Genomic DNA, 144,179 nt, shown 5'->3' on the forward strand with positions numbered 1-144,179 from the left:
ATTACGGTTAATGGATTCACAATTAATACTTCAAGATGTAAATTCAAGATCAACACAATAGGGTTTAGAATTTAGGGTTTAGGTTTATGTTTAGTGTTTAGGGTTAGGGTTTAGGGTTTAGCTTTAGTGTTTAGGCTTTAAATTTAGGGTTTAGGTTTAGGTTTAGGGTTTAGTAATGTTCACTTGGATGAAGTAATAAACGATAATTGAGGAAAGAAAACGGAGATGATAAAACGATAATGAAATAAAGAAATGTTATGGAGAATGATATATTTACCAAGTGAAACAAAACCGGGTATATTTGGCATGTTAAAACGACATATTTTAGAGGTTTGACACGTAAGCTTAGATGAGCCTGTAATGTATATTACATATCCCCTATATATATATATATATATATATATATATATATATATATATATATATATATATATATATATATATATATATATATATATAATTGATTTGAAACTCTTATGTGTTTTCAAACGTCCTTATATTATATATAATGTTTCTATATTTATTGATTAATATTATCTAAATGCAAATAAAATAAAACCGTTTATCTATACTTTAACCACCAACCCTTTCAACTTATATCTTAGTTATTACACCTCAAAAACGCTTTTTTAACTGCATTAGATATTAATTTAATACTATAATTTATTAATTTTCAACTTCAAAGTTTGTTTTTAACTTATGGTACTTAATTAGTTAATATAGAGATATATAGTTCATAAATGTAGATTATATTATTAGGGATTCAAAAATAATATGAGGAAAAATACTCATGAATATCTATTTTAGAGTTGAGATATAAGAATAATTTGCCTTACGAAAATATTTTACTAGAAGGTTTTTTGTTTATATCTTTTATGCTTATGATTTACTTATGTAATAAGTATGATTTTTATAGTTGAATATCTTTATAATTTTGTCTTATAACTACATAAATAATTTATCAATTTTGGTTTTACACTCATTTCATCGTTATGTTGAAGTTAATTTGAATACATAATATAATAGTGTGTTAATGTGCATCTATAAACAATCTTATTTTATATTACCAATAATCATTCAAATAAATATATATTTAATGTATTAAAGGTATCATTATAATTTCTAATCGGCTATCATTATAATTTGGTGTTATTTTCATTTATTCTATATATTAATGCCTAAATAATTTATAAATGACATCAATTTAAAAAGATCAGATGTTACATATTACAATAACACTAAGTAGCTCAATGATACATTTTATATAATCATTTCTCTGACAAAAAGAAAATGGGAAATGTGGTAAAAATATAGTTTTAAATATGACCAACTCTGTAATATTTGTTATGATAATATGTTGTATGTTAAATGAATTGCAGTATTGTTAATGATAATATAAATTATCAACTTTAAACTAGAGGATATTATTGACAATTATAATAGTTAAAAGGACTATAATATTTTATATTATTAAAATATATTATTATTACATAGTTATTGTATAATTTTTTTATGTTACCTAAAGTTAAAGTTGTGTGGTTGTACAAACTATTTGTTGTTTAGACGCATACACATAAAATATATCTTATAAATTTGATTTATTGTGAATTTTGTGAATTAGTTTTCATATAAATAAATATTCATTGAAATTTTGGTTAAGTGAAATGGAAGACTTTTAATCAGTGTGTAGTTTTAAACAACTTTGTAATATTTGTTGTAATGATAATAAATCTATCTTTATATGTTAATTATGTTGAAGTATTATTTGAATAATACAAAGTTTTAACTTTTAATAACTACTTTCTTATCAATTAACATCAAGAATGATAATATTTTATATTATTATAGGATAATAAATCTATCTTTATATGTTAATTATGTTGAAGTAGATTTTTATTTTATAGTTAATAATAATAACTTAGTTCTTTTTAATAACATATTTATTAAAATTCTTTTTGACATATATTTATTCAAAGGCAACGCAAGGACATTCACTTTGTTATATAACAAAACAAATATATGGGGCTAGTCATACATATAACTACACGTAGATATATTAGGGTTGGATGGGTGCAATCTTTATCAAAGGCGTCCAAAAGAAAGATACAAGAGATACAGGTACTATTTGTTATTCTGAAGTCAAAATGTCTACAGTCTGCGGACCACATCTACAAACCTCTACAACTGTAAACCTCTACAGCAAAAGAGGTGGACCAAACGTCTGCAATCTGCAATAAGAAGACTGTTTGTTTTTTAACGTCTGTAAACTGTTGAAATAAACTGAATTTTAAATAATATGATTTTACAAACTTAAAATGATTTTTCAACACCAAAATTTTAATAATAATTGTCATACAACACTAAAAATAAAATTCATGCATCTAAATTAGTTATACATTAAAAAAATTTGGTTTTATAATAACAATTTCATTTAAAACAATTCAGTCTATATTGTGCATCATGTCACACCCCAAACTAGAACGGCAGAATCGTTCGGGGGCGGAGGACGTCATGTACAGTATCATAACAATGCACAATAGTAAAACAAACAACAATATCATCCATTGCATTAATAAAATAGTTTATACATGTGTGTTCTGAGTATAATAGTAAGACACCAAAAATGTATATATCAAAATGAAAGACAAATCTTGATCCTGCTCCGTCTTCTCAAAACCTATGCAAAAGTACATGTCTACTGATGACCTAAGAATACAGGTTATTTTGAAAGAGTAGATCAAAATTTAAGCTGGTGAGCTCATAATTATTTTAGTGTCAAAAGTTTGCATTTGTTTCATAAAAATGTTTGTAAGTGTTTTGATGTAAATGTTTGTATATTTCCTAGAAAATCCTATATTTTCTACTAAAAGTAGTCTTCTACCAAGACTCAACTATTTTGTATGTTTGTTCTCTCGTAAAATGTATGTTTTCCAAGTTTATGACTATCTTTAATAGAAAATAGTTTACATTTCTCAATATGAGAATATCGCAGCATGAATGTAATGAAAAAAATGAAAGTGTACAGTAGTGTTGTATAAAAATAACTACTTGATATAGGCATACTTAGTCATAAGAATCATGCATGATTTTAATACTTTATGTTAATTTTATCTCAAATAATGAACCAAAGGTTCTTAATTAGCTTAAATATTTCATTTTCAGCAACAAAGACATGCTCGAAAGGAAAATGAAGCGGAATTGGCGATTGGAGGCTTGGATCTTGGATTTTGAAGAAATAAGTATGTTGTTGGACAGCTTGACCCCTCGTCAGTGTTTTGGCCATATCTCATGAACCGTAACTCCGATTGACAAGATTTAAAATGTTCTAAAACTAGACACAATTTCGGACGACGTTCGTGTTTTGAGAAAATGCTGATTCCAAACAGACTCGGCGAGTAGGCCATCAACTCGACGAGTTGGTCAGAAGTTTCGCGATTCTTGACTTTGCCTTGCCGTACACGGGATTTTAACTGATGGACTCGCCGAGTAGCCCCTGTTTTTAGAATATATATATATATATATATATATATATATATATATATATATATATATATATATATATATATATATATATATATATATATATATATATATATATATATATATATATAGAAACGCTTCTCATTCGAACCCTAACGAATGGGGGAAGTTTAGGATGATTTTTGGAGGCCAGAAGGGTTCTTAGAAGCTGTGGTTTTCGAGATTTCAACCTAGATATCAACTTGGAAGAAGATCAAAGGCAATAACACACTAATTTTATCTTAATCTTTTGCATAAACCATGTTTCAATCATTAGATTATGTTTTTAGTTTGTTATTTGTTGTAGATATGAGGTAAAAACTCATAACTTCTGTTTAGGATAGATGATTTTGTGATTATGGTTTGATTTATGGTAGAATTGATTTAATATTGGTGATTTTGTTGATTCTAGCTTGTTAAAGAACCTTATGTGTGAGTGATAACTATTTTTCTGTTGATAGGAAGATAATTGAGCTGCATGAACATCTCTTAATTGTCAACCTCATATGTTTATGTGACCACTTTATCATATGTCTAGGATTAATGAACATGAAACTAGAATTAATAAGAAAGATAGGTAAATTCATGTGTGAGCTTGTGTGATGACCATCAACAAGAGGTTAATTAAAGGACCAAATTAGTTAACCATTACAAGTCAAAATTAACCCGAATAAATAACCTAGTGAATTAAATTAAATTAGACAACTGGCCACTGTTTGAGTTAGTTTGTTCTCTAAGGATTAGTGCAGCGAACGTGAATCTAATCACTTGAATCGGTAGCCAATAGAAGAATTAATCCATTGCACTATTACCATAATATCAACCATAGGATCAATTGAGTTGAACTAAACAGAAGTTCCCTTCGTTATTGAATTTAGTTGAATCTTTGTTTATATAGTTCTTAGTTTCTCAGTTTAAATTTTAGTTAATTGTTTAAGTTTCTAGTTCTGCAAAACTAGAGAAAACCCATTATCTATTACTTGTTTTATTTAGATAATATTTGCATTTATTTTAATTGTTTACCGTTCCCTGTGTTCGATACTCTACTTACCTGAACTAAACTGCTAATCGATAGGTACACTAGCTTTCGTGTGTCTGTCTTTGTGTTTAAGTTAGTAGGATTAAAACTAGTTCGTTTCACACACATCACTACTGAAGCACTAACTACCTTAAAACCAAATTGTTAATTAAGGTTAAAATGTGATGTGGTTATAATCATGCTGATTGATTAATATTTAACATGATGACCTGCTGGCGTCGAAACTAATGTGAGATTTGTCACCCCATGGCCTGCTGGCCAAACTGTAGTGAACAGTTGGGATGTGGGATTGTTAGTCCCGTATAGATCTATACACACAATGCCCGCTCTCCCTCCAGAAGACTCTGGTTACAAAACGCGACATAACAAGTATATTGCTACGCCGTGAAGTTGTGGTTTCACATTATTGTTATCTTGTTCTTGTTATAGTATGTATGTTCCTTTCTATTCAGTTTATAGTGTGTATGTTCCTTTTTTCTTGTTATAATATGTATGTTCCTTCTTGTTCTAGTTATAGTATGTATGTATGAACTGACTCATGTATGTTTCACTGTACTAGAAATAGTAAGTAGTAATCCTCTAAACTATACCTATTATAGTTTACTAGTATGTTTCTTTGAACTGTTTCTGATAGTAGGAAAAAATCAATTACTCACCATAAGCAACTAAGTTATGTATGTAGCTTAAAAATGGGTTTAATATTCATATATGTATTTAATAAGTATAACTATGATTTACCCGACAGTCGGACTAGTGATCCTACCCTAAGCCCACAACCAAACAAGAAACAGGAGTTAAGGTATCTACTAGTAGTCCGAAGTCCGTTAAAGCAAACCTATACGTAAATACATAGTTGAATATGATTTGATATAAAAGAAGTTTAAAATAGTTTAAAAGAGTATTAACAAGTTTTGAGTATAAGAAATCCTTTTATTTGTTGTTTTCACATGTAAATGGTTAACACATTTGCATTGTGTTCTACTTGTATTCTCCCCCTAAAAGCATTTAAAAGTGTTTAAAATTGTAACTAACGGGGGTATGAACTCACCTGTAGTGAGTGGTTTGGATGAAAGTTCGATATAGGGTGCTTCGTATCACTAGTGAAGTCCCGAGCACAAATGGATCCTATTTAGCATATATTAACACATATATGTATGAAATTAGGGCCTATAGCAACTAATATGTATAGGAAACAACCTTAGGATCTAGGAAACACTTACAAAGAAGTGTTAGAATTGCAAATGAATGGATGAAAGGTGTTCACGGCCACACAAGGAGGGTTCATGGCCTTATAGTGGTTCACGGTCCAAGAACACTTGAAGTGTTCATGGCCCTAGCTGGATTCTATGAAGGGTTTACGGCCAATGATGAAGGGTTACGACCCTATGAAGGGTTCATGGCCAATCACACTTGAAGATCCTTGAAGATGATGATGAACAATGATGAATCAATGGTAGAATCAAAGGGGTTTCTAATAAGGAACAACTAAAGGGATCAGATACTTATGTTTTTGGGGTGAAAGAGGACTCTTTTGTGGATGATACTTGAGAGAGAAAGGATGTATTCACGGCTGGAAATGGAGAAGTGAAGAGAAAATGGCCAAAACTCATATATATGGCATGAGTTCATGGCCAAGGATAGGTTCACGGCCGTGAACCTAGTTCACGGTCGTGAACTACTTTTGAGGGTGTTTCCAGTTCAATTGCAGCTCACTGATCTCAAGCTAAAACTTCCTAATACTCAAACCTTGAGTGTACTAGGCTTAGAAACTATCAAACAGACCCTTAACACAACATAAAGGTAACAGAAACAAGTCTGACTTTTGATTGATTTGATTGACTTTACAAGATAGAAATTACGGGTTGTCGCATCACCCCCCTGTTAAAGGGAATTTCATCCTGAAATTAAGACTAAGAAATACACATAGACTAAGGGAAAAGATGAGGATATTTATGTTTCATTTGATCCTCCCACTCCCAAGTGAATTCAGGTCCCCGTTTTGCATCCCAGCGAACCTTCACTATTGGGATGCGGCTTTTCTTCGTTTTCTTGACCTCCCTACCCATGATTTCTTTTGGTTCTTCCACGAAGTTGAGGCTCTCATTGATCTCGATTTCATCGAGTGGGATAACAAGAGTCTCATCTGATAGGCACTTTTTCAGGTTCGAAACATGGAAGGTAGGGTGTACGTTACTAAGTTCTTGAGGTAGTTTGAGTTTGTAAGCTACATGGCCGATCCTTGCGAGAATCTCAAAAGGCCCTATGTACCTAGGATTTAGCTTATCACACTTTACGAAGCGTATCAATCCCTTCCAGGGTGAGACCTTTAATAGAACAAGGCCACCCACCTAAAACTCCAACGGTTTCCGTCTCTTGTCAGCGTAGCTTTTCTGTCGGTCTCTAGAGGCTTTCAACTGTTCACGAATCTGAACAATCTTCTATGTAGTTTCCTGAATGATTTCCGGACCCGTGAGAGTGCTGTCAAGAACTCATCCTTTATCTAGTTACGTGTCGCCCACCTCAGCCTAGCACAGAGGGGATCTGCACTTCCGCTCATAGAGGGCTTCAAACGGAGCAACTTTGATACTAGATTGGTAGCTGTTGTTGTATGAAAACTAGACTAACGGAAAATAGGTATCCCATGCTTTACCAAAGTTGATCACACAAGCTTGCAACATGTCTTCCAACATCTGTATCGTTCTCTCACTCTGTCCATAAGTTTGTGGGTGGTAGGATGTACTCATGTCCAGCCTAGTTCCCAAGGACTTTTGTAGCGACTACTAGAATCTTGAAGTGAATCTACTGTCTCTATCAGAGATGATAGATATGGGAACACCATGCATTCGTACAATTTCCTTAATGTATGTTCTTCTCAGTTTCTCCATCTTGTCAGTCTCTTTGATCGGCAGGAAGTGTGCGGACTTAGTTAACCTGTCTACGATCACCCATATGGTATCGAGACCACCCGTTGTCTTGGGCAACTTGGTTATGAAGTCCATTGTAATCCGCTCCCATGTCCACTCAGGTATCTCTGGTTGTTGTAGTAAACCTAAGGGTTTTCGGTATTCGACCTTAACCTTGGCGCAAGTAAGGCACTTGCTCACGAAGGTAGCAATCTCTGCTTTCATGTTAGGCCACCAATATAAATTTTTGAGATCCATATACATCTTATCTGAACCTGGATTAATGGAGTATCAAGTATTGTGCGCTTCATTCATGACAACGTCTCTGAAGCCACCTAGTTTCGGTGTCTAGATCCAATCCATGAAGTATAAAGCTCCGTCACCCTTGACTTCCAAGTTCTTATCCATCCCTCTAAGGGATTCACCTGCCACATTTTCAGGTTTCAAGGCTTCCAACTGAGCCTCCTTAATTTGTGTGGACAGATGCGAATGGATTGTCATAGTCAATGCCTTGACTCTACGACCTGAGTATTCTTTCTTACTTAGGGCGTTAGCTACTACGATGGCTTTACCGAGATGATAACGAATTTCGCATTCATAGTCATTGAGTAGCTCGAACCACCATCATTGTCTCATGTTGAGCTCCTTCTGGTCAAATATATGTTGAAGGCTTTTGTGGTCTATAAAGATAGTGCTTTTCGTACCATACAGGTAGTGTCTCCAGATCTTTAGAGCAAATACCACTGCTCCTAAATGAAGATCGTGTGTAGTGTAGTTAACTTCATGCATCTTAAGCTGTCTTGAGGCATAGGCAATAGCCTTTCCTCGTTGCATAAGAACACAACCAAGCCCTTGGTTGGATGCATCACAGTAAACCACAAAATTTTCTATCCCTTTTGGGAGGGATAATATCGGTGCCCTGCATAGGGCTCGCTTTAGCGTTTGCAACGCCTTCTCTTGTTTCTTTTCCCAGTCAAAGGCTGCACCTTTCTGGGTCAAGGCAGTAAGTGGTTTTGCAATCCTTGAAAAGTTCTGAATAAACCTACGATAGTAGCCAGCGAGGCCTAGAAATTGACGAATTTTTGTAGGCGTCTTCGGTGCTGACCAGTTCTCAATAGCCTTAATTTTGGAAGGATCCACGTGAATTCCCTCTTTGCTAACCACGTGACCCAAGAATTCGACTCTTCGAATCCATAATTCGCATGTAGAGAAATTCACATAGAGCTTCTCTGCTCATAGTGTTTCTAAGATCCGACGAAGATGTTGACTATGCTCCTCCTTACTATGAGAGTAGATAAGTATGTCATCGATGAATATAATAACGAACTGATCTAAGTAAGGACGGTACATCCGGTTCATTAATTCCATGAAAACTGTGTGCGCATTGGTGAATCCAAAAGGCATCATTGCAAACTCATAGTGTTCATAACGAGTTCAGAAGGCTGTTTTGGGAACATTTTCCTCTAAAGCTCATAAATGGTGATACCCGGATCTCAGGTCAATTTTTGAAAAGTAGTTTGCTCCTTGCAGTTGGTCGAACAAGTCGTCTATACGTGGTAGAGGGTATCAATTCTTAACAGTCAGTTTGTTTAGCTCTCTATAGCCGATGCACATACGGAACGACCCGTCTGTCTGCTTAGCGAACAAGACCGGTGCTCCCCAGGGTGAGAAGCTTGGTCTAATAAATCCTTTGCTAAGTAGCTCGTTCAGTTGATCGGATAGTTCCTGCATCTCAGCTGGTTCTAGTCGATAAGGAGATTTGGCTACAGGGGTAGCTCCTGGAACTAAGTCGATTCTGAACTCGACTTGACGTTGTGGTGGTAATCCTGGCAGTTCTTCAGGAAAGATGTCGGGAAAGTCGCATACTCCTGGGATGTTCCTTATGTCCTTCGCCTCTTGGCTCACATCAACCACATGAGCAAGGAACGCATGATATTCCTTTCATAAGTACTTCTGGGCTTGTATACTGGATATGATCTGAAGGTTCGTACCTAGTTTGTCTCCATAGATAACTAAGGTTTTGCTATTCGGTAGAATAAGACGAAGGCCCTTCTCAAATCACATGATTTCAGTACGATGAAGACTCAGCAAATCCATGCCAATAATGACGTCAAAACTTTTAATTAAGACAGGCATGAGGTCGATTAGAAATGAATGGCTATCTAGAGATAGGGTACATCCTATGTATATATTGCTAGTGCTCTCAATCTTTCCATTATCCATTTGTACAATGAACGTTTCTCTTAGTGCTCGTGGTTGTTGTTTAAGTAAGTGTGCAAATTTTTGGTTCACGAAACTCCTCTCCGCTCCACTATCAAATAGGATGCATGCATAAGAGTTATCGAGGAGAAACGTACCAGTGACCACTCTAGGGTCTACTACGGCTTCCTCATGGCCTATCGCCAAGACTCTTCCCACTCCACCAGTATTCCCTGCTTTTGGGCAGTTTCTCTTGTAGTGACCAACCTCACTACACCCATAGTAGGCCTGGCCCACTCCAATGCCAGAGAGCTGGGTGATAGGTCTATCCGGAGGTTTGCAGAAATGAGCAGTACACCCCTTCCTATTGCAGTTCGCACACTGCATTTCCTGGCAGGGTTCATTGTGGTGGAAGTTGCTCTTGTTTCCCTTTGGCAAACTCCCAGCATACTGTTTCGCCGGCGTAGTGGCAGCAGGTGTTATCGCAGCATTATCAACCATGATAGGCTGCTTCTTGGTAGAGTTCTACGCCGTGTTGTTCTTCTTCTTGACCCAAAACTGCCGCTTGTTATCGGCTGTTTTGGCCGGTTCTAGGACATCATGGATTGTTGTTGGTGTGCGGACTCCATGATCGATGAGCCGTTGTGCCAATCGTTTAGCACTGTCGAAGGTAGTGGGGTTCAAAGCTAGCACATTCCCCTGAAATGGAGGTACCAGCCCCCAAATATACCTCTCGATCTTCTTCCCCTCACTGAGGAGCATTCCCGGACATAGAGCCACCAGATCACTGAACCTGGCAGTGTATGCTACTATGTCGGAGCCCTTCATGGTTAGGCTCCAAAGTTCTTGTTCGAGTTTCTGAACTTCGCCCCTTGGGCAGTATTCCTCAATCATCAGCTCCTTCAGAGCTTCCCAGCCCATCGCATTAGCCACTACAAGAGTAAGTGACTTGACATGGCTATTCCACCTTGTGAGGGCTCTGTCCGAGAAGGTGCAAACATCAAATTTTACTTGGCTTCCTTCCGGGTAGGAGCAGATCTCAAAGATCGACTCGGGTTTTCTTGAACCATTACGATAGAGAAACAATTCCCCTAGTCCCGTTAAAGGTTGTGTGTTTGCAGTTGGTGAAGTCCTTGTACAAACACTCCCTGGAGCGTCCATAACTATCACCTTGGGTCGAGTTAATGCCCGTTCCACCTTTTCTAGTACCGCTAGCGTTGAATTGAGTTAGGGTTTCCATAACAGCCGCAACCACTAGCGTGAAGGACTGCGAGATTATATTGAGGAGCAGGTGGTGGTTGAGTTGGAGTTATCAGAGGATTGCGTCTTGTTATTATACATGGAGGCATCTTTTAACTGTAAGTTTACAAAGATGAAGATAATAGTAAGACTTCAATAACGAGGATAATGAGAGTGATCCATGAGCTTAATTGCCATAGTTCAACAAATACATGAGAATGTACTTGCAATAGAGATCCAACAATAGAACATGAAAGCATTTGGACAAAGATGTCCCCATGGGATTAGATTTTCGTCAATATCATTGGTATTAAAGATGCTAATAAGTTCAGGAAAATTGTCCTTGGAGTAGGTCTTACATCATACCAGAAATGAGAAAATTTTGACAGCACAAAGACTTGACAAACTGAATGTTCAAGCTCTTAACATAAGCAGGAAATTAACATTAGAGTCTATACATAGACCTAATTTATATCCATAAGAGAGAGTAGAGCAGTCTCTACTTGCGAAGAGGTTTGTTCTTGTTGGTACTTGATTTCGCCCTGGATTCAGCCAGCTGTTGTTCTGTTTCCCACACATGCCTTTATAATGCCACCTGGTTCTAACGAAGATCTATAACTTCAGATCGACATGAATTTAGTTCCACATGTAGGGTGTTAGTGCAAGACCTTTCAAAGTCCTGGTCATCGGTCAGATGACGGAGACGAACTGTGTTAACTCTGGAGTTTGCATGGATCTCCATGACTTGGTCAAAGTTTGCTCTTCCCTACTCAACATCGCGAGCAACACAACGAACCATGATAGGAAGGAATATGTCTGCTAAGCTTCCCTTAATCAGGTTGTAGAAGCTTCGGTCCCCATTGTAAGGAGGTGGTTGTCCCTGCTCGTGGCTCCACCTTCCCAAGTTCATTGCCCACAGAGGCGTCGGGCCTTGAAAATCCTAACGAGGGTTAGGATTTTGAGCAACTTGGGGTGGATTATAGACCTCGGGTTTTGAGTCCGAGTCTTCTTGGACTTCCACCTCATTCTCTTCATCAGAACTCTCCTCGGGGTCTTCTTCTGTTGGGACCATCAGGTTCTCATCCTCGGGTTCAGCTTCAAGCCATCCTCCAGCTCCTTGATCGGGAAAGTATGGGTCGCCAGATATATAGAAACCAGGCATGTTATCTAAAAGAGAAAAGGGATGTAAGAAACATATAATAAACGTACTACTAAAGATAATTATAAGGCAATCCTCACCATTTACTTCTATACTTACGTAATACATACGAGCTATATACAACTTAAGACAGAATAGACCTTCAAATAAGTGACCCAACTCAAAGCCACAACCAAACAAGGAACAGGAAGTAAAGTGAAGATCACAGATTCTAAGAGTCACACCCCCAAACTGGAATGGCGAAAACGTTTGGGGGTGGTTGACGTCATGCATAGTATCACAACAGTTGTATCATAGCAAGCATAGTAAACTCAACCAAACATTGAATACATATGTGAATAAGGTTTACATTGTCTTATTACATAGTTTTGTTCGTGACAAAAGTAAAATCGAAAGACGTGACTCTAACGTGCCCACTTCTCCAAAAGTCCTGGAAGTACCTATCTACTAAATCCCTGATAATACAAGCAGTTTTGAACGAATATCAACATAAAGCTGGTGAGTTCATAAGCATTTAGTTTTGATGGAAAATGTTTCCTTGACTCCTTTTGAAAAGTGTTCCTCAAGAAAATCCTATATTTTCTTATGAAAAGCGTGTTTGAAAAACCATTCCTTCCATGACTTCCAGATTCATACAAGGTATATACAACCCAAGGAGTCATGGAATGAATATGAATATTCGTTAGTTACATGTAAAAACAATCCTTTTTTGAATATCCGAGTTATCCCGGGAAAATCCTATATTTTCCCTAAAAGTTGATGGTTGGTTATCCGTTCTAAACTGAGGTGTACAAGTATCTACCATACATATATCGGTAAACATAGTTTTCTTTTAAAAACCCTGGTTACTCCCAGTGAGGTATATTAGCCCTATTTTATAAATAAAACTAATAAAAGAAAACGTGTTGAGCTAAATCCTGAAGGTACTATTAATACCCTCCAGTAATCAAATCTGTTATTACTTTGAGGTTAGTTCATTTGATTCATTATTACAAAAGTAAATTTCTGCTATCTAGGTTGTGAGTGTCATGACCATAACTGACTGGATATGGCCCGCAATGGCTGGTATCCTTAATGACTTTGTCGCCCATAGATCTGCCGGTCCGACTGTAGCTAGCAGCAAGGTGCGGAATTGTCAGTCCCGTATAGATCTATACATAATAGTCACACTCTCCCTACAAGAGACTCTGGTCGCGAGTACTAGTCCTACACCCTGTTTCTTTTGGTGAGTGTCATAAGTTCATTGCTCTAGTTTTGAAAACTGTTTCTACAAGTTAATCGTTTGGTAAAACTGTTTTCCGTGTTAAAAACATTCTAAAAATATAACTATCTTTAAATAGAATAATATACTTTGAGAACAAGTTTCCTTGTACTTTTTCTTGTATTCCCCCTGAAAACATGAAAAACTCGGAAAAGCGTAAGGGTATGAACTCACCTCAGGCGATTTGAATGAAAGATCGATACGGAATGTCGGATGTTCAAGTGAAGCCTTGAACATGATTTGATCATAATTAACAAGTAATGACACATAAAGGAGTCAAATGAGGGTATTTCTTGACTAAATGTGATGGAGAACCACTCTACGAACTTGGGACTACCAACACTAAGTGCTAGAACCTTAAAGGATTGCATGAGGGATGTGTATGACCACCTTCAAGGTGTGTATGGCCATGGGTGTGCGGCCGTACAATCATGATGGAAGGTGCTTTTGAGGTGTTTTCAAGGTCCATACTTGCGTCCATGAAGTGTTCTAGGTCCGTACTAAATTGTAGTACAAGTTTAGGGTCTTAGAAATGAGTTGGTGGTCCTAGGGGGTGTGTGTGTGTGGTCGCACACGAGAGTGTGATGCCGCACACAAGGAGTGTGCTGCTGCACAAGGGTGTGTGTGGTCATACACAGGTGTGTGCAGTCGTACACCCCACATGAAGATGCCCAAAATGTCAATTCCAAGGTGCAGCAAAACTAGGTTCATGTCTAACTCGAATATGGAAGTCCAACTCTCACTTTGGAGGGTATTTTAGGAATGTGCGACCCACCTTATGAAGGTGTACAGCCGTACTCCTTCAAAGAGTGAAGAACATGGTGATTCAAAGCTTTGATCAATAGGTCCTTCATGTATGATAAGCTAGGTGATGGAAAACTCACACTTTTGAGGCCTTGAGAGGGTTTGTGGTTGAAGAATCTTGAGAGAAAAGGAGTAGTGTGCTGCTAAGGAGTGAAAGGAATGAAGGGAAAGGGGTCTACCCTTTATATTGGGGTAGGTGTGTGGCCATGAGGGGTGTGTACAGGCGTACACCCATGTGTGCAGCCGCACACTCCTCCAAAAGGGGTGTATGGCCCGCTTTCATCACTGTTTGACTTGCTGACTCATTCCTAATCTTGACCTTGGTTGTACTCAAGCTTAGAACGCTTAAATGAACCCTTAATCAGTGTTAGGAGTTAACAAAAACGAGTTTAAATTAGATTAACTAACTAGATGTACCAGGTAGAAGTTTCGGGTTGTCACACTAAGTCTATGACATCTCAATCATATATAACCTAAGCGTATCCACTCAGCAACTATAGACCTACTAGTAAAGACCTTTTTAGTTTTCACATAAATAATTATAGTACCACAAAATACTCCTATAGTATTTTAAGTTTATGTTATGTTCTAGAGTTCAGTTGTAGTAGAGTGGGTAAGTTTTTCGAATTGTTGCAACACCACAACCATTCCTAGGCACATGCTAATCACTTCTTGGATAGATATATAGTTGATCACGCTATATCCATCCCAGAACTGATTACATGTCCCCAAGCCTACTTATGCTGTTCAACAACCACAATACTTTAGTTCTGTTCTAGTATGACACTGATCTTATTATGAATGCATGTAAGTATACTTTTTGTAAAATATTTAATTATTTTAAAAGTATAGACTCTTGGTCAGAGTGTATTAATCCTGAGGTGTTTATGGTTTGTATATCTTTTATAGGTTATATACTCAGTTCAGTATAAACAAAGCTCTGATACCAATCTATCACACCCCCAAAACAAGAACGGCGAAATCATTCGGGGGCGGAGAACGTCATGTACAGTATCATAACAATGCACAATAGTAAAACAAGAAACAACATCATCCATTGCATTAATAAAATAGTTTATACATGTGTGTTCTGAGTATAGTAGTAAGACACCAAAATTTACATATCAAAATGAAAGACGAGTCTTGATCCTGCTCCGTCTTCTCAAAACTGTGCAAAAGTACCTATCCATTGATGACCTGAGAATAAAAGTTATTTTGAAAGAGTAGATCAACATTTAAGCTGGTGAGTTCATAAGTATTTTAGTGTCAAAAGTTTGCATCTGTTTCATAAAAATGTTTGTAAGTTTTTTCATGTAAATGTTTGTATACTTCCTAGAAAATCATATACTTTCTACTAAAAGTAGTCTTCTACCAAGCCTCAACTGTTTTGTATGTTTGTTCTCTCGTAAAATGTATGTTTTTCCAATTTTATGACTATCTTTACTAGAATATAGTTTGCATTTCTCAATATGAGAATATCACAACATGAATGTAATGAAAAATAAAAGTGTACAGTAGTGTTGTATAAAAATAACTACTGAAGCACTAACTACCTTAAAACCAAATTGTTAATTATGTTTAAAATGTGATGTGGTTATAACCATACTGATTGTCTAGTATTTAACATGATGACCTGCTGGCATCGAAACTAATGTGACATTTTTCACCCCTTGGCCTGCCGGCCAAACTGTAGCGAACAGTCAGGATGTGGGATTTTCAGTCCCGTATAGATCTATACACACAATGGCCACTCTCCCTCCAGGAGACTCTGGTTACAAAATGCGACATACCAAGTATTTTGCTATGCCGTGAAGTAGTGGTCTCACATTATTGTTATCTTGTCCTTGTTATAGTATGTGTGTTCATTTTTGTTCTTGTTATAGTGTGTATGTTCCTTTTTTTTCTTGTTATAATATGTATGTTCCTTCTTGTTCTAGTTATAGTATGTATGTATGAACTGACTCATGTATGTTTCATTATACTAGAAATAGTAAGTAGTAATCCTCTAAACTATACCTATTATAGTTTACTAGTATATTTGTTTGAATTGTTACTGATTGTAGGAAAGAATCAATTACTCACCATAAGCAACTAAGTTATGTATGTAGCTTAAAAATGGGTTTAATATTCATATATGTATTGAATAAGTATAACTATGATTTAGCCGACAGTCGGACTAGTGATCCTACCCTAAGCCCACAACCAAACAAGGAACAAGAGTTAAGGTATCTACCAGTAGTCCTAAGTCCGTTAAAACAAACCTATACGTAAATAGACAATTGAATATGATTTAATATAAAATAAGTTTAAAATAGTTTAAAAGAGTATTAACAAGTTTTGAGTATAAGAAATCCTTTTATTTGTTGTTTTCACATGTAAATGGTTAACACATTTGTATTGTTTTCTACTTGTATTCTCCCCCTAAAAGCATTTAAAAGTTTTTAAAACCGTAACTAACGGGGGTATGAACTCACCTGTAGTGAGTGATTCGGATGAAAGTTCGATATAAGATGCTTGGTATCACTAGTGAAGTCCCGAGCACAAATGGATCCTATTTAGCATATATTAACACATATATGTATGAAATTAGGGCCTATAAGAACTAATATGTATAGGAAACAACCTTAGGATCTTGGAAACACTTACAAAGAAGTGTTTGAATTGCAAATGAATGGATGAAAGGTGTTCACGGACACACAAGGAGGGTTCATGGCCTTAGAGTGGTTCACGGTCCAAGAACACTTGAAGTGTTCACGGCCCTAGTTTGATTCTGTGAAGGGTTTACGGCCAATGATGACGGTTCACGACCCTATGAAGGGTTCACGGCCAAGCACACTTGAAGATCCTTGAAGATGATGATGAACAATGATGAATCAATGATAGAATCAAAGGGGTTTCTAAGCATGAACAAGTAAAGGGACCAGATACTTACATTTTTGGGGTTAAAGAGGACTCTTTTGTGGATGATACTTGAGAGAGAAAGGATGTATTCACGGCTGGAAATGGAGAAGTGAAGAGAAAATGGCCAAAACTCATATATATGGCATGAGTTCACGGCCTAGGATGGGTTCACGGCCGTGAACCTAGTTTGCGGTTGTGAACTACTTTTGAGGGTGTTTCCGGCTCAATTGCAACTCACTGATCTCAAGCTAACACTTCTTAACACTCAACCCTTGAGTGTACTAGGCTTAGAAACTATCAAACGAACCCTTAATACAACATAAAGGTAACAGAAACAAGTCTGACTTTTGATTGATTTGATTGACTTTACAAGATAGAAATTACGAGTTGTCACACATCAACTGCTCAAAAATTTCATCCCGTAACTGAGTTATATATTCACGGTCTGCTGTAGTACCATGTGTTGGAATCTCATCTTCATCAGCATTAATGACCACATTGTTATTTCGAAACGAGACATTGGGTTCATCGTATCGTGCAAAATACTCATCACTCAGCCATTCTTTCCTCATAATATTATGAAGCGCGAAACATGACATGACAATGTTTCTTTGTGTATAAAAGAGAAAGTTGCCATCCTCTTCAATATAGGGAATCCTGCTTTCAAAACACCAAAAGCACACTCAATGACATTCCGAATTTTTGCATGTCCATGGTTAAATTTTTCTTTATTGGTCAATGCACGTCTGTAACAAAAAATCTCCAAGCCAATACCTCACATTACGATAAAGGGCCATAAATAATTGAGTACGTGCGTATGAAACATCACAAAGATAATATTTGTCTGTAAAAAATGCAAAACACTAATCAATTTTCAAACTAAGATAAAAATATTTAAAAAAAAACTTACCTGGTGGTGGAAACAGGAATGATGCTTGTGGATCGGCTATTGCTTCTGATAATATTCTAGTGTCATGCACTACCCCTTCCCACCCGGCCACAACAAATGTAAAAATCATATTGAAGTCACAAATTGACAATACATTTTGGTAGCAATCTCCATTTCCCCTACTTCTATATAAGTTTTGTTTCTTAGCAGGGACAACAACATGTATCAAAGTGCCATCAAGTGCACCAACCTCCCCTTTGAAAACCCGTCGTAGCCTCTTATTATGTCTTAGAATGTTTGGATTCGGATTAAAAGAAGTTAGTACTATAATGTATTCTGCGAAAAGCATCATTTTTTTCAACACTTCATAAAAACATTTATGAATTATTTGCTTCAAGTGTTGAAATCTACGCTTGATAATCATGTAACGTTGATTATGGCCGATCATCATCAAAAAACATAGCCATTTTTTTCCTCAACCGATACATGTTTGGTATCCTTTAATGAATAATTTGCTCTAAAATTGGCACATAGTCGTAAATGATTACGATGTAATAACTCTAATGTGTATTCATGTCCCGTCAATGAAGCAGCCTTCGGATGCCCCTAAACCTAAATGCAAGAAAAAATAGTATAAGAATATTTGGCAACTTTAAACGTAAATGTTTAATATATATATATATATATATATATATATATATATATATATATATATATATATATTAATGTATATGTACATTTGTAACACCGTAAAAATTCAAACCAACTTAAACTTTTCAAAAACGACTCACTTTCATTAATACATTACAAAAGGCTTTCAATACTTTCATTATCAGAGTATTTTTCCGAGATCCATATCATAAAACATAAATACGAGGAGCGGTACGATCACGCCTTTGCCTTGCCATGGTCTGCTGAAGTACCTGAAACATCAAACCACAACTGTAAGCCCGAAAGCTTAATAAATTACCCCCAAAATACTACATACAACACATACGCCTTTCCAGGCCATAATAACACATACGCCCTTCCAGTCCATGACTCCATGGGATCTTCCGATCCGAATGTCTCAGGGGACTTCCATCCCATACCTCTATTGACCTTCCAATCCATACTCTATTAACCTTCCAGTCCATATCATATTAACCTTCCGGTCCTTATCATACGTGACATACATAGCACATACATATCATATAACCGCATATATCATGGTGACCTTCCGGTCCATAACATACTGCTCATAACATAACTTAACACATACAGCTCTCATAACATCTATCAACATATATCTCATATTCTATTGGCACATAAGACCTTCCGGTCACACATATACCATCCTAACTATTAGGATACCGACCTTAACCAGGTCCCTAATGTATACCATCCTAACTACCAGGATGCAAACATAGCAAAGCAATAACATAATAGCAATACCTGGATTTCCATCCGATAGAGGGCCGGCCTTGGTGCCGTAAACCTTGTCAGTATAGTGAGGATAACTCACCTGCAACTGCCGACTGAAAAGATAAGACCAAGCTGTTCCGACTACTGATACGATCTCCACATCTAGCCAACACCGAATCACTGAACTCAAAATAACTGCCAACAATTACCAAAAATACCCCTGGAAGTCAATTGGTCAACTCTTGGTCAAAGTCAAAGTCCTCAGTCAAAGTCAACTTTCTGGACCGACTCTACTCGTAGAGTCAACCCGCTGACTCGTCGAGTCCCTATACTCAGAACTCCCAATCCACGAGTCAACTCGCCGAGTCGCCCCAAGACTCGCCGAGTCCAACAACTCTGAGTCCTTTCTCACACAACTCACCGAGTCGTCCCTCGACTCACTGATTCACAGCTCAACCCAAAAGGTTAGGACTGCACAACCAGACTCACCGAGTCCAAGAGTCCAAGGCAAGATCCAACATACTAGCCGAATTGTTCTTCCAACTCGTCGAGTTCCTGCTCATCTTCATCCTACTTTCCGAGTTCACCCGTGTGACTCGCCGAGTACCTCTAGTTCTTAATCCATACAGTGGCTTCAATCCATAGATCTAGTCTCCTACAAGCCACCCATCACGTAAAGTGGCAAACTTTACGTGAATCCAAAGAGATCTAAGCCATATACACTCTAGGCTAGGGTTTGGGACAAGGAAGCTTCACTCACAACTCAAGAACAGGGACTTTATGATCTTCTGGACCATCTCAAGTCCAAATCTGAGGTAGCAACCTCAGATCCAACCTTCAAACCCGAAATAACTCTAGAAATGCCCCAAAAGTCAAGCAACAAAGGATCAAGGAGCTTAAGCAATAGATTATTACCTCAAAAGAAAGCTCCAACAGAAGAATGAACCAAATCTCTGCAAAGCCCCTTGCTCCAATCTTCTTGCTCTTCAATTTCCTTCCAAGATTCCCTCCTATAAGGCTCTAATCTCTCACCAAGGGAAGCTCACACGAATCTAGGGTTTCTGGAACTAAAAGGGAAGGTAAAGAGGATGGGGAAGAAGTGTTATGTTCTTTATATAGGGCACAACTCCCAAGATTAGGGTTTTCTCATTCCAACTCTGACTCGCCGAGTCTAGCTGCCGACTCACCGAGTCAGTCACTTAGCACATGACCAAATCGCGACTTGACTCGCCGATTCTACCTATTGACTCGCCGAGTCGACCTTCTTATTTACACTTTAGCCCTTCAACTACACTTCTGAATTTCCAGGATGTTACAATTCACCCCCACTTAAATTAGGCTTCGTCCTCGAAGCCTACTGCTGCATACACTTTAGAACAAACCCTCGCACTGCGGACTTCCAAACACTACTATCAAACCCCTATAAGACCAACTCTTTCTCACAGAGTAACAACAACTGCTTCTAGCCGGCCACCGGCTTCTTTCTCTGCTAACAACCCTCCTTATACCAAAGATCACCGGAGGATGCATTCACCACCCCAGATCACAACCATCACTTACCCTACACAAAGCTAGGCATCACCTTGAACCATCGGGTCCTGACCCGGTACCAGGCTGCTACCCCCTTCCTCGACTGGCATATCCTTTATCGAATTCACTTCTGGGATTTATCCCACTCTCCTTTCTGAATCCAACTTGTTTCTTTCCGAGCTGACAGGATGGTACATCCTTCAACTCCCAGGAAACTCCCATGAGCTCTCCCCTGCAATTACATACGCATTCTGAACCTGCTTTAACATCCTCGGGGTGGAAATCCCGACACGCTGACGATACCTCCAAACATCCTTGGGATGAAATAGTACTACATACATCACCTCCTAATTACAACCATACAGAAAATCCAAGGCTCCCTCCTTGCATCCCTTCTGAACTACTTTGGTTCTACACTACCGGAAATCCTTCCGTAACCTTATCAGACACCCAACCCAGATGTATTTCCATACCACTGGTACAATCCTAGTGCTCAACAACCATAATTGAAATTCTCTCAATCATCCATTGTCACTACTGCTTTCACTTCCGTGATCCAACACTCCCTCCCGGAGTTACCTACCTTTCCTTTCTCCATATCCAAAGAAATCTACTTGCCCACCTTGCCACCTCAGACAAGTGCCATGGTGCTCACACTCCACTCTACACTATCCCTTGCAGAGTAATCGCTATTTTATGCATCACATATACTCTGAATCTGATCACAAGGACTAACGAAGTCCACACCCCACCTTTCACTAACATGATCAATACCCGGGCCCAGACCTATTGTTTGCTATTGCATGACGACATAATCACCCATTCTTCGCATACAGATCCACTAACGCATACAGAGTCTCCAGCATGACTGGACCGCCTTACCAGGCCTTCGGCCTGACTGGTATGCCTTCCGGCCTGATTGGTATGCCTTCCGGCCTGAATGTTACGCCTCTCGGCCTTCAGTCTCCCCGGTCTGCTCAACCTATCCATAAATCATACCAAGCCGTTCCTCCTGGTAATCTCTTCCATACATACTGTTTTAGCCCTCTAGGGGTTCCGAACTCCAACTCCATTCCATATACCCAGATCCCGACCTAATCCTAGGCCTCACAACAACCAATCACCCTACCCAGAATCCTCGGTCTGTACTCCGCCCCATCGATCTGTCACTTACTCATACCAGCCCACACTCTTGGCTGGCTAAAACACTGTTGGATCCCAAACAACTAATCAAACTCTAATGCCTTTCGATCCTCCTGAGAATTTTCCAATTCTCCCCACTTAGAGCACTGACTTCCAACCACCGTTGGCCCAACCGCCATCACTTAAACAACCTCACTCAACCTATTCCCCTTATCCATGAACTGATTTCCTCTAAAACGGACAACCTTCGCGAAATCACCTCCCGTCATCGTGCATCTCGAACTCTAAGGGAGTTCGATCCTCAGCTGAACACTCCTCAAATTGCAAATGTTATACCTGACCTCAAGACCATACAACCAATTTCTGACCATCAATCCCTTGGATGCTGACCACTTACACTCCTGACTACTATTATTTTCAACCAACCCATGAAACACGCAGAACGGCGAATAAAATGCAATACCACAAAATAACTAGATAGCCAGACAACAATGAAATGAAAACATACCCGCAACCGCATCCGGCTTTACCCTGACCCCCTTTGCTGTGAGCTGAAAAACGCGCCCCTGAGTCCTCGGAGGCTCCGCTCCACTCTGGCCCCCGCCAGTAGTCCTCAAAGTAGCCGGTGCTGGAACCTGCACTGGCCTGGAAACTCGCTGTGGGCAGTTGGCCCTCATGTGGCCAACCTGATGGCACTGATAACAGATCCTCATATCCTGAACCGGGGCTGACTGACGGCAATCCCTCGCATAATGCCCCATTCTTCCGCACTTGCGGCATGCACCACCGGACCTACAAACCCCGGTATGACCCTTCCCGCACTTCTCACAAGTACGGCCGCTCTGACTGTCCAACCTGGAATCAACATCTTAGATCGTTTCGGCGCCGGCTGTGACTACACCGGGGCCTGCCTCTGCTCTCTCAACTGTAACTCAATCTTCAACTCACGCCGCAGAGCGGCCGCCTGCAACTCCAGTAAGGTCTCGCACCTCTGCGTAGACACAAACTGCCTGACATCCCTTTTTAGCATACTCAGATATCGGAACATTTGACGCTCCTCCAAAACAAACTCAGGGCAAAACATTGCCCTCTCAGTGAAGATCCCGGTGATATCCGTCACCGACTCCGAATCCTGCTCCATTTCCAAGAATTCCTGAGCCAACCTCTCCCTCTCAACCCGTGGAACGTAACGGGTGGTGAACATCTTCCAGAACTGCTCCCATGTGCCCACTGCGCATCAGAATACGATCCCGTAGTCAACCTCCACCAACTCGTGCCCCGAGCCTTAAAAGGTTCAGAACACACCTCACCCTCTGATCTGCATGGCATGAAGACGTGAAGAAACAACCCTCCACATCCGACAACCATCCCTAGCAATGATCGGATCCTGAACTCCATCAAAAGTAGGAGGCTTCGTATTATCGAAGTCCTGATACTGAAAACCTCGACCGGTTACTCCCCCTGCTGTTGATACAGCCGTTGTAGCTGCCTCTACAAGAGCTGCATAGTGCTCATCAAAGTACTCAATCATGGCGGTCTTGATTGACCCAAACATCTCCGACATCTCCGCCCTGAACATAGGAGCAATCTCATCATGCAGGATCTCACGAATCCTGACATCCAACTCATCCGTACTCATCTGACCAATGACCTCGAGTGGCTCTGATCCACCATGACCATCCACTCCTGATCCCGATCCTGACCCGGATCCACCCTCGACATGCCTCGTAACCACCATACTGGAAATACACTGCCATAAAATCAGATGCTTCCCCAATAACCCGGGAACCAACTCCCAACCCGACCCTAGGGGTTGTGACTTCCTTGATATGCATATGGGTCCTGTGCTTTCAGTAGTACGGGCCCATACTACTTTCCACACCTACCCATATTTATATCAAGTATTACCACAACACCCTAGCGATAAACACATACATGGCAAGCACTCCATCCTCACCTCTAGAGGAACTGATAACTACCTCTCATAGCAGAAACCCTAGACTAGCAGGCATCATGAAATCAGGCAATTCTATCATGCGATTCCTGAAGATCCCTAGCCTAGTACTAGCATGCTGTTCTAACATATCACATAATTAAATAACTTTGTATGGTATTTTGGGGTCTACTTACTGGCTCCGGCTGATCGTATCTCCACGTCCTCCTTTATTCATTTTTTTGAAAACCATTTTAAATTCTCTTTCGAAAACTCTCCTTGATTTGAGACTGGATTCACACGAATGTTTCTCCAATTCACTCAAACCAAGGCTCTGATACCAACTTGTAACACCGTAAAAATTCAAACCAACTTAAACTTTTTCAAAAACGACTCACTTTCATTAATACATTACAAAAGGCTTTCAATACTTTTATTATCAGAGTATTTTCCCAGATCCATATCATAAAACATGAACACGAGGAGCGGTACGATCATGCCTTTGCCTTGCCACGGTCTCCTGAAGTACCTGAAACATCAAACCACAACTGTAAGCCCAAAAGCTTAGTGAATTACCCCCAAAATACTACATACAGCACATACGCCTTTCCAAGCCATAATCCGAATGTCTCAGGGGGCTTCCATTCCATACCTCTGTTGACCTTCCGGTCCATACTCTGTTGACCTTCCGGTCCATATCATATTAACCTTCCGGTCCTTATCATACATGACATACATAGCACATACATATCATATATCCGCATATAACATGGTGACCTTCCGGTCCATAACATACTGCTCATAACATAACTTAACACATACAGCTCTCATAATATCTATCAACATATATCTCATATTCTATTGGCACATAAGACCTTCCGGTCACACATATACCATCCTAACTACGAGGATACCGACCTTAACCAGGTCCCTAATGTATACCATCCTAACTAACAGGATGCAAACATAGCAAAGCAATAACATAACGACAATACCTGGATTTTCATTCGATAGAGGGCCGGCCTTGGTGCCGTAGACCCTGTCAGTATAGTGAGGATAACTCACCTGCAACTGCTGACTGAAAAGATAAGACCAAGCTGTTCTGACCACTGACACGATCTCCACCTCTAGCCAACACCAAATAACTGAACTCAAAATAACTGCCAACAATTTCCAAAAATACCCCAGGAAGTCAACTGGTCAACTCTTGGTCAAAGTCAAAGTCCTCAGTCAAAGTCAACCTTCCTGACTAACTCTACTCGCCGAGTCAACCCGCTGACTCATCGAGTCCCTATACTCAGAACTCCCAATCCACGACTTAACTCGCCGAGTCGCCCCAAGACTCGCCGAGTCCAACAACTCTGAGTCCTTTCTCACTCAACTCACCAAGTCGTCCCTCGACTCACTGATTCACAACTCAACCTAAAAGGTTAGGACTCCACAACCAGACTCGCCGAGTCCAAGAACAGACTCGCCGAGTCCAAGAAAACATTCAACATACTCGCCGAGTTGTTCTTCCAACTCGTCGAGTTCCTGCTCATCTTCATCCAACTCGCCGAGTTCACCCGTGAGACTCGCTGAGTACCTCTAGTTCTTAATCCATACAGTGGCTTTCCAAGCCATGCAGGGGCTCCAATCCATATATATACTCTCCTAAAAGCCACCCATCATGTAAAGTGGCAAACTTTACGTGAATCCATGTAACAGCCCGGATCTCCACGTATCTTTTATGCTTATATTTTTGGAGTTTTGTGAGGGGACTCGGCGAGTTGGAGCTCAAACTCGCCGAGTAGGATCGCGGTTCAGGACGCGGGTTCGCGCCCGGACTCGACGAGTCCAAGGAATGGACTCGGCGAGTCCTCGCTGTTTAATGAAACCCTAAATTCCCGGTCCTAAGCCCTATTTAAAGGACCTTATGGCCCTTCATTGCGGCTACCTGGGTCTTGAGAGCACCAAAGCAGCTGAGGGATTCGTGTGAGTGAGATAAGAGGCTATTGTTCACCAAATTTGTGTGTTTTTGCAAGAAAGGAAGAGGAAAGTCAAGCTAGAAGAGTTGGGGAGCTGGGATCTTCTTTCATTTCATCTGAGGAGGCTTCTTGAGGTATCATTCAGAGCTCATTTCCGTATTTTTGTTGATTTGGTCAAATATAGGGTTTCTTCATGCCTTATTTGCTTTGTATTGGAAGTGTGAGAGGTCCCATGGGGTTATGGTGCTTAGATCTGGACCTTAGTAGGTCCAGAGAGTCCCTAATGTCATGCTTTATGTCCTCCCTTTTTGGGTTGGAGGCTAGGGTTGCCATTTTAGAGGTTATTTCTCCAAAGAGAGCCTTGTAGGTGTTGTATGGTAACCAAGATATGGACTTTACGTGATGAATAAGCTTAGGAGGGCCAGATCTATGAGTGGATGGTGCGGATCTGACCTTAGAAACTAGTTTGAGTTGATGCATGGCATGGACTCGCTGAGTCTGAAGAACAGACTCGGCGAGTAGCATGAAGATTGTCCTTAACCACTCAGCGAGTGGTCCTGCCGAGTTAAGGGTCGACTCAGTGAGTCAGGGAGAGTTAGTGAGGGTTGACAGTTGGACTGAGTCGAGCTGGGACTCGCCGAGTAGTTCTTGAGACTCGGCGAGTCGAGTCGTGGTAGCCCCGCGATTCATGCCAGGTGGAACCCGTCGAGTCAGGGGAGTACTCGACGTGTCAAAAGAGAATCCTAGAGAGTTGGTGAATATGTATAGACTCGCCGAGTCGCACTAGTGCACTCGCCGAGTCCGGTCAAAGTTGACCGTTGACCAGAGTTGACTTGATAGGGGTAGTCAGCCTTAGTGGTAAAAGTGTTAATTAGGAGATATATGATGTTATAGGAGGATTATAGCTCGGAGGATCGAGCACGAGTGATTTCCAGGATTCACGAGTTATCGAGATACACGAGGTGAGTCTTCTCACTATACTTTACCTTGAGTAGGTAATCAGAGTTATGTGTCAGAGTATGTGTATGTTATGTGTATGCTATGTGTTGTACTTCATGATGTCTATGTGATTTATGCTGTGCATGTTTATAGAGTTGGAACCGGAAGGTTCCCAGAGTTAGAACCTGAGGGTTCACAGAGCTTGGGTGCACGGACCCATAGAGTTATAGCCTCAAGTGGCTAATATATGTTTATGTGGTATTTTGGGTAACTCACTAAGCTTTGTGCTTACAGTGTTAGTGTTGTTGTTTTAGGTACTAGCGATGACCGTGGGAAGGCGCCGGCTTGATCTGTACACACGCATGGGATTTTTGATATATATATGATCTTGGGATTTTGTATGATGTGAATTGGGATTTAAACTTAATGTTTTTATGAAAATTAAATGAGAAATGTTTTTATAATTTGCGAAAAATTATTTTGAAATTCTCGGTGTTACAATCCAAAGAGATCTAAGCCATATACACTCTAGGCTAGGGTTTGGGACAAGGAAGCTTCACTCACAACTCAAGAACAAGGACTTTATGATCTTCTGGACCATCTCAAGTCCAAATCCGAGGTAGCAACCTCAGATCCAATCTTCAAACCCGAAATAACTCTAGAAATGCCCCAAAAGTCAAGCAACAAAGGATCAAGGAGCTTAAGCAATAGATTATTACCTCAAAAGAAAGCTCCAACAGAAGAATGAACCAAATCTCTGCAAAGCCCCTTGCTCCAATCTTCTTGCTCTTCAATTTCCTTCCAAGATTCCCTCCTCCAAGGCTCTAATCTCTCACCAAGGGAAGCTCACACGAATCTAGGGTTTCTGGAACTAAAAGGGAAGGTAAAGAGGCTAGGGAAGAAGTGTTATGTTCTTTATATAGGTCACAACTCCCAGGATTAGGGTTTTCTCATTCCAGCACTGACTCGCCGAGTCAGTCACTTAGCACATGACCAAATCGCGACTCGACTCGCCGAGTCTACCCATTTACTTGCCAAGTCCACCTTCTTATTTACACTTTAGCCCTTCAACTATACTTCTGAATTTCCGGGATGTTACAACATTCTTAAAATCATCCCACTCCTTGGCTCTTAAGTTAAAAGTGTTTGTTTGAGAATTGTATATATTGCCAGTTTTGTTTTTAAATATACTCATCCTGTGTATTTCGCTTTTAGATAGCCATATGGGTTTTTCATTTGTTATTGACTCAAATCAACATCAAATTTCTCCTTAACAAATCTTCCAAGCCTTATCTAATAAGCATTTTAAATGATCATTGGTCCATTGTTGTTTTTCCCCATTTCTAATAACCCATATATCATTGAAAAATAAGATTTTATAAGTTATTGTAGCATTCACAAAAAAACCAATCAACAAGTAACATCGTTATTTCATATTTCCAAAACCAAATAACGATTTTCATCACATTCAATAACAATTTACAACACATTCAACAACAATTTGAAACAATAAAGAGTATTTTTAGCAAGAATCACAACATTCACATTATTATTTCATATTTCCAGCACATATTTTCATATTTTAATCAATAAGAAAGCTTGATTTCACAAATGTTATAGATTTTCAGCAACATTCAACAAGAAAGTTAAGCAAGAAAGGAAATTTTTGTGAGATTTTCAGCAAATTTAAGAAAGAACAAGCATTTTCAGCAAAAGGAACAACATATTTGACTAGATTATAGACTTTTCTAGCAAAACTAAACACCAATTACACATGAGATTTGAAAAAAAAAGAAACAGATGCATACCTTCGTTCAGTGAAGTCTGACAGCCGACAGCGAGGGAGTGACGTGGCGCGATGCTGAACTCCGCCAGGTGGAACGCTTTCGCTGTGAACGAAAGCACAAAAATAAATAAATAAATAAATAAAACTTGAATGTACGTTGCTATTTTATGCAAAAAAGCGTTTTTAACACTTTAAAATCATTCAATAATAAAGTTAAAAAACTACACACAAATGGTTGAATGTATGTTGTTATTTCACGCAAAAATAGTGTTTTTATCACTTAAAATCACTCAATATTAAAACTAAGCGCATAAAAAATTAAATAAATGTACATTTGTATTTTATGCAAAAAAAAAAACGTTTTTAACACTTTAAAATCATTCAATATTAAAGGCTAAAAAACTGCACACAAATGGTTGAACGTATGTTGTTATTTCATGCAAATATAATGCTTTTATCGCATAAAATACTCAATATTAAAGCTAAGTGCAGTTAAATACAAACTGGGTTTACTTCAAAAAATTACTCAATTAATTCTTGAAATTATAAAATCGCTCAGTAAATGTAGAAAAATAAAAACTAATTTTTGATACATATTTACTTCAAAATATCAGTACAATACAATTCCATTCCTGATTTTTGTTTTGATTCCCAAATTGATACAGTACAAGTGACACTCAAAATTATCATTCAAGTTCATCAATAACAACAAATTAAATTGATATCATATTTTCTTTTTCTTCCAAAATCACATCAGTAAAAGGAAATTTTGAGCTCAATCGATGCCAAAAAAATGGGTACAGTACAAGTAACATCATAACGATAAATAAAAGTGATCCCTGATTTTGTTTTGGCTACCAAAATTGATACGTAAAGAAAAGATATGAACCTAATTTTACCCAGTTGTATGCCAAAATGACTATTGCAGAAGCAAATCTTAGTGAAAAGCCGCTGATAGAAATCAAGATTGGATAGCAAGGTATTTGGTAGTACAACTCTAGAATTCAGAAATGTGAGGAGTTGAAAGAAACCATGAAAGTTTACAAACGAAGCTAAAATTCTACCATAAACTACTCATCTTCAAACTTTCATCACTCCATCAAATTGCCGCCACCACCATCATCAACAAAAAAAAAAACCAAGAGTTTTTAAGTTCTAATTCTATCATATACTAGAATACAAAGGGAGAAGAAAGGAAGCTTCGAAAACAACAAAAAAATCATCAGCAAGAAGGGAAAAATGAATGAAAGCGACAACAGGAAAAGAAAAAAAAACGAAAGAAGCAGGAACGAAACTCTGTGGAAGGTCTTCGGTGCAGCTGTGGGCTGTGACGATCTCCGTCCGGTGGGGAGGAGATGGCTAACGACGGTGGCTTCACGGGGGACGACAGAAACAATCGAGAGCACAACCTTTTCTGATCGGAGATCGGTGGTGGAGTGAGGCAGGGGGTCAAGGATTGAGGCGCCGATGGAGATGTATCAGATGAGTGAGTTCGTTCAAGGGAATAGAAAGTATGGGGCATTTTTTTAGGTCAAAATCCTGCATATGTGAGAATTGGGTAGTCCATGTATGTGTGGTGAAGACCTCACACAAACATTTTTAGATCTCAGCCCTTCGAAAAAACAAACACTCTGAGAGGAGAAAAGTCTGCACGTTGTTTGCGGAGCACAAAAAAAAGTGGTCAATAAGAGCTTTTGAAAAAAAAACAAACACCTCCATAATAGAGAAAGAGAGTAACAAAATAGGAAACATCAAGGGGGATGGAAATGTTCGAGATCAAGAATATGATAATACAACAACAAAATTGTATACATATAATTAGGTATAAATGTATTCACATGGGCTTTTGTGCCATTTTAGCATTTTTGTTCTGAACTAAAGAGGTAAGGGTAACCCCAAAGCAGAATGTAAAGTGATTAAGGAGGCCATAAATATGAAGTTCACTCTGATGTGAAGAAGGATCGTCTCGTATAGTTCTTTTGGTGAATGAAAATTAAATGAAAATATATAAAACAAAAAACATACCCATACAAGCAAGGCACTTATGAGGGGAAAAATAGAAGTGTTTTAGACATTACAAGCTTAAAAAATGAGAGATAATCCAAACATCCAAATTAATGTAACCAAGATTCACCCAGTATTTTGCCCATGAAAATGTATTAGTGTCTAACCCTAGAGTACATCTTTTGTTCTTGAAACTCACTTAATTCCTTGCTTTCCAATTGAACCAATACACCACCAAAATGATTGTGCCCAATAATTTTTTTTTCTTGTTTGATTGTCCCAAGTGATTAGGCGCTTCCAAGAGTAAGGCAATCTCCTAGGGTCGTTGCCCTATATGTGAGCATGATGTCCACTATTCCACTTTGTTCCAGATGTAAAGGGAAATGGACATTGGAAAAACAATTCCTCGTATCTTATGTCATTGTTGTGGGACATAAAATGCAACATCATAATTACACTAGGATCTCACATGTAAGAAGGTTGGTTTTGGTAAGGAATATGTCGATTAAAACATTCCAACTGAATCTATTGACTTTGATATGAGCCTAATGATTCCAAGTGAAAATAGTCCCAAATGGATGATTTAACTTTGGATTTAGAATGTTGTGCATCAATTTAAAAGAAGAGATCTCTAAGTTATTTCACATTCAGTTCCAAATATCTTGTTGTTGAGGATTATATTACCAAAGATCGCATTCCATTCCCAACCACATGTTTAAAATAATATTCAAGATCTAGATTCTAAGCATCAAAATCTTCTTTGATAGTTATAATGTTTTTCCATACCCCCAATATCCCCTTCCTTCCCATTTTATCATGGTTGTGCCCATTGAAGTAACAAATTACCCTGATTACTTCGCACCAAAGTGAATTCTTCTCAACCTTGGATATCTGTTACCATTTACATAGTAGTGGCTTATTCATTTTTGAAGAACCAACATCCAGCCCACCAAATTCCTTGGGATCCATTACTCTATCCTGTGAGACCCAATGAATACTATTGTTCTCAAAATTTTCACACCAAAGGAATTTTCACCTTAGTTTTTCAGGGATATTTATAACATTTTCTTATCGACATGTTATTTATTTATTTTTATGAATTAAGAATGAAGTTTTTGGTGATTTGAATCACGACAATGTCTTGATCACATCGTGTGCCAACTGTATTATACACAACACGTCCTTTAAGTGGTTCGCAACACGTGGCTGCAACACCTCAAAACCCTAGGTCTCATATATTGGACCCTATTTAAAGGCTCTAAATTTTAAGGTTTCCTCATTTCTTCAGCCTCCATCTCCTAGGATCTGGAAACCACCAACAGAAACCCTAAAAGGTTAGGGATTCTGTTCTTGAAGCGTGACACATCAATCGAGAACTCGAAAGGTTTTGAGAAGAGTAGAGGGTATCCAGTTTTCTGAGGGGTTTTCTCTCTTGTGATTAACTTCAAATATGGTTTATGATTCCTTTATTTATAAGGAAGGATCTAAACGCCAAGGGATAATTACTTGGTCACCACGTAATTATCCGTGACTTATATGACTTTCAAATTCTTATTGTAATTTCCCAATTTTCACAATATTTTTTTTCTTTAAATATCGAAAGTAGTTGTTCCCATCCATTCTCAAAATTACATAAAACCATTTGTTTCAAAATAATAATCAGAGTATCTGATTTAGACGATTGTGTAGAATTCTCAATACATGTCCTTAGGTATGAAAATTTCACCCGACCCCTTAAGGAACCTAGCTGACCCTCACCAATCGAGGACATGTATTCCCTGTAAGAACGGGTATCGAGTATGGGGCCGTGGATCCCCATTAGGCTAAAACAGGGGACGGGGTCGAATATAACAATCCCCAACCCACCCCGCCCCCGCTTTGATGACATTATATATATATATATATATATATATATATATATATATAATGGTTATTAGTATATTGATAATTTATTTAATTTGAATCAAGTCCACTAACAAGGATTTGATATATATTAAATCATTAGTGATAGAGTGACAAAGTGTTGTTCCCAGTTCCAAGAGTTCGTCAATCGTCACTTCATTTGACGATCTGTATGCCAAATAGTCACTTCTCATTTCGATGCTTGTTAAACTTTATGATTGATGTAACTACAAATTGATTATAGCCTTCGATTTTGATAACTTATTAAATTTGATTTTTTTTACCTAAGTTGGGTTTATTAAGTTGATAGACCAGAGATGGTCCGAGGAAGGGTCGGGGATGGGCCGGGGAAAAGCCTAAAATATAAAAGGGAGGGGATTTGATTCCCTGCATCCATCAGGGTGGGGATGAGGTTAGATAATCAGGGATAGGGACAAGGATGATCAACCCCGCCCCATTTACATCCCTACAAGTCTTAGAATGCCATGCAATCACATTGAGCTCTTCACCATGCTCATAAAACAACCTGCAACGTTTAACTTTGGAACCATAAGCACAAAGCTTAGTGAGTTCCCTAAAATACCACATATCATTCAAATAACTGGCCTAGCCCAATAATTACGTTGCATTAATGCAGGCCCGAATCAATATATATATATATATATATATATATATATATATATATATATATATATATATATATATATGTATATCCAGGCCCAAACCATTAAGCATATAAACGGGCCCAACCCAACAAGCATATACACAAACATGCAAGTGTCACAAAGACAACTACCACCTGACACCCAACGTCCTATAGTATAGTGAGAAGACTCACCTAAACAAAAGTTGAAGCACAACGAATCACACAGAAACAACTACACGCACCACTGAACCTACATAGTGCTCAAAAGCCAGTCTTCAAACCAAAAACCCTAAGTTGACCAAAAGTCAACTCGTCCAAAAGTCAGCTGTTAAAGTCAACCGTCAACCAATGACAAAACTAAAAGATCTTTGTACCAACGAGTCATTATAGAATGACCGTTGCTAATGATATGATCCTACATGGTCACACATTATAGTAAGTAACTACTAATTAATTATTTATTATAGTACTTTGATTTTTAATAAATATAATCAACACTTGTATTTAATTGAAAAAAATATTATTTTATGAAAATAATGTTTTACCATCATATTGTGAATTGTTGATTAGGAAATAATAATAATAAAGAGAACAAAAAACTAGAAAATGTCAGATGGTATGCATATAAATGTTAGTACAACAATTTGGGTACTTAGAGTAACCACTTAGTAGAAACATAAGTAGATATTTATGAGATTGTTTGGAAAACACTCCTTGGTTTTGACTTTGATGACAAAACCATATGTACTAAGAAGCAAGTAAGATATTATGTGTTGATTTTCATCTTACACTCCATACATGTCAAATGAAGACCGCACTTTCCTTTAATGCTTTCTTGACTTTGGTACATATTAGTATGTATAAAAAGAGGGCATTACTAGTAAGAAAATGGTGATCTTTTGCTCTCATTTCTCTCTTCAAGGGCTGCCATAATTTGAGATATGCAAGCCTCTCTCCATCTCTTCTTTCATGTCATTTGATGCTAGATTTGAAGGTTCATAAGTTGCTTCTCCTTAAGGCTTATTTGGTATAAGTCTTAATGGATTAAGAACAAATTAATACAAGTGAAGACTAGCATCTTGAAGAGATTTACTCCTACTTAGTGGATACTTCTAAAGAAGTGCTATTTTGAGTCATTCGCCATCTTCATAATCCTCCAACCTCCCGAGAGGAATCAAAGTCTTCAAATATGGTATCACTTTTCCTTCTTTGGTTATTGTTAATCTTTCCCATGTTTTGAAAATGATCATTGATGGATTAAAAAGAGTTTTAAGTTTATTCTATTAATAGACCTCTATAGTCGTTTTTAGCATTTAATTTAATAAATAATTAATTAAATCATTTACCCTTTAATTTAGGCAAATTACTTTATTTAAAACCCTATTGACTCTTCCATCACACCCGTAAAATCATATCCCTCCTGCCCCCAGATGACCTCTCATCACATTCATCATCATCCCTTATATAATCTCGCCACTGCCGCTTCTTCCTTCTCCTTCTTCACCATCAGACATCGCCATTCTGTGCAAGATTGTTCACAATTGTCGTCGTAGGCTCCTCTAAAACGATCGTTCATATCATCTTCATCATCTTCACACACCACTGTGTGTCGCTAGTAAAGAGATAAAGGAGGACCGGAGTCTCCAAGTGTGCTCGATCAATGGGATTGTCGCAGTCAGAATGTCTATCCACCACTGTGTCCGCTACCAACAACCACGATAACAACACACACCACCAACAATCGTGTTTCTATCTCAACCTAATTATCTTTCTCTATTTTTTCTCTAAAATCTTTTCCTGTCAACGACCATTGCGACTTCCTAGTATCAATCCAATCCAATTTATGTAAGTTTTTCGAATCTAATCTAGTTTTCTAATCTAATTTGATGGTTAAATCCAGAGCAAGTGTCTATCTGGTTTATGTCCTCTTACCTGGGCTTAAGGAATAGTGTCAAGTTTTGAAAATGTGGTTTTCGATTTTGACTGTTCATGGCTAGCTTTCGGTGGCCTAGAATTACAGAACAAGAGCTGCAGCAGATATCTGGAGAGTATCCATCTTTAAGTATGCTTTGATTATTTATATTACATTAATCTAAAATAAATATATTAATCTATCTTTACAATGTAATATTTTCCTTGATTCTGCTTCTTTAAGTTCAAATGCTACAATTGTTCCACTATTTGATAAGGTTCTGAGTGCCAGTGATGCTTGAAGAATTGGTCATTTGGTTTTCCCAACAGCATGTGCTGAAGTAAGTATATTGTATATTTATGAGAAAAGACAATTATGACCTTTGAATAATACTCAAGTTCACATACTCTACAGACATATTTTCCACCTGTTTATCAACCAAAGGGGCTTCCAATCAGAAAACATGATGTAGCAAAGTTGTTTGGAAGAACAATGGTGGATGGAAATTAAGAGAAAATTTCATGACAATTAAGATTCACCACACCAAAATGTCAAAATATAATAGCATGAAACAAGAATGAGAATGAAGATTCTTTCATTAATGATATTGTATTCATATAGAATGAAGATTTTTTCAAGAATGACTCACTATAAAGCTTGTATTCTAATAGAATGTGGAAAAAATTCAAAAAATAATTGTATTTTTAAAGAATTTGACAGTAAAAATTGTTTTTGTTTCGTTTATTTCTGGACCTTAAATTCTCCAATAATGTTAATAATTGATGATTATTCTTTAAGAATGTTGTTATTCTTCAACTCATGGTTCAAAATTTTGTTATTCTTCAAAATATTCATTCAATCAGAATATATATTCTGTCAGAATTTGTATTCAATAAGAATATGTATTCTATTAGAGTATATATTTTAACCTCTTGGTCCACATTCATTCCTACATCCACACAATACTTACTATCCACATTATAACCTAGCCCTATATATATATATATATATATATATATATATATATATATATATATATATATATATATATATATATATATATGTATATATAAACTAGCCATGGACCTCTTGTGATGTGTTCGTGTTGATTTGCTAAAATCGTTGTAATATTTATTTATTCATATGATATGTAATAATAAATACATAGTTTTTATTTTGTTTATTTTTGTAAGTAATAGATTAGTTTTAGAAGTAACTTACTTTTATAAAAGTGTAACAAGAATGAAGATGGTGGCCATTTTGCAGACCAAAAGTTTATCAACTTGATTTTATAAAAGTTTTATAAACTTTATAAAATTATTTTTATAAATTGCTACTATGTGTTGAAGCAAGTGGGGGGCATGGAGACATTACAAGATTTTTGGTCCTTTAATGTCCCTTAAGAATTGACTTGACATCTTTTTGATGATTCACAAAATGTCATTAGTTTATGGTTGATTTACGCAGCTATGTTTCACATGCTTGTGTTGTTTATATTTATGTTGATATTATGTTTATAATTTTTAAATTAGATTTCACAAACAAAATATTATTTTAAACATAAATAGCATCACATGGTGTTTGGATTTAATGAAATTTATCTTTTAACATAAGATGGTAAAAAGCTATTAAAAATAAATTGAAATTTTAAAAAATAGCTAACGGTATATTACAGGATTAAAATTATATAAGTTTAAAATTGAGATTTTAGAGACTTATCAAACTCCAAACCTTATTTTATAAAATCCAATCTTGTAACCATGCATCATCTTTCACTTGTTGATCTACATGAAACAATAACATCCAATGGGCACACTATCAACGAATGGATTCGTCTCTTGAGAGAAAATCTCATGAGAAGTAATAAAATTATACATTCATAAATGCCCTATTCCTAAACGACCTGCACTTAGCAGTAGAGCTAAACATGATGTTTGGTGGAAGCATTGTTGGGAGGTTGATGATGTTTCTGACATCATATTAGGTGCAATTATTCCTGACTCTTGAAGGAATTGGAATGCTTGGAAGCATTTCATATGTATCATTCGGTTAATAGGATATTCCTAAAAGATAATGATATTTGATATAAGCCAGTTCATATACATGAAGAAATCAAGGCCAAAGAGAGTCGTCATCTGTGCTCTAGGAGGCCATTAGTTTATGGAAAGGACACCTTTAGGCCAAAGGCCTCCAAGAAGGCCCACAAAGATAGAACATGTTTCCTCTATGGAGAAATATGATTCTTTCAGAGAAATTAAATATCTTCCTACTATTTGTTCCTACAAATCTTCCTACCCAATTGAATAGTGACATGTGTATCACTTAATGCTCATTTAATGATATTTTAATACATTAATATGACACATGTCATCATTTAATTGGGTAGGCGGATTTGTAGGAACAAAAGTAGGAGGATATTTAATTTCTCTTTCATTTTACAAGAAAATAGCAGATTTTCTGGAAGTATACAACACCATTTTATGTGAAATAGTTAGAAACCCTTTTCACACAAAATGCTTATGAACTCACCAGCTTAATTGTTGACACTTTTCAAAATCACTTTTATCCTCAAGAAATTAGTAAATAGGTATTCGAACCATTTTGAATAAACGAAGTTTTGTAAACAATGTAACACTTGAAATCTCAATGTATGAATGTTAGTGTTGCTATGTTTTATTTATATTCAAATATTATGATACTATACAATCACTTCATCCTCCTTCGTATGTTTTATCCATTCCGGTTCGGGGGTGTGACATTAATGCTCCTTACCCGATCATTCATTGTGAAGTTCATCACAAATTGGTTGAACGAACTAGGCAATGAGGCTAGGATCACATCAGTCGCTAGCTCATCCCCAAATAGGAATCTGAGGCGAGCAAGCTGCTCAACATAAGCTTTCATTTCGAGTACATGTGTACTCGGAAAAGATCCCTCAGCGATCTTGCAACCAATGAAAGCATTCAAGGTCTCAAACATCTCTTGCTTAGCCTGAACTTGAAACATGATTTTGAGTTGCTCAATCATTTCAAATGCTTTCTGAAGCCCATGAGTCATAGTTTCAAGCATGATGCAAGCCACTTCGGTCAAATCATGTACATGTGTCGTCCGAGCATATTTCCATGCTTTGGCAGCATTGGCCAGTAGCTCTTTCGGGATAGGTGCGGCAAGGACATAGTCCTTTTTCTCAAGCTTGAGGACAATTTTAAGTTTTTTCCACCAATCAATAAAGTATTGGATTAAGGTGTCTAAGCCAGTAACTAAATTGGTATCTTCTTGAACTGAAAGCAAAGTCCTTTTGGGTTGCCCTCATAACCAGAAATAGATAAAACTGATATTAGGATATAGAAGTATAATTTATTAGATTATTATTTTATTAATAAACTAATTGGAAATATGGGAAAATGATTTGTTAATATATTATGTGATTAATATATTAATTGGAAATAGACAAATGATTTGTTAATTTATTATGTGATTAATAAATTAATATGAGATCAATTGTTAAAAGATTGATTTGTTAATTTATATGGATAAGAAGAAATCAATTAGAACTGATTAATTATTAATCAGAATTAATCTAGAATTAATTCAGGATTAATTGGAATTAATTGAAGGTGCAATGGGTGAATTGTAATTGTTCAATTATTGAACAAAAGAGGCAATTCTAGAAGCATCCATATCATGGACGCTTTTGTGGAGCTCATTAGGGTTTCCATAAGTCTCCTGGTTCCACAAAATGAAAGTATTTAAATTATGATTAAATCTATTATTTAATTAATTCAAATCTTGTTTTTCCTGCATGTTACCTAAACTATAAATATGACCCATGGCTTGCAATTTTCATTCCACACATTACCTAAAGGCATAGGCACGAAAAACCTTTCATATCTCCTCTCTCATCCTCATTCTTTGGTTTCTAGTTTTGGGTGTGAACCATCATATGCATCATCCTTGTGGTGCTTTCTTTCCAAGGAACTTCAAGAGGATTTGATTTGATTATTTCCTATAATAATTAAAAGGTATGTCGCTAATTTTTATGTTAATTTAGATTTTCATAGCCTCTCTCTAGGGTTACTTAATGTTCATAGGTTATTGCTATCAGTAGAGAAATCATAGATCCATTGTAGGTTGCATGTGAACTTAAGGGTTTAAGTGTTTTTCCGCCACATAAATTTTTATAACCTAGAAAACCCATCAATGGTATCAGAGCCTCAGTTTTCTATTTTATTGTACATAATAGTAAATTGATCAAAATTAGGCTTTATGGGAATTAAACCCTAATGGCCATAAATTTTCGCAAAAGGCTAGGGTTCTTGAAACCTTAGCCTCCATCCATGTTTTTGAAAATGCTAGGGTTTTTGGATTCCTTAAATTATCATTTTAAATGCTTTAAAATTTGGATAATTAAAACCTAGTAACCCTAATCCATTTATATTCAAAAATTGGAAGGGTTATTGGGTTAGGATTAAATTTGAATTACTTTATTAACTGCTTAATTAAAGATAATTATTTAATCCCAAATGATTTAAATTTGAATTATTTTATTAATTATTTAATTGAAGATACTTATTTAAATTCTTAATGATTTAAATTAAAGAATAATTGATAAGTCATTAACTGTTTAAAATTAAATAATTATTAGAAATTTAATTCGAAAAATAATTTTAAACCCTAGTAATTTAAAAAGTTAAAAATACACATTATAATATATATGATTAAATTTTTAATATATTATATGTAGAAGACAAGACAATCAAATTACTAGTAGGCCTCATTCATGCAGCCATACTCGAATGGGGTTTGAAGGAAAAGACCTACAAAATGATCGTTGAATAGGTGTCCACTCTCACCCACTGCTCCCTTGTATGGTGGAGGTTAGCCGAACAGATTTGATGGTACATAACCTCATTAAAAGTATGATACTATAAAGTACTAGCACCTTATATATATATATATATATATATATATATATATATATATATATATATATATATATATATCCCAACTCTGGTTAGTTTAGGAAAAATGTGAAGTGTATGCTAATTCATGAAAACGCACATCATTGTTTATCAGTCATTAATGGAGCGTGTGTGGCTAATCGGTACACAAATTTGGGACTATAAAGTTGAGATGATGAAACAACTTATTTTTATAATTAGCATAATCCGAGATTAAACATGTCATTTATAAGATTCAACGAATCTCAAAGATCTAGGAATTTCATGTGATTGAAATTGGTGAGATGACTCTACTTACCTAAAATAGATTCAAACTTGATTACGGCATCCCTCTTAAAATTTCAATCGAAAATATGGATCCTAGCCTTAATTTAAATTTTGGATTAATAATTAAGGATTAAAATCAACTATCTTGAATTCTCACTTCTCCTAATATTTGATGTCAAATCAAAATAATGATGGTCTTACTCATTCTTTGGGAATTTTTTTCCTCAATCATCTGGAGATGGTCTTCTACATTCTAATCAAGGAGAAAATATATTACCTTATTTGGCTAATGGTGCAATTGGACATCATCCACCTTCATCTTTTCCACCTCCTCCTCCTGTGACTCTCCCAATTTCACGTTTTCCTCAAATTGAAACATATGAAACAACTCAAGCCCTTTTGGCATGTAAACATGGAGATGGAAATTTTGTGTGTGCGCACGTTCTAAAAATGAAGTCGTACATTGAAAAATTGGATAGGATAAGTATCATATTCCCAAAGTTGCAAGCCAATGATTTGGTTTATCTTTCTCATCCTACTTCATATGGTCAGTTCATTAAGAACTTTCATATAAGGAATCTCGATGTGACCCTAATTGATTTGACCCAAATGTTGATGGTTGTTGAGGCAAAAATGCTTAAGAACACATCTGAAGTAAAGATGCTTATAGGGTTTGATTCCAAGGTTTCCATAGACATTGGAAATGGTGACATTAGTGGTCCAGAAAAAGATTTATCTTCCCAATGGAAAGAAGTTGTCCAAGATCAAATTGTTTGATCGTATGGTTAAGAGAAAGACTTGTTTTGGGATCGTTCCATGTGTTAAACCCACAGAGTCCATTTGTTTTTACTACCAACTGAAAGAACATTGGGTGTGAAGCTGTCCAAAGTACCTGAAGGATCTCATAGATGGTAAAGTCAATTCATATAACTCTACTTCAGGTACATCCATTATCTAACCCAATTGTTTTATAATTTCCTATTATTAGACCCTTAATACATAATGTGATGATAACATTTTGATGGTATTGTTAGATCTAAAAGAAAGAAGGAAGCTTAAGTGAAGTGAGCTAAATCTGATCGTGGGAAATGCACTTTGGTCACATGGTTTGATGGTCAGAGTTTGGAGCTACTACTAGGGAGTTAGCATAATTTAATAGATTTCTATTATTCTATTAAAATGTATAGAAATATAGATTTTTCATTTCATGCATTATAAGGACAAGTTCCAATTTTCATTATTTCAATAAAAGTGAAGTGTGTGTATACATAGTTGCCTTATCTTATTTCCTTGCAATACGAGGAAGCTAACTATACTCCCACTGGCTTTGACATATACACATGATTCATCTTCACTTCGTATAAACCCAAACTCCTTGACTTTCTCATCAAAGCAAAGATTCCATCTGCGAGACGCTTGCTTAAGTCCATAAATGGACTTCTCAAGCTTGCACACTCTATTGGGATGCTTTGCATTCACAAAACCCTCTGGTTGAGCCATGCAAACATCCTCAGCTAACTTTCTATTAAGGAAAGCGGTTTTGACATCCATTTGCCATATTTCATAATCATGAAATGCAGCAATGGCCAGCATCACTCTAATAGACTTTATCTTAGCAACTGGCGAGAAGGTTTCATTGTAGTCAACTCCGGGAGTTTGAGTGAAACCCTTCACAACCAATCGCGCCTTAATGTGTGCACATTCCCATCCACGTCGATCATCTTCTTGAAGATCCACTTGCACCCGACCTTCTTACGTCCGGGCACATGGTCAACCAAATTCAAAACTTGGTTGTCATACGTGGACTGAATCTCATTGTCCATCGCCTCTTTCCATTTTGCAGAGTCCGGGCTTGCCATGGCTTCCTTATAGTTGTTAGGTTCGTCCCAATTCATTAGTGTACTATCGCTAATGAACGTATCCCCTTCCATAGTAATATGAAAACCATAAAACTGGGGTTGAAACCTAACTCTTTCGGAATGTTTAAGAGGTAAGGACTCATCAATCGGTTCAACCAGAGTTTCCTCCTCCAGTTGAGCGCCAGCGTTAGAGGTTCCTTCATCGCTCGACTCTTGAATCTCTTCAAGATCGATTTGCCTCCCACTGTCTCCTTGGCTTATGAGTTCTCGCTCTCGGAAAACTCCTCTCCTCGCAACGAAGACAACATTGTCACTCGGTCTATAGACGAGATATTCAAAGGATTTATGCAGGTAGCCGATGAAAATACATCGCTCACTACGAGGTTCGAGATTATCGTGAGTCTCTCGTGTGACGAAAGGCTCGCAACACCAAACCTTGATATGTGCCAATGAGTGAGCTATCCCTATCCACATCTCGTGAGGTGTTTTGGCAACCTTCTTTGTAGGGACTAAGTTAAGGATATGTGCAGCAGTCTCTGAGGCATACCCCCAGAATGAGATAGGTAGTGAAACATGACTCATCATGGAACGAACCATGTCCAACAAGGTTCGATTATGCCTCTCAGCCACACCATTCAATTGTGGTGTCCTAGGTGGCGTCAATTGCGAAACTATTCCGCATTCCTTGAGGTAGTCATGGAATTCAAGAATTAGGTACTCTCCTCCTCGATTGGATCGAAACATCTTGATTTTCCTGCCCAATCGATTCTCCACTTCTTGTTTAAACTCTTTGAACTTTTCAAAGGTTTCTGACTTGTGTTTGATTAAGTAGATATACCCATATCTACTATAGTCATCAGTAAAAGTCACATAGAAGCAGTTCGCATCCCTTGTGGTGGATCTAAAGGGCCCACACACATTGGTGTGTATGAGATCCAATAAACCCTCACCCCTTTCACAAGTGCCAGTAAAGGGTGACTTGGTCATCTTTCCAAGTAAACAGGACTCGCACACATCATCGTCCCTAAGTTCCAATGACTCCAACACTCAATCCTTTTGGAGTTGGGCTATGCGTTTCTTGTTAACATGTCCAAGACGACAATGCCACAAGCACGCTTTATCCATTCTATTGGAAGAATCCACACACAATACATCATTTCCTAGGTTATCTACAACCAAAACAGTTTCATAAATTCCATTAAAAGGAAATGCTTCAAAATATAAAACACCATTTAGATAAGCATAAATAGAACCTTTCTCATTATCAAACGAATATCTAAATCCTTGTCAAAACAAACCATGAAATGAAATGATGTTTCTTGCCATATCTGGCGAATAGCAAAAATTATTTAAATCTAAACCTAATCCATTACTAAGCACTAGAGAATACACTCCAATCTTGGTGACAGGCGACGATCTTCTGTTCCCCATGATTAGATTTATTTATCCACGTCTCCACATCCCTATCTCTTCTTAGTCCCTGCAAATCAGAACATATGTGAAAACCACATCCAGTATCAAGAACCCAAGAAATATCATGTGATGAATCATTAGACTTAATTGTGTAAATACCTACGAAAGATGGCTTGATCTTCCCATCCTTGATGGCTTCTAGATATTCCGGGCAGCTTCTCTTCCAATGCCCTATTTTGTGGTAGTGGTGGCACTCTGCCTCCTTTGGGTTAGAGTTGGGCTTAGCAGAACCAACTTTGGTTCCACTAGAAGAGGTACCATCTTGGGATTTTCCCTTGTGGTGGCTCTTTGAAGGAGCCTTCCTCTTCTTGCCCTTCCCTTGCCCAATGGCCAAAACAGGAGCAGCGGTTGGAGTGGGAGTTGATGCAACAGACTTGTCCTTGAGATTTCTCTCAGCAGTCCTAAGCAATCCTTGAAGCCTGCTCAAGGTGACCTCTTCCTTATTCATGTGATAGGTCATGCGGAACTAGTTGTAGCTGGGAGGCAAGGAGTGAAGGATAATGTTGATTGCCATCTCTTCCTCGAAGCTAACATTCAACTTCAGCAGGCGGTCAACATATCTCTACATCTTTTGCAGATGAGCAGTAAGGGACTCTCCACTGCCCATTTTGGCAGTGATCATCGAAGTGCTGATCTCATACTTCTGTTTCCTCGCGCTTTGGTGGTAACGGTCCACCAAGTCTTGATGCATCTCATAGGGATAGTAGTCCTCGTAGGACTTCTGAAGTTCAGCAGACATGGTCGCCAGCATGATGCAATGGACTTTCGTAGCATCACGCTCATGGGCCTCAAAGGCAACGATCTCTTTGGGTGTAGCAGTGCTGATGTTCACCTCCTTCAGCTCCTTATATAGGGCATATTTTTTGTCCTTGTAACGAGTGACCATTCATATGTTACGGATCCAATCATTGAAATTGGACCCGTCAAAAATCACTCTCCCACACAAATTCATGAGTGAGAACGAGCCAGAGGAGTTCGAGCCGGAAGCATTGTTGTTGTTAGATTTCGACATCTGAAATAGAAAATAACAAAGTTGATTAGAAATGAATCCCTAATTAAACACCCAAAATGAGAAATTAGGGCTCAGATCCAACAACATTATTTACACGTTAGAAAAGGGATGCCATAATCTAACATGCAAATAATTTGAAGGTAAGTGAATGACAATTCACTAATTCTTCACCATGAAAAACATAAAATGATTAAGTTTTAAATGTATTGAAAAACTCCTAGATTCATTTCATTGAACTTTTCAACAGCATGTTTAAATCTCGATATGCCCCTCTAGTTTGTGACTGGGATGTCGAGGATCACAAAGCGGGTGTGAATAACCATGCAAATGTACATGGTGCCCTCATTGTTACAGTCGCCTATTTGATGTGTCAGTTAACCACACATGCTCCATCGAACTATGACAAACAATGTGTCACCCTTTGCCACCTTTTTTTAGAACCAATTAGTGTGCCGGTTAACCACACACGCTCCACTAACTTTTTAGCAAGGGTACAAAGTGTAATTTCATGGGGTTGCATCAATTCACTTTCCCTAAAGTAACTAAGATTGGGAATTTTGTAAAAACATTTAGTTACTTTATATAGATTCATTATACTTATTAATGAGAAAGGGTTGCCCTATCCTACCCGTTCGGCTAACGACCCTCCACCAATCAAGGAAGCGGTGGGTGAGAGTGGACACCCATTAAATGGCCATAACCTTATACCCCCTTATAGATCGGCTTCGTGAATGAGGCCTACTAACGGTAAAACTAGAATTTAAGTTATATATATATATATATATATATATATATACATATATATATATATACATATATATATATATATATATATATATATATATATATATATATATATATATATATATAATCTTGTAATAATATAATTGTATAAGATGAATTTTAAACTTGTAAAATTCTAGGGTTTGAAATTTAAATAATCTAAATTAAACTTTTAAGGCAAAAATTTAAATTTCAAAACTTGAGGACAAGTTTTGAACTTTTAAAAACATAAAGGATCAAATAGCAAATAATTCAAAATTAAACAATTAATTTAATGATTATCTATATTTGACCTAATCCATTTTATTTGCAAGATAATTTACCAAATAATTTCAAATAATCAAATATTATCAAATAAGGAATTTATCATTAAATTAATTGGCAATTATCTTTTGTTTTGTTAAGGATATTGACAAAAAGGTAATAAAATTCGGATTTTATTGAACCAACAAAATTTAGGTAGGTATCCTTAAGCAAAACAGCAAGAAATCCCGAAAATCTTTCTGTCTGACCTCTAAACTCGTCGAGTCCACTTTGGAACTCGTCGAGTTCATCAGGCAGAAGGCATAAAAATTGATTTTAAAGCTTGAACAAATAAACAAGGCATCAATACAATAGAATGCAATCAAGGCTCTAATGCCACTGATGGTTTTTACACAAATAAACATCCTATGTGCTCATGCAAACCCTTATACTTGGATCTAGGCTTCTCTATTGTACATGCAATGAATCCAAGACTTGCAACCCCTAGATCTAATAGTATGAACTCAAAATATAACATAACAAGTCAGATCTAGATAATTACCTTTGTTAATTGCTTGATTCCTTCTTGATTCTTCTTGTCTTGGAGCTTAGAGTCACAAGTGTAACTCCTCTAATGGTTTACAAACACCAACTAGCAAGAAGGCAATTATGAGAGAGAGGATGGAATGCTAAAATCAGCCTAGGGTCATATTTGTACTGTAGGCTGCTAGGGTTTCTGCCAAAACCCTAATGGACAACTTAATCACCAAGCAACCCATGGAACCTTCTGGAATGGGCCTTGGACGAAAATATGATGATCCTTCATCATAATTTCGTTCCCCCTTAGTCCATTAGGTTTCCCAGCCAAAAATTTAACTATCACACATTTGATAGTTTATGCCCCTTTGTTTAATTAATCTCTTTTAGTCACCAAATTAATTCTTAATTAATTTATGACCAATATTAATTAAATAATATGATTTCTCTTTTAATATATTATTCTTATAATATATTAATAAATCATAATTTCTTCTCTCTCTCCATAAATTACCCTGTCAAGTTGCTATGGTCAAGGCAACCCAAAAGGACCTTGCACAACCAGGTCAAGTACTTACCAAATATAGTTACGGGCTTAGACACTAATCCAATAGTATCATCATAATTGACCAAGTGAAAGGAAATCTTATCACCAACTCGACAGATACTTGCTATCGTACAATTCGAATTGTATAATATATGAGAATCTAGTTCATTGGAAAATTATGACTAATTCATTGTTCACATGCTTATGTGAGACAAGTGAAAGACTAATGGATCTAGTACATGTTGATATGGACTCTTCAGATCCACCAGAAGGTACGATAACTCTATTCGTAATGATTTACTGATGTTTCAATAAATATGGTTTTGTTTATTAGATTAAACAAAATTCTAATACTTTTGAAAAGTTCATGAGTAGTAGAACGAATTGAAGAATCTATTAGGCAAAAAGATAACAGATTCTCCAATCTGAAAAGAAAATAGGGTTTTTTAGTATCATGTTTTATAAGCATCTTAGTAATTTTGGAATTGTATCACACTTAATCATCTAGGAACATCTTAGTACAATTATATGACTAAGAAGAGGAATAAAACATTATCATAAATGGTTCAATCGTAAGATGTGTAATACTTTGTTCCGAATCGAGTTTAGAGACACGCTCTAGTAACTATGAATCATATCCTAAAACTTATTTTAAAACTAAGAAGGATAACAACACATCGTAATATGTTGAATAATAATGTTTTCTTACTCTAGCACATTTAGAATTGGAGCTGTGATGTTTTAGTTGATCGGGAAACAAAATATAAATTGAGACCTATTCTACGAAGTGTTTTCTTGTTGGGAATCCGCATGAACTTTTGAATATTGGTTTTAGCTCGTCAAGGAATGTTTCTTGAGAGAAAAATTATATGTTAAGAACTCAGTGGAAGTCGTATTGACCTTGAGAGTTTCAAGAGTCGACCGATAATGATCCTTTTATTTATCACTGCCACCCGACCTGAGGTTGATAAATTGTTGTGTTTATTGACATATTCTAATTTATGTGCACTTCCAGTTGAGTTGGCAAAGCCTATGAGTTATATGTTCTTCATTTAAACTGCAAAAGGCTAAGCAAGTTGGTCCGTGAAAGTACACTGATTAATATGGGTGAGCTACTAACAACATGGAAGCACTAGTGGGCCTTTTGAGCTTCCAGAAGGCAAAAATTCAGATTAAGCAACTTAGTACATGAAGGAGAGATAAATGTGATTTTGGTTTGTCCTAAACCTTTTCTTATGCTTGTAGGTTGAAAATGAGAATTCTACACGGATGGGACCGTATTCCCCTTCGAATCTAGGTGACAAAATGGTTTCGCTCTAATTCATGAAAATGGTTATGATTAGTTGTATTAATTGCATTCTTGAATTCACAATATGATTACGACATCCCTTTTCATATTTCGAATTGAGAGGAATGACAAGGAATTATTTAAAATTTCAGGAGATAAGTTTATCAGGTATTGAAAGAGTTTGAACACATACATTATCTGGATAAAGTACATAAGCTTAAGAAGCCTAATTAGAGGCCTGACGAAGCATCACGAAATAGGAATCTACACTTCCATGAGAAAGTCAAAAGGTATTGATTTCTAGAAGTCCAGTTGATTTCTGAGTACTTGTCAAAACTAGTGGGAGCATAATTGTTATGTTGGTATGGCATGTTGACAATATTGTTCATAGGGAAAAATGTGTCTATTTTTGCAAATTGCATAGTTCGGAAAATGTTTTTCTATGATAGACATAAGGGAGAAGGAACTGATACTTCGTTACGAATCTAAAGGTTTAGATTATATAGTTTAATAAAACTTAGTCAAATACATATACAAATAGCATGTTGAAATGTTTCGACATTGAATATTCTATATATGGAAAGATTATAGTAAGGAAATATATAGATATTGGACCCTTGTAACATTGAGTCAAGTCCCGTATGCTTGGGATATAGGATCAATTACATATGCTATAATATTCGATTATTATATTTTTCTAACGCTTTTAGCATTGTGTGAAAAGGACTAGAATTTCATGTGACTAAAGTTATTAAACAAATTGTCAAAAACATTATGAGTTTTACCGATGATTGGTTGCTTGTGGACAGCTGAAAGTATGATATTGTCCAGAAAGGACCATAGTTACATGTTTTTGATTGAGATGATTCTTGGTTAGAATTGATAGTCATATATGAATATGGAAATGATTCCATAATGGGAGATGTTTACAAAATCTACATATGAGTTGGAAACTTTAATGCAAGAGAAGTGTTCAAGGAAATTCCACTACATCTTAGATTACAATAAGAATTTGGAGTTTTGAGATCATTCTCGGTCCCTGAACCTCAACATCACAGAAAGACAATGCATGTAAAGATGAAATTCCACTACATCTTAGATTGCAATAAGAATTTAGAATTTTGAAATGAGCATCGTTGGAGTAATGTCCAATTGATATGTTCATAAGGACGAACCATCGAGAGGCATAGTATGCATGTTCATAACATAGCATGACTGATGTTATCTAATTCTATTTTGGTTAGTTGGTTACTCGAATCAATATACAATGAATAAATTCATAATTGTTATGGTGATCAGATAATAGGGATTTATTTATGATCAATGGCTATGATACCATAGTTAATTAATTTATTATTGTGTTTCACTTTACATATTTTACTTCCCTGAGTAATTTTAATATTATTCAAAATTTCACAGGTGTTCATAGTTTTGGAAGTAAGTATTGAATTAAGATTGTCATGAGTTGATTGTAGATTGTCGATTGAGGTTAAGACATTATAATTGGAATTTATACAATATTCATGAGTACTTAGAAAATAGAAATTTTATGTATTGGATAAACCCACGCTTAGAGATTGCTTCGTGGATTTTAATCACAATTAATTATAAGACAATAATATATTCTATTCTTAAAGTAGATATATATAGTTCATAGTTTACAAATTAGTTGTGCATTAGTTTGCTCAAACGCATCTCGTAACTGGATGTTGTAAAGGGTTATTGCATGTGTGACTTGATATGTAAATTGTATGACTATATACTCAATGTAATTCTTTCCTTTTCATGAATAAGGAAAAGTGTTATCTTTGGGCCCCTCGGTGATTTGAGTTGATCTATGAAAACCAGGCGCCTGGTCTAGACAGAATTGATGTGTTTAATTTTGTAGTCTGATTGATCACAAATCAGGAAATCGGGAAACATAACAAATGAACATGATGTGCATCATTTAATCCATGACTCGGTTCATACGATATCTTGTAGAATGAAGGAATATCTTATCACTTATCTTAGGGTCAACGTTTGAATTGAATCAGAGTTTGACAATGGCTTTGGAATGCACTCTTTGTTGTTTAGTTCAAGGTCTATACTTGCAATTGTAGTTAAACACTTATGCAAGTGGGAGACTATTGGATTAAGGTGTCTAAGCCAGTAACAAAATTAGTATATTCTTGAATTATAAGCAAAGTCCTTCTTGGGTTGCCCTCATAACCAGAAATAGCTAAAACTAATATTAGGAGAGAGAAGTGTAATTTATTATATTACTATATGATTAATAATAAACTAATTGGAAATTATGGGAAAATGATTTGTTAATATATTATATCATTAATATATTAATTGGAAATAAACAATTGATTTGTTAATTTATTATGTTATTAATAAATTAATATGAGATCAGTTGTTAAAATATCTATGTGTTTAATTTTGTAGTCTGAAATTTGATCACAAATCAGGAAATCGGGAAACATAACAAATGAACATGATGTGTATCATTTAATCCATGACTCGGTTCATACGATATCTTGTAAAATGAAGGAATAGATGATCACTTATCTTAGGGTCAACGTTTGATTTGAATTAGAGTTCGACAATGGCTTTGGAATGCACTCTTTGCTGTTTAGTTCAAGGTCTATACTTGCAATTGTAGTTAAACACTTATCCAAGTGGGAGACTGTTGGATTAAGGTGTCTAAACCAGTAACAAAATTAGTATATTCTTGAATTATAAGCAAAGTCCTTCTTGGGTTGCCTCATAACCAGAAATAGCTAAAACTAATATTAGGAGAGAGAAGTATAATTTATTATATTACTATATGATTAACATTAAACTAATTGGAAATTATGGGAAAATGATTTGTTAATATATTATATGATTAATATATTAATTGGAAATAAACAATTGATTTGTTAATTTATTATGTTATTAATAAATTAATATGAGATCAGTTGTTAAAATATATACTTGTTAATTTATAAGGTTAATAAGAAATCAATTAGAACTGGTTAATTATTAATCAGAATTAATTTGTAATTAACTTGGGATTAATTGGAATTAAGTGAAGGTGCAAAGGGTGAATTGTAATTGTTCAATAGTTAAACAAAAGAGGCAATTCTAGAATCATCCATATCATGGAAGGTTGTGTGGAGTTCCGTAGGGTTTCCAGAAGCGTCCTAGTTGCTTAAAAGGAAAGGATTTAAATTAGGATTCAATCTGTTATTTAATTAATTGAAATCTTGCTTTGCCTGCAAGTTATCTAAACTATAAATAAAAACAATTGGCTTGCAATTTTCATTCAACACATTACCTAAATACATGGGAACAAAAATTCCTTCATATATCCTCTCCTACTCATTCTAGTGTTTATGGTTTTGGGTGTGAGCCATTAGAGGCATCATCCTTGTGGTGGTTGATTTCCAAGGATCCTCAAGAGGATTTTATTTGATTATTTTCTATAATAATCAAAAGGTATGTAACCATAATCTCTATGTTAATTTCAATTTTCATAGCCTCTCTCTAGGGTTTCATAATGTTCATAGGTTATTGTTATCAATATAGAAAACATAGATCCTTTCTAGGTTGCATGTAAACTTAACAGTTTAATTGTTTTTCCGCCACAAGAATTTTTATAACCTAGAAAACCCATCAGAAAGTTGGGTCCACTTAGTTTTTCTTTTTTCAAGGATGGATATGATGGTGAGTAATGAGGTGGTTACAGTTAGGGTACTCATCTACAAAATAATAATATTCCTTTTAATATCTTTGATATAAATTCTTTTAGAATTAAATACCATTTAAATTAAATATTGAGAAGATAAGGTCCACATCACCAAATATAACTGACTTTTTGATGATATAAGTGTTTTTAAAAAATTTATTTACGTAATACGTATAGTTTCAAACTTATTTACCATAAAGGGTTATTTAGGTATTTCATGAAAAAAAACAATTGTTCTCTGACTTACTTTCTTACTGTTACGGCTAAGATCCATAAACTATTATAGGATCCTCAAGTCTAAGGATCCACAAAAGCTCAGGATCCCGAATATACTTCAGGACCCTGACTAATATTTTTATTATTATTTATAAAGGATGAATATTCTTTTGTCTTTCTCACATATGCATAAATAACTAGTCAAAGTTATATACTCAACGGATAGTCATCACAACTATACAGAAGACCCAGAGATCTAAGTCAAGCAAACGGCTATAAGTAATCTTAGAGGATCCTAGAATTCTCGTAGCTTTAGTTGTTAGGGTTTGACTATATAAAACACTTGTAATCATCACAATACGGTCGACACTTAGCATAATACTATCACATGTACTCATACTCATTTCTATTTTTCTCTATAACTTTCGTTTTAATCAATAAAACCATCAAGGCAGGTTATCATTATCACCTCCCAAGGTTTTATGTCGGAGATCCTAATAAGGATCAAGGGCTTCCCTTGTAAAAGATTTGTGTTGCTTTGATTCAAATTACTTATTTTCTCTATATTGAACATGAAAGCCTCTCATACACTTTGGTAGATTTTAGTTCAATTATTTTTGACGAAAACAATTTGGCACCCACCGCTAGCTGGATCTCCCAAGAAAGTATATGAAACTTCGAAGAAACACACCTCTCTGGTTACTCCAGGACTCTAGGATCCTCCTGTGCTAATTTCCAACAGCAAGATATTTGATATGATGAAGCTACTGGAGCGATAGGTCTTCCAAAAGTATGAAGATGAGAGGACAATCCTCAAGGAAGTGGAGAGAATGAGGACGGAATTCCAGAGGCCTCAGGAGGCAGCGCCCTTGGTATTGCAGCCCAAGATCCTGAACTTCGACAACCCAGGATCCTCAACGAAACGTCGTGAGATTCAGGGTCCTAACGAAACCTTTGTTACTCCCAATAATAGTGATCCTGGTAACTCTATCAATAATAATAATTTTAAAACTAACTCAATAGATCTTGACACATGTTTGAGCCCGATCATGGCCAAGGAGCTACAACAACTAAGACAGATGATCTCAAGCATTCCCGGAGTAGTTCAACCGGTGCCAGAAGTATCCCCCACAAGTCACTAGATCTCTAGATTCATCCCAGCGATAGCATGAAGCCATATGACGGAACCACGAATCCGGAGGACCACGTAGCATAGTATAGGGAGAGGATGGAAATTATTCCTGTTTGGACCAGGATCCTTACAGCATCCAGGATCCTCAAATATCCAGGATCCTCAGCAACATCAGGATCACGACTAACACGTGTACAAAAAGAGTCAAATGAAGACCTATTCTTAATGTAGAAGCATTTCAACAATGCAAAAGACCCAGAATACTTGGTCAAATAACGTTCATGAAGCTGGTCATAAAGGATCCCGAAAATATCGGACATCTTGTTAGCTAGCTTAGAGTATAAATCGACACTTGTATTCTGCACACAATACATTGTTCGTTAGCTCAAGCTTACTCTATGAAATTCTCTACTCATTCTTACTAAGAACTCATTGTAATCTTTACTTAATATCAATAAAATCATCAAGACAGGTGATCATTATCACCTCCCAAGGTTTTTCATCAGGGATCCTAACAAGGATCAAGGGCTTTCCTTGTACACAATCTGAACATCACGAACTCTCATTCAATTTAGATGATTTGTACTTGTGTAATTTTTATCCAAATCAATTTGGCGCCCACCGTGGGGCTGTGGTGTTCAAAATCCTTGAAAAAAATCATGTTTACACAACCAATCCTCTCTTTGTCCTCTGCTCCTTCCATTCCAACCAAAAACCTACCACCTCCTCCTAGTGGACCCCCCCACTTAGAGGAAAATTCCCGACACTTCCAATAAAAACACCCCCACAATCGCTAATCCAGGAAGTTTGGGATCCTCAGGGCTCCAGGATCTGACTGCCTCAATCACTACTACGAAACTTTTCGCTATGATGAGGAAAATGACGCAGCAGGTGACCCAACAACAGGAGGAGAATAGAGCACTAATCAAAGAAGTGGAGAGGATGAAGGCAGAATTTCATAAATCCTAGAAAACTACGCCGATAGTTGTGCAACCAATGATCCTGGACTTCAATAATGTAGGATCCTCAGAAAATCACCAAAATAACACAATTCCTGCCACTGTGGTGTCACCCTAGGGGGCAACAATGGATAACCGAGCGTCCATGATCAATGAGCCTTTCAACACTCCTAGAAACCTTGAGTCTAATAACTTCCTAAATAGAAATACTATCAATACCAACTACACTAATGTTGATCCAGGAATAAACCCGAATATGGCTAGGGAACTTCAACAACTAAGACAAATGATCTCCAGTGTACCCAGATTGGTCCAACCAATACCAGAAGCTTCCCCAACAAGCCACAGTATCTCGAGATTTACTCCTACGATAGCCGATACCGAAGTTCCTAAACACTTCCAAACTCCCAATATGAAGCCATACGATGGGACTATAGATCCCGAAGAGTATATAGCCCAATACAGAGAAAGGATGGAGATCATTCCCATCCCAGGGCACTTGAAGGAAGTTTGCTTATGCAAAGGCTTTAGTTAGACTCTCACAGGATCATCCTTAAAATGGATACTAAACGTTCCACCATACCCTATTACTTCATTTGCACACTTACTTAATATCTTTAATAACCAATTTTCTTGCAGTAGAACCTTCGAGAAGATCACTAGTGATCTTTACCGGGTGGTTCAGGATCTTAAGGAAAAACTTAGGAACTTTGTTAACAGGTTTGGTAGGGAAGCTTTAAGTATCCCCAACATTGACATGGCCACCGTTGTGGAAGCTTTCAAAATGGGATTAAGAAAGGATTCACCCTTCTACAAAGACCTTGTGATGAACCCATGCAAAATATTGGATGAAGTTAGTTGTCGGGAATTAAGGTTCATAAGTCTCGAAGAGGATAGAGAGTTCTAGAAGAGAAGCAGCCCTTTAGATCAGTATGAAAACCCCAACAGGAAGGCCGAATCCTCAAATTAAAGATCCTACTAAACAAAGCCCTACTCCAAACCGGATCATTACAGGGTTAATGCCCTTAAAGATGGAGGAGAAGAGGAAAAACTTCCTAAAATCACAGACTATTGTTTTTTTTGTGCATGTTTCAGGGGTAATTCATGCTCTGCAGGATCTTAGAGATAAAGCAAGATGGCCAAAGAGAGATAACAAGTCCACCGCTTGGAAAGACAAGTCAAAATAGTGTTCTTACCATAAAGACTTTTACCACATGACGGAGGACTGCATAGCTCTATGAAAAGAAATCAGCTACCTCCTTAGCAAAGGACACCTCAAAGAGAACCTCGGGAGAAAAAGAGAAAAATCCAAAGAAAACAGTCAGGATGATCACAGGATCCCGGAGAAACCAAGATCTCCACCCGCTAACGCTAAGATAATTAACGTTAACTCGGGACGATCAAATATATGTGGTACCTCTTATTCTCAGGCTAAAGGACACGCCAAGGTCTCCAAAACAGAAAAGGAGGACATGCCACGAAAGAATACTGTGGTTAGCAACGAAAAAGAAATTACATTTGACGAGACAGGCATGGAAGGAATTTAGGATCCTCATCATGATGGACTCATGATAACTCTATATATGGCAAACCATTTCGTTAAAAGGATCCTTGTTATAGGAGGATCCTCGGTTAATATCGTACTCCTAGATGCGCTAAAAAGAATGAACATCCTAGAATCAGAGATATTCAGAAAATCCTTGGTCCTCATATCAGGAAAATAAAACAGGCAGTTGGAGAAATAATGCTACCAATATATATAGAAGGGGTAAACTCCTTACAAAATTTATGTGTTATTGACACCTTGTCTTCTTATAATGTGATACTAGGTAGACCATGGATCCAGGAGATGAAAGTAGTTCCATCAACAAACCATCAGTGTGTGAAGATGCCTACTCCATGGGGGACGGTAAAGATCATGGGAGATCAACAAGAATCGAAAGAATGCTACAAAATCTCAATGAAATCTACGATGAAACCCCAAAAAGCATAGAAAGTAAGCCAGCGGGCACTACATGTTCTAGAAACAAAGGAACAAGACGTAAAGAAAGTGTGCTTGGGCATCGAGGATCCTGAAGCTAAAATCCTTATTGGATCCTCAATGCCAGAGCAGATTGAGCAGGATCTACTAAATTTCTTAAGAACCAGAAGTAAGACATTCTAATGGAAACATGAGGATATGACAGGTATAGACATGAGTATTATTACTCATAAACTTAATATTGATCCTTCTTTCAGGCCAATACACCAAAAAAGAACGAAATTTGCACCCGAAAGGAATCAAATCATCTAAGAGGAAGTAGAGAAGCTCCTCAAAGTTGGAATGATCAAGGAAGTGAAATTCCCAAGATGGCTAGCTAACATGGTTGTCGTAAAAAAGAAAAATGGAAAATGAAGAGTGTGTGTAGATTACACGGATCTCAACAAGGCTTTTCCTAATGATCCTTTCCCTCTACCACATATTGAATCTATGATAGATGTGACGGCTAGCCATGAACTCCTGACTTTCATGTATGCTTCAGCAGGATTCCAACAAATCCAAATGGAACCATCAGACCAAGAAGATATTGCATTTATAACACCAACACGTATATATTGTTACATCGCAATGCCTTTTGGTCTCAAAAATGTAGGTGCGACATATCAAAGATTGTTACATCGGATGTTGAAAGACAAACTGGGGGACACCATGGAAGTTTATATCGACGACATGGTAGTGAAGTCGAAGAAAGCCGAAGATCACCTTAGAGACCTCAAGGAAACATTTGATATCCTGGACGAGTACAATATGAAGTTGAACCCACTCAAATGTCACTTTGGAGTGAAATCAAGCAAGTTCCTCGGATACATGGTAACCAAAAGAGGGATAGAAGCAAGCCCGGAACAAATAAAAGCAATCAAGGAACTAAGATCCCCGTCTTCAACAAAGGACATCCATAGGCTAACTGGAAGAGTAGCAGCACTCAACAGGTTCATTTCAAGATCCTCAGAAAGGTGCAAGCCCATTTACGATATCTTTAAAAAGAACAAGAAATTTGAGTGGAAAGAGGAACATGAGAAATCCTTATAGGAACTCAAAAAATACCTAAGCTCTACTCCACTACTGGTGAAACCAATAGATGGAGAACCACTTATCCTCTATCTCTCAGTATCCCCAAACGTGGTAAGTGTCGTTCTGGTCAAGGATCTTAACGGGGAGCAACATCCTATTTACTATGTAAGTAAAAGTCTCCTAGATCCTGAAACCAGGTACTCCCATCTAGAAAAATTAATACTTGCCTTAGTAACTGATTCTACCAAATTAAGACACTACTTTGAAACACACACTATACATGTAAAGACTAACTATCATATAAAGAATGTCATGAGAACACTAGAAATGTCAGGAAGGATGGCAAAATGGTCGGTAAAATTAAGCACATTTGACATCAGATATTAACCAAGATCCGCCATAAAATCAGAAGCATTAGCGGACTTTGTGGCTAACTTTAGTGATGATCTACAAAACGAAGTAGACATGGAAGCCAAGCGACTCCTAGAAGATGAACACCTGGTAAAATGGATGTTGTTCATAGATGGATCTTCAGGTATTTGTTGTTTCTTTATTACTAACCAAACACTACAATGGATGTTATGCAGTGAAAGGTGAAAAATTAGCATTATACCCAGAGATCCTCAATAAAATAGCTTCTAATTTCGAAAACTTTCGCATAACCCAAGTTCCCAGAAAGGAAAACTAAGAAGCAGATGCACTAACCAATTTGGATCCTCCCTTAAGATCCCACCAGAGACGAAGATTCCTGTAACTCACATAATAATTCCAGCCATAGAAACCCTCTCCGACAAGTCAGAAGATCAAAAGTGTCTGACAAGAATAGCAGCTATTGATGATCCTGAACCTAGGATCCTTTCTCAAAGATATCCCGACGAACAGGATCCTCAGAGAAGTCTGCAATCATGGACCTAACCCATTATAGAATATCTCCAAAATGGCATAATCCCGACATGAGAAAACAGTGAAAGAGCATTCAGGACGAGAGTCTCAAGATTCGTGTTAATCCAAGGTAAACTTTACAAAAAATCTATGGCAAGTCCATACCTAAGATGCTTGGAAGATCCTGAAGCTGCATAAGTATTAAAGGATATACACGAAGGAGATTGTGGCATCACACCGGGGGCAAATCCTTATGCTCCAAAATATTGAGAATAGGACACTACTGGCCAACCATGAAGAAAGACTCCTTCCTACATGCTCAAAAATGTGATGCTTTCCAAAAACACAGCAACATCCAGCACCAATCGGCAGATCCTCTACATCCTATTATCTCCCCATGGCCATTCAAGAAATGGGGTATGGATATTGTAGGAAAAGTTCTAGTAGCCCCAGGAGGAAAAGTATTCATGTTGGTGATGACTGATTACTTCCCCAAATGGATCAAAGCTGAAGATTTTGCCCTGATAAGGGAAAAAGAGGTAGTATCTTTCATTAAACGTAATATCTTGACTAGGTTCGGGATCCCGACTGAGATCATCTGCGACAATGAACCCCAATTTATTAGCAAAAGAACAAGAGACTTTTGCACAAGATGGGGGATCAAAATGGTAATGTCCACTATTGTTCATCCCTAAGCTAATGGTCAACCGGAGTCCAATAACAAAATCATAATTAACAATTTGAAGAAAGGGCTGGACAAAAAGAAGGGAAATGGGAAGAAGAACTTCGTTTCGCTTTATAGGCAGATAGAACCACCTCCAAAGTGGCCACATGTCAGACCCTTTATTCCTTGTTGTTTGGGACATAAGCAGTAATCCTTACTGAAGTAGTGATCCCCACGGTAAGATACTTGCTGCAAGACCAAGAGAATAATAACAGGATCCTAGAAGAGGATCGATACTATTGACGAGCTTAGGGATCTTGCCAAAATACACATTGTTGCGCACCAACAAACAATTACCAAGTTTTATAATAGGAATATAAGGCTCTGAAGGTTTAAAATAGGAGACTTGGTATTAAGGAAAACATTCCAAACCACCAAGGATGATAGTGTAGGAAAATTAACTCCCAAATGGGAAGGACCATATCTTATAGATGCTGAAGCAGGTAAAGGAGCATACTAGCTATCGACACTCGATGGAGACGTTCTACGAAGATCATGGAACGTCATACACCTTAAAGCGTACTACATGTAAGTAGGATCAAATGATCCACAACAAAACCAAGGTACACATGTCCTTTACCTTAAAAACTTTTATTATTACTAATTTTCTCCTCGGATATATTACTAACTTAAGCATCGGAGGGGCGTTAGCTAGACTAACGCCCACCCTTAGCTAACATTTGATATGCAGAACAACATACAGTTGAGGATCTTCAAGAGTGGAGATCCTAAAATGTCGGGATCCTCATAAGAGAACATCCCAGAACGACTGGATCCTCAAGTTTGAACACCCTGAAGCACAAGGATCTTGACACACAAAGATCCCAATACTTGGTAAAATCCATTATATTTAACAACATAATCCCTAAACTATCATGTACACAAGCTAGAGAATGGTCATCTCTCCTAAGTCTAAGGTTACTTAATCCCCTCCTTAATCCCCTAGAAGATTTAAAGAGCTAATTACCTCTTTCACACGAACTAAGGTTTATACACCTCGCTTGGACGCATGTTATCAAACTATGGGATATGGATAAGGGGATCTTTTAACGATTCAGTGGCTTGACAACCGTCTTATCCTTGAACACAAGTTGAGATCCTTATGGTTTATAACGTTTTCATATTATCCATAAATCAGGATCCTACCCCAGTGATTACTTAAGGCTTATAACATTTTCATGTTATCGGGATTTTACCCCAGTAACTACTTAAGGCTTATAACATTTTCATGTTATCAAAGATTAGGATTTTGCCCCAAAAATTACATGATACCTATAACATCTTCATGTTGACACATATTGGGAATGTTCCCCGGAAAATATGGTCAGATTGTAACATATTCGTATTACCTACCCAATGATTTATATCACAAATGGGGTTCCTCCCCAGAATATAACATTAAAATGTTTTCTATTTTGTCTAAGTCTATAATCTAAACAGGTTATCCTAAGGAGAAATTTCCCTTACAATATCCAAAATCTTTAGTATCTTTGACGGTGAGGATCCTTACCCTTAAGGATCCTCATCAACCTTTGTTGGTAAGGGACCTCGTTCCTAACATTGAACCAAAATTCTCTCCTAAGTTGAAATTAACCCTCAGTAAACTCTGAAAGACTTAAGGAGAAACCCGAAGACAATCAGGTTCTATCTTTCCTTAATTTTGAAGTTTTAAAATCAAGAATCCTGAACTTTCCATGATCCTGGATTAATCATTGACATATAAACTTTTGGAGTCATTCGCTATTTTCACAGAAGTTCCAAAAGTGTATTAGAAACTTTAATGACTTGCTAGTTAATCAACAAAGTTGTAAAAGAAACCTTTAGATTGTTTAACAATGCCGGTCATTGCTTTACTAATCATTATTGATACATTTTTTATTAGGATCTTAAACATGCAAAGACCTTAGTATTGTGTTATGCAGGAAAAAGAGAAAGACGAAAAGAAAATCAGCCATTATATTCAAAAACAAAGAGGCCTACAAAATTCATGCATTAACATCAAAAGATTATATTGACCTAATCACTTAGAAGGCCTAGACCTTAACCTGGTCATCATCGGCCTTCTCCTTCTTCTTCTCCTCTTCTTCCCCTCCTGGCCGCAATACGAGATCTTCAACGACAATGGTAGGCTTGACGGTTAGCTTGGCTAATGCCTCATGCCATCCTATCATGTCCCAAGATCCTGAATGTTCAAGATCCTCAGCCATCTTGATCTTCACCTCCAGGATAACCACAACATCACTCACCCTCGCATCCGCTATCACCTCCTCAAGGTCTGCAAGATGCTCCTCCTCTTTCTCGGCCTCCTGCTTGCTCAATAGCTCTACCCTCTCGAGAAGATATTCAGTGGTGGCCTTCCATATTTTCTCTTGCTCCTTTAGAATGTACTCGGCTTTCTCAACCCATATACTCAGATCGTTCGTGTAACACCCCGAACTCAGAAGACCAAGAAAGGAAAGGAAAACCCTAAGTCAAGGAGTCAACTCATCGAGTCCAGGGAAGAACTCGATGAGTAGGAGCGAGTTCCATATCGTGGATTAAGTGGCCGACTCGGCAAGTCGGGGGACTGACTCGGCGAGTCTGGTCTGGGTTGGGAAACCCTAATTACGGGACTTGGTGCCCTATTTCCATGATTTTGTGAGCCATTATGAGCATCTTTGAGTGTTATGAAGCTTGAAGAAGAAGGTGAATCCTTGTGGATATAAGAAAAGATTAGTAGATCCAGAAACCTCTTTCATTCTCCTCCATTTTCTGGTAAGAAAGTATCCACCTTGATCATTATGTATGTAGATCGCTTTTTTGTCACTTTTGTGGGTTTTTGGTCCAAGAACCCTAGCATGAGAGGAATGGGCGTCCCAAGGGCTTGTGTTTTCAGATCTAGCACAACTAATGGCTGTTATAGCATAAAGGTGCAAGCTTTATGCTATAGGAATCCCCATGCAAGCATATGAAGTGTTCTTTTGGCCTTTTTAGCTCTAAAGGCCATGAATGGAGGAAAAACGCAGTAGCTTTGCATGGTTATAAGGTGGTTGGGTCCAGATCTATGTTATGGATGCTTTGAGACCCTCTGAAATCGTCTGAATAGATTGTGACATAGAGGGACTCGACGAGTCACTTGTGGGACTCGGCGAGTCAGACCGTTTTCTTGCCCCAAAATCCTTCTGTTAATGGGTATGAGTTGAGTTGGTAAGGGACTCAGCCATTGTGGGTCCATACTGGACATAAAGATCATCGTACTCGACGAGGTCAAGGAGGAACACTATGAGTCTAAGGCAATCTCCTTAATTTATGAAGGTGGACTCGGCGAGTTCAAAGAGGAACTTGACGAGTCAGATGAAGGAGGGTCCCGATGTGTTGAAGGTGCACTCGACGAGTTCACGGAGAACTCGACGAGTAGGATCGAAGTCCATAGTTTTGTGTGGACTGTAGGACTCGACGAGTTGGTGGGTCAACTCGGAGAGTTGGGTCAACTCGGAGTATTGAATTTGACCAAGTTTGACCCGGTTTGACTTTTGAGGGTATTGTGGTCTAAGTGCTATTTTGGGTATTGATATTTCGAGGAGCCAAAGGATCAGCAGTTTAGGAGTTACCAGATAGCAGTCATAAGTGTTCAACTAGTCTTCAACGGTGCAAGGTGAGTCTCCTCTCTGTGCGCATGGGTCTACGGCCACAATGTCGACCCATTACGATTATGTTTATGTTAATGTTTATGTATAGAAGGAAGACCCGGGGGTTAGCCCCAGGCACTTATTGTTACATGTTATGGGTTACGACCTAATGTCGGGTGAGGCCCGAGGAATGTTAGGATGCTCGAGGTCTTTGTGATTCTTGCATGTGTCGGTACGATAGGTTCCAGACCGAGGGTTCGATGTCAGGGTAAGCCCGAGGTATGTTATATAATAGTATGTCTCCAGACCGGGGGTCCAATGTCGGGGCAATCCCGAGGAAGATTCTTATGTTTTATGTTAGAGTATACTTGTGTCTCTATGATACTTGTATGTGCTTGGTAGGGAGGTGAGTGTGTGAGAGGTCCCGTATCTCATCACTAGCTGAGTATGTGAAACATCCCAAAAATACCACCAAAATATTTTGATTTTTATTACAACGAAACCCATGAGACTGAGTATCACATAATAAAATCATAAGCTGTGTGTTTCAAAACCATAATGAAATACTATGAGAAAAACTATATCACAACTGTATCCAAATATTTCAAGAAAACTAAATCAACTCCCAGGAAAAATCTGAAGCTATGGTGTGTGCGATGCCATCATCCCGAGCTCTTCCCTTTGGTTGCGGAAGTACCTGAAACCAAAACTGAAACTGTAAGCACAAAGCTTAGTGAGCTCCCCCAAACTACCACATACCACATAATGACAAATAAGCACATACTGGGCCTTGCCCACTGCATCGGACCGAAGTCCGAAGCTGACTGGGACCTCTGTCCCCTACATCGGACCGAAATCCGAAGCTGACTGGGACCTCTGTCCCCTACATCAGACCGAAGTCTGAAGCTGGCTGGGACCTTCGTCCCCTACATCGGACCGAAGTCCGAAGCTGACTGGGATCTCCGTCCCCTACATCGGGCCGAAGTCCGAAGCTGACTGGGACCTCTGTCCCCTACATCGGGCCGAAGTCCGAAGCTGACTGGGACCTCTGTCCCCTACATCGGACCAAAGTCCGAAGCTGACTGAACATAGCATAAACATATCAACTAGCACAAACACATAAATCCTGTCTGAGCCACGGAGGCGTCAAACATACTAGCTACTGCATTGGACCGAAGTCCAGAAACTACGGCTAACTGAACGGGCCGTCACTGGCCTTAGACCCGTTCCTACTGAAGGGAAACTCACCTCGTGAACTGGCTGCTGTGTGAATGGCTCTGGAAGCTAACTGTTGCTGCTCTGGTATCTTCCCGGCTACAAGTCCATAAACACACTCAATCAAATGCTAAACATTGCACTGGGTAAAATGACTCTTTTACCCTTGGTCAAAGTCAACTCTCTCGGTCAAAGTCAACCCACAGTTGACCTGACTCGCCGAGTTGGGCCGCCAACTCGCCGAGTCTGTAGTCTCACTTCTCAACCCTACTCGTGGCTACTCGTCGAGTATGGCATCGACTCGACGAGTAGCCTCTCGATCCAAGAACTCAGACAATCTTCATCCGACTCGCCGAGTCATATGAACAACTCGACGAGTTGTTCTTGAGCTAAGAAGATTGCCTTGGACTCGCCGAGTTGTATGAACAACTCGTCGAGTCCCTCCATTATTGAGTCTGTCCTCCAACTCACTGAGTCCACTCTACTACTCACCGGCGTCCACTCGACATCACTCAAAAAGGGAAAAACGGGACTCGCAACTTGACTCGCCGAGTCGTTCTTCTGACTCGCCGAGTCACATCCATGCAGCTACTCTAAACTCGATTCTGCTTGAATCAAGCGTCTGACACTTATAGATCTGGGCTTCCTTAACTCAATTAGCACGTAAAGATTCTATCTTTACGTGCCCAAAAGCGACCAAGAAGATAATAAGGCTCAAAAAGCATAATAAAGGCTAGATCTAGGGTTCTTATGCAAGGCATCTCCAAAAAGGCAACAGATCCGGGTTCTACAACTCCTAAATGAACAGATCTAGGGATATCTCGTCCTATTAAGGCATCCATACAACTATAGGGCTTAGAAAATGCATCAAACTAGCCCTTGAAGAGTTCTAATGAAGGTCTAAAGCATAAAACAGAAGGAATCCACGAAATACCTCAATGAACTCTGATTTGCCCTTGGATATTTGCTCTACACTTCTTCTCTTTGCTCCTTTCTTCTTCTTCTTCTTCTTCTTCAAGCCTTCAAAATCAACACAAAAGCACTTAAAAAAATAAGGAATGGATTAGGGTTTTCTCACAACTCTCTCTGAGGGTGAACGAGGCGAGTTTGGGGCACATAGCATTGCTTAAATAATGAGCAACCCGGGGATTTAGGGTTTCTTCCAGGCAGGTAGACTCGCCGAGTCCCGAATATGGACTCGCCGAGTCGCCTACTAACACGTGCACGAAAAATCGACCCTACTCGACGAGTCCCTCAATAAAACTTCTAAATAAATGCCATGAAAGCAACATACCAGAGACGAGGCGTTACAATTCTCCCCCACTTGTCTCAGACTTCGTCCTCGAAGTCTGCTGCGGTTGAATCTGCAAATAACTCCGGGTAATGCTCTCTCATTTCTTCCTCAGCCTCCCACGTCCACTCAGATCCCTTCCGGTGCTGCCACTGCACCTTCACTAACTAAATTGCCTAGTTCCTCAAGGTCTTTGTCTTCCGGTCCAGAATCGCGACAGGCCTCTCAATATAATTCAGGCTGCTATCAACCTGAATATCCTCTAGGGGAACAACTGCTGACTCATCCACCAAACACTTCCTCAACTGAGACACATGAAAAGTGTTGTGGATCTGGCTAAGCTTTACAGGAAGATCCAACCGATACGCAACCCGACCCACTCGGGCCAAAACCCTGAAGGGACCAATGAACCTGGGGCCCAGCTTGCCCCTCTTCCGAAACCTGATGACACCCTTCCAGGGTGAGACCTTCAGGAGGACCATATCGCCCACCCGGAATTCCAAGTCTGAACGCCTCCTGTCGGCGTAGCTCTTCTGCCGACTCTATGCAGTCTGCAGTCTACTACGGACCTGCTGAATCAACTCGGTCATCTTGAGCACCACCTCTGTGCTCCCAATGACTCGTTGACCGACCTCGCCCCAACAAATCGGGGTCCTACACTTCCTCCCATACAGCATCTCAAAGGGAGGTCGATCAATGCTCGCATGATAACTGTTGTTATACGAAAATTCCGCTAACGGAAGATACGTATCCCAACTGCCACCGAAGTCTAGAACACACGCCCTGAGCATGTCCTCGAGAGTCTGAATCGTCCTCTCGCTCTGCCCATCTGTCTGAGGGTGGAAAGCGGTGCTGAAATGCAGACGAGTACCCATCTCGTCGTGAAACCGCTTCCAGAATCTGGATGTAAAACGAACATCTCGGTCTGATACTACCGATACCGGCACTCCATGACGGGCCACGATCTCACGCACATAGACATCGGCTAACTTTTCTGCTGATATACTCTCCTGGATTGGGATAAAATGAGCACTCTTCGTCAATCGATCCACTACTACCCATATCGAATCTACTCCTCGTGCAGTCCTGGGAAGCTTGGTGACAAAATCCATGGTGATGTCCTCCCATTTCCAGACGGGAATGTCTAAAGACTGCATCTTGCCGTGAGGCCTCTGGTGCTCTGCCTTGACCTTCCTGCAGGTCAGGCACCTCTCAACATACCAAGCGACATCCCGCTTCATGCAGGGCCACCAATAATCGGGTCGAAGATCTCTATACATCTTCGTCGCCCCTGGGTGGATAAAAAATCGAGACTTATGAGCCTCATCCATCAACACCTGCCGAACTCCTCCCCAGTACGGTACCCACACTCTCCCATGAAGTGTCAGCAATCCCCGACTGTCATAATCAAACAAAGCTACTCGGCCCACTATCCTCTCACACTTTTGCCTTTCCTCCTTGAGGCCCTCAACCTGAGCCTCCTTGATCCGCTCCAACAACGGAGTAATCACTGTTATCCTCAAACACAAATCTCTGATAGGGGCTGTCGACACTTTGCGGCTTAAGGCGTCAGCCACCACCTCCTCTGCCTCATGTTCAGACTCGGCTGATCCATAAGGTAACTCAAGCTCTTGTGATCCGTGTAAATGGTACAACGGACCCCATAAAGATAATGCCTCCAAATCTTGAGGGCAAACACAACCGCCCCTAGCTCTAAATCATGGGTAGGATAGTTAGCCTCGTGAGGCTTCAACTGCCTCGAGGCGTAAGCTATCACATGGCCTCGCTGCATCAACACTGCTCCCATACCTGTGATTGAGGCATCACAGTAGACTACGAAGTCCTCTACTCCCTCTGGCAAAGTAAGGATCGGAGCCTCGCACAATCTCTGCCTGAGGGTCTCGAATGCTGCCTGCTGATCAGGCCCCCAACGGAATACCACCGACTTCTTGGTCAGTCGGGTGAACGGCACTGCTATCTTGGAGAAATCCTAAATGAACCTCCGGTAATACCCTGCCAACCCTAGGAAGCTCCGAATCTCAGATGGAGACTTTGGGACCTCCCACTGCATCACGGCCTCTATCTTGGCCGGGTCCACCAAAATACCCTTCTGGTTAACGAGGTGACCAAGGAACTGCACCTCGCGCAACCAGAACTCACACATGGAGAACATTGCGAAAAGTTTCTCCCTCCTCAAAACTTCTAGCACCTCCCTCAAATGCTCCTCACGCTGCTCCTGCGTCTTGGAATATACCAAGATATCATTTATGAATACTATCACTGAGCGATCCAGCATCGGCCTACACACGCGATTCATGAGATCCATGAACGCGGCTGGGGCATTGGTGAGCCCAAATGGCATCACCACAAACTCATAATGACCATACCTGGTCCTGAAAGCAGTCTTCTGCACATCCTCATCCCTAACCCGCATCTGATGATACCCGGAGCGTAGATCGATCTTGGAGAACCAAGATGCTCCCTGAAGCTGTTCAAACAAATCATCTATCCTCGGAAGTGGGTAACGGTTCTTCACCGTGACCTTATTCAACTCCCGGTAATCAATACACATACGATGCGACCCATCCTTCTTCCTCACAAACAGGATCGGCGCTCCCCAAGGCGAACTGCTCGGCCGAATGAAACCCTTGTCTAGCAGCTCCTGCAGCTGCGTAGACAACTCCTGCATCTCAGGGGGACTAGGCGATACGGTGCCTTGGCTATCGGAGCCGCACCAGGAATCAGGTCGATCCCAAACTCAACCTGCCTCTCAGGAGGTATTCCCGGTAAATCCTCGGGAAATACATCCGGGAAGTCTCGCACTATCGGAACATCATCAACTGTCGTCTTGCCCTTCTCCCAGGCATCCAAGACATAAGCTACATAACCAACGCAACCCTGCTGAAAATAGCGCCTCGCCCTTGCGGTGGAACAAAAGGTCGGTCCGCGCTGTGGCCTCTCACCCTGAATCACTAACTCTCCCCCACTGGGAGTGCGAACCCTCACTAGCTGAAGCTCACAATCAATCACCGCCCCATTGGGGCTTAGCCAATCCATACCCACAATAACCTTATTCCCTCGCAGGGGAATAGGAACCAGGTCCACCGCAAACTGCTCGTCAAACAACTGAAGAGAACACCCTCTATGCACTCTGCCGACCCTCACGGTCCTGTCATCTGCTATCTCAACCTCTAATGGACAATCCAGCTCTCCTGGAGCTCTGCTAAATCTCTTGCTAAGCGCAAGCGATACGAATGATCGGGTAGCCCCCGAATCGAATAATACCATAGCAGAAATGCCGTTCATAGAGAATGACCCTATATAAAACATACAATCATAAGCAATAATCAATCAATAAAAATAAAGAGATGAAGGGAAGATACATACCCGTCACCACATCAGGAGTCGCTCGCGCCTCCTCTGCTGTCATCTGAAACGCCCTACTCTTCGCCACTGGCGCCTCGGCTCGGCTGAAACCTAGACCTGTGATTTGAAACCTTGAGCTTTTTTTCCCGAACCTCCTGAACCCGAAACCGCCTCCAGTTTCCTCTTCTTCTCCATCTCGAGATCAATCTCCCTCTCTTGAGACCTAGCAATCATGTCGTCCAACGTTTTACAGCTGGACCGGCTCACAAACTGGCGAATATCGCTCCGCAACATCTCATGATAACGGGCCTTCTTCATCTCCTCATCGACTGCGTACTAAGGAACAAGAAGAGCCCTCTCCCTGAACATGGCGGTGATCTCCGCCACGGTCTCTGTAGTCTGGGTGAGGTCCTGAAACTCTCTGGCTAACTGCTGCACCTCAATAACTGGTGCAAACTCCGCCCTGAACCTGGTAGAGAAATCAGCCCAGGTCATGGCATCCAACGCTGCATCATCTCCAATGGTATGTCCGACCTCCTCCCACCAATCCCGTGCCCTGTCCTTTAGAAGACAGGACGCCAATCTGACCTTGTCCCCCTCGGGACACCTGCTAGTGCGGAACGCGTTGGCCACATCCGCCAACCATCTAGTACTCGCTATGGGGTCCCGCGCCCTATGATAGTCTGGAGCTCCACATGCCCTGAACTCCCTGAATGTAAGTGTACGCGACCCCATCATGGCCGCCACCTCAGCACGGAAGGTGCCCAATCTCTCATCCATCAGCTCTAGGATACCCTCCTTGATCGAACCGAAGATCATAGGAGTCTGCTCTAAAATGATACGAGTAATCTCTGAAGAAAGAAACTCTCTGGTCTGCTCATCCATGCGCTCGTCCCCCGAGCCTGATCCTGATCCCTCCCCGGCACCTCCACTGTCGGCTGCTGTCCTCGGACGCAAAACCACCATTCTGAAACATATCATAGCAACATCAAAAAACTGAAATATCTCAAGGGATCATTGATACTACCACTAGTTTCCTAGTCTTGTCTCGGCCTTCCTTGATTCGAGTACGGATCCTCTGCTTTCAGTAGTACGGGCCCATACTACCTTCCACATCTATCCACACTTTCCTCAAGAACTACCTTGACTCCACCAAGTCACTTCTACTACTACTGATCTCTGCTACTCTCATCCTAGGCTTGCCCTAGGGAAATCTCTGACTCCACTCAAACCAGTCCTCAGCTGCTGAAGGCCTCCTTGTAATGCTAATTAGCCACCACCTGAATACCATCACATGCAATGAGGCTCGGATAATCCTTCGAGTAAAAGACTTGTCCCTACAACGGTTGGACTCAGACAAGAGCTGCGCAATAGGGCCAAATCCAGCACTCTGAGATTATTCAACCTTGATCACATGTGATGCGACGTATTCACCTAATGGCTAATTCCCACCACTCAGAGTCCCACAAAGCACAAAGCAGGCAGCATTCGGATTAAGGGAACATACTCAGGCAAAACTATTCTCATAACGAGAAGCTACTCTAGCATACAATGCTAAGCTCGTGCTACCAGGCATAAGCTAAATAGGCTATCCTACTGCTGTCTACTTAATGCTAGCATGCAATTCTCATAAAGCTGTAACACATATATCAGGCACATAAGGCATCCTCCTAGATCCTTAGTCCTATACTAGCATGTTGTTCTACTGAAACTGGAACAATTCATAATAATAAACTTGTATTGGTAATTTGGGAGTACTTACTTGAGCTCGGCTGATCGCATGCACCACACCCTTATCTTGTTTAAAAATTCTTTTCTTTCTAAGTGCTTTTCAAAATCTCATTTGAAACATTTTTCTTTTTGAAAATCTTTTTATCTTTCCCTTAATTTGAGTTCAGATGCACCCGGAGGTGTATCCGAATCCCTCAAACCAGGGCTCTGATACCAACTTGAAACATCCCAAAAATACCACCAAAAAATTTTGATTTTTATTACAACAAAACCCATGAGACTGAGTATCACATAATAAAATCATAAGTTGTGTGTTTCAAAAACATAATGAAATACTATGAGAAAAACTGTATCACAACTGTATCCAAATATTTCAAGAAAACTAAATCAACTCCCAGGACAAATCTGAAGCTGTGGTGTGTGCGATGCCATCATCCCGAGCTCTTCCCTTTTCTTGCGGAAGTACCTGAAACCAAAACTGAAATGTAAGCACAAAGCTTAGTGAGCTCCCCCAAACTACCATATACCACATAATGACAAATAAGCACATACTGGGCCTTGCCCACTGCATCGGACCGAAGTCCGAAGCTGACTGGGACCTTTGTCCCCTACATCGGACCGAAATCCAAAGATGACTGGGACCTCTGTCCCCTACATCGGACCGAAGTCTGAAGCTGGCTGGGACCTTCGTCCCCTACATCGGACCGAAGTCCGAAGCTGACTGGGATCTCCGTCCCCTACATCGGGCCGAAGTCCAAAGCTGACTGGGACCTCTGTCCCCTACATCGGTCCGAAGTCCGAAGCTGACTGGGACCTCTGTCCCCTACATCGGACCGAAGTCCGAAGCTGACTGAACATAGCATAAACATATCAACTAGCACAAACACATAAATCATGTCTGAGCCACGGAGGCGTCAAACATACTAGCTACTGCATTGGACCGAAGTCCAGAAACTACGGCTAACTGAACGGGCCGTCACTGGCCTTAGACCCATTCCTACTGAAGGGAAACTCACCTCGTGAATTGGCTGCTGTGTGAAAGGCTCTGGAAGCTAACTGTTGCTGCTCCGGTATCTTCCCGGCTACAAGTCCATAAACACACTCAATCAAATGCTAAACACTGCACTGGGTAAAATGACTCTTTTACCCTTGGTCAAAGTCAACTCTCTCGGTCAAAGTCAACCCACAGTTGACCTGACTCGCCGAGTTGGGCCGCCAACTCGCCGAGTCTGTAGTCTCACTTCTCAACCCTACTCGTGGCTACTCGTCGAGTATGGCATCGACTCGACGAGTAGCCTCTCGATCCAAGAACTCAGACAATCTTCATCCGACTCGCCGAGTCATATGAACAACTCGACGAGTTGTTCTTGAGCTAAGAAGATTGCCTTGGACTCGCCGAGTTGTATGAACAACTCGTCGAGTCCCTCCATTATTGAGTCTGTCCTCCAACTCACTGAGTCCACTCTACTACTCACCGGCGTCCACTCGACATCACTCAAAAAGGGAAAAACGGGACTTGCAACTTGACTCGCCGAGTCGTTCTTCTGACTCACCGAGTCACATCCATGCAGCTACTCTAAACTCGATTCTGCTTGAATCCAGCGTCTGAAACTTATAGATCTGGGCTTCCTTAACTCAATTAGCACGTAAAGATTCTATATTTACGTGCCCAAAAGCGACCAAGAAGATAATAAGGCTCAAAAAGCATAATAAAGGCTAGATCTAGGGTTCTTATGCAAGGCATCTCCAAAAAGGCAATAGATCCGGGCTCTACAACTCCTAAATGAACAGATCTAGGGATATCTCGTCCTATTAAGGCATCCATACAACTATAGGGCTTAGAAAATGCATCAAACTAGCCCTAGAAGAGTTCTAATGAAGGTCTAAAGCATAAAACAGAAGGAATCCGAGAAATACCTCAATGAACTCTGATTTGCCCTTGGATCTTTTCTCTACAGTTCTTCTCTTTGCTCCTTTCTTCTTCTACTTCTTCAAGCCTTCAAAATCCACACAAAAGCACTTAAAATAATAAGGAATGGATTAGGGTTTTCTCACAGCTCTCTCTGAGGGTGAAAGAGGCGAGTTTGGGGCACATAGCATTGCTTAAATAGTGAGCAACCCGGGGATTTAGGGTTTCTTCCAGGCAGGCAGACTCGCCAAGTCCCGAATATGGACTCGCCGAGTCGCCAACTAACACGTGCATGAAAACTCGACCCTACTCGACGAGTCAGGCCATAGACTCGCCGAGTCCCTCAATAAAACTTCTAAATAAATTCCATGAAAGCAACATACCAGAGACGGGGCGTTACAGTATGGATGGGGTTCCATATCTCAATATTAGCAGAGTAGGGGTGAGGTCCGTAATAGGAAGGATGTGAGTGTGGGCGGGGGCGGGGGGGCATATCTCACTACTAGTAGGAGTATCGACGGGGTTCCACTACTTCAGTAGCAGACAAGGGGCGGGGCCCAAGTTAGGTGAGGCCTTAGATCAGGTTACAGTTAGAGTATGTTTATGTATACTCTAGTATGTTATTCTATTGTATGTATGCATGTAGTGGGCGCGGCCCGGAGACAGGGGCCTAAGGGAGACAGATATGTATACCGAGTGGGGATCAATACCAGGTGGGACCTGATGCCAGGCGGGGCCTGATGTCGGGCGAGGCCCAATGTAGCGGGCGGGGGCCCAGTATGTGGTTATGTGTTCCTAGTTATGCATATATGGTATGTGGTTGGTTGGGGAACTCACTAAGCTTCGTGCTTACGGTTTTCACTTTTGGTTTCAGGTACTTCCGGTAGCGGAGGGAAGAGCTCGGGATGATCACATGGCACATACCAAGAAGTTTAGCCAAGGATGTTTACTCTAATAAAATGAACAAGTGTTTTGAAAAGATACTCTGATTTGTTATATAACCCTTTTAGTATGATTGAAATGATTTAATATTTATGGTTTAGTAATGCTTTAAAAAGAAATTTTTGGTCATGATTTTTGGGATGTTACAAGTTGGTATCAGAGCCTTGGTTTGAGGGATTCAGATACACTCTCGGGTGTGTCTGAACTCAAACTGAGGACTTGGTATGAGTATTTTCAAAAGAGAATCATTTTTTATAAAAGAGTTTGGGAAAAAGGAAAAGAACTTTTAGAAAAGAAAAGAACCTTGAAAAGTGAAAAGAACTTTGAAAATAGAAAAGGGTGTGGTGCATGCAATCAGCTGAGCTCAAGTAAGTTCTCCCAAATTACCCATACAAGTTTATGTTATGATATGATTATGCGATATGCATGCTAAATTAGGACTAAGGATCTAGGAGGATGCATTATGTGCTTGTTATATGTGTATGAGCTTTATGAGTTGCATGCTAGTACAGATTCCTGATTAGGGGATAAAACAGTTTGATTGGATTATGTGGTTATTTTTCCCCCATTGTCTGAATGTTGCGTACTTTGTGCTTGTGGGACTTTTAGTAATGCGAGCTAGCTATTAAGTGAATATGCTAAGCCACATGTGGCACAGGCTGGATAATCTCATAGTGACAAGATTTGACCCTATTGCGCAGCTCTTATTTGAGTCCAACCATTCTAGGGATGAGCCTTTTACTCGAAGGATTATCTTATCTCTGTTGTATGAGCCTATATTCATGAGGTAGCTAGTTGACATTACTGGGAAGTCCTTCAGCAGCTGAGGACGAAATTAGTTAGAGGATACTCTAGGGCAAGCCTAGGATAAGAGTAGTGTTGGGAGTAGTGTTAGTAGCAGTGAAAGGGACTTGGTGTAGTGAATGCAGCTCTTGAGGAAAGTACATATAGATGTGGAAGGTAGTAGGGGCCCATACTACTGAAAGTAGACAGTATGTACTCGATTCAATAAGGGCCAAGATAAAATCAGGGAACTTGTAGTGCGTTTGTGTGATCCCTCGGTAGTGATGTGTATTTGGATAGTTGTTATGATATGTCTTCAGCATGGTGACGTTGCGGGAGAGACCAGTAGGTTGTTCATGCACCGGCGAGGGATCAGGCTCGTGTTCAGGACCCGAATAGCTCGTGGAGAAGATGAGGGTGTTAGTATCAGCTAAGATTACGCGTAGTATTCTAGACCAGACTCTTATGATCTTTAGCACAGTCAAGGAGGGCATACTGGAGATTTTGGATGAGAGGTTGGGAGCTTTCCGCACTGAGGTGATGGCCATGATAGGAGCACGTACATTGAGATTTCGAGAGTTCAGAGCCTTTTGAGCTTCAGATTACCATGGGGCTAGGGACCCCATTGCTAGCAGCAGATGGTTGGCTGATGTCCCCAATGTTTTTCGTTCTAGCCGGTGTCCTGAAGGGGACAAGGTTCGACTCGCCTCCTGTCTTCGGAAAGACAGAGCGCGGGATTGGTGGGAGGAGGTTAGACATGCTATTGGGGATGATGTCGCATTGGACACGATGATATGGATCGGTTTCTCGGCTAGGTTCAAGGCCGAGTTTGCACCGGTGATTGAGGTGCAACAATTAGCCCGGGAGTTCCAGGATCTGTGACAAACTACTAAGACACTGGCGTAGATCACTGCTAAGTTCAGAGAGAGTCCTTCTAGTTCCTCAGTATGTGGCAGATGAGGAGATGAAGAAGGCTCGGTACCACGAGATGTTGAGGAGCGATATCAGTCAGTTTGTGATTCAGTCCATTAGCATGATGCTGGAAGACATGATTGTTCGGGCCACATAAAGAGAGCGTGATCTTGAGACATAAAAGAAGAGAAAGTCGGCAGACGTTTAGATATCCATGGGATTGGGCAAGAGTCCCAAGACATCATATTCTAGATTGAGAGGTCCTCGGGACCGGGGCTGCTGTGGCAAGTGCGGCAGGACACACAAGGGTGCGTGTAGGAGTGGCAGCAGTGGTGATTCTGGCTGCTTTAAGTGCGGCCGGATTGGTCATTTTAGTAGGGATTGTACTGCTACCACCACCCAGGGATCAGACCTGATATGTTTCCATTGCAGTCAGAGGGGCCACAAGAAGGCCCAATGTCCGAGTTTGCATTCAGCAGGACAGGTGATAGCACCTGCCCCTGCAACCTTGAGGATCACCGACGGCCGTCAGGGCCAGGCAGAGGTGCCTGCGGCAAGGAGCAGGGCGTATCAGTTGGTTTCGGAGGAGGTGTAAGAAGCATTCGATGTGCTAGGTACGTATCTTTCGTTTCTTCGTTAGCTTATGTTATGATTTTATTGTTATGGTTCTGCATTGGTATGTGTAATGCTATTTCAGAATTTTGTGGCTTGCTTGTGATTGATTTATATGCCATCTGCACACCCTGGATTTCAGAATGATAGTTAGGGGTTGTTCCCTCTTAGAGCATGTTACTCAGGAGGCAGTGACTGTAGCATGCATGTGTGGGACTCAGTAGTGTCTCGCTAGCTTCGGGGAAAGTATCGTTTGGGAATAGATCAGTTAGACCACCAGCTATGGTAATTGCGGGTTGACCACAAAGTGGTCAGAGGATGGTAGGGAGAATTGGGAATTCTTCCAAGCTATGAGCTATGAGGATCTAGGCAAGTCGAAGTGGGGGAGAGCCACCCGAGTGGCCAAGGGAAGAAATAGTGCAAGACTGGGTTGGTTTCGCGGTCTTGGTGAGGAAGAAAGTAGCTCAGGTAGCTGCTTGGATTGAGGAGCATGCGAGTTGGGAGTTGGGGAAACTTTCCAACCATGAGTGTATGTATTCGCTAGTAGTTGATGACTGGTTCGGGGAAACCAGGTCGGAGAGCTTCCGACAAGGTGCGAGATTAGTCAGGATATAAGACTGTGGGATAGCCATAGCATTCCCCAGCAGCGAGTTAGTGAGGGAAGTGTTATAAGACTGCGGGTAAGCTGTAGCATTTTTTAGCAGCTTAGTTAGAGGAGATTGGGCGAGGGCCCGTATCTCCTAGTTAGTAGAGTGTGGGCGGGGGCCCATATCTCCTAGCTAGCGGACTATGGACAGGGGCCCATATCTCCTAGTTAGCGGAGTGTAGGCGGGGGCCCGTATCTCCTAGTTTGCGGAGGGTGGGCATGGGCCTGTATCTTCGAATTAGCATGATAAGAACATGAAAGGATAGCAAGTTGAGATTAGAGGAGGAGTGGGCCTGCATAGCCCTGGATAGGTGAGACCTGTGGGAGAGGCCGCTCTGAAGTATGGTTGGTTGAGACCCGTGGGCGAGGCCTGTGTGCTTTTAGCAGCAGGTGGGACCTGGTAGATACCTTAGGGTTAAGGTAGGGGATCGAGGATCCCAAATCTTCTAGAGCCAGAGTGGCTAGGTTGGTAGATCAGTTCAGGTATTCGTGGTATCCTCAGAAGTCACTGAGAGCGACTGAGGGATTATTCTTGTGTTCGATAACTGGTGTTGGACCGATATTTCAGGTAATGGTAGATCAGTTGGGACCACGGTGGTATCGGGTCATCCGTAAGGCAGATGGGAGTCAACAGGACTTCAGACAGGAATGATGATAGGGGATTTTGTGCATAGAGCAGCAAGCTGATCGGGAGATGCTAAGTTGCTCACCGCGGGATCAAATAATCTCAGAGTGAATGATTTGGCTCTATGATGCTGCTCTTGTCTGAGTCTTAACTGTTGCAGAGAGGGATCTTCTACTCGAAGGATTTTCTGATTCACACGCTGGGTGGAGCTTTCAGTATTGGATCATCGTATGTGGAATTATTCTGTGAGTATTGGTGTGATGGTCGACACTGGAAGTGGCTAGGATTCCAGCTTCCACATAGGATTTGTCCTTGATGGAGTTTGGAAAGGTTTGTTGCTTATGGAAATTCACCTTGGGAAGGACAGTGGCTGCGTAGGGAAAAAGGGGTGGACCCCCTTGTATGTAAAGTGTCAGTGCTAGGGAAGTACCGGTAGGGTTACCAGTTGAGTAAGAGTGTTGTACTCGACGGTAGTAATGAGCGGATTATTCTGAAGATGATATTTTCAAGGATTGGACCAAATGGACGAAGTACGTAACTAGTGGTAACGTTGTAAGCAGGTTGTAAGGCTGTTGACCGTGGCGGACTTCAAGGATGAAGTCTAGTTTAAGTGGGAGAGAGTTGTAACACCCATAATTCAGAAGACCAAGAAAGGAAATGAAAACCCTAAGTCAAGGAGTCAACTCGTCGAGTCCAGGGAAGAACTTAACGAGTAGGAGCGAGTTTTGTATCACGGATTAAGTGGCCGACTCGGCGAGTCAGGGGACTGACTCGACGAGTGTGGTCTGGGTTGGGAAACCTTAATTCTGGGACTTGGCTCCCTATTTAAGCATCTCATTCTCATTTCCTCAGCCTCCTATATGCTCTCTCAAGACCAGAACGAAACCCTGGTGCCTTCCATTGTGAGCCATTGTGAGCATTTTTTAGTGTTATGAAGCTTGAAGAAGAAGGTGAAGCCTTGGGGATATAAGAAGATATTAGTAGATCCCGAAACCTCTTGCATTCTCCTTCATTTTCTGGTAAGAAAGCTTCCACCTTGATCATTATGCATGTAGATATCTTCTTTGTCACTTTTGGGGGGTTTTGGTCCAAGAACCCTAGCATGAGAGGAATGGACGTCCCAAGGGCTTGTGGTTTTAGATCTAGCACCACTAAAGGTTGTTATCGCATAAAGGTGCAAGCTTTATGGCATAGGAATCCCCATGAAAGCATATGAAGTGTTCTTATGGCCTTTTAGCTCAAAAGGCCATGAATGGAGGAAAAAGGCAGTAGCTTTGCATGGTTATGAGGTGGTTGGGTCCAGATCTATGTTTTGGATGCTTTGAGACCCTCAAAAAAGTTCTGAATAGATTGGGACGTAGAGGGATTTGGTGAGTCAGACCATTTTCTTGCCCCAAAAACCTTCTGTTAATGGGTATGAGTTGAGTTGGTAAGGGACTCAGCCAGTCTGGGTCCATAATGGACATGAAGATCATCATACTCGACGAGTTCACGGAGAAACTCGGCGAGTCTAAGGAAATCTCCTTAATTTATGAAGGTGGACTCGACGAGTTCAAAGAGGAACTCGGCGAGTCAGATGAAGGAGGGTCCCGATGTGTTGAAGGTGCACTCAACGAGTTCACAGAGAACTCGACCAGTAGGATCAAAGTCCAGAGTTTTGTGTGGACTGTGGGACTCGACGAGTTGGTGGATCAACTCGGCGGGTTGGGTCAACTCGGAGCGTTGACTTTGACCATGTTTGACCCGGTTTGACTTTTTAGGGTATTGTGGTCTAAGTGTTATTTTGGGTATTGATAGTTCGGGGAGCCGAAGTATCAGCAGTTCAGGAGTTGCCAGATAGCAGTCAGAAGTGTTCAGCTAGTCTTCAACAGTGCAAGGTGAGTCTCCTCACTGTGTGCATGGGTCTACGGCCACAATGTTGGCCCATTATGATTATGTTTATGTTTATTTTTATTTATAGAAGGAAGACCCGAGGGTTAGCCCTAGGCACTTATTGTTATATGTTCTGGCTTACGACCTGATGTCGGGTGAGGCCCGTGGAATGTTAGGATGCTGGAGGTCTTTGTGATTCTTGCATGTGTCGATACGACAGGTTGTCGGGGTAAGCCCGAGGTATGTTAGATAATAGTATGCCTCCAGACCGGGGGTCCGATGCCGAGGCTATCCCAAGGAAGACTCTTATGTTGTATGTTATATTATACTTGTGTCTCTGTGATACTTGTATGTGCATGGTAAAGAGGTGAGTATGGGTGAGGTCTCATATATCATCACTAGCCGAGTATGGATGGGGTTCCATGTCTTGGTATTAGCAGAGTAGGGGCGAGGCCCGTGATAGGAAGGATGTGAGTGTGGGCGGGGGCCCATATCTGACTACTAGTAGGAGTATGGACGGGGTTCCACTACTTCAGTAGCAAACCAGGGGTGGGGCCCAAGTTAGGCGAGACCTTAGATCAGGGTACAGTTAGTGTATGTTTATGTATGTTCTAGTATGTTATTCGATTGTATGTATGCATGTAGCGCGCGAGGCCCGGAGACAGGAAGGGCCTAAGGGAGACAGATCCGTATATCGAGCGGGGCTCGATTCCAGGTGGGACTTGATGCCAGGCGGGGCCTGATGCCGGGTGGGGCCCGATGTCGGGCGAGGCCCGATGCAGCGGGCGGGGGCCCAATATCTGGTTATGTGTTCCTAGTTATGCGTATATGGTATGTCGTAGGTTAGGAAACTCAATAAGCTTGGTGCTTACGGTTTTTAGTTTTGGTTTCAGGTACTTCTGGTAGCAGAAGGAAGAGCTCGGGATCATCGCATGGCACTCACCAAGAAGTTTAACCTAGGATGTTTACTCTGATTTGTTATATAACCCTTTTTGTATCATTGAAATGATTTAATATTTATGGTTTAGTATTGTTTGAAAAAGAAATTTTTGGTCATGATTTTTTGGATGTTACAGTTCGTGCATTGAGAAATATGAGTGGAGACATGGAAGAAACACAGAGATCAGAAAAGGAAGAAAACAGGTATGAAAAATAAATTCTTTCATGCAGGAAGCTTACATCCTGGGAAAAAGAGGACAGCTTCCCAAGAGCATCCTTAATATTGAGGCCCTCTAGACTGAAATTTGTGGCCCCGAAAGTCTTTGTCTTTCGGGATACTAGAGCCCTTACAACCAGGTCGAGTTAGGACTTCTTTGGAGGAACTGGAGCAGAAGACTTTTCCTGATTGATTCTGACCATGCCACTGGTCATATCATCCTCGAGGTCAGCTAGAGCGAAGCGAGGACTGGAGTGAACAGTCATGGAACCTACATAGAATATAAGGATCCTAATAAGATCAAGGATCTTAAGGCAACTACTTGAATTCAGAAAGTTAAAAGATGTGTACCTGTATCCATAGAAGTTGTGGTGGAAGATCGTTCTTGGAGACTAGATTGGTCAAGTTTAAGAGATCTATCTGCCTCCGGGAGGGAGAGAAAGCTGGCAATCTTATCCTTTGAATCCTAAATAGTTACAACAAGCTCTCCAAACTTGAAACATGTAACAGAAAAAACAAAATAAGCATAAGATTTCAGGATCCCAAAGGAAAATATTGAAATCTTACCTGTTGGGGTGCAAAGTTATTCATTCATGACTTTGTAAATGTTTGACTTTTGTAAAACCCACTTGCATGTGGAGTATTTGCCTTTTGACTAATGAGAGATAGAGAGTGACAGAGAGACATGTAAACAACTCTATATAAGGTGGGTTTGTCCACTTGTAGAGGTGTGCTTGAGAGATGTAAAAGTGAGTATGTAAGTGTGTGTTATTTATGTAGTCTAGATCTAGATCCTTTTTGTGTAGCACCATATACATTCAATATATCTCTTAAACACGCAAATCACCATGTTCAATTGTGCAAGCTTTAATTCCGCATGCAAAACCATGTTCTTATGTCACTACAATTGGTATCGGAGCTTGGTTTTCACGATCAACGTGACTTTTGAAGAACGATTCTCGGTTTGGCAATTTTTGTCGCAATTTGAACAATTTTGGTGAGTCTCTCTCTATGATCTCTCTTAATTTCATTGAATTCGTGCGTTGCGTTTTTGATTTGTGATCATTTGACTTGTTGAATCTAAATTTTGTTGAAAAACCCGTTTGTTATGATCCAATAAATTTTTCATTGATCAAGCCCGATCCAATCTCAATTCGTTTGGTTGATTCGATTCTAAATTAGCAAATGTTGATTTGAATCAAAATTTGGCCCAAAAACAATCAATTCCAGTTTACTGTTCATTTGATTAAAGCTGAGCCCAAATCGTATCTAATTGTTCTTGTTCTTTCTCGGACCGATTCGCAAATATGTTTGCACTTTCAATCTTCAATGAGATAGATATTGTTCACAATCGGCCCATTAATATGCATTTTAATCCAATATCTGTTAATCGAACCCAAAGATTCATCCAAATCATATATATGATTCGATTATTCAGTGTTCTTCATCATGTGCATAAACGAGTTGTACACTCGTGTGTGAGTTCATCATTCTTGAGTTCTTGTCTGATATTGAGTCAAAATTCTTCGATTAGATATATCTTCCAACCGATTTTGATTTTGTTATTCAATTGAGTGTACTATTGAATACATTGTAATGTCAATTTGTGTTTGTTCGCTAATGAAACTAGAGAAGTCAAAAACGCTAAAAGTCCAAATCATATCTTTCAATCATAGTCGATTTGAATGAATAGGTTTGAAAATTGATTTGGGAGTCGAATATATTTGATTCTAATAACAGATGAGATATTTGATGTTTGAGGAGTCGTTGATCGAAGGCGAAATATGGATCAATATGAAAGTATTCGATTTGTTGTTTGTCAACTAAAGCACTGATAGTCGATCAAAAGACAAAATCGAAATCTGAAAGTCAAAATTCGATTTCTTCTTGAAGATGTGTTTCTTTGTTGAAATCGATTTCAAAGATCTGTGATTTCGAGTTTGAATCGATTAACAAAGAACGAAGTACCAACAGGTTTTGGTTGGCACGCTAAAAGCAAAGGAACGAAGACTTGGTTTTTTGATCGATGATTTTGGAGTTGCAATTTCGATTTTGGTGTCGTTCGATCGAAGTCTTTGGTGTGATGATATATGACTTATGATAACATCCATTCGCATCTGGGTCTTAATTTTGGGTTCGCATATCGATCTTGTTTTGAATTGAAGGTTTGTTTTGAAGAACAAAACATAGATTGTGAATCAAATGCGAACAATCGATGGGTATAAGGATGTGATATGAAGTTCGCATTTTTCTTCAACAGCAGTTTGCATTTGATTAACTGGATTGAATGTTCGCAAATAGTGATATGGTTCGTAATTTTCGCATTTGGTTAAACAGATAACATTGGATTCGCATTTGCTTATAACCATTGGATTCACATTTGGTTGTAGAGATTGTGTTCGTATATTTCGTTAATTGGGTGAAAGATGCGAAGCATTTGTAAGGGGCGTGCAAATGACAATGCGAAGTTTCACTGGTTAATGAATTGGGAAGAAGAAAACAAATATTTTAGAATTGGGTCCCTGATCTTTTCACGAAATAACACAATTGGTCCAACTTCGCAAGTGGGGTCATAAAATGACAAAAATATAGAATCTTCATTTTGCATCCCTGCAGTTTTCGCAAGATGGCAAATTTTACCCAGTTTCGCATTTAGGGTAAAATTTTTGAGAAATTGGAATATTTTCAAATCTGGTCCATGCAGTTTGTGCAAATTTACACATTCTACCCAGTTTCGCAAATGGGAGTGTGTTTCGCATATTTGGCTGTTTTTGGTGCAACGGGTCACTGCAGAATTTTGAAATTGACAATTTCTACCCTTTTTTGAGAAGTTTTCTCAAAGGAAATCCATGAACGAAGCTAAAAATTCAATATTTTTTGGATTTTCCGGATTAAAGCACAAAGTTTATGCCACATGTTAAGGGGGAGTTTTGATACGAAAAATTCCGAATAGAGCACGTTTTTTTCCTTGGAGTTTTATAATCAAATTTCGATTATAAAAAGGGGGAGAAGTTTTATATGGAAATTCGAACTTGAATTTTTCATATTACGCGGATTTGAAGAGCGAAGTGATCTTGAAGTTTTGAAGCCACGAGATGATGCAATTGGAAGTTCGGAAGTGATGTATTCGAAATGGGTTTGGTTTATTGAAGATTTTTGGGGTGTGTTTTTATGAGCAACTTTTGGGTGATTATTTGGAGTTTGGAATACTCTTGATCATTCGTTGCTGCTCGGTTTGTATGGTCTCACATCCTAGAGCCCAAATTGAAGAGTCATGGAAGAATTGAAGATTGAAGTTCGTTTCGACATGTGTCACCTTTGAGGCTCGAACCGCGTAGTGCTTGATTTTGGAAGATTTGAAGTGGGTCATTCATTCCTAACTTTGAGGGGGAGAATGTTGGGGTGCAAAGTTATTCATTCATGACTTTGTAAATGTTTGACTTTTGTAAAACCCACTTGCATGTGGAGTATTTGCCTTTTGGCTAATGAGAGATAGAGAGTGAGAGAGAGACATGTAAACACCTCTATACAAGGTGGGTTTGTCCACTTGTAGAGGTGTACTTGAGAGATGTAAAAGTGACTGTGTAAGTGTGTGTTATTTATGTAGTCTAGATCTAGATCCTTTTTGTGTAACACCATATACATTCAATATATCTCTTAAACACCCAAATCACCATGTTCAATTGCGCAAGCTTTAATTCCGCATACCAAACCATGTTCTTATGACACTACATTACCCTTCTTAACCCAATCCAGGGGCAAGAGATACCCACCGTGAATAGAGTCACGTCTCATGAAGAAATATCTTCCTTTCCAACCACCATCGTTATGCTTGGTTTTCAGGATTAAAGGAGACTTGTAGTTTTTTTCCTTAAGGAGGAATTGAGAGTTTCCAAAAGCTGTAAGATCTTATACACAGGCCAGCTTATAGAGGCCTGTATCCGTACCTTTCGACTGATTTATCTGATCGATCCAATAAAGGATGCTCAAAAAAAAGGCATGGCCTTGATATTTGAAATCCCGGTCAACTTAAAGAATTTAGAGATTATTCCCGAGAAAGGATACCTCAAACCCAAAGAGAAGGGATACTCAGGAAAGCACAACCAAGTGGGAGAGACAAAGTCCGGCTGAATAAAGGGGTCAAAGGGTCTGAAAACGACTCTTGAATGGAAGACTCCAGCGAGTCTTAGAGAGTCGATATCGTCGTCACCAAAAGAGAAGGACACCTCATAAGAGAGGATCCCCTGATCAAAAAAATCATCATCGGGGAGGGCCAAAATGCTTTTACAAGACACCGCCATTTTTCGACCCATGGTAAAATAAAAGTCTAGAGGAAAGTTACCTTCTAAATCGCAATATGGGACAAGAAAAGCAAAGAAGAATGGATAGGAGAACATGAAGATGATCCCTCATATTTATACTGAGCCGTTTAATATGATTTGACTGCTAACGGCTAGTAAACTATCTGTTGGAATTTAAATTACCTAGTTGTTATGGGTTAAAATTGAAAATTACTATCCCCTCTTCTTTTACCTATTTACTTTAAGTTATTCCGTTAATATTTATAGAACTAACCCCTATATTTTTAGGAATAACTTGGGGGCAATTGTTGGGACCAGGATCCTCAAATATCCAGGATCCTCAGCAACATTAGGATCCCGTCTAATTACTGTTATTATTATTATTATTATTATTATTATTATTATTATTATTATTATTATTATTATTACTACTTATAACGGTCAAATTTTGTCTATAACTAACACATGTAAAGAAAGAGTCAAATGAAGACCTATTCTTAACGAAGAAGCATTTCAAAAATGCAAAAGACCTGAAATACTTGCTCAAATAATCTTCATGAAGTTGGTCATAGAGGATCCTGGAAATATCGGACATCTTGTTAGCTAGCTTAGAGTATAAATTGACACTTGTATTCTGCACACAACACACTGTTCTTTAGCTCAAGCTTACTCTACGAAATTCTCTACTCATTCTTAGTAAGAACTCATTGTGATCTTTAATTTATATCAATAAAATCATCAAGGCAAGTGATCATTATCACCTCCCAAGTTTTTATGTCGGAGATCCTAGCAAGGATCAAGGGCTTTCCTTGTAAACCGTCGTGTCACTTTTCTTTTACTACTTGCTATTACACAATCTGAACATTACAGCCTCTCATTCAATTTGGTTGATTAGTACTTGTGTAATTTTTGACCAAACCAATTCCCATCCCCACACATTTGAAAGAAGCCTGCCTATGCAAGGGATTTGGTTCTACCCACATAGGATCCACCCTAAAATGGCTCCTTAATGTTCCTCCTTATTCAATTGCATCATTTGCTCAGTTGATTAATTTATTTAATAATCAGTTCTCTGACAGCAGGACATTCGAAAAGATCACTAGTGATCTCTATCTAGTGGTTCAAGATCCTCAGAAATCCCTTAGGACTTTTGTGAACAGATTTAGGAGGGAAGCCTTGAACATCCCCAACATCGACATGGCAACTGCAGTCGAAGCCCTCAAAATGAGTTTAAAGAAGGATTCTCCCTTCTACGAGGATCTCGTAATGTCCCCATGCAGGAGATTGGACGAAGTTGGGAGCAGAGCATTAAGATTCATCAGAGTCGGAGAAGACAAGGAGATCCAGAAATGGAGCAACCCACCAAGCTCTTATGATCACCCCAATTGGAAGGCCTACTCCTCGGCCCAAAGATCCTATAAGTCAAAGCCTTACTCAAAACCCGACCATCACAGGGTTAATGCCCTTGATGATGAGGGGTAGGATGAAGATTTCCCAAAAATTACTAACTACTGTTTTTCTTTGGATATTTTAGGTGTAATCTTTTCCATGTAGGATATTGGAGACAAAGCCAGGTGACCAAGGAAAGGAGAAAAATCCACTACGTTGAAGGACAAGTCCAAATGGTGTGCATATCATGAGGACTTTGGTCACATCATGGAGGATTGCATATCTCTCAGAAAGAAAATCATCTACCTTCTGGGCAAAGGATATCTCAAAGAGATCCTTGGGAGAAGAAAGGAAAAACCCAAAGAAAAAGACCAAGATTCTTAGAAGATCCTCGAAAGACCAGGACCCCCCCCCCCCCCCCCCCCGCGGCTGACGCCAAGGTGATCAACATGATCTCTAGAGAATATGACATTTATGGTACCTCCTACTCTGCAGAAAAAAGGCATGCCAAGGTATCCAAAACGCAGAAGGAAAAAAGGACCACGAAAAAACATAACGATCACCAACCAAAAGGAGATCGTCTTTGACGAAGCGGATAGACAAGACATCTAGGATCATCATCACGACGGACTAGTGATTACTCTCTACATTGCCATCCACTTCGTCAAAAGGACCCTCGTCGATGGATGATCCTCAGTTAACATCATACTCCTGGATGCATTAAAAAGAAAGGAAATCCTAGAGACTGAGATAGTTGCAAGATCCTCGGTACTAATTGGCTTCAACGGAGAAACTAAACACACCATTGGCAAAATAAAGCTACCAATTTATATAGATGGAGTAAATTTTATTCAACATTTTTGTATGATTGACACATTATCTTCTTAAAATGCCATACTAGGTAGACCATGGATCCATGAAATGAAGGTCGTTCCATCAATGTGCAAAGATGTCCACCCCATAGGGGACGGTGAAGATCATAGGAGACCAACAAGAATCTAAGGTGTGCTACAAGACTTCGATGAAGTCCTCAACAGTACCATGACAAGCATAGCAATTAAGGCAAGTGGCACAAGGCGTGATGGAAGCAAGAGAGCATGACATAACAGAAGTACCCATGAACCTTGAGGATCCTGAAGCTAAAGTTCTTATAGGATCCTCAATACATGAACAAATTGAAGAGGATCTCATAAAGTTCTTCAAGGCCAGAAACAAAACATTTACATGGCGACATGAGTATATGACAGGTATTGATAAAAACATAATAACTCATAAACTTAACATTGACCCATCTTTCAGGCCAATACACCAAAAGAGAAAGAAATTTTCACCCGAAAGAAACCAAGTTATACAAGAAGTAGAAAAACTTCTCAAAACCTGCATGATGAAGGAGATGAAGTTCCCAAGATGGCTTGCTAATGTGGTCGTGGTACAAAGGAAGAACGGTAAATGGAGAGTATGTATGGACTATATGGATCTTAACAAGGTATGTCCCAAGGATCCTTTCCCTTTACCACACATCGACTCCATGATAGACGCAACAACGAGTCACGAATTACTAACGTTCATGGACGCATCAGGAGTATTCCAACAAGTCCAAATGGACCCCTCCGATCAACAGAACACAGCGTTCATAACTCCAACAGGTATTTATTGTTACATTGTTATGCCATTTGTTCTTAAAAATACAGGAGCAACATACCAAATATTGGTGAATAAGATGTTCCAAGAGAAATTGGGGGACACAATGGAAGTCTACATCGATGACATAGGTGGTGAGAACCGTTGAGCCATTGGCTTGCTGATCTTTTCTGATTTGGGTTTCTCACCCACATCACCTAGAGGAGGGCTCCTTTCGTAGTCAAATCCAAAAAATTTGAGGATCACCTCAAGGATCTTGAAGAAGCCTTCGACATCCTAGACCAATACAACTTGAAGTTGAATCCCTCCAAGTGCCACTTTGGGATGAGATCAAGTAAGTTCCTGTGATATATGGTTACTAAAAGAGGAATTAAAGCAAGCCTAGAACAAATCAATGTCATCCTTGATCTAAAATCACCAGCCTCGACAAAGGATGTTTAGAGATTAACAGGAAGAGTGGCAGCCCTAGACAGGTTCATCTCAAGATCCTCAAAAAGATGCAAGCCTTTCTACGACCTATTGAAGAAAAAGAAAAGATTTGAATGGACCAAGGAACATGAACACGCTTTCCAAGAGCTTAAAAAATATTTAAGCTCACCACTTCATTGGTAAAACCACTAGCTGGGGAGCCATTCCTTCTTTACCTCTCCGTATCCTCAAACGTGGTGAACGTTGTACTAGCCAATGATCTCGATGGGAACCAACATCCCATATACTATGTAAGTAAGAGTCTCCGGGATCCTAAGACCAAGTATTCTCACCTTGAAAAACTCATACTTGTATTGGGAACAGCTTCTACTAAATTCAGACATTATTTTGAAAAACATCCTATAATCGTAAGAACTAACTATCTAGTTAAGAATGTTATGAGAAAAGCATAAATGTCAGGAAGCATGGCGAAATGGTCTGTGAAGCTAAGCACGTATGACATAAAGTACGAACCAAGATCCGTCATAAAGTGCCAAGCATTTGCAGATTTTGCGGCTGACTTTAGTGATGATCTAAAAGTTGAAGTCAAAATAGAAACCAAACAACTTCTAAAAGAGGATAACATAGGAAGATGGACATTGTTCACAGATGGAGCATCAAACCAAAGAGGAACTGGCTTAGGGATCATACTAAAATCGCCACAGGGGGACATCCTACCCAAGGCAATTAGTTGTGAATTCAATGCAACCAACAATGAAGCGGAATACGAGGTGCTAATCATGGGACTACAGTTAGCCACTGATCTTCGAATCAAGGATCTTCAAGTATTCGTTGATTCTTTACTGCTAACTAACCATTTTAATGAATCCTATGAAGGGAAATGATAAAATCTAGCTCTATATCTCCAAATCCTCAAAAACAAGGCCTTAGAATTCAAAACATTCAGCCTAAACCGGGTTCCTATAGAAGACAATGCTGAAGCAGATGCTCTAGCCAATCTAGGATCTTCCTTAAGGATCCCGACGGAAACCACGATCCCGATAATCCACATATTAGTCCCAGAAATCAAAGATCCCACCAAGAAACTTAAAGCTTCTTATGACCATGGAGGATCAACTGAAGTTGTCGTGATCGAAGATCCTAACTCAACGGTCCAACTTCAGGATCCTTCCCCAACTTCAAGATCCTAGATCCAACCCATCATGGAATATCTACAAAATGGCACGATCCCTAAGGAAGATAAAATCGAGAGAGCATTCAGAACAATGACCTCAAGATTCATAATAATCCAATGTAAGTTGTATAAAAAAATATATGGCAGGACCATACCTCAGGTGCTTATAAGACCATGAAGTTGCAAAGGTCTTGAAGGAAATCCACAAAGGAGACTGCGGCAACCACACTAGGGGCAGATCCTTATGTTCCAAAGCATTAAGGACAGGATACTATTGGGTGACAATGAAGAAAGATTCATTCCTCCATGTACAAAAATGCGACGCTTGTCAAAGACATAGAAACATCCTGCACCAACCTATAGAACCTCTACATCTTATAATTTCCCCTTGGCCGTTCATGAAATGGGGAATGGATATAGTAGGAAAACTACCAGTAGCCCCTTGAGGAAAAGTCTTCATGCTAGTGATGACTGATTATTTCTCAAAGTGGATGGAAGTTGAAGCCTGCGTACAAATAAGAGACAAAGAAGTAGTATGCTTTATCAAACGTAATATCTTGACCAGATTCGGGATCCCTGCTGAAATTATATGCGACAATGGATCCCAATTCATAAGCAAAAGAATCAGGGATTTTTGCACAAGTGGGGAATCAAGATGGTAATGTCTACTCATGTTCACCCTCAAGCCAACAGCCAAGCAAAGTCTAGTAACCAAATTATAGTAAACAACTTGAAGAAGAGGTTGAACGAGAAGAAATGACGATGGCCAGAAGAGCTTCCTTTTGTATTATGAATAGATAGAACCACTTCCAAGGTAGCTATGGGTCAAACCCCATACTCATTAATATTTGGAATGGAAGTAATGATCCCCACTGAGGTGGTGAAGCCCACAAGAAGATACATGCTCAAAAACCAAGAGGATAACAGTAGGATCTTGGCCCAAGATCTCGACACCGTAAATGAACTTAGGGACCTTGCCAATATCTATATCATTGCTTATTAACAAAGGATCACTAGAGCATATAATAAAAACATAAGGATCAGTAGATTCCATGTAAGAGACTTAGTACTAATAAAAATTTTCCAAAATACCAAGGATCCTATTGCAGGTAAACTAGCTCCCAAATGGGAAGGGTTATACCTCATAGACGTTGAAGCAGGAAAAGGGGCATATTGGTTAGCCACTTTAGATGGAGATATCTTACAAAGATCCTAGAACGTGATACATCTTAAAGACTATTTTATATAGGTAAGGTTAGTCATTTATTGATGTACTCAAGGTACGCATACTATTCCAAGAATCTTGAACAAGCGAACTTTCGAGGATCCTGATGTCTGAGGGACCAATGAGAGCCCCTTAACTAAAAATATCTGATAATTCATACTATGAATCTCCTAAGAATAGATACTGGTCATTTCTCCATAACACCCAAAACCTGGTACGTCTTGAAACCCTCAAGAATTTGCGTTTATGCATAATTGGCCCCTTGAGTACGTTGGGCGTACCTATGAGTATGCTTAGCATACTCTGCATGAATGATCGCGGAGAAGCCTCACGTGTGTTGGGCATAAGTGAGGGTACGTCGAGCGTACGCGTCAGAGGGTCAAAACCCTAAATTCTGGACTTGTCTCCCTATTTAATCATCCTTTAGCCTTTTGGAACAAACCCTATCAGCCTCTTGAGCCTCTTTTTGTCTACTTTCAGTTATGGTATTGTGTGTGAGAATTTTGAGCTTAAGGAGAGGGTTTTGGTGGGCATTTTAGAGTTCATTCAAGAAGGAGAAGAGGTTGTGCAAGCTTGGAACTAGTTGGTGCTTCAAGATTCTACATCTTAGTCATCTTGCAAAGCTTCTGGAGATATAAAGCTTGCACCTTTCCATCTTAATCTCTAGATCTAGTTAGGTTTTCTTGTTTGGTCCCTTTTTGGATGATTTTGGACCACCTTTGAGAGTTAAGCAACTCCAGGAGATGGGATAGACAGATCTGAGGTCCTTTGGTCCTTTAGTGCCATAAAAATGGAAGCTTGATGGGAGCTTTGGCCTCATGTATGGGTTACAGACCTTGGAAAGGTCTAGATCGATAAGTTGGGTGTATAAGAGACATGCAAAGGCATAAAGTTGCCAACTTTATGCCTTAGGATATCTTTACAGACTTAGATCTAGCTTTTGGACGTAAAGGACATGAGTATTAAGCACTTAATGGAGAAAGTGCTCAAATTGGGGGTACGCTGGGCATAACCTAGTGTACGCGGGGCGTAGTCCCATGTCCCAGTATGTTGCGCATACCAGGATGGTACGTCGAGCGTACACAATACAGATGGGTCGAACCTGTTTGGGGCCCTTAGGCTATTTAGGCTTTTTTGATTTTTGGGCCTAGTATAATCTGGGAATGATGAGTCATATAATTGTTGCGGGCCATGGAATTAGTGTTGGACCTTATTCGGCCAAGAAGCCCATTAAGGATTTTGGACTTGGACTTTGGGCCCATTAGTAAAGGATGGATATTTGGGCCTTATAAATGGTTGGGGAGCTGGTTTCCCTTGGTTAACCAAAGTTCTAAGATTGATTAATATTATCATTCAACTTGGAAGGTTTTGGACTGTTGAATTCAGCAGTCAGATGTGAGTTTTCTCACCATACCTATGGGTCGAAGGCACCAAGGTCGGCCCATTATGTGATTATGATATACGTGTTCATCTTTCTATGATTTGACATGATATGTGATTGTGTGTTTTGCATGAAGACCCCGGCGGGGAGCCCGTGGCATTGGATGTAAGACCGTGTGAGGTAGCCCATAGTCGTCCTAGGTAAAGACCATGTGGGGCAGCCCATGACATTAGATGTAAGACCATGTGGGGGAGCCCATGGCAGTCCTAGGTAAAGACCATATGGGGTAGCCCGTGGCACTATTACAAGTTTTATGTATGCTTCGTTTATGTGCTATGTGTGTAGCTTTAATTAGCTACCAGGATATGTGTATGTATGGTGTGTGGTATGCTCTGGGGAACTCACTAAGCATTTCGCTTGCAGGTTGTTGATTTGTTTCAGGTACATCTGAGCCCAAGGGTAAGGGCAAAGCATGATGGTGCAGCGTTCACTCTATCGCTCTCTTTCACTGTTAGAATTGGGGACACTCTGATGATTTGAATAAGTTATAATGAATTGATGATCTGAAAAAAAAAACTATGTTGGGATTTTATGGTTTAAGAAATTATGTTTTAAAGTGAAAAAAAAAAGTATTTCTTTTAAAATTTTGGGTCGTTACAAGTTGGTATCAGAGCCTTGGTTTGAGGGATTCGGGCATGTTCTCGCCAGTGTCGGGACTCAAACTAAGGAAACGGTAAAATTGTTTTCAAAAGTAACTTAATAGCGTTTCAAAAGGAAGTGAAAGATGAGAGTGCAATGCGTGTGATTAGCCGAGCCAAGTAAGTAGTTCCCCAATTTGTTAGCCATGTTATACTGATAATTGAGCCTTGTTGATTATATGGAACTTGTTATGTGTATGCTTTTAAAATTGTAAACAGTTATGAGCTTATAGTCTCAAAGTGATTGATTTGACCTTAATTCCTCTTCCTTTTTTGGTTGTGGTTCTAGGGTAGAGTCTTTTATTCGAAAGCCTATTTGATCCTTTTCTGTGTACAATTTGCATGCATAAGGGCAACCTGTCGTGATTGGTTTGGATGATATGAGTAGAGGGAGTCTTAGGACAGGCTGAGGCTGATGTACTCGGTAATTATGGGATATGGTTTGGTTGTGGGACGAATTGAAGTTATCAGGTAGAGCAGTGGGGAAAGGTACAGGTAGGTGTGGAAGGTAGTATTGGGCCCGTACTACTGGAAGCACAGGACCTGTACCCGAAGCACTGCTAGATCTGACGACCTCAAGGAGGACTAGTGTGGGAAGATCCCTTATATGGAAATCCTGATCATTATAATTTATGATATTTTAGTCCAGCATGGTGCTGACACGTTATGGAGCAGGAGGATCAGGAGACACTACTGATGTCATCGATGAGAGGCTGCGCGAGCTCATTGCAGCCGAGGTTACTAGGGGCATCCTTGACGTGACCCCAGTCATTTTTGGGACGGTCAAGGAGGGCATTATGGAGATTATGGAGGAGAGACTCGGATCTTTCAGGGCTGATTTGGCGACAGGTCAGGTTAGGACTCGAACTCCCTTGTTCCGGGAGTTTAAGGCGTGTGGAGCGTCGGAGTTCTTCAGGGTCAGGGAACCCATTGTCAGCCGACTCTGGATAGTGGACATCGAGAATGCCCAGCTCACGAGTTCTTGCTAGGATGCGGCAACAATTGTGTTTGCTTCGTGTATGTTGCGAGACAGTGCCCGTGATTGGTGGGGCGAAGTTACTAGTCAGGTGGGGCCAGCCGGAGTGGCTGAGATGACATGGGCCGAGTTTGTTTGGGGGGTTTTATTTGGAGTTTGCACCACCTATTAAGGTGCAACGTCTAGTGAGGGAGTTTCATTATTTGCAGCAGACCACCGGGACTGTGGCGGAGATCACCGCCAAGTTTTGAGAGCAAGCTTTATTGATCCCACAGTATGCTACCGACGAGGAGATGAGGAGGACCTGATATCACTCCATGATGAGGGATGATATTAGGGAGTTTATGAGTTTTATGGGGTGCAAAACCCTGAATGAGATGGTGGAGAAGGCCCGTGAGAGGGAGATGGAGTTGGATACCCGCACAAAACGAAAGACTAAGCAGGTGTAGGCAGCAGGGGGGTCAGGCTAAAAAGCCTAAGACCTCTGATTCTTCGGGTAGGGGCGGCACGGCCGGGCCGATGTGCCAAGTGTGGGAAGTTTGATAGCGGGGCATGTCGGACAACTAGGATATTGGGATGTTACTCTTGTGTTCAGCAGGGCCATGTGAGCAGGGATTGCCCCAAGAAGGGCCTGATATATTTCCACTACAATCAGACTGGCCAAAAAAGGCTGACTGTCCAAGGTTGTAGGGAGGGAGAGGAGAATTGGTGGCGCCTGCACCCGCCACACTAAGGATCACTGATGGCCACCCTGTTAAGGCGGAAGCCCTAGCGGTGAAGAGCCGTGCGTTTCAACTGACTACCGAGGAGGCTCGGTCCGCGCCAAACGTTGTGGCTGGTACGTGTTTACTATCCTCTACTTTTACTATTTTGTATGACCTATGTGTGGTTACGTTGTATAGGGACCTTTTTGGTAAATGGTATGACTGCTCATGTCTTTTTTGATTCGGGTGCTACCCGGTCATTTGTGTCTCTTGCGCTTAGCTAGAAGTTTGGTGACGCGTCGGGGACCTTGGATTCCCCGCTTGAGGTGGTGATTGCCGACGATTGCACCATTAGTGCAGCGAGGGTATATCGGGGTTGTGTTCTAAATGTGTTGTGCGGGAGGTTCCATGTGGATCTAGTTTCGACACCGTTGTGAGGATTGAAAGTGATTGTCAGAATGGACTGGTTGGGGGCCAATGGGGCCATGATTGATTGTGAGCACCAATTCGTCAGGGTTCGAACCCCAGGTGGGGGAGAGCTGGTTATTCATAGTGAGAGGGCCTCATAGGGACTGACCCTCTGTTCAATTGTGAGAGCAAGGCGGTTTTTACAACAGTATTGCTCAGGATTTATGGCTTATGTTTTGGATACGAGAATGGAGGTCGTGACGGAAGTGGGCAGCGTGCCGGTTGTATAGGATTTTTAGGATATGTTCCCCGAAGAGTTACCGGGAGTGCCTCCGGAGAGGCAAGTGGAGTTTCGCATTGACCCGGTGCCGGGTGCCGCCCCAATCACAAAGGCACCATATAGGTTGGCACCATCGGAGATGCAAGAGTTGTTTACACAGCTTCAGGAGCTGCTAGACCGGGGGTTCATACGCCCGAGTAGTTCCCCGTGGGGTGCACCGATTCTTTTCATGAAAAAGAAGGATGGATCGCACAGAATGTGCATCGATTACAGGGAGTTGAACAAACTAACGGTGAATAAACGTTATCCGTTGTCGAGGATCGATGATTGGTTTGGTCAACTTCTGGGTGCGTTTTGGTTTAACAAGATTGACCTTCGGTCTGGGTATCATCAGATGAGGATTCGGGATGAGGATATACCGAAGACATATTTCAGGACTCGGTATGGGCACTATGAGTTTGTGTTGATACCGTTCGGGCTCACCAATGCCCCAGCAGCGTTCATGGATCTCATGAACAGAGTGTGTATGCCAATGCTAGATCGGTCGGTGATTGTTTTTATCGATGATATTCTGGTCTACTCCAAGACCAGGAGCAGCACGAGCTGCATTTGAGGGAAGTATTAGAGATCCTGAGGGCGGAGAAACTTTTTGCGAAGTTCTCCAAGTGTGATTTCTAGCTACGAGAAGTACAGTTTTTGGGGCATGTCATCAATCAAGAGGGTATTTTGGTTGATCCATCCAAGGTTGAGGCTGTAATGCGATGGGAAGTACCAATGAATGCATCAGAGATCCGCTGTTTCTTGGGCTTAGCGGGCTACTATCGGAGATTTATCTAGGATTTCTCTAAGATTGATGTGTCATTGACTCGCTTGACCAAGAAAAATGTGACTTTTCGGTGGGGTGCGGATCAATAGATGGCATTCGAGACCCTAATATAGAGGTTATGAGAGGCTCCTATTCGAATACTACCTGAGGGGTTAGATGATTTGGTGGTATACTGCGACGTGTCAATCTTAGGGTTAGGTGCGATGTTGATGCAGAGGGGGCATGTGATAGATTATGCCTCGAGGCAGTTCAAGCCTCATGAGGCAAATTACCCCACTCATGACCTGGAGCTGGGGGCAGTGGTGTTTGCCCTCAAGATTTGGAGGCACTACTTATATGGTGTGCGGTTCACTGTATATACTGATCACAAGAGTCTGAAGTATCTGATGGATCAGCAGAACCTCAACATGCGACAGAGGAGGTGGCTGGATGTGCTGAAGGATTATTATTGCGAGATCCTCTACCACCCAGGGAAGGCCAACGTGGTGGCCGATGCGTTGAGCCGCAAGATGGCGGGGCCCCGATTAGGGATATTTGTATGAGGATGACTATGATTTCGCCTTTGTTGGATATGATCAAGGGGGCATAGGTTGAAGGGGCGAAGAAGGAGAACTAGAAGACAGAGAAAGTTCGGGGTCAGTATCCTTTGTTTGTCAAGGATAGTCGCGGCCTTTTTACTCAGTGTGGCCGAGTGTGGGTACCATTGGCAGGGGGAGTGAGGCAGAGGCTACTAGAGGAGGCGCACAAGTCCAAGTTCTCTACACACCCAGGGGCTACAAAAATGTATAGGGACTTGAGGTTGAGTTATCGGTGGCCCTGCATGAAGCGGGTGATCGTCGGGTTCGTGGAGCGGTGCTTGACCTATAGAAAGGTCAAGGCTGAGAATCAGCGGCCTCATGGCAAGGTTCAGCCGCTACCCATCCCCATCTGGAAGTGGGATGAAATCACCATGAACTTCATCATGAATTTGCCCAGGACGACAAGGGCAGTGGACGCTATATGGGTGATCGTAGACAGACTAACAAAGAGCGCCACTTTATTCCGATCTCCTAGAGTATATCTGCGTAGAAGTTGGCAGACATTTATGTTCGTTTGGTGGTGGCTAGACATGGGGTTCCCATGTCTGTAGTCTCCGACAGGGACGTCCGGTTTACTTCCAGGTTTTGGAGGAAGTTCCATGAGGAATTGGGCACCCAGCTACATTTCAGTACGACATATCACCCTCAGACTGACGGTCAGTGTGAGAGGACGATCCAGACGTTGGAAGACATGCTTCTTGCATGCGTGCTGGATTTTGGCGGAAGTTGGGATACGTATCTCCCACTGGCAGAGTTTTCATACAATAATAGTTATCATGCCAGTATCGACCGAGCTCCATTTGAGATGTTACATGGTCGGAGGTGCAGGACCTCAGTATGATGGGACGAGGTTGGACATCGGGTCATGGAGAGCACTGAGGTAGTGCTCAAGACCACCGGGTTGATTCAGCAGGTGCGCGACTGGTTGCGAGTCGCACAAAGCCGTCAGAAGAGTTATGTTGATCGACGACGATCGAATCTCGAGTTTCAGGTGGGTGATTTCATTTTGCTGAAGGTGTTGCCCTGGAAGGGGATTATCAGGTTTCGTAAGAGGGGAAAGTTGGGGCCTCGGCTCATAGGCCCGTTCAGGATCATAGCCCGAGTAGGCAAGGTGGCATATCGCTTAGAGCTTCCAGAGGAGCTTAGTCAGATTCACAACACCTTCCACGTGTCAAAGCTTCGGAAGTGTGTTGCTGACGAGTCTGCAATTGTTTCCTTGGATGATATTCAAGTGGATGGGAGCCTGCATTATGTCAAGAATTCGGTCACCATCTTAGTTGGGAAGACGAAGGGTCTTCGCAACAAGGCAGTGAAGTTGGTAAAGGTACAATGGCAGCACCGGAAGGGCTCCGAATAGACTTGGGAGCCGGAGAAGGAGATGCGGGAGCATTATCTTGATCTGTTTACGGCTATGGACTTCAAGGACGAAGTCTAGTCCAAGTGGAGGAGAGTTGTAACACCCAAAACCTGGCACGTCTTAAAACCCCCAAGAATTTGCGTTTATGCATAATTGGCCCCTTGAGTACGTTGGGCGTACCTATGAGTATGCTTAGTGTACTCTGCATGAATGATCGCGGAGGAGCCTCACGTGCATTGGGCATAAGTGAGGGTACGTCAAGAAGATACTCCTAGAGAAGACAATGCTGAAGCAGATGCTCTAGCCAATCTAGGATCTTCCTTAAGGATCCCGCCGGAAACCAAGATCCCGATAATCCACATATTAGTCCCAGAAATCTAAGATCCCACCATGAAACTTAAAGCTTCTTATGACCATGGAGGATCAACTGAAGTTGTCGTGATCGAAGATCCTGACTCAACGGTCCAACTTCAGGATCCCAACATCCAGGATCCTTCCCCAACTTCAGGATCCTGGATCCAACCCATCATGGAATATCTCCAAAATGGCACGATCCCTAAGTAAGATAAAATCGAGAGAGCATTCAGAACAATGACCTCAAGATTCATAATAATCCAATGTAAGTTGTATAAAAAAATATGTGGCAGGACCATACCTCAGGTGCTTAGAAGACCATGAAGTTGCAAAGGTCTTGAAGGAAATCCACAAAGGAGACTGCGGCAACCACACTAGGGGCAGATCCTTATGTTCCAAAGCATTAAGGACAGGATACTATTGGGTGACAATGAAGAAAGATTCATTCCTCCATGTACAAAAATGCGACCCTTGTCAAAGACATAGAAACATCCTGCACCAACCTATAGAACCTCTACATCTTATAATTTCCCCTTGGCCGTTCATGAAATGGGGAATGGATATAGTAGGAAAACTACCAGTAGCCCCTTGAGGAAAAGTCTTCTTGCTAGTGATGACTGATTATTTCTCAAAGTGGATGGAAGTTGAAGCCTGCGTACAAATAAGAGACAAAGAAGTAGTATGCTTTATCAAACGTAATATCTTGACCAGATTCGGGATCCCTGCTGAAATTATATGCGACAATGGATCCCAATTCATAAGCAAAAGAATCAGGGATTTTTGCACAAGTCGGGAATCAAGGTGGTAATGTCTACTCATGTTCACCCTCAAGCCAACAGCCAAGCAAAGTCTAGTAACCAAATTATAGTAAACAACTTGAAGAAGAGGTTGAACGAGAAGAAATAACGATGGACAGAACAGCTTCCTTTTGTATTATGAATAGATAGAACCACTTCCAAGGTAGCTATGGGTCAAACCCCATACTCATTAATATTTGGAATGGAAGTAATGATCCCCACTGAGGTGGTGAAGCCCACAAGAAGATACTTGCTCCAAAACCAAGAGGATAATAGTAGGATCTTGGCCCAAGATCTCGACACCGTAGATTAACTTAGGGACCTTGCCAATATCTATATCATGTAAGAGCATATAATAAAAACATAAGGATCAGTAGATTCCATGTAAGAGACTTAGTACTAATAAAAATTTTCCAAAATACCAAGGATCCTATTGCAGGTAAACTAGCTCCCAAATAGGAAGGGTCATACCTCATAGACGCTGAAGCAGGCAAAGGGGCATATTGGTTAGCCACCTTAGATGGAGATATCTTACAAAGATCCTAGAATGTGATACATATTAAAGACTTTTTTATATAGGTAAGGTTAGTCATTTATTGATGTACTCAAGGTACGTATACTATTTATCCTTCATCCTTCGCTTTACATTATTTATTTTCTTCAAATACCATTACTAACTTAAGCGTCGGTGGGGCGTTATCTAGGCTAAAGTCCAACCTTAGCTAACATTTGCTGCATGTAGAGACTAAAGAATCCCAACGTTCTAGGAACCTGAAATTTAGGAATCCTGACATTTAAGGATCCGGGTGCTTAAGGATACTAACTTCCAAGGATATTAACACTTAAGGATCTTGACTTCCAAGAATCTTGAACAAGCGAACTTTCGAGGATCCTGATGTCCGAGGGACCAATGAGAGCCCCTTAACTAAAAATATCTGATAATTCATACTATGAATCTCCTAAGAATAGATACTGATCATTTCTCCATAACACCCAAAACCTGGTACGTCTTGAAACCCTCAAGAATTTGCGTTTATGCATAATTGGCTCCTTGAGTACGTGGGGCGTACCTATGAGTATGCTTAGCATACTCTGCATGAATGATCGTGGAGGAGCCTCACGTGTGTTGGGCATAAGTGAGGGTACGTCAAGAGTACGCGTCAGAGGGTCAAAACCCTAAATTCCGGACTTTTCTCCCTATTTAATCATCCTTTAGCCTTTTAGAACAAACCCTATCAGCCTCTTGAGCCTCTTTTCGTCTACTTTCATTTATGGTATTGTGTGTGAGAATTTTGAGCTTAAGGAGAGGGTTTTGGTGGGCATTTTAGAGTTCTTTTAAGAAGTAGAAGAGGTTGTACAAGCTTGGAACGAGTTGGTGCTTCAAGATTCTGCATCTTAGTCATCTTGCATATCTTCTGGAGGTATAAAGCTTGCACCTTTCCATCTTAATCTCTAGATCTAGTTAGGTTTTCTTGTTTGGTCCCTTTTTGGATGATTTTGGACCTCCTTTGAGAGTTAAGCAACTCCAGGAGATGGGATAGACAGATCTGAGGTCCTTTGGTCCTTTAGTGCCATAAAAATGGAAGCTTGATGGGAGCTTTGGCCTCATGTATGGGTTAATGACCTTGGAAAGGTCTTGATCAATAAGTTGGGTGTATAAGAGACATGCAAAGGCATAAAGTTGCCAACTTTATGCCTTAGGATATCTTTACAGACTTAGATCTAGCTTTTGGACGTAAAGGACTTGAGTATTAAGCACTTAATGGAGAAAGTGCTCAAACTGGGGGTACGTTGGGCATAAAATAGTGTACGCGGGGCGTAGTCCCATGTCCCAGTATGTTGCGCATACCAGGATGGTACGTCGAGCATACGCAGTATAGATGGGTCGAACCTGTTTGGGGCCCTTAAGCTATTTAGGCATTGTTTGATTTTTGGGCCTAGTATAATCTGGGAATAATGAGTCATATAATTGTTGCGGGCCATGGAATTAGTGTTGGGCGTTATTGGGCCAAGAAGCCCATTAAGGATTTTGGACTTGGACTTTGGGCCCATTAGCAAAGGATGGATATTTGGGCCTTATAAAGGGTTGGGGAACTAGGTTCCCTTGGTTAACCAAAGTTCTAACATTGATTAATATTATCATTCAGCTTGGAAGGTTTCGGGCTGTTAAAGGAACAACTATTGAATTCAACATTCATAGGTGAGTTTTCTCACCATACCTATGGGTCGAAGGCACCAAGGACGGCCCATTATGTGATTATGATATATGTGTTAGTCTTTCTGTGATTTGACATGATATGTGATTGTGTGTTTTGCATGAAGACCCCGGGGGGAGGGGAGCCTGTGGCATTGGATGTAAGACCGTGTGGGATATCCCATGGTTGTCCTAGGTAAAGACCATGTGGGGTAGCCCATGGCATTGGATGTAAGACCATGTGGGGGAGCCCATGGCAGTCCTAGGTAAAGACCATGTGGGGTAGCCCATGGCACTATTATAGGCTTTATGTATGTATGGTTTATGTGATATGTGTGTAGCTTTAATTAGCTACCAGGATATGTGTATGTATGGTGTGTGGTATGCTCTGGGGAACTCACTAAGCATTTCGCTTAAAGGTTGTTGATTTGTTTTAGGTATATCTGAGCCCAAGGGAAAGGGCTAGGCATGATGGCGCAGCGTGCACTCTATCGCTCTCTTTCACTGTTAGAATTGGGGACACTCTGATGATTTGAATAAGTTGTAATGAATAAGGGTACTTAATCCCCTCTAAGGTATTTTTTTTAAAGTGAAAAAAAAAGTATTTTTTTTTAAATTATGGGTCGTTACATTCTCCTACGAATAAGGGTACTTAATCCCCTCTAAGGTTTAAAGAGTTAATTACCTTTTTCACACGAGTTAAGGTTTATACACCTCGCTTGGACGCACAATATCTAACTATGGGATGTGAATAAGGGGATCATTTCAAGTTTCAGTGGCTTGGCAACCCTCTTGTTTCTGAACATATGTTAAGATCCTAAAGTTTGAACCTAAGGTTAATAACATTTACATGTTATCACAAGTTGGGATCTTCCCCTGAATATACCTAAGGTTAATAACATTTACATGTTATCTCAAGTTAGGATCTTCCCCAAAATATTCCTAAGCTCTATAACATTAACATGTTATCTTAAGTTGGGATCATCTCCAGAAAACTCCTATGGTTTATAACATTCACATGTTGGGATTTTCTAACATTTTCATGTTATCATTGATGGGTTATGAGCACTCTAACACCCCTAAGTGCACATGCAACCCTAGAAAACCTTGTGTAACACCCCGTTCTTTAAGTGTGTAATTATGAGTTTCATCCGAGAAGGTTTCGGGCTGGCGTATGTGTTAGAAGCTTTGGGCTTCGTGTCACCCCGTATGAATGTAAAGTTATTTGGGAGCGGGTTAGATTGAAGGACTTGTGGTGTTTTAAAGTTGATCATTGTTTATAGCTCGTTGTGGTATAAGTGGAAGAAGGGTCCCATGCATGCATGGCATGCATGTGTTTTGGAGTCTGGCTGGGTACGCCCAGCGCAAGCTGGACGTACGCCCAGCGTGATGGGGTGATGAATGCGGGATGGCCGGGTGAGTATGCCCAACGTACTAGAGGTACGCCCAGCGTACTCTCAGAAACTCCAAACCCTAATTTTGGGTCAGCCACTATATAAGGAACATGTTGGTTCATCCCTTAGCCTCCTTATGCTCATCCTTAACCTCAGAAAACCCTAGATCTCGTATTCCCTCCATTATTTGGGTGTGTTTGACCTTGGAAAGCTTATTTTGGCAAAAGAAAGGCTTGAAGGAGAAAGAGAAGTTGTCAAGGAAGAAGAGGGACGATTGGAGCTTGTAGATCTGAAGAGATACCATCCTTTGGAGCTTGTTTGAGGTATAAAGCTTCTTGCTTGACCTTCATATTGTATAGATCTATGTATTTTGAAGCTTTGTCCCCATTCTTGCCCCTAAAGTCCTGACCTTGTTGCATATTTCGAATTGGTTAAGATTATCTGTCCTTTCAGACCTTTGGGGAGGTCTTGAGTGAGAAAAATGAGGTCCCAAAGGCTGTAGTTGTTCCATGTGAGAGATATATAGGTCTTAATGGATTAAGACCTTGGATTAAGAGCTTAAGGACGTCCCAAGTGATAAAGTCTGAGACTTTATGAGTTCTAATCATATTTGGCCTATGGATCTGGAGTTTGGGCTTAAGAGCTTAAGCCATTAAGTCATTATGTGGATTTGTTGAGCATCATGGTTACGCCCCGCGTAGCCTTAGAGTACGCCCCGCGTAGCGGGCCAGTGCCCCGATTCCCTTTGCGAGTCAATGTTGTACGCCCCGCGTACCAAGGAGGGTACGCCCAGCGTACTCCTCCTATTGGACTTTCATTTTTGGGCTTTGAGTTTGGGCCGTTGGTGGACAGTTGGTTGTTGGGCCAAGTTTGGGAATTCATGGACAGAGTGTTTTGGGCCCAATTATTGTGATGGACTTTGGTTCTAGGCCCTTTTGGTGAAGTGGGCCCAATTTGGTAAATTGGGCCAATGTTGGACTTTGTATGAGATTTGGATTTTTGGTCTTGGTCCGATATGTGGAAGTATGTTTTACCTAATGCTTATGCTTGTTATGTTGGTTAGTTTGGGATTTGTGATGAGTTGGTGGTTCGAGAGTCTGCTTCTTCAGTTCAAAGTTTCGGCAGTGCGAGGTGAGTTATCCTCACTATATCAACAGGGTCTAAGGCACCAAGGCCGGCCCTTATCGGATTGAGATCCGGGTAGTTGTTGTTATGTTTCTGTTTTGATATGTTTGCATCCTGAGAGCTAGGATGGTATATGTTAGAGACCTGATTGAGATCGGTATCATGAGAGATAGGGAGATGCTATGCTAGTGACCTGTTAGGTCGGTATCCTGGTTAGGATGATGATATGTTATGTGATCTGTTTGATCTGCTTGTTGACTGTGAATTTCTATATGATTGTATGTATATGTGCACATGGTTGTTTGGACTGGAGTTGGGTTGAGGCGGGTCCTGCTTTGTGCTGTAGGCCAAGATACCCAGGGCGGACCGGTTGTTCCGAAGGCCCAGCGAGCGGTCCGGATAGGCTGTAGGCCCAAGAGGGCGGACCAGACATGCCGAGGCTCGGAGAGTGGACCAGGCCGACTGAAGGCCCGGTGCGGGCGGACCAGTCATACTATAGACTCAGAGAGTGGACCAGGTGGAATGAAGGCCCGGTGCGGGCGGACCAATCACACTGTAGACTCGAGGTTTATGGCTAGACTCAGAGGGTGGACCAGGTGGACTGTAGGCCGGTGTGGCGGACCAATCACACAGTAGACCCGAAGTGCATGGTTGTTCTGTGATCAGATATGTTGTGGCATGTTATGCGTGTATGGTATAAGTGGTTGGTATTTTAGGGATATCTCACTAAGCTTTCGGGCTTACAGTTGTGGTTTTATGTTTTTCAGGTTCTTCAGGAGACCGTGGCAAGGCGAAGGCGTAATCGTACCGCTCCTCATGATTTTGTAGTAATGTGATTCTGGGAATACTTTAAATGTTTTGTATTGAAAACCTTTTTGTAAAGATTTAATGGAATCGAGCTGTTTTTGAAAAATTTAAAATTGGTTGTATTTTTCGGTCGTTACAAGTTGGTATCAGAGCCTTGGTTTGAGTGAATTGGAGAAACACTTGTGTGACTCCAGTCTCAAATCAAGGAGAGTTTTCAAAAGAGAGTTTAAAATGGTTTTCAAATGAGTAAAGGAGAACACGGAGGTACGATCAGCCGGAGCCAGTAAGTAACCCCAAAATACCATGCATGTTATTTGTTTTGAGCTTTGATAGAACAGCATGCTAGTGTTAGGCTAGGGATCTTCAGGATTTCATGATAATGTTGCCTGATTTGTGATGCCTTTAGCCTAGGATTTCCTTGTGGGAGATTTTTAGAGTTCCTCTAGTGGTGAGGGTTGAGAGTTATTATGCATGTTTTCATTAGGGTGTTGTGGTAGTACTTCATACAAATATGGGTAGGTGTCGAAGGTAGTATGGGCCCGTACTACTGAAAGCACAGGACCCATACGCGTATCAGGGAAAGCATGATCTCTAGGGTTGGGTTGAGAGAGTTGGATCCCAGGTTAGTGGGAAGAGTCTGAGATTTTGTATGGTGTTTTTCAGTATGGAGATTCCGAGGCATGATGAGAGTGGATCCGGATCAGGATCGGGAGCAGGAGAGAGAGTTCCGGGCGGATCGGTATCACCTGAGGTTATCGGTCAGATGAGCACGCGCGAGTTGGATGCGAGGATTCGTGAAATCCTGCGTGATGAGATTGCTGAGTTGTTCCGGGCTGAGTTGCCAGAGCTGTTCGGGTCGATCAAGACCGCCATGGTTGAGTATTTTGATGAGCGCTATGCAGCTCTCACAGAGACGGCTGCCGCGGCGGCTACAGCGGCTGTAGCAGCGGCAGGGGGAGGAGTTCGTCGGGGTTTTCAGTATCGGGACTTCGACAATACGAAGCCTCCCACCTTTGATGGAGTTCAGGACCCGATTGTTTCTATGAGGTGGTTATCGGACGTGGAGGGGTGTTTCTTCACGTGTTCATGCCCTACTGATCAGAGGGTGAGGTGTGCTCTGAACCTGTTGAGGCTCGGGGCGAAGGATTGGTGGAGATTGACCACGGGGTCATATTCGGATGCGCAGAGGGCTGCGGTTTCATGGGATCAGTTTAGAGAAATGTTCAGCACTCGTTATGTTCTGCAAGTTGAGAGGGAGAGATTGGCTCAGGAGTTTCTTGAGATGAAGCAGGGTTTGGAGTCAGTGACTGAGATCACCAGGATGTTCACTGAGAGGGCGATGTTTTGCCTAGAGTTCGCCTCGGAGCAGGCTCAGATGTCTCAATATCTGAGCATGCTCAAGAGGGACATCAGACAGTTTGTGTCTGCTCAGAGGTGCGAGACCTTGTTGGAGTTGCAGGAGGCTGCTAGGCGGCATGAGTTAGAGATTGAGTTGCAGTTGCGTGAGCTGAGGCAGGCTCCGGTGTAGTCGCAGTCGGCGCCGAAACGGTCCAAGTGTGGGAGGGGTCACACCGGAGTTTGTAGGTTCGGTGGTGCATGCCGCAAGTGCGGAAAGGAGGGGCACTATGCGAGGGATTGTCGGCAGTCAGCGCCAGTTCGGGATTTGAGGATTTGTTATCATTGTCATCAGGTTGGACATTTGAGGGTCAACTGTCCACAGCTTGCTACGGGACCGGTGCAGACTCCAGCACCGGCCACTTTGAGGATTACGGGTGGAGGTCAGGGTGGAGCGGCGCCCCAAGGGCTCAGGGTTGTGCTTATCAGCTTGCGGCAAAGGAGGTCAGAGCAGTGCCAGATGCAGCTACGGGTATGCTCCTTTCTTGATATCTTGTTATCTTGTGATTATTGTGGTGTTTTGTTTATGTGCTGGTATCTTTATGTGGTTTTCGATGCGGTATTCGTCGTTTTGAGAGTTTTGGGTTGGTTATGGGTTATTGTATTGGGAATTTCGTGGTTATCATTCATGAGGGTTAATAGTGTAAACCTGGCATTGGGTTGAGGGCCGGGTAGCATCTGCTTTCTGAGAGCTAGGATGGTATATGTTAGAGACCTGATTGAGATCGGTATCTTGAGAGATAGGGAGATGCTATGCTAGTGACCTGTTAGGTCGGTATCCTGGTTAGGATGATGATATGTTATGTGATCTGTTTGATCTGCTTGTTGACTGTGAATTTCTATATGATTGTATGTATATGTGCACATGGTTGTTTGGACTGGAGTTGGGTTGAGGCGGGTCCTGCTTTGTGCTGTAGGCCAAGATACCCAGGGCGGACCGGTTGTTCCGAAGGCCCAGCGAGCGGTCCGGATAAGCTGTAGGCCCAAGAGGGCGGACCAGACGTGCCGAGGCTCGGAGAGTGGACCAGGCCGACTGAAGGCCCGGTGCGGGCGGACCAGTCATACTATAGACTCAGAGAGTGGACCAGGTGGAATGAAGGCCCGGTGCGGGCGGACCAATCACACTGTAGACTCGAGGTTTATGGCTAGACTCAGAGGGTGGACCAGGTGGACTGTAGGCCGGTGTGGCGGACCAGTCACACAGTAGACCCGAAGTGCATGGTTGTTCTGTGATCATATATGTTGTGGCATGTTATGCGTGTATGGTAAAAGTGGTTGGTATGTTATGGTTTTATGTTTTTCAAGTTCTTCAGGAGACCGTGGCAAGGCGAAGGCGTGATCGTACCGCTCCTCATGATTTTGTAGTAATGTGATTCTGGGAATATGTTAAATGTTTTGTATTGAAAACCTTTTTGTAAAGATTTAATGGAATCGAGCTGTTTTGAAAAATTTAAAATTGGTTGTATTTTTCGGTCGTTACACCTTGGATCTATGTTTGTCTAAAATACATGCAAAATATGATTTCCAAGGTTTCTAAACCTATCTAGCATACATGTGGAACTTTTAACATGAAAGATGGCTAGAATTACATACCTTGTAGTTGATTTGATTCCTTGAAAACCTTGAGAGCCTAGCACCCCAAGTGTGATGCCTCAAATGTTTCACACAACACCAAATGCTCTTGGAATAAAATTTGAGAGAGAATGTCACACTTAGAAATCGGCTTTCCCTCTATCTTACTTCTAGTAACCGATTTTGGTGAGCTTCATGCCCTTTATATTGTGTGTTACACCTAGGGTTACACCATGTAAACCCTAATGTGACATGACTCTTCATTTCCATGACCCATGGGTTTGTAACTCCCATGGAGCATCCTATGGACCTTAGCCCAACTTGATAATCCATGGAGCATCTAGTCCACTATACAAGTATGGATGATTTACAAAATCAACCCGTATATGTAATTAGTCTCCTTTTGATCACTTAATTAATTCTAGATTAATTCTTGATCAATACTAATTAAATAATATTATTAATATATTAGAACTTATAATATATTAATAAACCACAAGTGTTATTTCCCTCATTTTAGTTTATCCAAATGCACGATGCCATGCAACCCAAATGGACCATGCCGGGTCGAGTCAAGTACATACCAAATATAGTTATGGACTTAGACACCTTATCCAACAGTCTCCCACTTGGATAAGTCTAATAACTATAACTGCAAGTATGACTTCAGGAACCGATCAACAATCGTAGCTCTTTCAATGTCTCACAAAACTAAGAAGATGATGATACGCCATTTAAGGTAAGTGATCATATAATCCTCTGTTTTAGATATCAGTCGGACAAATACATGGAACAATGTCTTACTAATTGTCCAGCAGTTTGTTTCCCGATTTCCGATTTGTTTGACATAGAACTAAATTGAACACATCAATTCGGTTCTGACCGGGCCCAGTACATAGGTCAAAAAAATCATCGAGGGGCCCAGATATCCGCTTCTAATCCAAGAAGGAACAGATAAACTTCGACTCATATGCTTGTTCTACTACTTGTTGAATCACACAAAAAAGTACGTTTTATAACATCCAGTTACCAATGCAGTTTCGTACGATCAATGCATAACCAACTCATAGGCAACAAGTCATATCTCTAGGTTTGAAGACTTATATGATACTAGATTATGACCCGCGTTAAACGCGAGGAACATAAATTAAATACAAACCACATTCATAGGTGGCGTTGTCTTAGGTTGAATTTTAATAAAAAAAATGTTAGTTAGATTCATTTTTAGAGTTTTTTAACCAAACTTATTAGATAAGAATATTTAATATTTATATTAGAGCAATTTGATTTTTTTAATACAGTAGTTTTTAACATAAATGATTTATGTGATCTTTGTTTTATTACAACATAACACGACTTCTTGATTAAAACATGTTGTGCAGTAGCTTTATAAATTGACTTTGTTCGGTGTACCAACCCACATAAAGGCTCATATGGCTCTTTTCATATTAGCTCTGTAAAACCAAAAGCAACAATAAGTTGTTACATGTACCAGCAACATTAAATTCTGCAAAGAAATTCGATAAACATTACAAATAAAGTGAATTGTCAGAATCATAAACATCAAATTCAGACATTGTAATTTGGTCGATTTCAAAGTATTTTTTCCTTATAAAAGTTGAAATATGATTTTTCAGGCTACACCCAATTACATATACATATCTTCCGATCAAATAAATTATTACAGAAAAACATGTTATGAACAAAAATATAATATTAGTTTCAGAATTTGCTAAAGGTTAACACTAATAAATAATAATGAACTTTCACAAATCTTGCAGTTTGGTCACTACATCCAACTAACAAATGAAATTCAGTTTACAGGATTGATTCAAAAAGTGCATCAATGACTTCTTGTAGCTGAATTTTGGAAAATTTTAAGACCTACTGAGATGTGAGGGGAATGGTCTGTGAGGCTACGGCTCTATAGGGCAATACAAATTCAAAATCGTTAGCGCATATCTTTCCTACCTGCTTCAATTATCAAATTTAGATCAAACTTGTCAAAATCAAATTATAGAAAAATAATAAATAAAAAAAAACAACCAGATATGTAACCTAACAATCAAACAACATATTTTTCATTGAAATAAATATCATAAACCTACAATTTACACTTTATATATTATTCTTAAATTATATATTACTTTTTCATCTTTAATGGTCACTAACACCTCTTTCTGCCTTATTGTTGTGACACGCATCTATATAAAAAATAAGAGAAATAACTATAGAGAAGAATGTTGACAGAGTGACACTTCATTGAAAACACAGCAAAATTCTTCATAAAGCCGCTAGGATTCTTCTATAGACCGCTAGAACCGCTAGAAGGTCTATATAGTGACAAGCGGTGTGGTATCCATGAGAACGCACCACTTAAAATAACAGTTTTGATTAATGTAAGTGAAAAATTCATATATAACATTTACCAGTTGTGATTGTTTCCACTTGGATGTGAACATTAACATTCTAATAGAGAAATAGGACTTCAAATGAGCAAACATGACAACACAAAAAGAAGCCTAACTTGGCCTATAACAAAATTTCCAACAAATTTCAAAATTTTAAGGTTTAGCTGAACAATTTTTACAATTTATCAGAATTTTATTTTATTACAACCTTATATGAGTAATCAAGAATCTAAATCAAGTGAAAGAAGTGATTTTTAATTTTAAGCCAGTAAAAAAAATTACAATATTGTGAAATTGCATAAAATTTACATGTTTGCTTATTGTCTGGGAGGTACCCAACCACTTGGATATGTACTATTATTTGATTAATTAGTGCATAAATTACATTATAGAATATGAAATTTAACGATTGCTCAAATTCATTTACACTTGATTTAACAATAGAAAATGGACAAATTTAACGATTGCTCAAAGTCAATAGTAAATGTTTACTAATAAATTTATCAATAAATTCACAAGGAACTATAAATAATTGTTTTAGAATGGTAAAAGATTAATAAAAGTTTATAATTTCATAATAAGTTGTAGTTTGCTAATATTTATATTGAAATTGTAATGAATAATATTGTAACAATGCTGACAAATTCACATTCAAACAGAATAATAGAGTAAAAAATGATTAAAATTCTAAATACATATGAGTTTAAACCCAAAAGACAAATAGATGAATAATTCAACATTTCATAAAACCAAAAATGTATTTAAATGATCAAAATTCTAATCCAAAAAAAAAATAGTATGAAACAAAGTAATCAAAAACCAAACCCAAAAACCAAATCGTATGTAAACATAATATGAAATCAACCATACTCAAATCATCCAACTACTCATATAAAATCATGAAAATCATATATTATTTTTCTTTCTTTGGAATTAACAGTTTTCGCTTACCTTCTCCAGAAGTACGATCTGTCATTGATGTTAATGATCGTTTGGTTGAGGATATTGTTTCCAGATTATCAACATCGTAAACATCTTCCAAGTTGTGTTTTAATTCTTCATGTCTAGACACTTTTTTAAAGGATGTCCACTTAGTTAGTCGACTTGTTGCAATACTTTTATCAAGATTCGAAGCGGGTGTGATGTTTTCACCAGTAAACGAAACTACATCCTAAATATAAAAAATAAATTCATATGTCAATCTAAAAGTTAATAATATTTTAAGGTATTTAAAATATTAGATTTAGTTATATTGTATTTAAAACCTTTAAATTTAATGTGTCTTCACATCTAAATTTCGCCGATAAAACGTTAAACGAATCAGATTATGACGCCTATATGTATAGTACATAAAAATATGTTATTTGATCAACTAAAATATAAAAAACAAATCTAATAAGTGTAGTGTTTGTAGTATGTTTTGTAAAAGAATGTTACATGTTCGATGTTAATTTTTTTTCCAATTCAACAGTGATTTTATTATCAACATTGAAGTTTGAGATTCATAACCATCAACATTGTTCTTCAAATTATAATGAGAAATTTGAATTTTGAACCCCAACTTTTTATCCAAAAGTAATTTCAAAGAGACAGATAAATTTTCATATTACCCTCCTAAAAATGAAAAAAATTTAACGGTTATAAAAATAGACAAATAAAAAGTAAAAATTAGTTTTATGTAAATGAAGTTAATATCGATAACCTCATTAAACTTTTGAAGCAACTTTTGTGTGTTTTTTTCCATAAGTTTCTTTGCGTCGCGATCAAATAACGTAAGTGACACCACGACAGTAAAGTCTTGTACTATAATGGTGATTTTGAAACTAAAATCATTGATATAAACAAATTCAATAATCTAAAATTAGAAAAAATTTAATCGAAGATTATAATAATATGTATAAAAGAGTTATTGAAAACCTTAGTGATGAGTTTATCAAACTCTTAGATCGTTTAGATCTTATAACAGGTAAATCACGAAAGCAAAAACAGTAATGTAAAACTCAAGAATCAATCTGAATGTGTCGAATGATTCAAAATAAATCAATCCTCAGCAGAGCTCGATGAAGAACTTCCACTGTAGAGGATATTAGGGTTACAAAAGATAAGAACAATGAACACTATTAAATTATCTCTCAAAATCTTACGTTCTAGGATGCATGCAAGCATCTATAAATATAAAACCCTACAAAATAACTCACGGATGGACAGGCTCATACCGGAGATTAAATGGACTAAATATTGAGCCCAAGACGCAACACCTTCTGGACCTAACAATCTCCCCCTTTGCGTCAATTGGAGCGAGACTATCACTTCTTCTTGCTGGGTCCAGCTGCTGGAACTTTCTTAGTAGTTTCAAACAGACGTGGGATGAGAGCAAGGATTGTCTGTCTGAAGCGAATGTACCACTGGATCATGTCATCGAAGTACTTCTTTTCGTCTGCTGAATTCTGCTTGCAACGATGAATGATTCCCAGAACATGTTCCAGGCATGCAGTGGTGTATAGATGTTTGTCTGCCAAAGCGAACAGGCATTTTTGGCCTTCGTTCCTTGTAAACATGACATAATTTCGTTTCGGGTCAATCTTTCCCATTTGCAACATGTTCAAATCACTAGATGAGCCAACAGGTGAGATAGTGGGATTTTTCTTGAAAATGCTAGCGATCTCCTGATCCATCTTGGCAACTTCCATAATGTAGCATACAAGCATCCTTTTGAAGTGATCAATAATCGAACCATACTCTGCTTCATTTGTAAGGAGGATGTTGTGCAAAATAATCCAATCATGTGGATTCAGGTTGGGAAGATCAGCAAGCGATATGGCATGTTCGGTCTTAGCAGAACCCCTCAGCACCTTGAACCGAACGTTCGTGAAGTTCCCCTCTCGAAACGGCTTGAGGACCCGAACGTTGACAATCTTCTGAGCGCTCCAAGTTTGATACTGTGGTTGGGCAGACTTCAGATAGAATTCGACGAGATCCCTATCAACCTTTGGATGAGGATGAGGGATATCAGCAACGTTATCACAGGCATGGAAGATGAAGGCCTTTCGGGTCAGTGGCGTGTCAAACTGTGAATCAACCGAGTTGATGCGATCCAATGAAATCACCGGTTCAAGCCACAAAATGCTGGGAGCTTCAATCGCTTCTTTCAACAGCTTCTCAAGAGTCCACGGAGGAAAAAGGGTTTTCCTACTCTCAAGAAGGTCATGAGCCTCTTTCATTTTTCTTTCAGTTTCCTCAGCCTCTCTGGCAACGCGAGCGCTCATATCAGCATCTTTATCATGGCCTTGCTTCTTTAAGAGATCTGCAATCGTCTCTTTATCATCATCATTATCTTCAGCAATTTTCTTCCCTTTGTCTTTGACACTCGAACCTGAGGCTTGACCTGTTGAAGGAGGTTCGGTTGTTTTTGTTGCTGTAGAAGTGGGAGGCGGTTGAGATACATCCTCTCCCCCTTGTTTCGGAATGGACACGAACTCAAGGAGCCCTTCAATTTTGCTTAGGAGAGAAAGGGCAGGAGCAAGCTTTTCTGCGAGAGTACGCCTCACTGAGTAATTCAGTATTGGATCATGTGCTTCAAGGAGGTTGGAAAGGGCGGCGGGGACATCCGAAACACATGAAGAAACAATCTCTCTTTCAGATCGAAGAGATTCAATTTCCTTTTGATAATTGGAGAGCTAAAGATTCATGACCTTAAGAGCAGTGGTCTTTCGAGCAAGAGCGTCCATGAGTGAGTTCTCGGCAGCTAGATCTTCTTGTAGCTTACTTAGGCGCTCCTCAATAGTCGCCGTAAACGATGAGTGGCCATCACTGAGAGCCTGACGAAGACTAGCGAACGATTGCAGTTCAGAGGCAACTAAGGTGGCAATTTGGTTGACAAGAGAGTCAAGCCACGCTGCGTTGGAATCAGCAGTTCCCTGTAAAGACTGCAAAATGGAAGAAGCGTCAACAAATAGTTTTTCAACTTTTTCGGTCGCAGCAACACATGCCTTGGTTGAGGCGTCAATAGCGGCAGTGGCTGAGCTGATGGAGGCTTCATGAGCCTTAGTAAAAGCATCAATAATCCCCTGAATAGCAGCCTCGGAGATGGTAGACTTTGAGGAAGAAGAGGAGGAAGCAATGAGAGAATCAATCTTCTCGTGAAGCTCCTTGAGATGCTTCTTGGTTACAGGAGCATCATCGTCATCATCACTTTGCATCTGATATGGACTGTAGTAGACCGAATCAAATTTCATGTTCTCCCCACCAAGAAAAGGTTCTTCATTATCTGCGGAGTGAGCAGGAGATGAGGGAGGAGGTGAGGGTGGAGGCTCGGTTGTGAAAGTAGGTTTGGGGGTTGATGTATGTTCGGTAGTAGGAGTGGGTTCGGGTGCTTTAGTAGGAGCCCCCGTATCAGATACGTTGGTTCTTACTTCAGCGGTGGTTGTGGTAGCTTCGGTGAAAATGGGAGGGGGTACTGGGATAGAGGTAGTGGTATTTTAGTAGTGGAGGTTATGGGGGGAATGCAAATAGAAATGTAGATTGGTGGAGAAGAGACAGGTGAAGTGGAAATGTGTACCTCTGGGGTAGGCGATCGAGGAGGAGTGTTACCACGGGGGGACTCTTCGGAGTCAGAACGTTCTCCCTCAGAATCGCTGGAGGAGGAGGCAAGTATCAGCTTTCGCCTAGGTTGGGTTTTCCTCTTCTTCAGTGGAGGAGATTGAGTCGCCTTGGTAGGTTTGCGTTTCTTCGGAGAAGGGCCTTTCGCTCCCTTGACAACCTTCTTGTCTTTTCCCTTTTCATTTTTCTTTCCCCTCGTAGCGGGCCTATCAGCATCATGGATTGATTTAATCATATCAGGAGTGAGCTCTCTAGGACCAGAGCGACGAAACTCCTTGAAGGTTCTGATGATGCGGCTGTCGCTTGGAACGTCTCCAAACATCGACTCAGGGATTGAGCCAATGAACTGAAACTTAGAAGAATCAGAGACAATGATCTTCGTAGTGTGGAAAGTACCTATCGAAGAGAGTGGAGAATCAGCAACAATTGGAACGTGATACTTGTCCATCACCCATTTTGTGATAAGCATCCAGAAGCGAGCGTAGGAGATCTCTGAATGGCGAGATGTAGATGCAAGACTCTGAATCAGCTACTGCCATAAAACCAACCCATAGTCAAGGTTGATGCCGTGGTATACCCCATAAAGAATCGTTATAAACAGACGACTCGCTCCATCTGAACCGGCACTGCATTCCGATAATCCCTTGAACAACACTGTGAAGAACCCGTTCCACTGAGGAGGCAAGCACGATTTCTTGAATTTGGTGACCGTCGTCAGAACCTCAGTGTATCCCATGTTATAAAACATGGAAAATAATTGTCCTACCAGGATGGATTCAGGATTAACCCTAGATTCATCAGGTTGAAACCCTAAAAGCGAACAGAATCACTGCTTGGAGATGGAGGCCTTGTGATCAAGAATGTCGAAGAAGATTCGATCGACAAACTTAACATAGTGGGTTGTGGAGAAGATTTGTGACAAACACTCCATTGGAACAGCTTCAACTTTGGTGAGAGCGGGAGCTAGCGGCGAATATTTGAGACATTCGATGATCGGAAACATAAAGGCATCATAAACGTGTGGAGTGAGATCGATGATCAGGCTTTGTTGAGGAGGAATCGACAGAATGTGAGAAGTTGCATGAACTGAGGATGAGTCCGCCATTGAAGAGAATTTGGGAGAGATGATGAACAGTAGAAGGAATAATGCTTTTCTTGCTCTCTGAGAATTGGGTGCAGTAAAGAGGTAAATTATGGTCGAAGTTACCGTTTATACCGTGGTGAGAAGAGAGAGACAAATCTGTTCCCAAATCTTCAAGGGAAATACGAAGAGTTTCCTTAGGTGATCGACGCGTGACATTTGGGAGCCCCAATGATTACGTAGGAGAGAGAAGAACTGTCCCGTTTCACACGCCTTCCCATCGGGCGCCGTTTGAAATGTAAAAAAACGGTTCCACTTCACACGCCTGTCTTTCAAGCGCCATTTGAAAAATCAAACCGATTGGATTTTCGGCTGAGTCAGCAACTTATCCCTTTAGTGTGAGCTGTCATCATAAAGTAGAATAACCACGTGTAACATTGTGAGCCATAACACTTTTATTACTTCAAATTCCATTGTGAAAAAAAAATGCCTTGGAAGGAATGAAACCAGAATTGTGGAAAATCAAAAAAGATTTTCGTGCTTAGTGTGTAAAAGAAAAAGAAATAAAGCAACACATGTGTGGGAAATTGTGATGTCAGTAAAGACACGAAACAATGGATCCCGGGCACGAATCTCTTCCTTCAAGGTCAAGAGAGACCTTAAAGTGTTTGTTTGGTTTCCCGTTGAATTACGATCAGACACTTATTGAGAAGTGTTGAAAGGCATCTTTTAATCAGGCTAATTTGGGTGGCTTTTGCTTCAGTTCAGAATTCCTGATCTTGGCATAAGACAGAAATCGAATGAAGTACTTGTGAGACCAATGCAGTCTGTTGAACAAGTAGGTGTGAAGAGAATTTAAGTGGCATGGTGAAAATATTTGTAGGTGAAATCTCAAAAAAAAATTAAAACTGGATTCCAAGGGAAGAAATGTTGTGGGATTTAACAATTTCATAGGAATCACACAAAGAGAAAATTCAGAGATTTCAAGGTACAGCCTCAAGGGTGAATTCGTCAATTCTGTAGTGAAAACTAGAGCAAATTTAATTGTTCACCGTCAATGCATAGAAGGTAGTGAATTTTGGGTTTCACTTAGCACGTAGTGGCACGAAGCTAAGATCATGAACATAGAAATTGTGTAACCATAAACCTCAGTGGTAATTTCTGAGAGTCTCAAGGGTTATGTGTATGAGATCGAAATATGATGGAGAAAAATATCTGAGATGGTGTAAGGAAACCAAAGTACCTCTGCTGTTAAAATAAGGACCAAGCAGAAAATTCTTATCTCATGTGAGAAGAGAGTAAGGTAGCTCATAATTAGAATAAATATAAAAGCCTAATTGGGAAGACAAGGTTTGTATATACCAAGTCAATAAGGCTATTATTCAGAATCAGGTGAGACTTTGGACACATACAACAGCATGCTTCTAGGGACACTTACCTAATAAAAGAATTCGCCCACAAATGTCCACACATAGAAATTAGTGAACGCAAACAAAAAAAAATATTTTTGGAGTTTTTGATTTAAAGAAAGAAAAATAATATATTTTGGAAACAAACAAACAAAAACAAAAAGAAAAATTAAATTTGGAACCGAACCCGAGCGTTCGGTCTATTTCGGTTGAGAAAAAAAATAAATTTGAAAAATAAGAGAGATGAAATCGAGAAAAAGTATACATAAAGTTTACAACCAAAGAGACTACCTTTAAGTGATAAGCGAAGACAAGAGAATATGACCGAACCCGAGCGCTCGGTTCATTTCGGCATACACGTGAAACGAACCCGATCGTTCGGTTCATTTCGTTTCTAACTTTTAGATTGGAGAAGTAATTTTTGGTACTGACTCTGATTCCATCATACCTAGCCCTTGTAGAATTTTATTCAAACTCGCTTCAGGAAGAGCTTTGGTGAAGATATCGGCCAGTTGATCAGTGGTTCGAACAAAGTGAATTTCGACGTTTCCATCTTCCACATGATCCTTAATAAAGTGACACCTCAGTGCTATATGCTTGGTCTTGGAGTGTCGCACTGGGTTATAACAGATCCTAATTGCACTTTCGGAATCGCAATATAGTGGGATCTTTTTCATATTGAGTCCATAATCACAGAGTTGACTTTGGATCCAAATCACTTGAGATGTGCAAGAAGCGGTTGCAATGTATTCTGCTTCGGCTGTAGACAATGAAACACATGTTTGTTTCTTAGATTGCCAGCTCACCAACTTCCTGTCGAGGAATTGACAACCTCCTATAGTGCTTTTCCTGTCTAAACCACATCCTCCAAAGTCTGCATCTGAGTAGGCTTGAACAAAGAAACCTGAGTTTGAAGGATACCATAGACCAAGGGAGGTGGTTCGTTTCAGATACCGGAGTATGTTTTTCACTGCTAGCATATGTGGTTCACGAGGATTCGCCTGAAACCTAGCACAATAACACACAGAAAACATTATATCAGGCCTGCTAGCTGTGAGGTACATCAAGGAACCAATCATCTGGCGGTATAACATTATATCGACTGCCGGTTTTTCCAAGGATGGAGTGAGCTTGGTGTCGAACGCCATTGGAACTTTGACCTTTGAGTCTCCCATCATGCCGAATTTAGCAAGAAGAGTCTCGGTGTATGCTTCCTGGTTGATAAAGATGCCTTCGAGTCCCTGTCTAATGTATAAACCAAGGAAAAAGTTAATCGGACCCATTGAGCTCATTTCAAATTTAGTCTCCATCAGCTTTCTGAATTCAGCTGTTAAGCTAGGATTTGTTGAGCCAAAGATGATATCATCGACATAGATTTGAACTATCATAAGGTGGTTACCTTCCTTCTTTCGAAAGAAGGTTGGGTCAACCGAACCTAGTTTGAATTTAGACATCTTTAAGAACTTAGTTAGCGTTTCATACCATGCCCTAGGCGCTTGTTTCAGACCATAAACTGCCTTGTCTAGAATATAACAGTGATTTGGGTGCTTTTCATTCACAAAACCAGGAGGTTGCTCCACGTAAACCGTTTCTTCAAGCTCTCCATTCAGAAAAGCGCATTTTACATCCATTTAGTAAACCTCGAAGTTCTTGTGTGCAGCGTAGACAAGAAATATTTGAACAGATTCCAGCCTTGCTACCGAAGCAAAAGTTTCTTCGTAATCAATTCCTTCTTCTTGGCAGTATCCTTTCACCACTAGACGAGCTTTATATCGAATCACATTTCCCTCCTTGTCCATTTTGTTTCTGAATACCCATTTGAGACCAACGACAGAGGCATCTTTAGGTGTTGGAATGAGGCGCCATACCTTGTTTCTTTCAAACTCATTGAGTTCATCTTGCATAGCCTGAACCCAGTCAGAATGATCAAGAGCAGTATTGACTGTTTTCGGTTCAACTTTGGATACGAAAGAATTATACTTGCAAAACTCTACTTTGGAAAATAGGGAGGATTGCTTTGCTTTCACTTGAGATCGGGTCAGGACCTTTTCAGATACATTACCCACTATCTGAGATACAGGATGATCTCTGGTCCATTTAATGAGGGGAGGATAGTTTGGATCATAGGATGGATCCAATTCGGCGTTCACCATTTCTTCCAATTCAGATTGACTATCGTCATCATAGAATATATCAGAATTCTCCCCCTCGACAGACGATGAATCATTTGGTTTTTTAGGTGCTACAGGACTTTCGGGTGTAGCTGATCTTTCGGGTGCTACAGGACTTTCGGGTGTAGCTGAGCTTTCGGGTGCTACAAGACTTTCAGGTGTAGCTGAGCTTTCGGGTGCTACAGGAATAGAATTCTCCCCCTGAAAGTGTGAGCTCGGTTGATTTGAAGAAAATAGATTCTCCCCCTCAGCTGAAGTGTCGTGTTGAGGAGGTTCGCTTGGAACTTGTTCTCCTTCACCCATTTGTTTGGCTGCATCTTCGACAATTTGCTTCAGATGATCGATTTTGTTGTCTGTTGCCTTGGCTTCCGAGAGAGTGGCTTTCTCAGGTTCATCGACTAAGTCCACAAACTGATCGAACAAATTAGCAATCGTGGCTGTGACTTGACCTGTTTGAGAGAAAATCTCTCCAATTGCGCATTAAGTAGTCTTTAGCTTCTTGACATAGCTATCATCGAAAGTCACATAATATGTTTCTTCAATCTTTCTAGAACGCTTATTTAAAACCCGGTATGCTTTTGAAGTAAGAGAGTATGCCAGAAAAATTCCTTCATTTGCTTTAACGTCAAACTTGTTACGATGTTCTTTGGAGTTGAAGATGAAACATCGTGAACCGAACAAATGGAAGAATTTTACGTTCGGCTTCCTGTTATTGATGATCTCATAAGGAGTAAGAGAGAAACGCTTGTTGAGATAAGACCTATTATGCGTAAAGCATGCTGCAGCAATAACATTAGCCCAGAAATATAAGGGAACAGAAGCGAAACTTAGCATGGTTCGGGCCGCCTCGCACAAGGATCGGTTTCGCCTTTCGACAATACCGTTCTGTTGAGGCGTGTAGGCGGCTGAGAAGTTGTGACTGGTTCCTTTTTCTGCCAAAAAGTCTTCAAATTCTTTGTTCTTGAATTCCAGTCCATTGTCGCTCCTAATGTTTCGAACGACTTTTCTCAGTTGCACTTTAACCTGCATGATGAACATCTTTAGCTTAGGAGTGGCTTCTGATTTGTGCTTCAGAAAGAACACCCATGAAAAACGTGAGAAATCATCAACAATAACAAGAATATACTTGCTACCGCCAATGCTTTCAATTGATGATGGACCACACACGTCGATGTGAAGAAACTCAAGTGGTTCAACAACTTTTGCGTTTATAATAGATGGGTGACTTTGACGACTTTGTTTCCCTATTTCGCATGCAGCGCACAAGTGTTCTCGATCAAACTTGAGCAAGGGAAGACCCCGAACATGACCTCCGGTGACAATCTTGTTGATGTCTTTGAAGTTGAGATGTGAGAGCCTTCGGTGCCACAACCAGCTTTCGTCAGAATGAGCTTTGGACAAAAGACATATAGCTGGATTTCCTTTGATTGGATTGAGATTTAGAGGAAACATTTCGCCTTTTCGGTCTGATTTGAGGATGACCTTGTTGGATTTCTTCTCTATAATCTCTGAACCTTCGTCGTCGAATGAAACTTTGAGACCGGTACCTCCCACCAGTTGAGATACACTGATGAGATTATGCTGCAACCCTTCAACGTACGCCACCTTTCTTATTGTGAAATCTCCATTAGTTATCATTCCATAACCCTTTATAGTTCCATAGGAGTTGTTACCGAACTTGACATTGCCACCATTTTGAAGAGATCGAAACTCCCTTAGCTCTTCCTTCCTTCCTGTCATGTGACGTGAGCAGCCACTGTCAATGTACCATTCTTCGTCGAACTGCTCGTCACTTATAACCTGCAAAAATTAAGCAGATTTAGGAACCCAAAGTTTCTTGGGTTCACGTGATCCTTTCACAGGAACAGGAATAGTAAGAGAAACATCAACAAGATATGTTCTTTTTATTAATGTTGTTTCATCTTTTCTTTTAATAGTAAACACTTTGATTTTGTTAGGGTTAGCTACAGTCGTTTTGGTTTCTGGTTATGGTGTATGGGCATTAGTCTGCTTTCGGTCATCCTTGACTGAGGAAATCTTCAATTTTCCTTTCAAGTTCGTTGATGATTTTGAATTTTGTGCAGGAACAGAATTGGTTTTAGAAGAGAATTGAGAATGAGAAGAATCAGAAAGGGATTATTTAGAATGGGAGTTTTTCCTAACTTGAGGTTCGAAATGACCCTTTTGTTTATGGTCATTAGAGGGACCGAACCTGGAACTTTGGTAGCCGTTAGCTGATGAGCCGAAGTTGGATTTTTGATTGTTGTTGGTCGGACCGAACCTATCCTTTTGGTTGTTGGTGCTTTCGGGACCGAACCTATCCTTTCAGTTGCTGATGCTTTCGGGACCGAACCTATCCTTTCGGTTGTTGGTGCTTTCGGGACCGAACCTATCCTTTCGTTTGTGTTCCTCATGTGGCCCGAAAGTCTTTTTCCCTGACTTTGAATTTTTATCAGGATAAGAGAAATGAGTATTTTGAGAGCGCCAAAACTGCTTTCGCTCTGAGAGATTCTTTTTGTATCTCAGGTTTCTCTGCTGCTTTTGATTTTTCACCTATTTCGGTTGCCTGTGGTTATTAGCTTTTTGTTTCAGCTTCTTGGCAGCCGATTCGCCCTTCATAGATGAGGTTTCGTTTGTGGAGGTAACTTTTTCTACAGGAATTTATTTAGTGCCACTTGTACTTGGTACGTCAAAGTTAGCAGGCTTATTCAGCGACTCTGGCACATATCTTCCTTTGGTTTTCCATGATGTTCGCTCTGACAGACCAACTGTTTCGTCTGCATTGTCTATAGGAGCTAACCAGAAAAACTCATCACAGCCATCAGCATTGTCTTCATTCACCATGGCGGTGAGTTCAACTGTTTGATGTTTGGTTACTCCTGTGACTTTATATACATGATTTGGAGTAGTTCTAACCTTCTGAAACACAACAGCTTTTTCTCTAAGGACTGGGGACTTAGATTTGGACAAGCGAGCGAATTCTACAGAATTTTCAGAAATCAGGTTTTTGTGGTTTTCAGATTCGCTCTTGACAAATTCTGAACAGTCGACTTCATCCTCTACAGAAATTTCACTCATATCATCGTCCTCATTAATTTCAGATGCGTTTTCAACATCAATTTTGTTTTCTGAACTTAAGTTGGCACTCAATGAGTCGAATTTTTGTATAGTTTCGGTCTTGACTTTCAGCTTACCATTTTCATCCAGAAGATCTTTAAGCATGTCCTTATGGTCTTTGGACTTTATAAAAGATTCTATTTTGTCTAGACCATACATATAAGTACGATTCACATCATCGGAAGATACAACACTTTCACAGTTGTATGCTTCAGCATCGATTTCATCTTCCTTAAACTCAAGGAAGGGTAAAATCATGCGATGTATCTTCTGTCCTATTTCACAATTCAGATGCAGTTAAGTAATGTTAGCATAAAGCCTTTTAGCGATTAAACAAAAAACATTCCTTTGTTTTAACAATTTTAAATTGTCTCTTTGCAAATAAATGTTTTCATCTCTAGTCTTAATGATCTCCAACTCCTTCTGCTCAATCCACATCCTTCGCTCCTCACTCTTGGATGACACCCTGCTTATTCGGTCAGTCAGGTTAGAATTTGTGACCCGTGTTTGAGTTAAACAACAATCTAGATTTGAGATTCTTGAATTCAAGTTATTTAATTCCTTTTCATATGATTTCTGTGGAATTTTGAATGAAATAAAAAGAGATTGTACCTTCTTGATCAGTTCATCAAGTTCACTGATCTGCACACTGAGAGGTTTTGCTGTGAAGCATAAGTCCTCTCGCTCCTTGGCGTCTTCATTTCCACCATCAGTATTATATCCCCTCATGTGAGATACGTCAGTCACCATCAGACACTTTCCACTGCTTTCACCACCTCTTGCGACATAACCCTTTCCATGAGAAGGCTTTCTCACCTCATCATCTTCTGAGTCGGTCGACCAAACCTGTACGCCACCGAACTCATCATCCTCTGCCGAACCCTGTACAATAAGAGCATTCATAGAAGGATTAGTAGCAGCTTTCTTCCTTTTAATCTCTTCTAGCTTTTTCATCAGGATTGCCTCTTCATCTTTCTCTGTCATTTTCTTCAAAACACAATCTTTGGCATATTGATTCTTTCCTCTATAGTAATAACAGCTGACACCAGAATCCGCTTCAACCTTCACCTCTTTCTTTGGTTCTTCAGTCTTTGGCTCCTCCCTTACTTTTTTAGAACTGTAGCTTCCCTGCCAATTTCGGTTCTTATTGGTAGGAAACTTCTTCTTGATGAACCTTTTGGGATTGGACACCATCATAGCATAATCTTCTGAAGTTAGATCATAGTCCTCCAGGTTCAGATCTTCGTCTTCTACTGCATTCTTACTTTTAGACAGGAGGGCCAAGGACCCCAAGTTTGAGACCACACTCTTCTCTTGCATCACTATCTTTTCTTGGGAATTCAGAATTCCCACCAGTTTCGCCAGTGAATATGATTTGAATTTCTCGTGTGATTTAATTGTAGACACAACAGCTCTCCATTCGGATCTTAAGCCATTCAGAAAAGTAACCTTCTATTCAATAAGCTTCCTTTCGATATCATGTTTGATCATCTTGCTGAGAAGATGATTGAAGCGATCAAACGTCTGTGTAACGGACTCATCAGGATTTTGCTTGAACTCTCCAAACTCAGACAAAAGCAAGGTCTGAATTGAGTGCTCCAAATCTTCATCTGTGGAATACAGCTCTCGCAGCTGATCCCAGATTTCTTTAGCAATACTGCATGAGCTCACCAATCTAAACGTGTCAGATTGAAGAGCGAATCGAATCAGCCTCAATGCTTTGATGTTGCACTGAAATTTCTCATTTTCGTCCTGAGCGACGTCTTTTACATCTTTTAACAAATCATTATACTCCTTTTGATACCCATTATCTTCAGATCCAATGACGTAGTCTTCAAAATGATGTGCCCAAACCTCGTAATCTTGAGTGTAAAGAATTGGAATCTTCGTTGTAGATCCAATACTGTTTGAGTGTTGATAGGATTGGATTGAGAATCGTCCATGCTTGATGGTTTAACCTGTTGCAAGATCAGACTTGTAATATGTAATATTAGGGCAAAACAAATAAATAATGAGATACGTCAATTATGGAGTGACGGCTCAATAAAATCAGTTAATGCGGAATAAACCCTAATCGCTTCTTTCACAAAAGAGATGTGTATGAATTACACAGCCTCCTGCTCTGATACCAATTGATAAGTTTATCAAACTCTTAGATCGTTTAGATCTTATAACAGGTAAATCACGAAAGCAAAAACAGTAATGTAAAACTCAAGAATGAATCTGAATGTGTAGAATGATTCAAAATAAATCAATCCTCAGCAGAGCTCGATGAAGAACTTCCGCTGTAGAGGATATTAGGGTTACAAAAGATAAGAACAATCAACGCTATTAAATTATCTCTCAAAATCTTACGTTCTAGGATGCATGCAAGCATCTATAAATATAAAACCCTACAAAATAACTCACGGATGGACAGGCCCATACCGGAGATTAAATGGACTAAATATCGAGCCCAAGACGGAACACCTTCTGGACCTAAGACTTAGAACAATAGATACGCCTTTGTTCATGCAAGTTGAAGTGTAACAATAAAAAATTTCTTTATCCTTATTTTGGTCTGTGCCACTAGCTTTGTCATCATGCATTAAAATGACTTTTATGGTTTTCTTGACAAACATGGGTCAACACATTAAAAAATCGATATAAAAGGGAATAATTTTGTTTCTGTAACTAAATGAATGAAAATAATATGATTAAGTAGATTGATTAATTTTTTTCATGATTTCTCAACAAGAACACAGTAATAACAAATAATAAGAACATAGTAAATGCAAGAAAGTGAAGAAGAATAAGGAGAACAGAGTAAAGTAAGAGCTTGGAAAAAAGAATTGGAGAAGAAGATTGCTCAAAAAGAACATTATAAATCATAGGACTCAATCCAAAATCATAAGAATAACCATTTCCGTGTAATAGTATATATGTGGTGTTTTTTAATAAGGAAATCATTATCTTCTAAAAAATTTGGGATCCTAAGATATCATATTGGAGATTTTCGGCTATTCATCCGGAAAAAAAAGATATCAACTATATTAATTTAAAACTTCAAATTAATTGACTTTCTTATTTAATTAGTTTTAAAATTTAAACAATTATCTCAAATTGATTCATTTTATGTGAGATATACTGGGAGATAAATTATGAATAATATTGACTTTAGTTTTGACTCTTAAATATTTTGTTGATTTATTGGGATCAGATTAGATTTTATAGGTTAATAACTTAATTATTGATATGCTTGTTTAATGATTTTAAAAAAAATAAATAATAAATAAAATGTAAACGGGTTTGAATTTGGAAATCAAAAGCTATAAATAAGGGAGTTAAATTAGGAATAATATTAATAAGAGAAACTGATATCATGTATATAAATAGAATGATATGTTTCAATTAAAAAAAAAATATTGAATTTAAAGATTCTATAATTACTATAGATTTTATAATTAAATGTAATTGTATTTGAATTTTATTTGTAGAAGATGATGTCATCAATTTGATTTAAGGGTGGAAAACATAGGATTAAAACACAATCAAGGCTCTGATTGCTTCATTGGTGAATTAAAGGTTCTCTTTTAATAATATTTAGAGATTACCATCTCACGATCACTCGAGATAAATTCCATGAAGTGATACCAGTAAGCGTGGGTTGAATCCAATGCTCAGAACTTATGAGCACTCATGAGTGTTGTAGCCATGTCCAACAACTTAGACCTCTACAAGCAACTCATGAAAGTCTTGATTCATACCAACTTCCAACATATGACTGACTGTGGAGAATTCGAATAATATGATATACCAAACATAATTATTCTAGAAGTCAAAACATGCAAAAGAAATATAGTAAACTATTGACAAAAGATAGCAACACTTTACTCATAAATAAACACAACTTTTATTCATCATCAAATGTCAATTACACTTTACAAATTTCAAAATTATCTCACTACTAAACTAATATCATCCTTCAGCCCTATGCTCTGAGCATGCTAGAGATGCTTAAACCGACTCAGTCCCTTCGTGAGGGGATCTGTTGGGTTCTCATCTGATGATACCCTCTTTGCCACGAGGAGTCCTTCTTCTATTCGATGTCTGATGAAATGGTATTTTCTGTCGATGTGTCTGGATCTCCCGTGATGCCTTGGTTCCTTGGCTAAGGCAACTGCACTTTCACTATCATAGAAAATTTCCATTGGCTCCTTTATAGTTGGTACAACTCCAAGGTCTCCAATGATGTTCTTCATCCATATCGCCTCCTTTGCTGTCTTGCCTCCTGCTATATACTCAGATTTGCAAGTTCAATCAGCCACTGTCTCCTGCTTGGAACTCTTCCAAGTGATTGCTCCTCCGTTTAAGGTAAAGACCCAGCCCAACTAAGAGCGGAAATTATCCCTATTAGTCTGAAAGCTAGCATCACTATACCCTACAACTCTCAAGTAATCACTCCCACCGAGGGTAAGGACCCATTCCTTAGTCCTACACAGGTACTTGACGATACTCTTTACCGTAGTCCAGTGAGCCTTGCCAGGGTTCCCTTGATATGTGTTGACCATGCTCAAGGCAAAGGCCACATCAGGACGAGTGCAGGTCATAGCATACATGATCGAGCCTACTGCAGAAGCATAAGGTACTTGACTCATTTCTGCTATCTCAGCCTCAGTACTCGGGCTCTGAGTTTTACTTAGTCTGTCGCTACTCTGGATGGGTAACTCTCCTTTCTTGGAATCCTGCATGCTGAACCTCTTCAGCACCTTATCCAAGTAGGTACTCTGACTAAGTCCAATTAATCTTTTACTTCAGTCTCTCAAAACCCTTATCCCTAGAATATAAGCAGCTTCTCTTATGTCTTTCATAGAGAAACACTTCTCAAGCCAGGACTTCACTTCCTGCAAGGTTGGGATGTCATTTCCTATGAGTAGTATGTCATCCACATACAGTACCAAAAAGCTAACAATACTCCCACTAGCCTTGACATAGACACAAGATTCATCTTCACTCCTCGAAAAGCCAAACTCTTTGGCTTTCTCATCGAAGCAAAGATTCCATCTGTGAGGTGCCTGTTTCAATCCATAAATGGATTTTTCGAGCGTACACACTCTATTAGGGTATTCGGTACTGACAAAAGCCTCTGTCTGACTCATGTAAACATCTTCAGCCAAACTTCCATTAAGGAAGGTGGTTTTGACATCCATTTGGCATATTTCATAATCATGAAATGCAACAATGGATAACAGGATCCTGATAGACTTAATCTTTTCTACTGGTGAAACGGTCTCATCATAATCAACTCCCGGAGTGTGAGAAAAGCCCTTTGCAACCATTCGTGCCTTATAAGTGTGTACATTACCATCCATGTCGGTCTTCTTCTTAAAGATCCATTTGCACCCAACTGTCTTATGACCTGGTACATTGTCAACCAAGTTCCAAACTTGATTGTCATACATGGACTGTATCTCGCTGTCCATTGCCTCTTTCCATTTAATAGACTCGAGGCCTGCCATGGCTTCCGCGTAGCTGTTAGGTTCATCCAGACTTACCAATGTCTCATCACTGATAAGTGTCTCACCTTTCGCAGTAATATGGAAACTATAGTAGTGCTCAGGTGCATTCCTAACCCTTGTGGAACGCCTCGGAGGTACAGACTTGTCAATTGGCTCAACAGGAGTTTCCTCCTCATGTTGAGTGCTAGGGTTTGAAGTTCCTTCACCACTTGACTCTTGAATTTCTTCAAGGTCAATTTGCCTCCCACTGTTTCCTTGGTTTATGAGCTCTCTCTCGAAAGACACCCCTCCTTGCTACAAAGACCACATTGTCACTAGGTCTGTAGAAGAGGTAACCAAAGGATTTCTGTGGGTAGCCGATGAAAATATACCTCTCACTTCGAGGTTCGGGCTTATCATGAGTCTCGCGTCTCACGAAAGCCTCTCAATCCCAAATCTTGATGTGGTCTAGTTTGGGAACTTTACCAGTCCACATCTCATGAGGAGTTTTGGCAACTTTCTTTGTAGGGACCAGATTAAGGATATGGGCGGCAGTCTCTAAGGCATACCCCCAAGATGAGATTGGTAGCGAAGCTCGACTCATCATGGAACGAACCATATCCAACAAGGTTTGATTACGCCTCTCAGCCACACCATTCAACTATGGTGTCCTGGGAGCTGTCAATTGTGAGATAATCCCACATTCCTTAAGATAGTCGAGCAAATTTGTACTAAGATACTCACCACCACGATCGGATCGAAGCATCTTAATATTCCTGCCCAATTGATTCTCAACATCTTGTTTAAACTCTCTAATCCTTTCAAAAATCTTTGACTTATGCTTGATTAAGTAGACATATCTATATCTACTATAACCATCTATAAAAGTCACATAATAACGATTAGCATCCCTCGTGACAGTTTTGAAGGGTCCACACACATCTGTGTGCACTAGATCCAACAAACCTTCACCCCTTGCAAAAGAACCAGTAAAGGGTGACTTTGTTATTTTTCCAAGTAAGCATGATTCACAACTATCATCTGACTTTACGTCAAATGACTCCAAGACTCCATCCTTTTGGAGTTGGCCTATACGTTTCTTGCTCACATGTCCAAGATGACAATGCCATAATGATACTTTATCCATGTTATTATTAGAAGAATCAATACACAACACATTATTTCCTAGGTTATCTACAACAGACACAGCTTCATACACACCATCACAAGGTAATGCTTTAAAATAAAGAACATTATTAAAGAAAGCATTTATTCCACCAATTTCATTATCAAAAGAAAAGGTAAATTCGTGTTTGTACAAAGCATGAAAGGAAATAAAATTTCTTGCCATTTCTGGCGAATAACAACATTAATTCAAATCTAAAGTAAACCCACTACTTAGCAAAAAAGAATAAACTCCAATCTTGGTGACAAGTGAAGCTTTCCTATTCCCCATGATCAAGTTTATCTTTCCATGCTCCACATTCTCACTTCTTCTTAGTCCCTGCAAATCAGAACAAATATGAATACCACAACCGGTATCAAGCACCCAAGAGTTAGAATAGGGTGAGTTTTTAGATAGAATAATGTAAATACCTGCATGGTTGGGTTTGAATTTCCCATCTTTCACATCTTGTTGGTACTTTGGGCAGTTCCACTTCCAATGCGACGTTTCATGACAATAGAAGAATTAAGCCTCTTTTGTGTCAGAAGGAGTGACAAAACCTTTCTTGGTTCCACTTGAAGAAGAGCCATCAAGGGTCTTACCCTTGGTACCCTTCGAAGGGCTCTTCCTCTTCTTCCCTCTCCCCTTCCCGATTTCCAGGACAGGGACGGAGTTTGGAGTAGGAGTAGGAGTGTTAACAATCGACTTACCTTTAAGACTTGTTTATGCGGTCTTTAGAAGTCCTTGAAGTTTGGTGAGTGTGACTTCTTCCTTATTCATGTGGTATGTCATGCGAAATTGATCATAAGACGAGGGTAAGGAGTGCAAAATGATATCTATTGCTAGCTCCTCGGGGAAGTTCATATTAAGCTTCAGCAAACGATCCACATACCTTTTCATTTTATGCATGTGGCTCGTGACGGATTCCCCATCCTTCATCATGGTTGTTATTATGGAGGAGATTATTTCATACCGCTCTGGACGAGCACTCTGATGGTATCTTTCCATCATATCTTGGTGCATCTCAAAAGGGTAGTAGTCCTCATAGGACTTCTGGAGTTCATCTGTCATGGTGGCCATCATGATGCATGCCACTTTGGTGGCATCTCTTTCATGAGTCCGGAAGTCAGCGATCTCCTGGGGAGTAGCAGTAGACTCATTGATTTCCTTTAGCTCCTTATCCAGGATATATTCCTTGTCCTCGTAGCGAGTCACCATCTTGACGTTCTGGATCCAATCCATAAAGTTTCAACCGTCGAAGATGACCCTCCTATATAGGTTCATGATGGAAAAGGAGCCAGTAGGGTTTGATCCAGAAGCAGTGTTGTTAGAAGACATCTGAAAAGAAGAAAACAAGTTTAGTTTAGATATAAAGATAGTCCTTAATAAAACACCCAAATGTAATATTAAGGCTAGGATCCAATCACAATATATCATAACTTAGAAGAGGGATGTCGTAATCTAAGCTATAACATATTTGAAAGGTAGGTGAATGACAATTCACCAATTTCCACCAAAAACCGAAATATAAATTATTAGGTTTTAATTGGTTCTTAGAAATTCCTAGATTCTTTTGTGATTCAATGAACTTTTAAAAGGCATGTTTCAATCTCGAGTGTGCCCTATAAGTTTTGTGACTAAGATACCGAGGATCACAAAACGAGGTGTGAAGTAACCATGCAAATCACTTGGTACTCTTAAAGTTTATCGCTCAATCGATGTGTCGGTTAACCACACGCGCTCCACCGACCTATAATAAACCTTAAATCACCATTTACATACCTTGTTAAGTCCAACTTAGTGTGCCGGTTAACCACATACGCTCCACTAACGAATTAAACAAAGTGTAAAGTGTAATTTCATGGATTAGCACCTTATTCACATTTTCCTAAAGTAACTAAGATTGAGAATTTAATAAAACATTTAGTTACTTTATAATATTTATCATACTTTTAATGAGAAATTTATAAGTCCTTGTCCTACCCGTTCGGCTATCGATCCTCCATCGATCAAGGAAGCGGTGGGTGAGAGTGGACACCCATTAAGTTGTCATTTTATAGGCAACAACCTTATACCCCCCTTATAGATCGGCTTCGTGAATGAGGCTTACTAACGGTAAGACGACTTGATCTTATACATACATACACACACACACACACACACACACACATATATATATATATATATATATATATATTATTATTAACTTATTTTTAACTTTTAAAAATCTAGGGATTGGAACTAAAGTTTATTAGATGACTTTAAATTTCCAAAACTTGAGGGCGAGTTTTGTAACTTAACAAAACTCTTCAATTCATAACTTATGAGTTACTAAAATGAAGACTCTTCATTTTGTAACTTATGTGTTCTTTTAATGGGTTTAAAACAAAGAGACTTTTGGTTATCCATAACTTGAGGCCAAGTTATGGACTCCATTAAAACACATAAAGATCATGAATTAAGCATTAAACAAGTAATTCCTATGATCTAGCAAGAACTCATAAGAACATGAATATTCATATCAAAATTTCAAGAACATATGAACACATATAATCATGTAATTTTGATACTAGCCATTGTAAATGGATTAGAACAACCATTACCCCATAAAAAACAAGTTTTAAAACACCAAAACAGTTTAGGGTACTGTTTCTAGTCCATTTCCAGTAGCAAAAATTGAAATTCTGCACTCTGCCTGGCCAACTCGTCGAGTGCACAAACTGAATCGCTGAGTTGGTTGAAGATTCACTTGGACTCGTCGAGTCCCCCCATGGACTCGTCGAGTCCCCTGTGTAGATAGCTCAAAAATTTGTTTTTTACACTATTTTGCATCAAGTATTAACAAACGAGCCTAGGCTCTGATACCACTGATGGGTTATGAGCACTCTAACACCCCTAAGTGTACATGCAACCCTAGAAAACCTTGAATCTATGTTTCTCTAAAATACATGCAAAATATGATTTCTAAGGTTCATAAACCTATCTAGCATACATGGGGAACTTTTAACATAAAAGATGGCTAGAATTACATACCTTATAGTTGATTTGATTCCTTGAAAACCTTGAGAGCCTAGTACCCCAAGTGTGATGCCTCAAATGTTTCACACAACACCAAATGCTCTTGGAATAAAGTTTGAGAGAGAATATCACACGTATAAATCGGCTTGCCCTCTATGTTACTTCTAGTAACCGATTTTGGTGAGCTTCATATCCTTTATATAGTGTTTTACATCTACGGTTACACCATGTAAACCCTAATGTGACATGACACTTCATTTTCATGACCCATGGGTTTGTAACTCCATGTAGCATCCTATGGACCTTAGCCCAACTTGATAATCCATGGAGCATCTAGTCCACTATACAAGTATGGATGATTTACACAATCAACCCATATATTTAATTAGTTTCCTTTTGATCATTTAATTAATTCTAGATTAATTCTTGATCAATACTAATTAAATAATATTATTAATATATTAGACCTTATAATATATTAATAAACCATAAGTGTTATTTCTCTCATTTTAGTTTATCCAAATGCATGATGCCATGCAACCCAAATGGATCATGCCGGGTCAGGTCAAGTACATACCAAATATAGTTATGGACTTAGACACCTTATCCAACAATCATACAGTTTGGAATTTTTTTTCCCAGTAATTCATTAAGCAAATGAGATTCATAGCAAAGACTTTCCTCAAGCTAAAGTTAAGGATCCTTCCTAAAATTTGAATATCCTTCCTAACAAGCTTCTAAAATAAAGATCCCTTCAAGAAGCAAGGTTATACGAAGACAAGGAGTTCATAACTTCAAACTCTTCCTAAGATCTCCAGGTTTCATATATCCTTATTTTTTAAAAACTCTAAGTAAAGTTTGAGGATCCAAAACATTTAGGATCCTAAACGAATATTATTTGACTACCAGAACTTAATTCTTTCAGTTCAGAATGATTACTTATAATCTACTAAGAGATTTTTTAGGATTGTTTGCAAGAACTAAGTTCTTTAGGATCCTAGTGATCTAAGGATCCCAGTATCACAAAACAATTATGCAGGATGATCAAAGGAAATAAATGAAAAGAAAATACAACCATTGTATTCAAAAAAGGGGTTGTACACCAACCCACCAAAAGTTAATTGTTCTACATCAATAACTAAAAAAAGCTATTCAAACTAACTTCTTATAGACCTAGACCTTAGCATGGTCATCATCGGCCACACCCTTCTGCTTCTCCTCTTCCACGGGCTTAGAACCAGGATCCTCAGTAGCCAACCAGCTACGTTCCAGGATCCTGAATTATCAAGATCCTCATCCAACCTGATCTTGGCCTCCCAGATAGCCACCTCCGCACTTGCCTTTGCATCAGAAATCACCTCCTTAATTTACAGGATGTGCTCCTCCTCCTTCTCGGCCTTTTCCTTGATCAATAACTCAATCCTCCTAAGGTGATCTTCACCTTCCACTCCCTCTTTCGTTCATTTAGAACTCGCTCAACTTCCTTGGCACGGATCCTTAGATCAATCATAGATTGAGAAACATTAGCAAAAACCTAAAATAAATATGGCGTTAGTAGAAACAAATGGAAATTGGAAACTAATTTCACACAAACACTTACTGCTTGGGAAAAGCAAAGCAACTTCTGAAGTAACTCTTCGGCTCCTAGGTTCTCCAAGTTGTGATTCGTGGCTTCGGAGGTCTTCCTCTTACAGGAACTTGGGGCCTTCATGGTGATATCAATGAGAGGTTTCTTAGGAGGAAGAGACAAGATAGATTTCTCCCTTTTGACTGCAATCAGAGCGCTAGACACATTATCTTCAAGGTCAGATAAAGCGAATCGAGCATTAGGACGAGAATCCTTGGATCCTATATGCCATACAATATCATTATCAATACGGAATTCTCATTCAGGATCTTCATCGATTCTAAATTTAAGGATCTTACTGGTTTCCATTGATGTAGTGGTAGATGAGCCTTCTTGAATACTGGGAAAATCGAGCTTGAAGGATCTATCAGCCGCAAGAACAACAAAGAGCTTCTCTGTCTTTTCTTTAGTATCCTCGATGACAGGAATAAGTTATTTGAACCTGAAAGCTGCAAAACAGCAGACAAGATGATGAAAGTTATATCCCAGGATCCTCGGTATAAAGGAATGCCAGTCCTAACCTTTTTAACCCAGGACTTCGGTAAGGAACCCCCACCATGGAGTGAGTCACGTCTCACAATGAAATATTTTTCCTTCCAAGCACTGTCGTTATGTTTTGTTTTCAGGAAAAAAAAAGTGGATTGGTGGGGTTTAATCCTAAGAAGAAAATGGGAATTCCCAAAGGTAGCAAGATCATACAAGTGAGCCAACTCAACTAAACCTATATCTAGGCCTATGTACTTGTTCAATTTCTCAACCCAAAACAAGACTCTCCAGACGATGGGCATGGATTGGACGTAAAAAATTTAGGTAACATCGAAGAACTTGAAAATATTCCCAGGAAAAGGGTATTCCAGACCCAAACCAAACGGATATCAAGGAAAGCTGACCCAAGACGGAGAAGCAAAATCAGGTTGGTGTTTTGGATCGAAGGGTTTGAAGATCCTTTCAACGATTCGATATCATCATCGTTGAAAGAACAGATCTCATCGTAGGATAAGATCCTTTGATCGATGAAATCATCCCCAGAGGACTTGAGGATGTCCTTACGAGATACAGACATTTTGTTGCCCATTGTTAGTGAAAGAGAAAATTAAGAAGAATATGAGACAAATGTACCTTCAAAGGCGACTGAATGAAAGCTTAAAGACACATGGAGGAGTAGCCCTAATTAATTGCCTCTATTTATGCTAATGGTAAATGAGAGAGGAAGATTGATTAGACAGGCTATGATGACTCTTGAACGGATAAATCCTATCCATTGGAGTTTAAAATTAAAAAAAATCTTATCGTATTTATTTCTTTATATTTTTAGAAATTATCCTCTTGAATTTTGGTAAACTAACTCCAAAATATCTTGCAAGAATCATTGGGGGAAATTGTTAGGGATAAGATCTCGAAACTATCATAGGATCCTCAAAAGCTTAGGATCCTCAAACCTCAGGATCCTGAATATACTTCAGGATCCTGACTAATATTTTTATTATTATTTATAAGGGACGGATATTCTTTTGTCTTTCTCACATATGCAGAAATAACTAGTCAAATTCATATACTCAACGGATAGTCACCACAACTATGCAAAAGACCCAGAGGATTAAGTCAAGCAAACGGCTATAACTAATCTCGGAGGATCCCAGAATTCTTGGAGTTTTAGTTGTTAGGGTTTGACTATATAAAACACTTGTAATCATCACACTACAGATGACACTTAGCAGAATATTATCGCTTGTACTCATACTCATTCCATTTTTCTTTGTAACTTTCATTTTAATCAATAAAAACATCAAGGCAGATGATTGTTATCACCTCTAAAGGTTTTATACCGAAGATCCTAACAAGGATCAAGGGCTTTCCTTGTAAACGATTTCTTTTGCTTTGATTCACATTACTTATTTGCTCTATATTGAACATCACAACCTCTCATATACTTTGGTCCATTTTAGTTCAATTGTTTTTTGACCAAAACACTTACTAAAATCGATTTTGTACCGCTACGTCTTCTTCCCTAGGTAAAACACAACTGCACACCTTCCGTCAAGACCATCATCACCAACACACCTCTGTCGTCGACTCCATCGACGACGCCTTCCGAATCCAGTGGCGAATTCGGTAGCTACTACGATCCAGATACGTTTTTCTGCTTCATATACAATTTCATTTTTTTATAATAACTTCAATTTTTCGGCTGTAATCTTTAGTTTAGGTCCATTTGAAGTTCAATTTTTGGTATCTACATTTGTGAAATCGATTTCTGATTTTGTATTTGCTTTAATCAGAGGTTTGCTTATTTGATAGTTGATATTGTTCTGATTTTGTATTTGCTTCAGTCATAGGTTTGTGAAATCACATTCTGATGTTAGATTGTTAATCTAGATTTCTAATTTTGTATTTGCTTCAATCACATTTGTAAGTTTGATTTTTGGTTTCTATTTGCTTGAATATGCAAAGATGTGCTAATTGTAACAACTAATGTACTTGAAATTCAGTTTATGTTCGAATTTATCCATTTGATTGTAATATGTGTTGATTTATCTATTGATTTCTGGTTTCTTTTTTATTTTATTTTTTTATTTTATGTATTTGATTGTAGTTGGATGCTAATGTCATATTAGACATTGTTCAGAATGAGGATTCCCACTCAATCTCTCAAGTTGTTGTTGCAAGCAATGCAATAACAACCGATAATGATGTTATTGCAAATGATGTGTTAGAATAAGAAATTAGAGAAGAAGATGATGAAGAATCTTTTGAAGTTCCTTTAACTTTTACTACTATAGAGGAAACAAATATGAGTACTGATAGTATTTGGAATGTTTTTTTTATTTTCTTTTGTCTTTTGTAACAAATGATTATTAGTTTTGTACTTCAAATATGTAATTTATGAATTTTTTTAGTTTGAAGTGATATCTGTTGGTTTAGATTTAAAAAGTTGTTTGTTGGTTTAAATTTTAAAGTTGTTTCTTGGTTGTTGTAAGATGATGTGTTAGTTATAATGATGTTTGTGAAAAACAATTAATAAACATTAAAAGCAAAGAAAAGAAAAAAACAAAAAGATTATATTAAATAAAATAAAATAAAATACTAAATAACCATGTATGGTAAATATATTTAAAATTATACCTATTAGGTAAATAAGTTTTTTTCAAAAACACATATATGGTCAAAAACTCCAAAATACCTTGAGGCGATGACCCACACCACAAGTAATTTTGTTGATCGGTAGGTTTTGATAACCAATTACAACTCTTATCTAAGTCTTAGATTAATGGGATCCAAAAAAACATTACTTTATTTTTAATGGCATGTTCATCTCATCTATGCCTCAAAACTCTTATGTTTAGGTGACCTTTATCACATAAGAAATTGATCAAATCATCTATTTAAAAAACTTGGGAATTATATTTCACAAATGGTTAGGTGAATTTTATCCTATAAGTAAATATAAAACACCTTGACCATTTTTGACAACCCAAATGAATAAGGTAGCCCTAAAACCCACAAGAATTGCACAAAAATGCTAAGTGGTTTTTAAGTTGATTGCATTGATTTCAAGTTTTTAAATAAGGGTTTTTATCAATGTTTTATTAATCTAGAATTTTAAAATATTTTTATCATGAATATTTCTTGTATAAAATATTCCATTGGACATTTAAAGTTTTCAAAATTTATAAATTTGAATTTATTTCACATTTAGTTTTACCGGTTAAAATTTATATTGAATTTTAATTTGACGTTATAGTGATTGGAACCTGATTTTAACTTTTTAATTAAATAACATTTTCTTATAAAGTTATGGAGTTTAGATTAAGTTTTAAAAAAAATTAACCTTTTTATTTCTTTAAAAGTTTGGCTATTTAAGGGTTCTAAAAAATTAAAACTCTTCTTACCAAAAACTCAATTTTTGACATCTTATCTTGGAAACTTTTATTTAAAACTCTAAATCTTAAGTTTGATATTATTTTTTTGAAAATATTTTTAGCATTGCAAACACATTTACACACATACAACATTTCATAATAAAAAAAATAAACATCACAAATATGCATTATATAGTGTATAAACAAAACCATTTTCTAGTAATAATTATTGTGAATCATCACAACAAATATTAAATTATTTTTTAAAGGACTTAATAGGACACTTCAAGGTCTTCAAAAAGGCTTCATGTATTCATATCTTTATAAGATCTTCATGATCCATCTTGTTACATTTTTATAAAATAAAGTACAACTAGTCTAAAACTAATCTATTACATATAAAAATGAACAAATGAAATAATACATATTTATCTATTACATCATCATATGAATAAATAAATAACAACCACAAATGTCCTAATGGCTTGTTTGTACACAACAAACATATCAAAAACAACTTTGTTTTTTCTAAGGCAACTTTTATATAACCAAAATGTATGGAAAAATGGTTATATAAAAAATAAACAATTTTAACAACAAATCGCCAAAGAAAACAAATATGAACATTTCTTTAGCCAAACAGAAATCCATCTTTGTTTTCAAGAAAACAAAGATAATCATAACAAAAAAATCATTCTAACATTTAAAAGATGGATCTGATACCATTGATGAGTTTTGATACAAAAATAAGATAATTTTTCACAAAAACCGTAACAGAAGCTTAAAAAACTTCTAGTGAATTTTGAGTTTATAACATAACCAAACCATCAAGGATCCTTTTAAATAGGTTTAAATGATATAAAAAACAACCATATGGTGTTTTAGAATGACAAGCCTTTGGACCCTCTTGGATTTGGGGTGTTGAAGTAGATGGAAAGAACAAGAAACTTGATCTTCTCTACAAGTGATCCACCAACAAGATAAGGTACCCAAAATGCTAGTTTTCATCTTGTATTGTTTTGTTCTTTAAGCCTTTAAGTGATTAACAAATAAGCACTAAAAAAGAAGACACAAAAGCACCAAACTTTAAAAGGAAGAGAGCTCCAGGCTCTGTGTTGCTTGCGGTTTTGGGAGAGAAAGAGTAGAAGATGGAGACCAAAAAACTAGCAACTTTTTCCTGCATAAGAGTCTATTTATATATCTCATGCAAGGTAAAGCCTTTTGAATATAATACTATAAAGTATTGGCTAGTAAGAGGAACATGGGAAACAAGAGAGTGAAGTATCACAAGCAACCTGTAGTCCTCATCTTATCTTCGTCCATATGGCCTTAATGAGGATAAAAAAATGTTTACTAGCTTTTAAACCATGCTAGAGTAACTAACTACTTCAATCATGGTTAACCAAAGTGTCCAAAACTTTGTACATGACTTATTATATCATACTATATCATATAATGACCAGTTTGTTGTTTTTGTTATTATTATTTTCATAAAATAATAATTATTCTCTAATTAAATACAAGAGTTGAATTTATTTATTAATAATTGAATTCTTAATAAATATTGAATAAGTACCAACTTGATTAAGGTGTGACCCTATATGATCATATGTCATTAGCAGTATCACTCAATAATGATTCTTAGGATTATACATCCAACACAGACATCACATCATCGACAAATAGGAAGTGATAGAGGATCATGTCGATATGGGGAAGACTAATATCAATAAATGAATGATTTAATATCACTGTCATCATCATAATCTGTAGACCTTCCATGGGGAGGATAAAAAGAAATTGTGAGAGTATGTCCCCCTAAATTACTCCCCTACGAAAGACCAACTCTAATGTAGGTCACTCCGTTAACAAGTACAGACGATATCACTGACCACAACCAACGATTGACCCATATTCTCCATTTCAATCGAATGTCTATTTTCTTCTCAATAGAATCGACAAATTTCCAATTAAAGGAGTCAAATTCCTTTTCAAAATACGCTTTAAATTGTATTCGTTTCTTCTTGCATTTTTCCCCAAGTGCAAACTCCATTCAAATCAATTGTCCGAAAATAATGTTACGACCTTCAATCTATGTGGATTGCTTGATGTTGACCATAAAGACAATTACATTTTATGACTATACGCAAGTATTTTTCTAGGACCTTATAAATGCTCTCAAGTAGATTGGTAAGTTTGTAGTAACTAAGGGATGATATGTCACATTCTTTGGGGAAGAGAGCAATGAAAGATGCATTGCCTCCCTTATAAATGCAACCTGTCTATTCAAATTCTTAAATAAAAATGACAAAGTTGATACTAGCAATATCCCATATTTTTTATGAATTTTTAGTGCGAACCCATCAGGACCTGGAACTTTTTTAACGATACACTCCCATACCCCTCGTTGATTCCTGCAAAGGAATGAGAGCTTATAGAAATCTTTTTCCACCGAAGAGTGTTTTTATGAATATGTCCAAGAGAAATTTTGGTTGATTCTCCATTGGTTCATAAAACTTAGAAGAAAATAAATTTTGCACCCCATGTTTGATAATGTTGGGATCGCGAGTCCATTCTCTTTTAATTTTCAAATCATTAATTTTAGATCTCTTGTTGTTACCACTGATGATTTCATGGATAAAGAACTTGTATTCACATCACCTTCTACAGCTCGTTTAATCCTAGATATTTTGTTTTAGATCAATTTATCAAGTTGTTTCTATCTCAAAACATCTTTATTTCCATACACGTCAATCGTCTAATTCTTAGGATGTGAGGTTTTGCTTTTTGCTAAACACTTAAAGGCATCGATTTTGTGTTTCAAGGAGTAAGATTCCCGAAATTAATCAGCAACAGATTTTGCTTTCCAAATATTAATTGCCTCTTTAACTACCTTGAGTTTTGCAAAAAGAATGAAATCAGATTTCCCCACAGACAACATGATAAACATGTTTTTGAAAACTTCAAAAAGAGTATCATTGGAAATCCAAGAATTATAGGATGTAAAGGGAGGAGGACCGAAGTCAACAATATAACTTTGAAAGATGATCTTGAAATGATCAAAATATTCGCTTCATAGAACAATAACTAAAACAAGAGGTCAAAGGTCAATAAAATTATTACACACAAGAATCACATCTATTTTACTGAGTTTTGCACCGTCCCATAAATATAAGTAAATTTTCTGCAACATAAATCATATTATATCAAGAGAGTATAATATTGTTGAATGTCACATCACCTTTTTCACATAATTGTGAATCCATTTTCTGCTCGAGGCATCTAACTGTATTGAAGTGTCCAAGGAATATTCACACTTCATGTATCGATTTTTTAAGTTCTAATAGATCTCCATAGAGTTTCAGTTTTGAATAAAATGGTTGGGGAACATATATAATTACCAAACATACATTTGTACCAACGTTTACCCGTTTACCTATACTGCTAGAAAATTCTTGACTTTGACAACACTTATTTTTTTAAAAGAAAATTGAATCCAAAAGTGAGATTATCTTCCAAGATCTATCAGAAGCATTTATTATTTCATGGTCAAAATAATTACCATCTCATAAGTTGTTTAATGGTAAATTTCCTGAATTTTTTAATTGTGATTCTTATAATGCCATGAATTAAATTTTGAGTAACCAAATATCATCTTATTTGTTTTCTTTCTTTCATCTTCCTACTTACTGGATCAAAACAAATGTCAAAATTAAGAGAAGAAATTAAATAAGAGAATTAATGTACTCTATGTCAAGATTTTATATGAACTAGGTGAATATCCGCGCATTGTGAAAAATAAAATTATATAGATAAATTTGGTATATACATATTGAAAATAGTTTTGTATTGATATTAACTATGAGATAATAGTTTCTTACACTAAATTATTATATAAAATTGTAATGATTTTGAACCATATTATAACATTAATTAAACTTATATGATTTAATGATCGCTAGTCGTAGTTGACGTATGAACAAAACTAAATATAATTCTCAACTTTATGTTACTTTTAACATTATGATTAATTAATATAGAAATTGCTTATTTTACATTTTTATAAGGTAACATGATGTAATTTATAAGGTTATGTTATTTTTAACTATTTTATTGTAATTAATTTTAAAACAAATATTTGGAAAAAATTCATTTATTATAAAAAATGGATTTTATATTTTTTTTAGTTAATTTGACATGACGATTTAGTTTTAGATTTAGAACATTTAAATGTTTTAAACTATTTTAAAAAAAAAATAGTCTTTGGAATTTTTTACTTTATTTGATAGTTTGATTTATATTTTGGATTTAACATGATATTTAAATTAACATTTTAAGTATATTATATTTATAATTCAAAAAATATACTATTAATATGGTAACATTTTACATTTAAAAACATATTAAAATTAATAAAATAGATATATTATAATGAAATATGAAAAGTTTGCGGTTTCAAATGGAGCTCCCCATTGGCGCCAATATGAAGCTTGCTGCAAATTGGAAACGAGTTGTTGATAAATTCAATTCAAAGTTATCGAGTTGGAAGGAAAACAACTTGTCCTTTGGTGGAAAACTCACTCTTGTCAAGTTTGTACTTAGTAGTCTCCCTCTTTTTTACTTCTCGCTATCTAGAGCTCTGGTTGCCTTAAAATGATGAATTTTGCTCTTCTTACTAAATGGTTATGGCGTCTGAAATGTGAATCTAATAGTCTTTGGACTTTGTGTATTACCTCTATGTGTCGCTTATCTGGAATTGATGGAAAACCAATGGCAAAATAGGGGCTTTCGAGTATTTGGTTATCAATTGTTAAAACCAGTTTGGAGTTAGATGATTGGAGCATTTCCATAAATAACTTTTTGAAAGAAAACTTGGGGATGAAGTTAAAAATCACTTTTGGAAGGATGTGTGGTCCAATAATATGGTGCTCAAAGACGTTTTCCCAAAGCTGTATTTGATTGAGTCTCATAAAAATTGCAAAATTAATGATAGAATTAATGCCTCCTGCTCTACTGAAACTTGGTGTTGGAAGAGGGGACCACAAAATGGTGAGGAATTAAGACAGTTAACTGTCCTAAATAGTTTGGTGGCTAGTGTACAACTTTCAGAAGTTTTTGACTCATGGATATGGAAGGCAGACAAAAACAGTGATTTCAGTGTGAGATCGATGTGTGGCTTAATGGATAGCAAGATAACAGGTGATGATCGGTTGAGATTTTATTAGATTTCATGGGTCCCCCATCCAGCCCAATTGCTACAAGTGGCACATGTTACTAAACAAATTTCCAGTTGCCATGAACCTCACACTAAGAGGGGTAAATTTGTCATCTTCTTCTTTCCCTTTCTGTTTGAATATAAATGAAGACACATACCATATTTTTTTTCAATAGTTATTTCTCCCTAGAAGTCTGGAATTGGTTCTACAACTGGTTGGATTTCTAACCATCTCCACCTATAACTACATCTAATATGTTATTGAAGTTATCCTTTAATGGGCTTAACAAGAATCACAAAAAGCTAAAATTGGGGCTGATATATCCTACAATTTGGATAATTTGAAAGACACAGAATGCCCTTATTTTCAAGAAGAAAATATTCTCTCCTATGAGGACCGGAAATGAAATTCAACTTATATCCTTTAATGGGTCTTAGTCTCGCATTACTATAATGAAATTAAAAATAGAATCATATTCCACAATTCAACCAGTAAACATTTTAATAATGTCAATTTTTTGTAATCTTGACCGGTATGCTTGGTATATGTCTTCTATTGCATATTTTCATTGTAACTGACTTAAGTTTCTCATTTAATTCTCGTCTTTTTTGTGTTAAAATACTGGTATATGTTAAAAAAAACTATCTAGGTTAATCTTTCGAAAATGTATCAAGTACTTTACCTTGCAAGAAAAACATGAGTATGATGGAAAAGTTAAAATTTAGATGAAAGCACAAATACCAAACGGCCAAACAAGCAATGTCACATGACAAGTGTAAATTGTATGTATAAACTAGTATAGTCTTTGTATGATTGGTTGTTTGGTTATATGATTCGTTCATATGCATGTATGAGGAGTTGACAGTGAAGCGATGACAGGTCATGAACCTATAAACTCGTGTTGATGACGAAACAACGACATGCCATGAGTCCATATACACACATCATTGGTAGAACAGTGAAAGGTCATAACCATTGTTTGTATGCATGTATTTGTATTGTGATATATGTTATTTTGGGGAACTCATTTAGCTTCTGTAACACCCCCGGACCAGACGGCGGAAATATCTGGAGGCGGGTGACTTCATTGTGCAGTATCATAACAATTGAATATAAATGAAACAGAGCAATCCAAACATCATACATTGAGATAACAAACTTACATTGTTTACATATTATATTTGTTCTTCGAATACACAAAAAATACATAAGTAGAAAAGAATCCAAACTACAGCTAAATGATCTTGCATCAGTGTCCCTTGTTTCCTGCTTACTAGATCCCTGAGAATACAAGTCGTTTTGAAAAGCGTCAACTAAAAAGTTGGTGAGTTCATAAGCATTTTTGTATAAAATCGTTTAAACTTGTTTAGAATCGTTCTTGTTGTACTTTCACAAAATCATATATTTTCTATAAAATTGTTTGAAGTCTTGCCTTGAAAATCATGGATGTATGTCTGCATGACATTACTTTTGTTCATCCTTATAAGGAGTGATTTTGAAAAGTAGTGTGATTTGTAAAAGCGAGCTGTGTCTGAGAATAGTTTTTTTGAATAGTAACAATCAATAGTCTCAAGAAAAATCCCTTATTTTCAAATAGGAAATATGGTTGAAAATCTTGTTCCTCTTATCGAGTAAAATTGAGTGTGTGCGTTCTAGTTTATCGTTATCGAAATCGTAGAAAAATCGTTTTCCCCGGAAAATCCTATATTATCTGCTCTAAAATAGTCGTAAGTTCTAGTTTATCGTGATCAAAATTGTAGAAAAATCATTTTCCCCAGAAAATCCTATATTTTCTACTATAAAATAGTTGTAAGTTCTAGTTTATCGTTATCGAAATCGTAGAAAATCATTTTCTATAGAGTCCTACGCTTTTTAATTTGTAAAATAGCAGTATTACGACTCTATACTTGTTAGGAGAAAGAATCAACATGGCTATTGTGGACATTCTACGCGATGAAGAAGGACAGCCAACACAACAAATGCGGACCATCACCTATCACGTGTAGGACACTCAACACAACGTGCCAAAATTTATTTATGAGGTTTTCCTTACATAAATTTCTAGTTAATATAACATATTCTAGTGAGTCGTTATAACCATACTAATCATGACGGAGTGCCTGTTTTGGCGTTTCTCAGGCGCCCTCGGTTTGGACAAGACATTTGTCACCCTAGACGAGTCTGTCTAGCTATAGCAAACAACGAAGGTGCGGGGTGTAAACCCCGTATAGATCTATACACCAAATTCCCGCTCTCCCTCCAGGAGACTCTGGCTATAACTCCTTACAGGACTTAAACATACACTAATATTTTTATATTTAGGTACTTTTGAGATTTGTCTGACTAGAATATTAAAAACCTTTTGAGCAATCGTTAGAGATTCATTATTTGTTAGATAAATAATGAAACTCGTACTTATTTAATAGAAATATCGTTCTCGTTCCATATCGTTGATTGTGCTCGTTAACTAGGTGCTCGTGTTCATTCCTTTTCGTTTATTGAAAAATAAGTCATTTTAGTCAAGAGAAAAAGTGTCAAGTTATAATTTATATAAATTTATAACTGCCGGTTATGACACGCATTTTATGCTTTATGACATATAGAACGTTACTTATGTTCTTGG

Source organism: Lactuca sativa, chromosome 4, assembly GCF_002870075.4.
Source record: "Lactuca sativa cultivar Salinas chromosome 4, Lsat_Salinas_v11, whole genome shotgun sequence".
Classification (NCBI taxonomy): domain Eukaryota; kingdom Viridiplantae; phylum Streptophyta; class Magnoliopsida; order Asterales; family Asteraceae; genus Lactuca; species Lactuca sativa.